The sequence below is a fragment of the Gadus macrocephalus genome, chromosome 6 (genome assembly GCF_031168955.1).
Source record: "Gadus macrocephalus chromosome 6, ASM3116895v1".
Taxonomy (NCBI): Eukaryota; Metazoa; Chordata; class Actinopteri; order Gadiformes; family Gadidae; genus Gadus; species Gadus macrocephalus.
In genome coordinates, this window is record NC_082387.1 from 12554812 (window position 1) to 12657311 (window position 102500).

The 102500-nt window shown below is 48.4% G+C and overlaps 5 protein-coding genes across 7 annotated transcripts in view; all 5 read left to right on the forward strand.

The window, feature by feature from the left end:
- Nucleotides 1–22868, forward strand: part of sema4c (sema domain, immunoglobulin domain (Ig), transmembrane domain (TM) and short cytoplasmic domain, (semaphorin) 4C) — a gene marked incomplete at its 5' end in the record, with an annotated part of 23892 nt that extends 1024 nt beyond the window's left edge. Inside the window, 13 exon segments of the mRNA XM_060053471.1 lie at nt 1565–1579; nt 1581–1628; nt 3403–3501; nt 4076–4172; nt 4285–4404; nt 6147–6301; nt 7566–7741; nt 10074–10218; nt 11320–11533; nt 14474–14589; nt 16260–16417; nt 17260–17351; nt 17801–22868. Of these exon segments, the coding sequence (XP_059909454.1) occupies nt 1565–1579; nt 1581–1628; nt 3403–3501; nt 4076–4172; nt 4285–4404; nt 6147–6301; nt 7566–7741; nt 10074–10218; nt 11320–11533; nt 14474–14589; nt 16260–16417; nt 17260–17351; nt 17801–18777 (2412 nt within the window).
- Nucleotides 22869–24063: 1195 nt separating this feature from the next.
- On the forward strand, nt 24064–38723 carry cdca2 (cell division cycle associated 2). Its single transcript, XM_060054187.1, has 14 exons — nt 24064–24320; nt 24557–24707; nt 24920–25056; nt 25152–25296; nt 29221–29372; nt 33272–33416; nt 33902–34227; nt 34490–34541; nt 34727–34795; nt 35250–35395; nt 35713–35780; nt 36003–36078; nt 36704–36863; nt 37786–38723. Exons 2-14 carry the CDS (start codon nt 24560–24562, stop codon nt 38598–38600), a joined length of 2439 nt encoding a protein of 812 aa, XP_059910170.1. The 5' UTR covers nt 24064–24320; nt 24557–24559; the 3' UTR covers nt 38601–38723.
- Nucleotides 38724–49544: 10821 nt separating this feature from the next.
- kat6a (K(lysine) acetyltransferase 6A) lies at nt 49545–81124 on the forward strand. Of its 2 annotated transcripts, none has more exons than XM_060054179.1 (17): nt 49545–49780; nt 51302–52786; nt 64449–64557; nt 65406–65521; nt 66018–66099; nt 66663–66780; nt 67293–67609; nt 67963–68063; nt 68610–68725; nt 69265–69406; nt 70415–70576; nt 71211–71304; nt 72137–72368; nt 73181–73373; nt 73725–74504; nt 74802–75063; nt 75485–81124. In XM_060054179.1, exons 2-17 carry the CDS (start codon nt 52067–52069, stop codon nt 78859–78861), a joined length of 6921 nt encoding a protein of 2306 aa, XP_059910162.1. In that variant the 5' UTR covers nt 49545–49780; nt 51302–52066; the 3' UTR covers nt 78862–81124. The 2 variants fall into 2 exon arrangements, with proteins under 2 accessions (XP_059910162.1, XP_059910164.1); XM_060054181.1 differs by lacking the exon at nt 49545–49780 and adding an exon at nt 50073–50257.
- A 375-nt stretch (nt 81125–81499) lies between these two features.
- On the forward strand, nt 81500–89143 carry ap3m2 (adaptor related protein complex 3 subunit mu 2). The gene is made up of 10 exons (XM_060054188.1): nt 81500–81517; nt 81988–82098; nt 83001–83286; nt 83777–83948; nt 84413–84550; nt 85000–85085; nt 85472–85605; nt 86468–86675; nt 87240–87384; nt 87744–89143. Exons 3-10 carry the CDS (start codon nt 83014–83016, stop codon nt 87842–87844), a joined length of 1257 nt encoding a protein of 418 aa, XP_059910171.1. The 5' UTR covers nt 81500–81517; nt 81988–82098; nt 83001–83013; the 3' UTR covers nt 87845–89143.
- Nucleotides 89144–92083: 2940 nt separating this feature from the next.
- tet3 (tet methylcytosine dioxygenase 3) overlaps nt 92084–102500 on the forward strand; it is a 47159-nt gene continuing 36742 nt past the window's right edge. Inside the window, exons 1-2 of one of the 2 annotated variants that reach the window (XM_060054185.1) lie at nt 98607–99171; nt 100075–100134. Coding sequence is in view for 1 of the 2 variants with exons in the window: in XM_060054182.1 (XP_059910165.1) it covers nt 92099–92461 (363 nt within the window). In the remaining variant the exon portion in view is untranslated. Of the gene's footprint in view, nt 92462–98606; nt 99172–100074; nt 100135–102500 lie in introns of those variants that run through there. The other variant, XM_060054182.1, reaches the window with a different exon arrangement.

Sequence of the window (102500 nt, forward strand, 5' to 3'; positions counted from 1 at the left end):
GTGTGTGTGAGTGTGTGTGTGTGTGTGTGTGTGTGTGTGTGTGTGTGTGTGTGTGTGTGTGTGTGTGTGTGTGTGAGTGTGAGTGTGAGTGTGAGTGCGTGTGTCTGTGTGTGAGTGTGAGTGTGAGTGCGTGTGTCTGTGTGTGAGTGTGAGACACGCAGAAGACAAATGAAATCACATAGTATTCCTGAGGTTGAATCATGGTTGTATTATTGACGACATCTTTTTGATCATTTTCTTAGGTGTTCCTTGTTCATTCTCTGCTGCATGCCACTAGCACTTAGAATAAGTATTCTGCTGAACACAAATATAAAGAGAGAGAGAGAGAAAGAGGGAGAGGGAGACAGAGACAGATAGAGGGGGCGAGAGAGATATGCAGTCATACTCCTCTGGGACTTGGTCTGGTCTTGTTCCCCCAATAATTGTTGCGTGTTGTGCTCGATACAATTACAGCAGTCAGATAGTCAATTGACTGGCACAGGGAGTCAGAGATTGAGAACAATTGAGAGACTGAGCAACGCTGGTGGATGGATGGAGAGAGAGAGAGAGAGGGAGAGAGAGAAAGAGAGAGAGAGAGAGACAGACAGAGATAGAGACAAAGAGAGAGAGACAGACAGAGAGAGAGAGGGAGAGAGAGAAAGAGACAGACAGAGATATAGAGACAAAGAGAGAGAGACAGACAGAGAGAGAGAGGGAGAGAGAGAAAGAGACAGACAGAGAGATAGAGACAAAGAGAGAGAGACAGACACAGAGAGAGAGAGGGAGTGTCTGGTCTCTTTTGGGGATTGTTATCTGATTTAGCTCAGTAAAGACACACATATACATGCACGCACACACAGACAGACACACAACACACACTCACATTACATCCGTTGCACACGAATGCACATGTCAATGTGCATACGCAGTCACAGCAACTGATGTCAGCACACACATTGCACACTCTCAAATGGCCTCTCACACACTCTCCCCAATGCATCCAGGGCCCAGCTGGCGGGCAAGAGGGGTGTAAGGGTGTAGACGGGACCACCTGAGGTCTGTGGGGTCAGAGGGTTTCGGTTCAGCCCACCAGGATTTCACAATGCCTCAATCTTCTACCTTTCCTCTTTATATCACTCTCTCGATTCTCTTATCATCCTTTTGTTTCCTTCCTGCTTTCTTTCTTTCTTTCTTTCTTTCTTTCTTTCTTTCTTTCTCTTTCTTTTCTTTCTTCTTTCTTTCTTTCTTTCTTTCTTTCTTTCCTTTCTTTCTTTCTTTCTTTTCTTTCTTTCTTTCTTTCTTTCTTTCTTTCTTTTCTATCTTCGTTTCATTCTTCCCGGATTTGTTTGTATTTCTCCTTATCAGTGGTTGACAAAGACATTCCTTGACAACAAAAAAAACATCAAATGTCAACATCAAGAAAGCATCGAAAGGGAATGAAATGCTCTTTCATATCATCTATTTGCGTGTTGCCAATCCACCGCTGTCTCCACAGTTACCAGGGTAACAGTATCACAGTGTTGTTATTTTTGTTGTTTACCCTCTTTCTGAGTGAATGCAACAATACTCTCTGTCCCTCCACCAGATCGAATGGCCGGCCCCCCCAGGACAAGAAGAAGGAATGTGCCTCCAAGGGGAAGAACAACCAGGTAAGAGTGTACAGTGGCCCGTACCAAACAGCATGACCTCACGACTCAAGTGATTAGCCAACCTGGTTAGAAGTGCTGCAGAGTTTTCTATTTTGGGGGGGTTGCAATTCGTGCAATTAGTTGACGTGTGCAGAAGATTCGCTTTTTCTCTGTCAACGTATTTGAAACGACCTGTCAGGCTTTAAGAACACCTAAAGTGGGAAGAGACTTCACTGCCCCTTTTAGAGCAGTAAAGCTTGTCTATGAAACTGCCTCTCCTAGGCATTGATGATTTCTTGTGTTTTATGGCTTAATACACATATGGATTAAGCAGAGGTATATAACAGTGTTTTGCAAGCCTTTTGTGGCCAAGGCACACCACCAAGCCGGCTTAAAGCCGGATTGATTATCAAGAATGACACCCTTGCCAATAACTGGACAATATTGCTAATAGGTTATATATAATAGGATATTAGTAGCAATGTTTGGTATATTTCACACATAGCAGACATGGATAAAGGAATTTCAATTTCCTTGCCTGACAATCATGCAATGCCATCATTTGTCAAACACATATACAGGTATATATAAAAAGAGCGAGTAACTTGCATTGACAGGAAAATATATCAATGATAAACCCCATCATAAATAGCACCAACTATATATTTTACGGTGCCTATGTTAGGATTATGTATTGAATCCCAGCAAATTCTTTGGGCTGATCTTGCATCAAGGCGCAGTACTTAGGAACCATTGCCGTCCCCCCGGGCTCCCCTGAAAATGTTCAGACGCGTCGCCATCACAGCCACGTCAACCCACTGTTATAAGTGCTCCACAGGGATCCTCACAAAGCCCTCATTCTCCCACTGCAGACAATAGATGTACCAAAAAGTGTTTCAGCATTGATGAGTGAAAGTGATTTGACACTAGCGCACACGGCATCACCGAAGTGAACCTCTACGATTTTTCCGGGTATGGCATCGATTGATAATTATAGAAGTATAGTTCCAGCCGAAGGGATGAAGTGGACGTATCGCTCGTTAGACGTTTCGCAGACGGCTCCGGTGACGCTGAACAGTCACACCAGGCGTTTAAAAAACAACACGTAATGAGATTCTATATAGAGAACAGTTAGATGGATTCTAAATGACTGCATGTACCCACCGCTTGTCCCAGTGCCCACCAGCGCACGCACTCACCGGAGATTCTGCTTACAGCGCAATTGGTTGAGATTACGCTGCGTTAAAGGAGATAACAAATGAAAGTGAGGTTTAGTTTATTCCTAACCACTCCACACGCCACACTTTGTGCTTTCAAATATGTAATTTGCAGGTACTGCAAATAGAGAGATGATTGTATTCAAATGTAGGTGAAAATTACTTGGAAAGAGCACATTCACGGATTGTCTAATGAGCTTAAAATAATAAATAGCTGCTTTTAAACAAAGATGGAACACAGCGACCCATAAATTCACAACTAAATAACTGAATAATCTGTCATCTCCTCTCCTCTCCTCTTCTCTCCTCTTTTCTCCTCTCCTCTCCTCTCCTCTCCTCTCCTCTCCTCTCCTCTCCTCTCCTCTCCTCTCCTCTCCTCTCCTCTCCTCTTCTCTCCTCTCCTCACTGGTTTCATCGCCTCTTCTCTTCTCCCCTCTCTTCTCCTCTCCTCTCCTCTCCTCTCCTCTCCGTTATTTTCCTCTCCTCTCCTCGCATCTTCTTTCCTCTTCCCTTGACTCTTTTCCTGTCCTCTCCTCTTCTCTCCTCTTCTCTCTTCTCCTTTCCTCTCCTCTTTGTAGACCGAGTGTTTCAACTACATCCGCTTCCTTCAAAGCTACAACAGTACACACCTCTATACCTGTGGCACATATGCCTACCAACCAAAATGCACCTATGTGGTAAGTATGTGTGTTTGTGTATTGCTGAATCCCAGTCCTTTGTCCATTATGAATGTGGTTCCTGTTGGACCGTAGGACTGCTGGGGCTTCTGTTATTACTTTTATTTCATCATTTATTATTTTATCATGTTCATATTCCTGTGGAGGATGTGCTTGCCTTAAGGTCCCTGTGTGTGCGTCATACACACAGTGTGTCGTACCTCTTGCTGAAAGGTGTCAGTTTGAGGTGTTGCACATCATTCCTAGAGCTGCAACTGCAGTGTCACAGATGAAAAATGAGTGTGTGATTTGTTTCCCTGGGTGTGTGTGGGTGTGTGGGTGTGAGTGTGTATGTGTGTGTGCGTGTGTGTGTGTGTGTGTGTGTGTGTGTGTGCGTGTGTCTGTGTGTGTGTGGGGGGGGTGGGGGTCTGAGTGAGTGAGTGAATGAGAGGGTGTTTTTTTAGACAGAGCCTGCAGCTGCGTTTTCCCACATTCTAACCACTGACAACAATTCTGCCCTTACTCACCGTATATTTGTTAACGTGTTTGTTTATGTTCGTGCATTTTTACCTATATTTATTATGTGTCTATGCAGATTGCGGCCAATTTTACACTCAGCATTGCCCCCCTGGAGGATGGGAGGGGTAAATGCCCCTATGATCCTGCAAAGGGCCACACTGGACTCATAGTGGGTGAGTATCTGTGTGTGTTTGTGTGTACATTACTATTGTTGTTGAAGATACTACAGGTGGACGAAGTCCACAGAGAACTGTTGTTGTAACGTCTGGTGTCGTCTGCCTGTAGACGAGGAGCTGTACTCTGCCACACTCTTCAACTTCCTGGGTACGGACGCGGTCATCCTGAGGAACCTGGGCCATCAGCACTACAGCATGAAGAGCGACGACCTTCCTGCCTGGCTCAAGGGTAAGAGACAGACAGACAGACAGACAGACAGACAGACAGACAGACAGACAGACAGACAGACATACAGACAGGCACGCACGCACGCACGCACGCACGCACGCACGCACGCACGCACGCACGCACGCACGCACGCACGCACACACGCACACACACACACACACACACACACACACACACACACACACACACACACACACACACACACACACACACACACACACACATAAGCTCACCGGTTTGAGTCTCTTAAGTTTGACTTTGAAACACTGAACCAAGCCGTAAAAACAGTAACAACCTATTTATGTCAGTGTTGTTGTGTGTCTCACATCACTGCGCGGGGAAGGTGCACATGATGCAGGAGTGCTTCTCCAGCGTTTGATGCGGAGACTGTGAACTAGGGGGGCACATGCACCGTGTGAGCGAAGCGAAGAGTGAGGGAAGGAGGCGGTGAGAGAACGGAATGTTCCGCAGCGTGACGTGTTTAACATGGTGACACATCTCGTCATGCTCGGAGACACCTGGTCCTCGTGACTTTGAACACAACAACAACAACAACAACAACAACCTCCCAATCCTTACATGGCCGCTGTAAGAAGAGATTCTTCATAGGACTGGTCCAATCAGCGTAATCAAAGCAGGGAAGTCAATCCTTTTGAATCAGACACATCAGACACATACAAGCCTCATGTACCGCCAATCTGAATTATTTAAGAAAAACGCATGCATATGGATATCCATAAGTATAGGTATAGATTTGTATGGCATGTACCCAATGGAGCGAAATATATGGAGAGGGCAAGGAAGGGATAGAGGGTGTGGGGGGGAGCATGAGAGATAGAGGGGGAGAGGGGGTGTGAGACAGAGGGGGAGAGGGGGGTCTGAGAGAGAGGGAGAGCGATAGATATTTGGAGCGATGAAGAGGGAGAAAGAGAGCCAGAGAGAGAGATGGGGAATAAAGGAAGTAGCAAGACGGATAGAAGAAGCGATAGAGGAAGAAGAGGCAAGGGAGGTGTGCACCTCACAGGGAAGATGAAATGGAGAGCTGCAAAGAGAGCGCGACGTCAAGAGAGAGAGTTAGAGACCATGAGCCCCGGCTACCATGCAAAAAATGGGAAAGCTAAATGAGCCCTGCTAATAGAAAGTTCCAGAAACAGATAGGTGGAGAGAGTCAGAGAGAGACAGAGAAAAGCAGAGCGTGGAGGGAGACAATAAAGGGGTTCAAGTTAGAAAATATGACGATAGAAAACAACAGAGAAGGAGAGAGGGATGGAAAGAGGGAATCCTTTTATAATGAAAACAAGATGGAAGCAGGGACCACGGGTTGCGAATAAGAACATATCATAAGAGAGTGAGAGCATGAGGGGAGGAAATATGCAGGGGAGAAGAGAAAGAGAGAGAGAGAATGATGGGGAAAGGGATAGAAAGAGGAGAGGCGGAGGGAAATAGAACAGAGTGAGTCTCAGGTAGAGGTAATGAGATTCAGATGGAAACAACTTTCCTTTCTGCGCGTGTGTGTGTGTGTGTGTGTGTGTGTGTGTGTGTGTGTGTGTGTGTGTGTGTGTGTGTGTGTGTGTGTGTGTGTGTGTGTGTGTGCGTGGGTGTGTGTGTGTGCGTGTGCATGTGAATGTACTCTATTTGTCAAGACCTTTTCCTTGTATAATCATCCTCATAATTGCCTGTCTGTTTGTGCGTGTGTGTGTGTGTGTGTGGTTGTGTGTGCGTTCGTCTGTGTGTGTGTCCAGAGCCTGACTTTGTGGGCTCCTCGCTGGTGAGGGAGAGCCTCGGCAGCAAGGAGGGGGACGACGACAAGATCTACTTCTTCTTCAGCGAGCGACCGACGGAGGACCGCAACTGCTATGCTGAGCGCACCATGGCCCGGGTGGCCCGCGTCTGCAAGGTAGGATCCTCCGCCCTATCGCTGGTACTGGAGGACCAGCTCCCTGGTACTGGTACTGTAGGACCAACCCCTGGTACTGGTACTGAAGGACCAACCCCTGGTACTGGTACTGGTACTGGAGGACCAATACCCTGGTACTGGTACTGTAGGGCCAACCCCTTGTACTGGTACTGGTACTGTAGGAACAACCCCTGGTACTGGTACTGTAGGACCAACGCCCTGGTACTGATACTGTAGGACCAACAACCGGTACTGGTACTGGTACTGGTACTATAGTACCACCCCCCTGGTTCTGGCCCTGGTACCGTAGGACCAAGCCCATTGTCCTTAACACAGGAATCTGATTTTCCACACTGCCAACTTTAACAATGGTCAACCCTGATGTTTTTTTATTCCCACCTACTCTCATGCATTCATCATGTCGTGGTGGTGGGGGCAGTTTGAATCCTAGCCGGAAAGCTTATCGGCCTGAGCCTGGAGCCTTAATGAGATGCTCCTTAATGACATCCTTAATGATGTTGGATAAAAGCCTAAATAACTAAACGGTACTAAATAGCATTTATTTTGTGTGTGTACACACATTAAGTGCATTCAAATGAGTCCTGGCTGGTGGGGTTGCATAGTGCATTCTCAGCGTCGTTGTTGCTGTTATTTAGGACTTTCTGTATTATAGTCATTCAGATTGAAATTCAATTTAAACATTTGATATTCCCTGGAGACTGCTGGAAGACCCATTGGTCTGAAAGTGAAATAAACAATGCAAATTTATTCCTTAAGTGTCTTGAGCATGGTGGGATTTTGTCATCAGGTAACGCAGGTGGGAGACTCACACAGACACAAACACACACACACACACACACGCATTTAGAATAAATATTTAATGTCTTTCCACTGTGACCCCAATTACTCAAGCTGTTTAGCAGATGGACAGATTGATTTGACTTTTGGTTTTGGTAGCTGTTTACGTAAGTGTTTTTCTCTCACACACACACACACACACACACACACACACACACACACACACACACACATACACACACACACACACACACACACACACACACACACACACACACACACATATACACACACACACACACACACACACACACACACACACACACACACACACACACACACACACACACACACACACACACACACACACACACACACTTCCTCTGACATAACCGTCCGCTCTATGCTTTTTCTCTCTTTTCTCTCTTTTCTCTCCTTTCTCTCTTTTCTCCTCTGTCCTGATTAGGGGGACTTGGGGGGCACGCGGACCCTGCAGAAGAAGTGGACCACTTTCCAGAAGGCCCGGCTGGTTTGCTCCCTGCCCGAGAGAAACGTGGCGTTCAACAACCTCCGGGCCACCTTCACCCTGCCCGGCCAGGACTGGGGCTCCACCATCTTCTTCGGCATCTTCCACGCCCAGTGGTGAGTGGTGTCCCGCCGTCTCGCACGCGCTCAGAGCGGTTTCCTGCTGGATGTCAATCTATGCATAAAAGGGGGGCCCAATTTTGCCACCAAGTGTGAGGTGGATAATTGAGTTGAGTCATTGCAAGCCATTTGCTAAATCTAACCACTTGTGACGTCACCAGTGGGAGTGTCCGGCCAGATGGAGGAGCAGGGATGGTTCAGCGAGCGGATGGGTTATGAAATGGCTCCTAATGACTAATCAACCTCATACCCGCTGTTAAAATGGGGGCCTTTAACAGGATGTATCTGAAACCCTTCGTTCATTGCAGTCATATTTCTCTCGGAAGTTTTATTCGATACGGTATGACAGCGCCGTCGAAAGCATCCTCAGAAATTGGATGACGTTTCTATCGAAGCAAACCTTGACGACAAGCTTGTAGTTTGATCTAGTACTGTGTTTTTCCCGGCTATTGCAAGGGTCTCCGCCTCCGTGCCCGTAATGATCGAGGACGCCTCGATCAATCTCAATAAACTGCGACAACGTAGATTTATGATCACATCGGGACGTATGTGATCTCAAATACCGGTCACCAAACCGGATACACAGAGAATGTGTTGGTTATGGACCCCGTTTTATTGGGCAGGCTCAACAAACAATAATAATAGTGAAGAGGGTACTCACTCAGCTCTGCAGAGAATATCCTTAATACCTTCTCCGGGTCACGGGGGAGGTGGAGAGGGATTAGTCTTACTCGGAGGGAGAGTTTGGAAACTCGAGGCAGCTCCACGTCAGCGCGCTCGCTCTCTCTCTCTTTCGCTCTCTCTCTCCCTCTCCCTCCCTCTCTCTCTCTCTCTCTCTCTCTCTCTCTCTCTGTCCCTCTCTTGCTCTCTCTCTCTCTCTCTCTCTCTCTCTCTCTCTCTCTCATGTGGTCCTTGTCTGTTCTGCGATTAGACACGCTATCTCACAAAGAAAACCTTTTATAAAAGGTATGAGCGCTTACAAAAATCCCTTTTGGCTTTGACGAAGATAAGGTTGTAATTATTGGCCATTATGGAAATGTGGACTCAAAAGTTCAAGCCATTGTCAGAATGAATAGACCCTTTTTGTGTTACCATCACAAGGTTGTCCTCGGCTCTGACTTTGGGCTGATACATTTGTCCGCACAACCCAACCGTGTGACTTCAGCTCACGGCTTTCCTGGAAAGACACAAACCATCTTATTACCCAATTTTTACCACAGAGGAAATTAAATATGATTATCTGCTCTCAGAGAGTCCCCTTTAAATGTTAAGTATAACACCTGCCTGGCAGTGAACCAGGAGCTGTCTGTTTGCTGAAATGTGCTCCGCCCGCACAGATATCATCGTCATGCTTCACAGATACCAGCGGTTCATGATACATGGGGTGACATGTGAGGTTGAACAAAAAACATGCGTCAGAAGATGCTATAGATCTAACGGTGTGCTTGCCTTCACTCTCACACCACCCCCACCACCCCCTCCTCTGCCATCAGCACCGCCCTGTCTCCCACCATCTAGCACCTGTCAAAAGCAGCGTATGGAGAGGAGATCAATTCTTTTTTTAAATGTTGGCACCTTGGGATAGATGTTGTCAACACACACAGGGCTTGTTGCTAATTTACAATCCAGCCTTGTTCCGTGCGTGGTTTCCTGAGCGAGTCCCTGGCAATCTTCAAAAATCTCCCAAGCCTTGCAGGAATACTAATGCTGGTACTAAACTCGCCTATGATGTTTGCTGAGGTGCTGCCGGTGCTTTTATAATGCACCATAGCCTGCCTTGATGTTTGATGTCTCCGCAATCACGGATAATTACAAAACACCTAGCCGTTGCTGTTTATCTTCTACAGCGGGTTTGCACCCGTGTCTGGATGAAAGTTGGACACTTGAATTAGCACTTGCACAGATTATCGATTCCGATCTTTGATTGCTCTCAGCCCCCGTCGGGGAGCGGCACAGGATGAAAGGGCACGCCAAAGCAAACTGCGAAACGTTTTCATGCCGTGACCCACCTGTGGCAGAACTTTTGAACCCGCACCCAGCAACTATATTATATAACAGTTAAATGCACAACTCACCCCAATGAATGAACGTATAATGAATCTATGAAGATTTCTCTATGTTTTTCTCTATGTATGAAAAATGCCCCTTTCTGGTCGAGGACACCTCATTTATATATTTTGTTGGTTTTATTTATCTATTTATTATTTTATTTCAATATTTCCAGCGGCCGTGAGCCCTGAGTCCCACTGTGTCTCCCAGAGGCCTCCATGTGGAGTGTACAGCACCGAGTGACAGGCTAACCCAACCCGCTGTGCTCTCCGTGTGACAGGGGTGATGTGGACGTGTCGGCCGTGTGCCAGTACCACATCAGCGACGTGAAGAAGGTGTTCAACGGAGACTACAACGAGTACCAGGACGACTCCCAGAGGTGGACCCGCTATACGGGCCCCGTTCCAAGCCCGAGGCCCGGAGCGGTAAGACACCCGGGAGGGGGTGCAGGGGGGGGGGGGGGGGGTTTCTCTGACTGTCTGTTTTTCTGTCTGTGTGTTTCTGTTAGTGTGTTTGTGTGTCTGTCTGTATTTCTGTCTGGCTGGCTGGCTGTGTCTGTGTCTGTGTGTCTGTCTGTGTGTCTGTCTGTGTGTCTGTCTGTCGGTCTGTGTGTGTGTGTGTGTGTGTGTGTGTGTGTGTGTGTGTGTGTGTGTGTGTGTGTGTGTGTGTGTGTGTGTGTGTGTGTGGGTGTGTGTGTGTGTGTGTGTGTGTGTGTGGGTGTGTGTGTGTGTGGGTGTGTTCGGATGTGTATGACGACAATAACAGGTGATGGTAATTGTGGTTGAAGCTCATGCCTCGATCAACCTTCCTCAGACAGAGCCTATCGACCGTACCTTTCTAAATCAATCTATTTAGCTTTTCCCTCCAAACGAGTTCTGTTGATAATTCGAATACAGCTATTTTCATTTTAATCTCCTCATCATTTCAGAGCTTACACGGGAAGTGTTATTTGGGTTAAGTAGTATTCATCGCTTATGCAGCTTGGATAGGAACAGGAGCATTTCCAGTCATCAACACCAATTCGCACCTCTCTTTGTCCTTTTTAGTTTTTTGTTATGGATCATGTTTTATCGTTGCCATACTCTGGCTGCCTTGGACCCATCGCGTGCCAGCTTTTTAATCGAGTTCTTGCTCATAGATGGAGCACCGAACTCACACTGGCAGTCAAGGAATGGAGGGAATATGGATAAAACAAAGAGGAGGAGTGGAGATTGTGGAGGGATAATAAGGATGTGTGCATGGGGGCTGTATCCCAGAGGTGGGTATCATCTCTCAACCAGACAATAGCAAGACAATGGCTCCAGACCGCCATTCCACTAAGCATTTCTCCGACACCAGTCCGCAGGAGAGTGGATGAGAGGACAACACAAGGACTAGGACTCGGAGAAAAAAAAAAAAAGGCAGTACGGGGAGGTTGTACACAAGGATCTGTGCCAACCCCGCGCCGACATCCAGCTCCCAGCGCAGCCTAACCATCTCCCCTGTGTCTCCTCCCCTCCTCTCCTCTCTCCTCCTTCGCGGTTCAGTGCATCACAAACTGGCACCGGGAGAACGGCTACAACCGCTCCCTGCAGCTGCCAGACGCCACGCTCAACTTTGCCAAGAAGCACCCGCTGATGGCCGAGGAGGCCCAGGCACGCCCCCTGCTGCTCACCAAGGGGGTCAACTTCACCCGGCTGGCTGTGGACCGGGTCAGCACCCTGGACCAGCGCTCCTGCAACATGCTCTTCATCGGCACAGGTACGCCCACTGGTACCATACGGGACACTCTATGGTACGGGGACACACCCATGTTCTTGTTTACAGTGGCACCAACGACCCAGCTGGGAGCCTGTGAAGGTAACTTCACCTGGTAGGGTGAAAATATTGCGTGCGTTTTATTTGTCTAGCCTTCAAGAGGCACCCTTGCACTGGCACTCATTATAAGACAACCCCTAACCCTGGGACCTCAAAAGGCCAAGGTTAAAGAATACCAGAATCCAAACCAATGAGTAGTGAGGGATCTCTCTAGCCAGCGATGGTTAGGAGTGTAACCGGTACCGATACACCCCTAACCCTATAACCTCAACAGGCCAAGGAAAATAATACCAAAATCCAAACCCACGAGTAGGAAGGGGTCTCACTATCCAGGGATAGTTAGGAGTGGGACAGGTACAGATAATTCGTTGACTCTACCTGGGCCGCCACCCCAAATTTTATTTTTAAATCAAAAGATCTATATAATCTATTCCTACAGTAAAGTTGCCTATTTTCATAAGGGAGACAAAGCTGATAAATAATGTATCATCTAATTTTATTTTCAGTTCTTTTTTTTCCGTTTCCAGCAATTATTTAATAATCATTTTAATAAAAGCAAATAGTTTGCCGTAATGAGCAGGAAGCCGGTCACACTGCCCGGGAGTTCATCGATGTTAAAATATGCAGAAAACTGCTAAATCGAGAAAGAAAAGAAAAATCATTAACTCACTTAAAAAATATTCAACAAACGAAGAGCTAGCCCTCCAGAAGGCTTCATTTGAGCTCAACTTAAGTAGCTTATTTTACATGCCAGGGATACATGTTCACGCATCAAAGGAAATGCGTACGAACGCACCTTTTTAATTAAGCCTGGTAGTCTGTGACCCTCTGCATCCATATGCACACCCCGTTTCCCTGTGCTGGTGGAACAGAAAAATCGGCCAACTTTGTCCTAGAACCGATACCTCCATCGGCATCTCAGGGACTGAATATTAAGTAGTCATGTGAGTCTGGCAGGGTGGTAGATTCCACGACACGTGCTGTGAATGCTGGACATGCAGCCCTGCCTAGGGCCATTAGGCCCCTGCATATAGAACTGCCTCTCTACATATAGGCATGCAGCCCCTATACATTGCTATGCAGCCCTTCATGTAGCCATGTGCGGTCATGCTTACAGCATTGTGAAGACCTGCATATAGCCATGTGCAGTCCTGAATACAGACATGCGGTGCTGCGCATGGAACATGCCCCCCTGCATAAAGACATGCAGTCCGGTGTACAGACATGCAGAGCACTGCACTGCGGTGCTTTACCATTCAGCTCACCGCCGTGGCAGCGTCACCGTGGGCCAGGCTCAGTGTGACAGCAGCCAAGTCAGAGCACGCTGTCTGGCAGCCGTGCACAGCCAGGGAGATGAGACATACATGCACATAGACAGAGACGCACACGCACGCACACACTGTTACCCACGCATTCGCAAGACCAGTCAGCTTCACTTGTGTAGTGTTCCACGGTACCGACTCAACAGGGCCCTTGGCAGACGCTGGCAGTGCCAATTGGGCCGTGGGCTTGATTGGCTATTAGCTGCGGCGCTGTGACAGCTGATGCGATGAGCGCAAGAGCAGGAGAGAGAGAGAGAGAGAGAGAGAGAGAGAGAGAGAGAGAGAGAGAGAGAGAGAGTTCAGTGAGCATTTGTCACTTGTCAAGAGGAGTTCTTGTAAGTAGTCAGGCAGGGCTGCAGGATTGTGCAGGATTATCTTCCAGCGGTCCGCTGGCGCAGAGAGAGGCGAACGTGATGATATGCCTGCTTCTTAAAGGCAACAGGGCCTTTGTGTGTTTGTGTGTGTGCATGTGTTTGTGTGAGTGGAGGTGTTTCGGTCTGTGTGTGTGTGTGTGTGTGTGTGTGTGTGTGTGTGTGTGTGTGTGTGTGTGTGTGTGCGTGTGTGCGTGTGCGTGTGCGTGCGTGCGTGTATCTGTATGTGTGCGTGCATGTATCTGTATGTGTGCGTGCATGTATCTGTATGTGTATGTGTGTGTTTATGTGTGTGAGTGGAGGTGTCTCTGTGTGTGGTAGCTTTATGTTTTATCTGTGACAAAATCAATGCGGTGCAGACAATAGAACAGACCAGGCTCGGTGCGTAACAGCGTGTAACATGCAAGTGCACACATGTACACATACACACAAACACACGCGTACACACCCACACCCACATACACACACACACACATACCCACACCCACACACACAAACGCAAATCAAGGTCATTCAACCTGCTGTGTCTCAAACCTCTCTCATCACAGGGATGCAACCCTGTTCCTGATGCCCTACATCAAAAACAGCTCCATCTCTCTCTATCTATGTCTTCTCTCTCATTCTCTTCCCATGTCTCCCTCACTCCTCCAACACACATTCTATTATTACTCTGGTATATTGGGCCATGAGGTTAGATTGTGTCATCATGGCAATACTGTTCTTATTTTTCTCCTGAACAAGGGTGTACTGAAAGAAAACTAAAGAAGCTAACAGCTCTTTCCTCTCTATCCTGGCATCCCCATCCTCTCTACTCTTCTATAATCCCCTCTCCTCTCCCCTATATTCCCCTTACCTACCCTTGCCCCATCTCCACCTATATCCCTTCTCCTCTACCTCCTCCTCTATTCTCTCCCTTCTCTCCTCTCCGCTACATCCCCCTATCTCCTCTCCCTTCTCTCTTCCCCCCCTTGTTCTCTCCTCTCCTCTCCCCACCCCATCTCCTCTCCCTTCTCTCCTCCCCCCTCTATTCTCTCCTCTCCTCTCTCCACCCCTATCTCCTCTCCCTTCTCTCCCCTTTATTCTCTCCTCTCCTCCACATCCCCCTATCTCCTCTCCCTTCTTTCCTCTCCCCTTCCTTCTCTCCTCTCCTCTCCCTATACACTCTCCTCCCTCTCTCTCTCCTCCCTCAGCGGACGGATGGCTCCAGCGGGTGGTGGTCCTGGGCTTGGAGGCCCATGTCATCGAGGAGATCCAGCTGTTTGAGACGCCCCAGCCTGTCGACAGTCTCACCATCTCCCACTCCAAGGTGCGTCCAAAGAGGGGAGAGGAGGAGGGGAGGTTTTCATCATGGCCATATAGCTAGTAAAAGTCTGATGGCAGATGTGCTCAAGTATGGGTGACGGGATGTTGGTTTTTGGGCTTCAGATTCGATCATATATCGATCAATGGTGTAGCTGAAAGCAGGGGTCTGTCAACACCTAATTATTAATAACAGCGAACAGCTAAACAGTTCATTCAGCAAACCAACACGTCTAGCAGTAGTTAACAGTAAAAAGGTGTTTCCAATCAACTCCATGTAGGCTTGTCGCTGTTGAATTACACTTATTACAATCTTCTTCTGAAAGCTTCACCTACTTGTGCATTTCTCTTCGATAGAATATCTCCGAAGAAGGAAACAAGGTGTAACTCCTTCACCTTCAGTTTTCAATTTTCGGCTCAGGCTCTATGCAATTCCCGCCTTGTCTCCAAGAAACTGGTTTAATATAGAAGGACCGCTTGATCCGAGATAGCTAACTACCTGACAGGTGTAGTAAAGGGGAGTAGCTCAGTTATTGAAATTACTATCATGAACACCTGTCACATGATGACATATAGATCCTTAATTTGAGGACCAAACAGAGATTCAAATCTCAGATTTAGAGAATTCATGGTTTTTCAGAGCTTTTTTGGAACTCTTATTATAATAGCTTAGTACTAATTATTAAAAAAGTTCCCTCAACCCTCCTTTGGTGGCAGTGACCATTAACATGTCACTTTAGCTCCTAATACCCTGTTATTTCCATTCACACGTTGACAATAACCAGGCAGACTACGCTAGTGTGTGTGCGCCGCCGGTTTGGCCAGAGATTGCCTTTTCATTTTGTCGTTGGCCTCGCCCAGCGTCAGCTGCGGGCCTCATCAAATCCAAAGCACCCTGAACAATAACAGTAATTACAATCCCATCCGTCACAGTGGGCTACCAAGCCATGAGCCTGTACCCATATCTCAATAGAAGGGCCATCCTCAGTCGATCCAGCGGTGAGGGACTCTTCTGCTATGGCCACCCCCTTTCCCCCCCTCTCACCACTTTGGTCCATTGTCCAAGCTTGGCACTGGGTGTCTCTCCCCTGCCTCCCCCCTCCCGAAGCACAATCTCTGCTTATCTCATTAACAACGGCCCACTAGTCACAGCTGCACCAGACAGCTTATCCACAGATTGGATTCAACTTGGAAGGGTGCTGGGTTGGGTAGAGGGCTGAGGATGCAGGGCGGTTGAAGGGTGGGGTATCAGAGCAGACTGTTATTGTAATTGAGAATGATTGTCCCATTATCTGACCTTGCTCTCTTTAACCGAGTCTTCCCTCGGTGTGTCACTGTGTCTTTCTTTCAGCTTCGTTGCGTTCCTTCTTCTGTCTTGGTCGGGGCACACCACTGAACTCTGTTTTTTTAATCATCTTCATTATCTGTCTCTGTCTCTGTCCGTCTATGTCTCTCCTCTGTCTCTGTCCCCCTCTCCCTCTGTCTCTGTCCCCCTCTCTCTCTCTCTCTCTCTCTCTCTCTCTGTCTCTCTCTCTCTCTCTGTCTCTCTCTCTCTCTCTCTCTCTCTCTCTCTCTCTCTCTCTGTCTCTCTCTCTCTCTCTCTCTCTCTCTCTCTCTCTCTCTCTCTCTCTCTCTCTCCTCTCTCTCTCTCTCTCTCCTCTCTCCCTCGCTCTGTAGAAGTATTTGTACATCGGCTCTCGTTCGGAGGTTCTCCAGCTGCCCTTGGCTAACTGCAGCCGCTATCAGTCTCAGCCAGACTGTCTGCTGGCCCGGGACCCCTACTGTGCCTGGGACAGTGAGGGTCGCGCCTGCGTTCGCATTGACCTTCACCGCGGGTGAGGGCTCGCAACATGCAACACACATCACGCATTGCACGGCGCGTCACGGCTGCCTATCTGCTCTCTGGTACCAGGCAAAGGTGAAATGGTAATAGGGAGGGAGATATGTGTGGGCAGATGTTTCTCATTCCCCTCCTCTAATCTTCTGCTGTTTCCGCCCTTCTTTTTAAATTTTCTCTCTTTCTCTCAAGATTCAAGATTCAAAGTGCTTAGTTGGCATGGAAAAAGTACCTTGACATTGCTGAAGCACAAAAAGTAGATCAGTAGATTCGACAGGAAATGAAATTATTATGGTAAATTATTAACAACTATATCAAACTGCTGAATAATACCAGTCTTACTGTGTGTATGTATAACGAAAGTAGGAATATATTATTGTCTCTTTCTCTCGCCTGCTGCCATCTTCTTTCTAGTTGTCTCTTCCTCCTCCACACAGGGTTATAAACTAATGAGGGGTCAGGCAAAAGATCTCAGTAGAGAAATGTTTTTCTTATATCTGGTTAAACGTTTTGTATACAAAATGACCTTTCTGATGTGATATAATGAAGCCATAGTCCAAATGTAAATTCTGAAATTACTCGTAAAAAATATGTTTCTTGGTCACGACCTATTTTCCTTTTTTAACTATTTGCATTAGTTGTATAAGTAAGAAGCCTGAGGATAAAATGATAAACTCATTGCATGCACAATATGCTTGGGCTATTGCATTCTACTTCTATCCTTTTCCACGGAAACACCATCTGTGATGACCCCAAACCCACCACATGTCCACCCGCTTTCAGGACGATTTGGTTCCACTTTCTGATACATTTCCTCCCCTCCCCCCCTCCACACACCAGGTCCACATCCTCCCTGTCCCAGGACCTCATGTTGGAGCGCTTCAGCCGGGGCAAGGCCAAGTTTGACAAGCCCGTCTCCATCCCTAGCCCAGGTGAGCACAGCCCCTGGGTCCTCACAGGCACCCCCTGCTGGTGGCAGACCGGTAGTCGCGGGAGGGCTTATGGAGGTGGATGAGCCAGGGGTTGGTGGGTGGTGATGGTGGGGGTAATGGTGTAGGGAAGCCGGGGAGGCTCAGCGTTGAAGGGAATGGATTCATACATTCGGTTTGAGTGGAATAAAATTGATTTAAGCAGGGAAGAGCCCGAGAGCGATGTGGTGAATATGAAGTCAGAACCAGTCACCCGAGACACTAACTCCTTCCTTCCATTTATGTGTTCTACTACCACCTCCCACCCTCTCCCTATCTCTCTCTCTCTCTCTCTCTCTCTCTCTCTCTCTCTCTCTCTCTCTCTTCTCTCTCTCTCTCTCTCTCTCTCTCTCTCTCTCTCTCTCTCTCTCTCTCTCTCCCTCCCTCTCTCTCCATCCCTCTCTTCTCTGCAGACCACTCGCGGCTCCGTAACGTGACGGTGGTGGTGGGCTCGGACATGGTGCTGCCGTGCCACCTGGTGTCCAACCTGGCCCAGCCCTTCTGGGTCCTCAACGACCGCGAGCTCCAACTGGGGGACCCCGAGTCCGGCGGGCCCCGATTCGACCGGGCCCTCAGAGCCCTCGTGGTCCCCGACGCGGGCCAGACGCAGGCGGGCCGCTACGTGTGCTACTCGGAGGAGCAGGGGGTCAAGTTCCAGACGGAGCGCTACCAGGTGGCGGTGGTGGCCAGCGCGCCCGTCTTCATGGAGGCCCGGGCCCCCGACGGCAGCATGGGTCTGTTCTGGGTCCTGGTCATCACGCTGGGCGCCGCCTGCCTGCTGCTCCTGGTGGTGGCCCTCTACCTCCGCCGGAGACTGAAGCTGGCCCTGGGCAAGGGGGCGGACATGAAGCCCCTGGAGAGCACGCTGGTGTACCCCATCACCCTGCCCAAGGAGCCGCCCACCTTCGTGCCCAGCAAGATGCCCACCGACGAGGACCGCTTCTGGGAGACGGGCGCCAACTACTACTACTCGGACGGCTCCCTGAAGATCGTGCCGGGCCACGCGCTGGGCCCCAGCAGCCTGAGCAGCGTGCCGTCGCCCAGCGCCATCCCCGGCCAGCCCATCCACTCCCCCAGCCGCCTCAGCCTCACCAACATCCGGGGCTCCGGGAGCAACGGCTACATGCGGCTCAACCTGAGCGCGGCGGCGGGAGACGAGCGGGTTGGCGCGGCTGGCGCTGGCGGCGGCGGGCTGGGAGGCGGGCTGAGCGGCGGCCTGGCCGGTCTGACGGGGCTAGGCAGTGGGAGTGGTGGCGGGGGAGGGGGGGGTGGTAGCAGTGTGGGAGGAGGGGGCAGCGACTATTCCAGCCCCTTTAAGGAGGAGCTGCGCCGCACGCTGCAGCAGAGGAGCGTGCTGCCGGACGCCAACCCGGAGGAGTCCTCCGTTTAGGGGCGGACCCCCCAGACCCACCCTCCGTACGGCCCAGAGGGATAGAGGAGACCAGGCAACAAACCTACCTCCTCCTCCCCCGGAATTTGTTTAGGAGAACACCGCGGCGTCTCTCGCTCCCGCTCCCGCTCTCGCTCTCTCTCTCTCTCTCTCTCTCTCTCTCTCTCTCTCTCTCTCTCTCTCTCTCTCTCTCTCGCGCGCGCTCTCGATCGACCACGCTTTCTGGTAATGGCGTAACCCCCCCCCACCCACCCACTTGATGGCTCTCCCCCTACCAACGCCTCTTTGGCTCCATGACTTGGCTCACTCTGTTATTAATAAAACCCATAGCATGTTAATAGACACACAAACACACACACACTCTGAGTTCTCCTGTAGTCATCGTGTTTTGGGAACCAACGCCGTTTCCACGTTTTCAATTTTTTTACCTTTAACTGCTTACACTGTGCAGCCTCCAGTTGTGTAAATTGTGTTTACTATGAAGAAGAAAAGAAAAAAAAATATTGAATACAGATGAGGACACTTTGAGCATGGAAATCAAGCTAGATTATGTTATTTATTTTCTGGAGGCCACCTGGTGTCCTTCGGGTTGAGGGGACCAATGCAGGGGATCGTGGACCCTGTGCAGGGACATGGGACGAGAGACAAATGCGATGGATAGAGAAAAAAAGAAACAAAAATGCCATTTTGGCTTGCGCTTCTGCCCTGGTCTCCCCTGAGACTTTGAAACTTTCTGCACTTAAAAAATGGGAGGGGCTTCCTCCCTTTGGTTTTTTTGTATTTGTGAGAACTAAGAGATGACTGAGAGAGAGAGGTTAAAAAAACAAGAAACAAGAGAAGATGAATCTCAGAGCGAGACGACAATCACGTCCACGTCTAAGGAGTATTTCCTGGGCTGCACGGAGGCAACAGGAGGAAGCGACATAAGGAGAGAGAGAGAGATGTGGAGGAGCGACAACAAAGAAGAACGAGGAAGGAGTCGAAAAAAGAAGAGTCCCACGGGAGAAAAGACTCGAATGAAGGATAAACTCTCTAGAATCTTTACTTTTCTTCTGGATTTGTATGTTTTTCACTTTGTTATTCCCTCCCCCTCTGTGATGAAGGCCACCCCGCATCCTACCTTTCAGCTTTCATTTGTTGTGAGGAGGTCAGTTTGATAGTTGGGGGTCTTTTATCTCTTTCGACGGATGGCAAAAGTGTTCTACTAGCGGTCAGTGGCGGCACCCGCTCTGGCTCTCCACCTCTGTCTCTCCTCCACCCTGCTCCTCCAGCCCTACCCTTTAACCCCACCCCTGGTGTGTGTGTGTGTGTGTGTGTGGGTGTGTGTGTGTGTGTGTGTGTGTGTGTGTGTGTGTGTGTGTGTGTGTGTGTGTGTGTGTGTGTGTGTGTGTGTGTGTGTGTGTGTGTGTGCTTGGGTGTGTGTGTGCTTGGGTGTGTGAGTGCTTGGGTGTGTGAGTGCTTGGGTGTGTGAGTGCTTGGGTGTGTGAGTGCTTTGGTCTGTGAGCATTTCGCAGGGCCAGATTGTGAGGGCAGACACTAACAATTCCCCGCACACTAGCCTTCAAACACACATTTAGGGGCACAATAAATTACAAGGGCACTGCAGAAGACATTTATTAGAGACTATGTGAAATAGGGAGCTGTCTGCAGCTTGTTTTTGTTTAGTTTCTTTTCCTCTTGTTCGTTCCTTACGAGACACGTACCCTCCTCATAGAAAAAAAAAAAAAAGAACAGAGAAAGAGCCAGAAGGTTATTCGAAGGCGGCTCTCTGAAGGAGGCCACTAACTGCACACCTTTTAATTTGAAGCCGGGCTGACGTTAAGGTGCCGGCCTACGTCAGGAGAATGTAGGTGAGCGCTCAGCACTGCGACGGCTGTGGATGTCTTAATAAGTGCTTTATACTTTGTTTGTCTGGAGCCGGTGCTTTCACTGCCAAAGAAAGGAGCCCTCCTCCACCCCCTCTCCCGCCCCCACACCGCCAACCCCACCCACCTTCTCCTCTTATTGCATTCTCATGTTGGCCCGAGGAGGGACCGTTCAAGGACCAGAGTGGGTGTCTCCCTGACGGGAATTAGAGCTGGATCACGACGTGACCCCCATGTACAACCCCCCCCCCCCCCCCCCCCCCCCCTTCTTGACCCCTTTTTGTTCCTTTACCGAGTCCCAGAGACTGCCCTGGGGCCACTGTGGAAAGGCAGAGGAATGGATGAGCACTGTTAACACACACACATACACACACACAAACATACACACATATACACATGCATACACATATACACACACACACACACACACACACACTCACACTTGCACACACACACACACACACACACACTCACACTTGCACACACACACACACACACAAATTACAGTTTCATCAATGGATGTTGCAGTAGGTTCATGTTGACAGTCTGATCCATACAGGACCCGAGTACTCCATGGCTTCAGGCCGGATCAGAGGGGATCTAAACCCCAGATGGGCTCTGATATAGGCTGTGCCGTGATTCACATGGAAAGATGTGAAGCTAAAACCTGTTCTACAAAAACTTACTTTTGTCAGCTTTTTTTTATTCCTTACTGAATGTAATGTAAAGAACTCAAGTAAGCAAGAAAGAAAGATACTTTGCTCTTCAAACAGCGGTGGAAATGTCAAAGACTTTGACGACTTTGTTCTGATAACAATAGACCATACGCTATGATATGTCTGCCGAGATGACCTTCTCCGAAAGGACTGAACACTACAGTGTTATAAAGTCATTCTGTGCCTGATCTGAGTTTTTGCTCCCAAAGTGTGATGACACGTTTTTTCAGTTTTGAATCTTCTTCCAGAGACTCTTCCGTCAAGGATGACGGGTGGAGCCCCCCCAAAATGCATGGAAAAGATGGATGCTCCTTTTTTTTTTATTTGCCCAACCATGTAGACTGTAGAGACAGCGAAAGAAGATGTAGAATATTTAGATATGATCCCAAAGGTCAGAGGTACCCTCGCGATCTGAGCATCCTATTCTCTTTGCATGATCCTCGTTAAACATAGAACTTTGCATCTGTCATGAAACCGCCTTTGGTGACCCATTTTATTTTCCCGGACTTGGATGGACATTGATGTTTGTGAACATTAATGTTCTAACTTTGAAGAAACAAAATATTTTATTGTTCTAAGGTTGTACATTAAGTTAACGGTTCCCTCGATATTTTCCTTTCATCGTGCCTCTTCACCTTTTGGATAAGCCAAAGTAGACTGCAGTTGCTTCTAGGCGTTTAGGTTTCTGTTTAATATGAGTTGATTCTAACTGATTATGTACGTCAGCCTCAGTCGTCCGTCCACTTTGTAAAGCTGAGCTGACGTTTGCAACCTCTCTTTGAATTTCAGCTGGGTTTCTTGTCAAAGAACATAAACGGTTTCCTGTTTGCTTCCTGTTTACATTTCCTTACACTAATATTGCTTGACTCCAATTCCTTATCTTTATACCAAATTTCTGAAGTCTAATCAAAACAAGCAGCATTTCTCAAACCAAATAAGGACTGTCCTTTAAATTGAAAGGATGTAGGACAAGCCCCTTTATTAGAGAGATCACAGAGTGCCCTCACTGCTCACCTTTTCAAAGAAGAAACCTCAAAGCAGCAGCCTTCACTGCATTTGCTGTTAACTGCAACAGTGGTCCTACCTGGTTTATATGAGGTTGCATCTAAGGATAATTGAAAGAAATATGATTAGGCTTTTTTTCATATTTTGTTTTATGAAAATCAACATAGTAATTGTTTTCAAAGGGTAACAAGCTCGAAAAAAATTGCATGTGTGATGTTCTTTATCTGCTCGGTTGTCTTTGGTTAATTTAATCTTTGCTCGCAACGATTTCTCTGTCACACAGCTTTAAGTGTCTGTTGTTTTTTTCTTTTCTTTTTGCTGTTTTAGTATGTATTTGTCTATTATTCGCTCCATTTTTGCTTGTCGGATATTTGTTTTTTTATTTTTAAGTATGTTAAGTAACTTATTTCGCTTGTACAAACATGTTGATATTTATTATCATTGTACATATGTCCTTATTTTTTATATGTGTATATATGCACAAATAAAATTAGAGATATACTCACTTTGTGTTGGGTGGTTTGATTGGGCTCATATATGAATCAATTGCGCGCGTATTAATGAAACAAAGATGTTCGATACTGACTGAAATCTATTCATTGTGCTGGTCTAATTAATAACAAACTTGAAATGAATGGATTCTCTTTTGATTCCTCAATAAACGATTCCCCTTTTAAGGCGAGTAAGCCCTAGCCTACAAATGTTTTGATCCAACGACCCCCTTGGTACCATAGTGCAACCCACAGTTTGAAAACCACTGGTCTAAAAGATAGACATTAGGCCTAAATGTACGAGTAATTCAACATTATTTGTCAGTTTGTAATAATGATATGGGTTGATTTTATTTTGCTGTTTGCTTCTGGCGTCAGGCTAGCAGAGGGCTGAATAATAGCCCTTTTTTTAAGACCCCACAAAATGATGGTTTGATAACTGAATATCTTCGACATTATTTAAAAATATATATATAAATGTATTTACTGGCAAGGATTGGTACCTTTAATTACGCTAGCAAGTTGGATAAAAAACAACTCCCCTTCTCTATCTCTCTGGTTAAATCGGAAGTGTCACAGGGACATCTAAAACGTAGGAAGACCCAGCTGTGAAGAACGGAGGCACATTTTATTTGACCTCCATGTGCCCAGCTGAGCCTCCCATACCGCTTTCACTAGGGGGTTTCTATGAGGTTTAGAGGGATATAGAGAGTGTGTGTTTGTTTGTGATGTAGATACGAGTGTAGATAGAGTGAGGTACGATGGTGATTTGTGCATTAGTTCAGATAAATATGACCCATGTTTTGCACAGCAGCTGGGGTGGCAGCAGTAAATTAATGGACAGATGGGAGACCAGAGTCTCGATGTTGCTATTTAGTACAAGTAACTCGTCACCAAATTTAAATTATACCAGATAAGCCATGTGGTGTTAACAACTCGTCTGGATGACTGATTTGGACAGATGATCAACTGGAGGAACACAGCAATGTGTTCCTGTTTCTATATCTTTGTTTACTAGAGGCGGAGAGAGCAGATGGAACTGAAAAAGTCACAGAATGCATTTAAATATTTCTGTATTTATGTCTGCCCTTCCATCCATGCATTGATTACTGTTCCAGCCCGTTCAAAACTGGCATCCCATACTGAAGTCAACAGTAAGACGATTGGACGCCGAAAGACACGTGACGCGTTTCTTGCTATTCTATTGGTCAGTTCGTATTAGACGAGGGCAGACCATGCATGAACAAAGTAGGAGGCTAGTTGAAACTAGTTTTGTTTTTTCCATTTATCTAAAATCGTAACGTTATCACTTCTGAGAACGTTCAAACTTTCATCAAATCAGACCAAATGGGACCTAGTGTGGTTGATAACACTTAATAGCGTTTTACCCTCCTACCCTTTCGACGTATTCATATTTTTTGGGAATTTTTACGGTTCGCTGTTGAACGCGTTGACCTGGCTTGGAGGTTTGTTTCGCAAAGTTCATTCCTACAACGTGTAACAGTTACATGTTCTCTCACTCATTTGTTCTCATGATCACTTATTTAACATTGCATAAGTCAGATAACTTACGACGGAATGTATCCACCTGCACCGTAAACTGTAGTCGACTGCGTGTAACTACTTTTGTGGTTAGGCGTTAACAGTTACGTTCAAGTTGTTTTGACACGGTTGGATATGGATTCTTGTGTGTTTCATGCAGAGCATGGCCAGTCCAGAACCGAAGCAAGCTGAGGCTGAGGGACCTTCAGTGCTGTGCGAGACCCCTTGTCCTGTGGACTTCTCTCAGTTCTCCCCTTCGAAATTTGGCATCTCCACCCAGAGTTTCACCCCGTCATCTACGAAAAGCAAAGGTAACGTTGATGTACTTGTGAACTGTGCCTGTGCACTTTCGCTCGAATGATGAACTGGTTATTGATGGAAGACGAATCCAAAGTGTCAAAACTAGAATTTAGCCCAAGCACATACAATCTAGATATAACGCTTGCCCTGACGGTATAGTCGGTGAGTTTCTATGTTCCTCTGTGACTCCAGTTATGACAGGCCAACATGGTTGTCGCCCTAGATAAATCCAAACTATCCAAGACAAAGTCTCTGCGAAGGTCCTCCATCGGTGCCCGGGGCTCTCCAGGGACCAATAGCCTCATCCACTTCATGGCTCAGCACAGGGCGAAGACCCCTCCGGTTTTCAAAACCCCAGAGGTAAGACATCACAGACGCACAGGGTAAGCTTGGTGCGTAACCTCCCTAATCGTGTCAGCCATGGATCTCAGAATGTCTCTTTCCTCTCCACACAGGCTTTCAAGAGGAGTCCCTTCCCAATCAGAGTGTCGTCCACGCTTAAGCTGAAGATGGCGTCTTTCCAGAGCCTAATGGATGTGGAGGATGTGGAGGAGGGGGAACACTGTGATCCAGGGGCCGGGCCAAAGCAGGATCTGTCTGGTGAGGCTGACTCACAGGCCCTGAATGAATGGGTTATTTTGCATTTGGATACAGTAACTATTTGTAGAAATGTTACATCTATATAGTTTCCAGATGTGGTTATTTTTCCGAAACACTCGCACACACACAAAATAACTTTCTTCATGCTGGCATTTCTTCATTCTGACAAGCACCAGGTGAAAATCTCATACTGTAGCTAGTGATGCACTGATTGATCAGCCAATTTACACTTTAAACATGTGATCAACTTTAAATCTGTCAAATGCTGGATCCAATGACGTTACTGTGAATACCAATACTGATATAAAAAAAAAATAGTGTTCTAGAAAAGGGGTGATACCCCTCCTAACTTTGTGATACCTTTTTTAGTACCGTTGTCGTGTATGAGCGTTACAATGAGCGATGTTGTATATGAAATGCGGCGCCTCACGTTAGCTATATACTATAGTTGAATCCTAACCCTCGGACGCGGGTATTAAATAAATCGTTGCTCAGACGGAGCTCAACCACACACATAGCCTAGCGTTACACTATATGTGGCCGGGAAGCCTAACCCTCGGATGCGGATATTAAATAAATCGATGCTCCACCGTATAGACGGAGCTTCACCTTCTATACGTTTCCACACACGTATAGAATACGGTTCAGAAAAGCTACATTTCTCTCGGACCCCGCAGTCAAACGCTGCCCAGACAGGAGACAGCTCCTCCATCCGCACAAACCACGCTGCCGGTGCCCCTTTTTTATCTAAATTGGAAACTGATTTAAAAGTCACATCTCTTCTGTTTGTTTTTTTGCAAAGCACCGCAGAGTCGCTCACTAACTAACACAATAGAATCAAGACTCACTTGTTCAGAGTTCACCTGCACTCTGCATAGCCTCCCTTCTTACATATATCGCTGCCGGTACAGGAAGGATGTTCATAGAACCAAGTGCAAGTACAACAATCGCTAGGCTAACTAATTCCCCGTGTTACAGCAATTATAGCAGTTACTGCAGTTGCTTGCTACACAGTTGAGTACTATAATACATTACAACACAGTACAATGTTGCTACACAACATTGCTACACAGTTAAGTACTATAATACAATACAATACAATGTACAACGGTGGCCAGAAGGGGGAGGGTGGCTATGCAGAGTTGAGGTGGCCTCTGAAAAGTTGAGTCTTGAGCCTTTTTCGGAAGATAGTGAGCGACTCTGCGGTCCTGAGAACGGTAGGGAGCTCGTTCCACCACTGAGGTCCCAAAACCGAGGAAAGTTGTGACTTTGCTGATCGACCTTTGCTAGCTCTTAGCGATGGCGGTACCAGACGTCCAGCTGAGGTAGTTGAGCGGAGGGATCGAGCTGGGATGCGTGGTTTTACCAATGCTTGGAGGTAGGCAGGGGCAGTTCCATCGACTGCCTTGTATGCCAGTACCATCGTTTTAAATTTGATGCGAGCTACTACAGGGAGCCAGTGGAGGTCCCGGTAGAGGGAGTCACATGGGAGAACTTCGGTAGGTTGACCACGAGGCGTGCTGCCGCATTCTGGATGCGCTGCAAGGGTTTAATCGCAGAGGCAGGAAGTCCAGTCAGGAGTGAGTTGCAGTAGTCGGGGCGGGAGATGACCAGTAGTTGGACTAGAAGCTGAGCTGCTTCCCTTGTGAGGAAGGGCCGGATTCTGCGGATGTTGTAAAGTGCAAATCTGCAGGATCGGGCCAGCGCAATGATGTTTGCGGTGCAGCATAACTGATTGTCCAATACCACACCGAGGTTTCTGGCAGTAGAAGGAGATATAGTGATCTTTTCAACGGTGACCAGTAAGTCCTTGTGTAGGCTATCTTTCCCTGGGATTAGGAGGAGCTTGGTTTTGTTGAGGTTAAGCCTCAGGTGATGGGCAGTTGTCCAGGTGCTGACGTCCGCTAGACATTCCGATATGCGTGTTGCAATCAGGGCATTATCAGATGAGTGTCGTCAGCATAGCAGTGATAGGATAAGCCGTGTGATGTAATTACAGAGCCCAGAGATCTGGTATAGAGGGAGAACAGAAGAGGCCCCATTACAGAGCCTTGAGGGACACTATTTTCAAGCGTGCAAGGTTTGGGCAAGGAGCCATTCCATGTTACGTGATAGGTGCGGTTCGTCAGGTAGGATGTGAACCAGGAAAGAGCAGATTCAGCAATGCTCAGTTCAGCAAGAGTGGCAAGGAGGATCTGGTGGTTCACCGTGTCAAATGGTGCGGACAGGTCGAGTAGAATGAAAGCCGAAGAGAGGGACGAGGCTCTGGCAACACGGAGGGACTCAGTCACCGCGAGGAGAGCCGTCTCAGCGGAGTGTGCCTTCTTGAAGCATGACTGGTGAGGGTCAAGCAGGTTGTTGGATGAGATATAGGAGGACAGTTGGTTAGCAAAGTTCCAGTGTTTTAGAGAGGAATGAAAGAAGAGATACCGGTCTGTAGTTCTGGATGTCGGTGGTATTAAGAGTTGGTTTTTTGAGGAGAGGCTTTATTCTGGCAGTCTTGAAAGACGCTGGAACAATGCCTGAGGTGAGGGAGGAGTTGATAAGTGAGGTGAGAAATGGCAGGATGTCGCTTGAGTCATCCTGGAGAAGAGAGGAGGGTATAGGGTCAAGGGCGCAGGTGGTGGCATGGTTAGATGTTATTATTCTGTTGACCTCGTCAGAGGTGAGAGGGATAAATTGGGTAAAGACAGAGGATGGGAGGAGGGAGGATGGAGGCAGGGATAAAAGAGGAGCTAATGTCCTTTACTTTCTGGGTAAAGTAGGTAACAAAGTCATCAGCAGTGAGGCAGGAAGGAGGTGGGGGTGAGGGAGGATTGAGGAGGGACGAGAACAGGGAAAACAGTTTCCTGGGGTTTGAGGAGTTGATTTTGGTACGGTAGAAGGCAGATTTGGTTGTTGACACAGTGGAGGTGAAATCGGAGAGAAGGAAAAGCTAGTGAGATAGATCATTAGGACAGTCTGATCTCTTCCATTTCCTCTCAGTTGCTCGCAACTTTGTTCTACAAGTCCGCAGAGGTTCAGACAGCCAAGGAGGGGGGGGGGGGGGTGAGGATCGCGCTGATCTGGAGTGGAAGGATACAGAGGGAATCCGTGGAGGAGAGGGAGGATAGCAGAGTGTCTGAAGATTCCTCTGTAGATAGTTTAGAGAATCGTTCGATAGCAGGTAGTGAAGACAGAATATTAGGTCGAGCTGGTTCACGGCCCTGTGTGTGGGAGGGGAAGGGGATAGTGTTAAGTCAAAGGTGGCGAAAAAGTTGGTTAGTTCAGGTGAGTGCAACTTCTCTGGCAGGATGTTGGAGTCGCCGAGGATAACGAGTGGTGTGCCATCCTCAGGAAAGCAGCTGAGGAGGGCATCCATCTCATCGTAGAAGTCCCGGAGGGGACCTGGAGGACGGTAGATCACCACAATGGAGAGCTTGATAGAAAGGATGACAGTGACAGCGTGCAGTTCAAACAAAGATCTGGCCAAGTGTTCTAGTGGAAGGACCTGGTAGGACCACATGGGAGAGATGAGGAGTCCGGTCCCTCCTCCTTGCCCAGATGGTCTAGGGGTGTGCGAGAATGAGTAGACGGTGGAGAGGGCAGCAGGAGTACCAGAGTTCTCTGGAGTGATCCAAGTCTCTGTCAGGGCCAGGAAGTGAAGGGTCATGAGGGACGCGTAGGCTGAAATCGAGTCCGCCTCCTTGACCGCCGATTGGCAGTTCCGGAGTCCTCCCATTGGTGCATCCTTACTTAAAACAATAATCACCATTGGTAACTTTCAATAAAGGACTTTAGTTGATGGTAAAGTTAAACCATAGCCATGTCATTTACTGCCTCTTGATAACATCACACTACACTGTGTTTTCCCATTTCGCTTTTCAGCTGTTGTAGTAAAAAAACGACCGGAGTTGTTAATGAACAGATTTATGTTGCTTTCAGATGGAGGTTTGGACAGCGATAAGGAGAACTGCTCACCGAGGTCCGTACCGAGCAAGAGGAGGCGAGTGGTGGCCCCGGGGCTCTGTGTATCTGAGATTAGCGGGGCCAGCTCTCCTATCTTACCACACTTCAGCGGCCAGGCACACCCAGAGGTAACCCCTGCTCTAGTCACGTTCTTCACACGCTGCCGCTCTGAATCATTCTGCCCACGGTTGTATTTCTGGCTGGTTTTCAAACTCTTATTTTATTTATCTACGGGTGAGAGCCCTTCATTTGAATGGTGGTGCTTTCCAAGTAAGTGGAACTGGGTGGCATCCGTAGAAAAGTAGGAACGAATTGATTGACTGATGGGGACGCTCTGCTTTTCTTTATCCAAGTTCCGCTGCTAAGTTGAACTTTCTGACTTTCTGGCAGTTTTTTGTTGTCGATTCTCGCTATGGATTTTGAATAGGAGCAAGTTATTGATGTGCTGTTTTTATATGGTTGGGTTGTTTTGGTATTTTTCCTTCTGTATTATTGGTAGATGATGTCTTTCTGCATTGCTGCATAATTTCAGATTTCATGTTGAGCAGTGCTGGTATATTTTGAATGTTTATAAATAAACATGGGTTGGGGTAAGAGAGGCTTGTAGTTTTGGTACTGCTTTGGCATTTCATATTTATTTTTAAATCGGCTCTTGCAAATCATGGACTGGTTGCTGGTGGATTGCCCGGAAGCGTGACCTCGTATGTCCACAGCCATCCTTCTCCTATCAAGAGATCATTAGAGGTTGTTTTTTCGGAAACAATGGCAGTTGTGAATGGTAGCTTCGAGTCACACATGAACATCGTTAAAGTGATCCATTACTCATTGAAAGTCTGATTTTTACTGTGGTTTCAGTCAACCAATTATAAATACATGTTTTATTTTTGTTTGTCTGACGCAATTGTTGTTGATTGGATGAACAATCTTACTGAAGGATAAATGTAGTCATTTATCATTTTAAAACGACCCAACATTTGCTCTGGTAACTCGTCACATAGTTCACTTATATTTAGAACTAACCAGTCCATTAATTGTGACTGTGAATATGAATTATAAAAAGTAAATGGACTACACAAATTGAACCATAAACGGGTAAATAATCACTCTGTACCCTTGTGTGATTTGCATGTGACTGCCCACACAATAATCAATGGATATGTGTCAATGGGCAAGTTTCCTCCAACAGAAAAATCACACTGTTCAGTGTGATTGTTCTGTTTCATGTGTTAGTTTCCTAGGTGTTGGTGATATTATTTTCAGTGGTTAATTACAAATGCTTTTTTCTTTCACAAACTTTAAAATATTAGATATGCTCAAAAAATATGTGGGTAATTAATATTTTTCAATATTGAGCATTTCGAGGTTTCTGATGTTTGATCCAAATCCTCAGATGCTTGCGATGTTGTCGGATGCATATTTAGGGTTCCCGTTAAATATTCTGTTTGACTTAAAGCTAGCAATGTAGTGTGACCTTGTTTGAAATTAATGTCTTTGCAATTACTCTGTAAAACAGTTTTGACCTTCTCCAATACAAGCACTAAGTGTGCTCAAATTGCTCAATTCCGATAAAATGGGCTGCACTCTTCAAAAGATCTACTTCAGTGAACCCATTTCCCCCTTATACATTCAACCTTAGCTGAGGTTTATAATTGGTGGAAATCCTTGGATTAAAGGTTGGGTACGCGATTTGCGAAACGCCAGCAGATTTTGAAAATACACAACTCAAATGGTCCTACCCCCTCTCCTTCAACGCTGACTCTGACTCCACCCATTCCAAGTACCTGGACGCGCAATCATGCACGAGCGCGAACAGAGATGCGCGAGAGCGAGCCAGGCTAGCGTAGGTTTTCGTTTAACAACATGGCACTACATTCAGCTGTAAATTGCACCCAGTACCGCGGGAAGTAGGGGTTTTGGGGGTGCTGCAACACCCCCTGTCCGAGGCCCTGTCTTATCACAGAAAACGATCATTTCTAAAAACCAAAGTGGAGATTTCTGAAAACGCCGGTTATGTGTTGTCGTATCAACGGGGAGAAACGGGATTTTAGGTTCTGAAGCGTCACATTATGCACCAGGAAATTAACGTCATGTGAGCGTCCGCTGTACCGTATTGGTCCGAATATAAACACAAACCCCATTGTAATACGACCTATATTTGGAAAAAAGATTTGAAGACCAGATCTTGATTTCATGAATAAATAAATTGTATTAATTGAAATAATATACGAAAATAAAAAGGCATAGAATAAAACACTGCATTGCCACTAAACAGTAGTGCAAATAGGCCGTACTGATGTGTACACCAAAGACTTCCTGACACTCCTCTGCCCCGCTGTGTTCGCTCCGGCTGTGGTCGCTCCGAACTGTTTCGGCCCGTGGCAAAGCGAGTCATCCTCGCTGCTGTCCAAGGCATGTTGAGACGCAGCATTTATTTAATGCTCATATGTCCTAGTGCTGAAAAAAGGTTATATGAAAAAGTGTGAGGGTAGCGGTGGTGCGCTAAACTTGTTCTGTGAGCAGCTGGATGTGAACCATGGTGTGAAGGAAGTGAACACAACGATCGATTTTCAACTGTGCGCGCATGCACTGGTGTAATTGAGCTGCGCTGCTATATATCTTTTTTATCAATGTGACGAGTTGCGAGTCTAGTGCAGGCCGGGTTTTTTTTTTCCAGCACCCCCTGCTGAGAATACGTTCTCGCGGCTATGGTTGCACCAGATGTTATAAACATTAAACGGTCACATAAATCATCACTATTTTTAGAAAATGTTTGTTTCATATAATTATATTGGAAGTCCTGGTTTTCACTAGGGTTGCCGCGGTGTGGACATTTTCACACCGAGTAATACACTCGTCTCAACACCGGTATTACCGAGTATAAACGGTATAAACGGTATAAACTTTGAAACTAGGTCAACCGCCACACAAGCATCGGTTTTTAGACCCTTCTCGTCCTTCAGTTGCCGCCAACGTTCAAAAGCAGCGCCTAGGATTATTCTTGATTTCAGTTTTTCTCTTTCAGCGTTTTTATTATCAATTACTCTCTGAAAAAGAGTTTTCCTTCTCTTTGCTGGTGGTGGTGGTGGGGATGGTGGCGTCTTGTCTGCCATGGAAATTGTCTTCTACTGCTAGGTCCAAATGTGGATTAACTAGTTCCAGTAGATACCGCAGGATAACAACAAACAGGAGCTTGCTCTGGGTCACGAGTACTGCACGAAGGGGTCGCGCGCGGGGGCGGGGGGGCGGGGGGGCGGGGGGGAGGGGGGGAGGGGGAGTGCAGTACGACCGTTTGATTGACGTACTTACTGTCCAATGAAACTCGGTGGCAATGGAAATGATTGGCTGGAGTTTTTCGAGCCCTGCCCGTTCCACAGATGATTGACAAGTTTAATTTTCATGTCAGTACTTCTAACTCAGTGGCTGTAAGCGGGTTATGATAAGGATTTCAAGTAATTTTGCAAAAATGGCCAAAAAAGCGAATCACCTACGCAACCTTTAATGTTCATGTCCTCTGAAAGAGCCGTATAAAAAAGAAAAACGGATGTTCAGTGTACAAGTGTGTATGTTGATGCGTAATTATGGGCGAGTGTGCGTCTGTAAACAAACCAAGTGTAGCCCACCCTCCCCACAGCCTGCAGAGATCAGGTCTCTGTAGCAGCAGGGACTGACACAGCTGCTGTCGTCGGTTCCTCTTCTTGCTAATTAATTGTCAGAGAGAGCTGAGACCTTCCGTTGCACAGTAAAGCTGTGAATTAACATCAGCTCGGTGGCTCTACACCCGTCATGTATGTTGGGGACAAGGGAGGACCGTCACGCTGCCTCCCGGCCTTTTGTCTGGAACGTCATGAATACAAATACGACATGCGCTCGCAATGCAGAACGCCGGCAGACAGCCAGAACTGAGGAGAACACGAGGTGCAGCCAGCGACGTCATCGGACCTTTTACTGTCCTGATGATGATCATATACGAGGCGTAGGAACAGAGATGACTCACACTTCATCTTTTCCCTTTTTTCCCTCCCGAAAGGAAACGTCCTTTGAAGTCCAAAGCACCAGGACGCCTCCGCCGTCGGAGCTCGCGGAGCTGGTGGCGGTGGATCTGCCGGCCCAGCGGGCGCCCTCCTTCCCCTCATCGCCTTCCAGCCCGCCCCTGCTGGAGATGAAGCCCTTCGGTAAGCACACAGGACTCCCTCTGCCTTTCATCTGGGCTCTGGTCCCTGCCTTTGAGGCTTGGCGAACAGAGCGGTGTACACTACAAATTTGTGGACGGCCGCACACAGGAAGAGTGACATTTTAAGGATCCTATCGCTGTGTATAGGTTACTGATAGATGTCGAGGTGGTGTATAGGTAAATAAGGGCGCTATCGGCTTGAGCACATTCAAGTGTTTTTAAAGGGCACTATTTGGCTTAAAGGATCTATTCGTATTTCTTTTACCATAATCCTGTTAATATATAGCTCCGCGTTGGGTGGCCTTCAGCAAAGCCTTTATCATTGTAGCTTATCAAAAGAATCTTTAAAAACGGATGAAAAAAGCGTTTAAACCCTTTTCCCAAACCCAGCCTTTGTGAAAGAGTGTCTCTTCAAGGTCCTTCCAAGGCGTTCCTCGATGCCGCTCGGCGTGTGTGAAGAGCACTGACGCGCATCTCTCTCTGCAGTGGTGCCGTCGGAGGCAAACTCCACCCTGAAGAAGAACAAGAAGCAGGTGCGCTTCGGCGGGCCCCTGACCCCGGAGTTCTTCGACAAGAACCTGCCCCCCAGCACCCCTCTGCAGAAGGGCACCACGCCAGCGCGCGCCGAGCCCCCGACCCCCGGCCCGGGCCCGGGCTCTGGGCTGCGCTCGCTGCTCAAGACGCCCCAGCGGCCCGCGGGCTGGACGCCGCTGCCCCAGCCGGCCTTCTGCAGCCCCACCTTCGGGGCTTCGCCCACGCTCTCGTTCTCGCTGCAACGGGACGCACAGACACCGGAGAACGATTGCGAGAAGGTGCATGGTTGTTTTATTTAATTACCTTTTGTGCAGAGCGGTTAAACTGGTGAGCGGATGACAATATGCCATGATGTACTGATACTTCTTTATTCGTCGCTTTCATGGTCTTGTTCTAACACACATTAGTGATATTATTATTTATGGCAAACCGTTGCTGCATGTTGGGTTTAATCCAATCACAGTTGTCCATGAGAAATGACATGAAGTCACCGAAAACTGAGTATTTATTTTTCTACCCTTGTGTGTTTTTGATGGCTAGATTGTGTTCCCTTCCCTGGAGGAGACGGACTTGCCATTTTTAACTGACGAAGGTTAGTTCGCACCTGTGGTGCGCCAAAGAACACCACGGGGTTTCTTTATCTATTTGCTCAGGGTCAAAACACCATGGTTACTGCTTGGTGCATTCTATTCATGTTTTCTCTCTCCGTCTTCCTTTGTCTCTTGCGCGCTCTCTCTGTCTCTGTCTCTCTGTCTCTCTGTCTCTCTCACTCTGAAGATGTGTTGGTGGTTCAGCCTTTGGACCTAAACCTGGCCTTCCAAGAGTCCCTCACAGATGCCCCGTCAGGTGACTATTAATTAACATCCATGATCCCCCTCTGCCCCACAACATATGTATGTGGACCTCCCAAAATATTAACTAATTCATGAAGTGGTTCATGTCTATTCAATAACAACATAACTTGTGGGTTGCAAAACCTGCTAGTGTGCCAAGCGCACGGGCAAATCCGCCTTCCAGCTTCCTAGGTTTGATTCCTACCGTCCTGCGGTCCGATGCACTACGTGTCTTTCCCTCGCTCCTTCAACCAACCCAACTGTCCATTTGAACTTCCTTCCAGTCCAAGTAAAAAGCCATACTTTGTGTCAACCAATCGACCCTGACGCTGACATGCCAACACGCCCATAGTGTCAGACTCACAGCTTGTTATGTGTTGGAATTCTTGAGGTTGGCGTGCCGACCCGAGCCCTCTGAGCTCCTGGTCACTCCCCCTTGCTGATGCCAAAGCGTATGCCTGCCACAGGTGGTGCTGCTGCAGCAGAGCCCGGGGCCCCACCCGTGGAAGACCCTCAGGCCCCCCCAGAGGAGCCCCCACAAGCCCATTTAGAAGGACCTGAACCAGAGACCGCTGTCGACGCCCCGGCCAGCTCCGACACACCAATAAAAAAGGTACCACATTGTCCCGCAAGTACAACTGTAGTCTCCTCTCTGCCGCCATTTCTATCCTGCCCGTTGAAAGCTTTTTATTTATCTCAACAAGACTTACTTTCAACCATTTGATATTGGTCGTGTTATTTTTTCTCATATTTTATTAACTTTATATATTTAATAGGAAGTGACTCGGTGTCTTAACAAGCGCTATATAAATATAATATACATTACCGGCTGGGGCCTAATCATAACACTGTGGCAGCCCCCTCTAATTGCACCAAGCCTAAGAAGTCTTTGTTAATGGCTTTTCTTTCTTTCTTCCCCCCCCCCTCTAGGCAAGGTCAGAAGCATTACCGCCTTCTGCGAGCCCTGCGCTGGTCAGCTGTGTGAGGCAGAAGAGAAAGGTCCACTATTTATAATGCCTCAAATGAAACGGAATCCCCGAAATCTCATTTCGGTGAAAATTTACCGAGAAGTGAATTATCTCGCCATGATTGGCCCCCTTTTGATATTCGCACAGTACGTAGATGGATTACAAGGAAGGAAGTGCGGGGGAAAAAAGTATTGTAGTGTGTGTGTGTGTGCACTATGTATCGGATCCTGACGGCAGCTCTCTGTTCCCTCTGCTACCGACGGAGAAGACTGAACCTGTGAGGCGGTCGTCGCGCTCCGCTGCCAAGTCGGGCTGCGGCAAGATGCAGGTGAGTGACACGTTTCGTTTTCCCCTTCTCTTCCCGCACTTGGTTTCTCTTAGTGGCGTGGCGTGGTGTCGTGACGCGTGGCGCCATTGTGCGGCGCAGCCCAGATTACGGTGGACACGCAATTTTTGTTTGACGGTACCTCGCCTGCCGTAATTGGCTCCACACTTCCTGCCTCCGTGCCTTTTTAGTTTTGCGTATGTGATCCTGCACGGGGGGGGGGGAGAAGAATGGTTTATTGTCCTCCCGCGACGCACTTATTATCCCACCATTTTTGAGTCGATCATTTGTCAGCCAATGGAAGTGTAAAGGTGCCTTCACACCAAGAGCCGAGCGAATATTCGTCTGGCATAACTCTGTCGCCGCGTGCCATATACTTTTGTGCTTCGGCATCAAGCCAAAAATCTCGGAAAAGTTCAAATATTTCAATCCGAGCTAATGACGAATTGGCACCGTTTGCGTGAGAAGAATTTGTTTGTCGGTGCCGTCGACGCCGCCTGCTCGGACAGCTGAGGAATTCCCACCTATTCCCACAGTGAAAAGATAACCATTTAAAGAAGTGAATGAACAAACTGAGGTAGCGGTGTCTGTTAGAGGTACTGACCTGGCTGTCTCTCCTCCTCCACAGAAGGACCGTGGGTGGGGGTCCAAGGTGGTGGACCGCTCCCTGTACGGCCATAGGGAGTACGCTTCCAAGAACCCGGCCCTCAGTCCCATCAGAGAGGGCCTGAGGGGCCCCAGCCCCTCGCCCTCCCCGCAGTCGCCTGGCAGCCGGAGGCGGAGCATAGGTAACCCAGGCAACCAGACAGCAGGGCCGAAGGTCCCCAGCTCTCATAGCGCCCCGCGTTGACGGGACCGTTCCAATTTGAGTTAGAAGGTCCCTCTTAAGCACCTGCTTGGTACCTAATTAGCGCAGAATTAATTGCTTCCTCAGGGCCAGAGGGCAGATGCTTCTGTCTCCTTCAGAAAGCATCTGCCCTCCGAGACCAAACACCAGTTCTCCCACATACAAATGCCGCTGGATACAGATGTGTGTTTCAATGCACAGCAGCTTTGATTACGCAGTGTGCTGTTGAATAAATAAAAATACAATGCTAGGGATTTACTCAGAAATATCAAGTGCTCCCGGTAAACCAACAAATCAATAGCCGTTGGCTCACCATCCTTTTCAATTTGAATTGCGATAGTGGGTCTGTAAAAAATAAATATGGAATAACATCCTGCTGTTTTCTGCGGCAGATGGCAGAAGACTTTTTCTAATGGAGAAAAATGGTGTGAAATGTAGCCTGATTTGTGTCCACTGATATCACCTTAAGTCCAAATTGGTGGTGACGGTGCACCACCACTGATGAATATGAAATACATTGTGCTTGAAATTTGTTTTGGTGCCTCGACTCAAGCCAAAACTATTTTAGCAAAGATAGGCTTCTTGATATAATATCAATAAAAACGAATATACAATTATTTTACCCTCCCATTTGACAAGAATCCACTTGTTGCTGTTTACCAATGAATGCTTCTGTGTTGAATTTTCTATTACCATTTAAATTGAAACAAAGAATATATTTCCAGCAAAACGTCCATTAAAAGGCTTTTTGAAGAGGCTGTAGTTCAACAGACATGCCTCACTGGTTCGCTCACAAGTTCCCTACCTTCAGTGGCAGTCCGTCTTTACCCATCTACATACTCTTCCTTCCCTCACCCAAACAGTCACAGGCGAGGACCCGGCCTGTCCGTCCTCGCCCACCTCCGAGCCAGCGATCACCAGCCTCCCTGCCCCTGGCGGGGCCTCTCCGGCTCATCTCACCCAGAAAGAGGACACCACCAGCAGCAACACCACAACACCACCCTCAGACGCCCCAGCCGACGCCGCCATCCCCGACCAAGAGGTCTCCAGCTCGGGGAGGAAGACGAAGAGGTCCAGCGGGCCGGCCAAGGAGCCGGCGCAGCGGCGGCGTAGGAAGGTCAGCGTCCCCGTGGATGCCTGGCGCACGGAGGAGCCGCAGGAACAGCCGGAGGGCAAGGTGGACGGGCCTGGGAGCAGCGTAGCCGAGACCATCGGTGGGGACGACGATGCGCAGAGCGGCCAGCCTCTCGTCGAGGACGGAGAGAAGGCAGAAGAGGAACAAGAGCCAGGGAGCCACACTGTTGACCCCGCTCCCACTGCACCCTGTCCGCCTTCAGAGGGGGAAGCGGTGGGAGGAGCGGGGAGTCGCGAGGAGGAGGCGTCGGCCCTTGAGCCAACACGAGAAGAGGCCCCAGTTGAGCTGGCACCCTGGCAGATGGCCTTTACACTTGAAGATGTGTTCAAACGGGCGCCCGCAAAGGAGCAGCGCTCGGTCCGTCGGAGTCTGAGGAACCAGCGGAACAAGGAGGAACACTGTGGCAGCGGGGTCTCGGGGCTGGCCTGGCTACCCAAAATCTCCCCGGAGTCACTCGGGGTGACCCGGCGCAATGCCCGTCGGAAAAACCAGGGCCGGAGGGCCAGCGCTTCCCTGGTCCACAAGACCCCACTCAAACACTGAGGCCTATTCCCCCACTGCCGGAGCTCCATTAGTCCATGAGGAACATTTTTATGGGTATCCATCCTTTCAATGGAAAACTCCCCCTGTTTTTGCTGAAATAAAGGCCATTGCTACCCAAACCTACTACTTGGTTTCTTTTGTTACTGTGAGCCGAACTCGGGGGGGGGGGGGGGGTTCTGTTTAGCTGGGATTCGCTAGATGCCGTCCGTAATTCTCCCCTCTTACCGAACCAATCAATAGACGGGAGAGTCCAATCATCTCAACCGACCACCGCCGCCTTCCAATCAATAAGTCTCCACTCGTGGTAATCACTGTGCATCTTTAGCCCTCCAGAGCTATGGGATCACCTCCCTCCCTGCCTCTTTCTCTGGGTCAATACCCTGCTTGTACAGAGATGGGTGCTTAGTGCCTGCAGAAGTATCTATGCGGTTGTAATAACGCTCTGATTTACCTCATACTTAAGGGATGCTGTGAAATTGGTTCTTGAGTTATCTGTGCTTCCACCGCCTTGTTTATGTGTTGTTTCTGTAACCAGCCCGGCATCACTTTGACATTTCTACTTTTTTTTTTTTTTACATTTATAGCTATTCTCCTATTGTGATTGCATTCTTTGATTGTTGGAGCTCCTCAGCCCACTTCTTTTCGCTTTGGATGAAATTGTATATATACCTCACTATCCTTTTTTTTCTTGTGTTTTTTGTGTATTCTTATTGCCGAAAGTGTTACATTATTTTTAGACTATGCAAGTTACAATATTTTATAACGGCAACCAGTAAGCCTGTCAATGATGGGTTAAAGTAATTGGGAATGACATGTTGGCTATCATCCAGCAGAGGGCCCCCTCTGTATAGAGTTACTTTCGTTCCCCGATGTGTAAACCCTCAAACGTGGGTTTAAAATGTCTGCTGTCATTCCCGTACCAGACTTTTCACTTTGAATTGACTGAAATGAGTGGCCTTGAACTCGGGGGACTGTTCACAATTGGCCCGTGTTTCAGCCACCTTCCATCTGCCAGAATGCCGTGAGACGACTAGAGACTTTTGCTATTCAAATTCAGAAATAAGAAGAAAAGCCAGCAGGTATGATGCATGAGTCTAAAACCTCCCTTTGCGATCAACTTGGAGTGAGTTTTCTCAAGGTCACCCCAGCGGTGCACACACCCGAAGTACCTCTACTCAAATCCTACAAAATGAGTGATGGATGGCCCAATAGGCCTACCTGTGAACGATACAGGGGTTACCCAGATGTGGATCTTGGACTGGTGGGGCTTTATCGCCATCTAGTGGTATAATTGTAACACGGCAAAGTACATTTTCTTCTCCATCTCGAGCTTCAAATTGGACATAGACATTTGTACAGAAAATAAACAAATGTTAAATGCCCATGCTGTTTAAACGTGTTGTGCTTATTCACGAAGTATTGAACAAGGCTTTGCTTATTTTCCTGTGAACAACCTGTTTGATTTCCCCATGATGTGCTTTTGGGATTTTTTTTTTTGTGTTTCCCGGTGTAGAGCTATACTGCAGCACATCGTGTGTGTGTGTGTGTGTGTGTGTGTGTGTGTGTGTGTGTGTGTGTGTGTGTGTGTGTGTGTGTGTGTGTGTGTGTGTGTGTGTGTGTGTGTGTGTGTGTGTGTCAGAGCAAGCGGGGGTGTGAAGCCCTCACTCTGGTCCCCGGTAGACGGGCATAGTGAAGACGGCTTAGCACAAGAACAATGGGGCCCTTTGACCAAAACGACGCCCCTAAGACATGTGGCCTCCTGTCACCGTGGCAACCCCCCATGGGACAGGGAGTGGGCTGACAGCTGGAGAGGGGGACTTCACAAAAATGGAGTCCATTTCTTTCCACTGCTGCGCCCCAGCTCTACTCCATCATTGCGCTCCTTCCTCCTCTCTCTCAAACCATGTGTGTGTCTATGCTGTGGGTGTTTTCTCTTTGCAGCCCGGCGCAATGAAAATTCATTTGATTGACCTCATGGGTTTGCATTAAAGCCTCTAATAAATCTGCGGCTACAGAAGAGGCACAGAGCAGTGTAGGGCGAGGGGCAGTAAATCACACCCGTATAATCCATCTCTCTAGTAATAACTACGTTCATTGATCTGTCTGATAAATACAGGCTCTAAGCGCTTAGATTTCACACTCACTGCGCAGTCAATTTTACGCCTCATTCAAAACCGGATGAGGATTTTCTTTTCTCCGGTGCGGAAACAAAGGGGCCGTATATGTGTAAATGTGCTGCTTTGCACTCAGGGTCTCTGTCTTTCAATTAGTTAATTAGCGCTGAATGGTATTATGCGATCTGGTTTGGCTATCATAGGCGAACCAGATTTCTCTCTCTCTCTCCCTCTCTCAGCTGTAGACAACACCAGACACTCCAGCTCGTAAACCCCGATGCTTATCTCTAAATCCCTTTATTCTCAACATGAGTTTAGGAGAATGATTGGCCGATTGTAGAGCTATAATACTGTCTTTACAGCTTCTAAAGGTTCAACAGGTACTGTGCGAAACAGGAGTGTGGTGTAGCACTGGTGTTGCCTTGATAGTTCTCATCTTCCTTATGGGCATTTGTTGTTTATTAAAAGTACTTTGGTTTAACTTAATAAAGAACAGCTGAGCCGATTATGTGAAATCCAGGAAGTTTTCACTGTACTTTTAATAATGGGTCTATGGTACAAAGCTAAATGATGGCAAGTTAATTCGTTCAGAGGGCTTCATAGTGAACCAGCAGGAACCATGAGAAGGTAAGCAGGATATCTGAATGCCACAATACCACAATAGCTGCATGGTGGCACAAATCCTATCATTCTGGGAAGGTATTGGTGGGATGTGATATGATGACATGATAGTGGGGAGGCTAAGGAGCTATAAATTCCTGCCAAAAGGAACTGGGTTTGATCCCCAATGACTGATGCACAATTGCATATCTAACATCACAGTGTCTTTAGATGAAAGTGTCCACTGAATTACCAAACATTTGTAGTACCGGTAACGGGAGAAGGAGATCTGTCACATGACGCCGCGGTTGCTACGTTTGTTGATGGTCAAACAATAAGGTGTTTTTGTGTTCGTGTCTCTGGCCTTGATGATGTGAGCTGGCCATAACTTGCCTGCGCAGTGCTGCAGGGTGTCCTGGCTTGTCCAGACTTGATGTGCCCTGGGTGTACTCCCCGCCTGAGACAGAGCCCTGAGCATGACAGTTTAACCTGTAGCATCAACAAGTTCAATGCGTTTAACTGTTAGGAACATTTTAATGATTTTATCCTCGTCCTACAGACTCTCACAGCAATCCCGACTTGCATGGAGCCAAAACGCCAAAGCTATGTGCGATGGGTTCACAAACCCAAATTATCGTTTAAATTATCATTGCCATAAATACAGACAGCTCAGAGACGGAGAGAATAAATACCCTGACTTACTTCAGAAAGACAATCATATTTTCACTGTCTTCAAACACTTTGTCCTCCTTTTTCCTTGCTTTGACACCCGAGGTTGGCTGACAATAAATAGCAGGTTGTTTATAAAAGGACATTTAAAAAGTGAATAAATACGAAAGTCAAGCCACAGTCACAGCACGACGTGCAAGTTATTGACCACCAGGTGATGCCTCCCACACAACACACACTCATTTAATCAATAAGAGCTGGGACAGCCTGTGCTTCACCGGGGATGGGGATGTTCCCGCTGTTAGTTTGTAGCCGTTACTTAATGCTGGCATGAAGGTGCGACATCTCCATCCATTCTGTGCCGTAGGGTAAACCCGCAGAACCCTGAATGACCAGCTGGCTGACTTCCTGACAGGCCCGCGATCGCCCTCGTCTGTCTAACGTAGGTCCCACTGTGAATAATGAGCTAGACAGATGTGGCAGAGCTGTGATAAATAAACTGTTGTTCCGGTTGTTGAGTATCCAAAGTAATTATCAATGACCTGCATGTACCCTGCGTGCTGCCAGTGAGATTAGATGGCTTTCAGGTCCCTCATTGCACTTAGCATGGGATGTTGATGAGTCTCTTCTTGGGGTCAGGAATTAATTCACAGCCCCTAGGGGCTCGACTATTTGCGGTCTTCAGGGGGGGTAAAAGTAAACTGGTGTGTGGCATCTGACCTTGTGGAGGCAAGGTCGTAGGAAGTTTGACTCCATTGATCACTCTGCAAGGACTAGAGTACCACGGTACGGCCATGTAGCTCACCGCGAACGCCAAATAACACAGTCGTGAGGTTGTATGTTGCTGTAGGATTGTGCTATTTTCTAAAGTGCCTATTTTTTGTGAGTGTGTCTATGTGTGTGAGCCCATCTGCCTGTGTGATGGATGGGGGGGGGGGGGGTTGGGTGAGAAAGTGAAACTCTTCTCCCCGTCTCTCACATTCCAGCAAACTGATTGTTGAAATTGTACCTCCGCCGCAATAGGGGGCAGTATGTCAGTCTATCTAGCCTTGGCCAGGGAATGTTCCCCCATGAAAGTGGTATGGCCTTACTGGCCTTGATTGGTCCACCTGGGACTCATTCCTTGGCTTATTTAAGGGGTTTCACTTCAGCAGGTGCCGGTTCAGGTGCTGGTCGTACAGGTGAAGGCCTCCGGTCCGCCTCCCAACCTCCCTGAGCTGGTTCAGCTGCATCTGCATCGGGCGGCGTCCAGTGCTACTCCTGCTTGGACGCCGCCCGCTCCAAGAGCTTACGCACAGCGGTTAGGTCGGACCCCTCTGGCGGGTCTCCGCCCGATGCTTGGTCCCCACCATTGCCGTCTTAAAGCTCTTCCTTATCCATCTCCAGTAGAGACTCTGGACAGCGTCTGTTCCATTCTGTGCCAGATTCGGCCTAGCCTTCGCTGTCCACCTCTTCCTCGTCTTCCCCCTCGTCTCTCCAGTTTCTCAGTTGGCGTCACTGATCCGACCAGTGCCACCAAATGTGAGGAACCAGGCCGGTCACCCCGATTATTTGGGATACGGACTCACTGTTTTATTTCCTTCAAAAACAAGTCCAAAAATAAATAAACCAAAATTAATCCAGTCTCTCTCTGTCTCTGTCTCTATCTCTCCCTGTTGTTGTGAGCAGATGTTCCCTGACAGGACTGAGCCAGTTTGATTCAGTGTCATGTGATGAGCGTGATGGAGCCCATATTGTTACACCTCTTTAAGTATAGCCTGTGATTTTTAATTGACACCGGGTTGATTATGGGATTATGTGACATGACAACATCTGTTGTCTCCTGCTAGCACTTGCGCGGGCGCAAAACATGCATGACTGTACACTCAGTGTGTGTGTGTGTGTGTGTGTGTGTATTTGTGTGTCATTTTTTAATTAGGGTACATTGAATGAATTACGGATTCATTAGGTTTACATAATAGCAACAAGCTCCCGACTGGCTCCGTAACACGGTTAGGGACGATCAATGCTGCATTTTTCCTTTCTGGTAGATTTATTGTTTATTGGCCCTTGATTAGCCCAGGACAATTTAGAAGCGTTATCATTAATATAAATGACTGTGAACTGCCTGACTTTTAACATAAGACACGTTGATTAAATAAGGCGTTGATTAACCAAACCTGTCCCATTTGTCATGATTGTGTGTTTCCTTACCCTAAAGTAGAATGGATTGTTTTGGGCTTAGGAGATCGGCATACCCAGGCAAGTGGCGGGTGCCACTGAGGATGGAGGGTTTGAGGGGGAGGGGGGTCATGGCCTTGGCTGGTTTGGCAGTTGTATAGGGCACAGGGGGAGTGTGTGTGTGTTTGTGGGCTGGGGAAAAGACAAAGCATTTTGAGTGTTGGAGTTGCATCCCCCCCACAACCGAATCTACAGGAATGTGTGTGTGTGTGTGTGTGTGTGTGTGTGTGTGTGTGTGTGTGTGTGTGTGTGTGTGTGTGTGTGTGTGTGTGTGTGAGAGTGAGAGTGAGTGAGTGAGTGAGTGAGTGAGTGAGTGAGTGAGTGAGTGAGTGAGTGAGTGAGAGAGAGAGATGTTGTCTGAAGGTGCCTGGCAACCCAAGCATCTTATTTGAACCATGTAAGAGTCTTTTTTTCAATGTAACCCTTATTAATTTTTTTACTGCAGACATACTCCAATGTCTGCAGACCACTATTGATTCAGATGCCTAACCCCCACCTGCTCCTTAGCTACTTGTCTATTTCTATGTTCAAGCACTCGACGACCAATAATACATGAATTAATTAATTAGCCTTTAATTAAGCAACCTTTCTTTTCTGACTCCTATAGCTACCGTAAACACTGTCCAGTTTTCCTTTATAAACCGGATTGTGCAGCACACACATTTTACACTCCAGAATGGACTTCATTCTTTGATTGCTTTCAGCCTCACTTGTAAATTACTTGGAATAAAAGCACCACAAGGAATGTAAATGTGACCGACAGTAGCAACCACAAACACCTTATTGAGTGTGCTGTTCCCGGCCAGCACATATTAGAAGAGCCAAAAAACCCTCAGCCCTCAACCTTTCCGTCTGTCTTGAACAAACCTATGGCATCAAGCGATTTCATTCTGCATTATTTATTGATGTCCATGTTTTCTCTCTTTCATGTCGACACCTTGCAGTCACATCAAGCAATTTTTCTTTTTACTCGCCTCTGGCTTTTGCTGCATGCCTCAGGCCATTGTCTGTGGTGTATTACCAAGGAGAGTTTGGCTGCTCTGTTCCTGCAGTTCTCTCTGTGTGGGGGTGTGTTATGACAAATCTTGTTAGCTCACCTGATGGCGGCGAGACAAAGAGAGAATACATAATGGTGGGCCCCGCCACTAGGTGTGAAAGTGATGAAGATTACCTCTTCATCGACACAGAGACAACGGGTCTAGCTGTAAATGAAGGTGTCTTTTGTGGTTTTCTGCCCAGGAATGGTCTTTTACGTTTCCCTGGCACAGGGATTCATTCTTCAGATATTATGGACGAGTATTGCCTTGTCAAAGACTCTACACACAATAATGATTATGTTTTTGCTGAGAGTGTACTACAAGAGCTCTTTGAAGCACTCTGTCAATGGCTGTCAATGGAGAACGCAGTGGGGTTCGCCGCTACGTTCAGACAAAGAAACACCCGACACTCTGAGGGAAAGGTGTCTGGCTTCACTTTCAGCTTGTCACTCCGCGTGTGTGTGTGTGTTGAGGGTAGAGGTGTGTGTGTGTGTGTGCATGCGTTTGTGTCTGCTCCTCTGAGCTACACTGCAAGAACCTCACGGTCCAGCTGCCGTCTGTCCCTTTGGATTTAGACCAAGGGGTGTGTGGGGGGGAGGGTGGGCTGTCTATACAGCCTTGGCCTTTGGTAGGAGGGCAGTGTGAGGTGGGGTAGAGCTGGTGTAGCTGGCAGCGAGCCAGCCCCAGCAGGAAGCTTGCGAGTTCACGTGGAAGAACAGCCTCGGTCCGCGGCTGTTTGTCTCCGCTCTAAGGGCTCCAGCTGCACCCCCACCCTTCAGACCACCGCCTGTCCTCCTCCTCGACAAACAAGAACTCCCACAGGCCTAAAGATATGGGTCACAGCAACGCTGGGGCACAGATTGACCGCAGACGCTCACATCTGTGTGTGCCGGTGGCGAGCAGGTTGCGTGTTTCCGTTCATCCGGTCGACCGAGGGGAATGTACCGAAACGGTCAACACTTTTTTTTTTCCTCCCCTCCACTTCCTGGAGGAGTTATTTCATTTGTTCCATTTCGTTATCTCTCATTTGTACTTAATTGCAGGGATCTCAACAGGTCCTGTTTCATCACTACTGGGGAGTGTGGGGGAATGGTACTACAGTCATGGTTTCAAAAGCTTGCCTCTGGACCCCTCAGCTGGGCTTCAGTCGTAAACATCCTCATTATTGAAACTAAACAGCCTATCAATCTGGTTCTATTTCGAGAGCACTTCACAATAATTGACTGCCAACTGATTTAGTTGAGAAATCCAAAGTGCAAGGAAGTGTTCATATCTCGTGGGGGACAGTACAGTCGGGTCAGAAAGTCACAAATTACAATAAATAATCAGGGTTAGTGAGGTAAACGAATGAATAAAAGGGCTAAAGATAAGATGCCTTAAGAGGTCAATGGACAGCAACAACATAAACGCAAGTAAAGCAAGATGCTGAACAAAATGTTTAGTTTGGCGGAGGTCCAATTCTGTTCTGAGACTTGACAGAAAGAGATGTGTCAGTGTGACCTAAGCAGGTTACGCAGGACGTTGATCTGATTCCTAAGTGTGTGTTTGTGTTTCTCTAATTTGAGAAACACAAACACACACTTAGGAACCAGATCAAGGACCTGCGTAACCTGCTCGACATTAAGGTCATACAGGTCTGCACCAGGTCATCAGGTCTCAGGACTACCAAAGAGGACATCAAAGTCATGTCCATGGCAAGGCACTAGGAGGTAGGATAGTGTAGATGTTTCTACTACCAGCCTAATGGCTATGTGTTAGAAAGTTAAGAGTGTGGTAGATAGTTATTCATCCTCATCTAATACACTAAATAAATCATCTTCAACATGCTGGTCAAGGCTTTATTTTTTTTTGTAAGACTTTATATTGATATATTCTTTTTTTATCAGGCAATTACTTACTCATAAAACGTCTCTATTTTTTTTGTTTGCTTTAGATTTTCACTTTCTCTTGTAATCCTTCCAAACTATACTAATGAGCTTTTGTTTGACTGCAAAGATGTCTCACCAACACCTTGCGTTTAGGTGGCCTCTCTCAGTAAATGATATAACGTTTTGGGCTATGTTGTTTTAAACCAAAAACGGCATAACATTACAAAGCCAGTCAAGTGTTATGTCCCCAGAACCAAGTTGTATCCTTCACATGCCCTTTGTATTTCATAGCTCCTGGCTAGGTTGATTTCTTCAAGCGTCATAGTGCTTTGTGTGCAAAAACTACAAGCCTCTCCATTGGCTCAAAACACAGATTAGTTTAAAAAAACGTTGACTTCCGAAACTAAAAATAGCACTAATGTCAGTCCCTGTAGCCAACCAATCGTAAAATAGTGTCTTAGACTTTTTAGCTGATATTAACCACACTCTATTCAACCTTTTTTTTTTACTAAGTACCGTAACATTTTGAAGTGCAAGAATGGTGACACACCACGGACACATTTTGGAACACATTATACAGCTGTGTTTTTGGGCCATTCAAGGCGAAACCACAAGTTCTGTGTGTCTGCACATAAATAATGAATGTGTAACCCTTCATGTTCTGCTTCAGTCTTCAGACGCAGAGCCACGTGATTATGTATTCCCCTTCGCTCTGCTGTGTTGTTCCAGTGTGGATCGTTGAACGTGACCCGTGTTGCGGATCGCGGCGCACGCCTCTTAATAATTCATCGCTGGGAGCCGTAGATCTGATGGTATAGCCCACGTTCTCACGAGTGTTGTCCATCTGTTAGTCGGTGTATACTGTACGCTGTGATGCAATATGTCAACCCTCGAGAGAAACACTAATGGGCATTTGAATATCAACACTTAACACTATTTAACTAGGTAATAACACTACGGCTAATTATAATTAGTGTCGCGTGCTTAACCAGAGATTTATGGCTCCCTGCGCAAGCCCTCAGAAATAACAGCAAATAAAGTTTGACCTTATTCGTTTTTTATTTGATCACCACCACAGTGCTCTGGGCGGATTCCCCCTGTGCAGAAAAGACGCGTCTACCGTGGGTAAACCGTATGTCTAATTGCTTCCTGGTCTAAACACTACCCCTCTCAAAGGACTGCTGCACATCAATTTAAACAAATGTTCAGGTAATTTAATTTGCTCTCAGGGAGCTTTCGCCTTCAAACTGTAATAGAAAGTCACAGTTCCAGCTCTGAATAAAACGGGATAAACGTGTTTAATGTACCTACCACAAAATATAGTATTGTTGTCCATTAATAGCTCTGTTGGAAACAATAGGTACAAATAATGTGTATCCTTATAATAATGGGCAATTTTTTAAAATCTTAATTATTAGTGCGTTATAATGAATTAATCTTATTCATAATAATAAATAATGTAAATATTCTATCGATAAATTAAGCCTACAATGGTTTCACAATTCAAAGAAATTATAACTTCATGCAATCAATTGAATAATTGACATCAACAATGTAGTAATTATAGGTTGTAGTTTTCCTGTCCAAGTCGATACTTGCCTAATTGAACAAATTTGAGATCAGTTGGCTATTACCGTGGGAATGTCTACATTACATGTTCGACTCCTGGATAGGCTAATCACTTTATTGTTATAATTGAGAGACTAGTCCGATATCAATTTAGATAAGAGGCGTTCAGAGTATCTGATTATGTCTAATACATCTACATTATGGGAAACAGTAGACCGATTTCAAACCGTTTCCATCTTAAAATGTTGAGGAAAGTGCTTAATTTTATGTTTTGTAACAGGCACATGTGCTGTACCAATTGTAGATTTGTATTGCCGAGATTTCGTGACGACATCATCCACGAATAGTGTTGAATGTTTGTTTTCATGTTTAAATGTAGCGACGTTAGGCTACTTACTAAAAATTATTATATCGCAATCTTCGTTGGGCTAATAATACATTTAGTGACCATTACGCTACAAACATATTCCAATGCTTCATAATAGGCTGTGTAACTCAAGATAGCCCCATTGTAAAATTTTAATCTGTGTCTGTGTGCTTTGTATTCCGGTGCAAACACAGCTGCTACAATAGACTGCAGATCTCTCTCGGCAGTGAGGAGGGTGTCTCACTTTGATCTTTAAATACCCTCCATCGTTAAACCACACTCACTTGCTTTGATTTTTCCCTGTATACGCTTGCTGTAGGAAGTAAATTGAGACGTTCCCTTGAATCTCCCTATGTATGCGCGCGCGCGCACAGCGGTGAAGCGTAAACACCTAACCCTTTTTCCTACTTCACCATCTGTCCCTTTCTTCCATTTCATGTGGTGCAACCGATATCCACCATCATAGCAACAACTCCGCTGCCCGCCCATCTTCCCTCGTAGAAAAAAGATTCTCCGCCCGCGTTTGCAGGCGGAACAGAGGCAGAACTATGCAGACGGTCCCTTGCCCTGACGGCTCAGTTTTTCCCCCCTCCCCCACTAGCCGAGCTCCTGTTTCACTCAAAGATGGCGTCAGCTTTGGAGCCTCTGCTCTCTGGCTGCATTTTTAGTCTTGTTGTTGTCTCCGATTCGAAGGATTTCTGGCACGTTCTCCTCGGCAACTCGACACGAAATTCCGGTGAGTCGAATATGGGAGGAAGGGGATATCACGCGGCGCTGGAGCTTTCCTCTCGAAACCCGAACTGGACCAGTTCGTCGGGGTTTCTGGGAACCGCGAGAGGTAGAGGGAAAGGGGTACGGAGAGATGGTCGTGAGGGGGGGCAATGGGGGGTAGCTGGGTGGAGGGGGAGCCGAGGCCTACTTCGCTCCAGCGGCCTTGTCTCCACCGCACCGCAGGCTGTACGTGGGAGGGCGGCGGATGGAGGAAGGAAGTCGCGAGGTGGGGACTGTGTGTAGGGACGCGTCTCGCGGGCGATGGGCGACTCGCCCGCACGCGAGGCAGAACGAGGAGGCCCGACAGACACACAGAGCGGGATACACTGGAACATTAATGCATCAAAGCTATTTTCTTTTTGCACTTGCCAGTTAGCCGTTATGGCCGTCTGTAACTTGCATTGTGCCTATTTTTGGAAGGCCGCGATCTTGGTCAATATTGGTATATAATTTAAAAAACGATATTAACCGTTGCGATTGTTCCGACGCGGAGGCTGTTATTGTTTGAAACGGGGGCCGCCGTGAAATATTTTGGCGCTGTGAAGGCGAACCTCTGGCGTGCGTTTCTTTCATGATGTTTATGTTTTGAGCTAGCATGTTGTAGTAACATACCCATTCCAGGGGAACCAGGGTTAGCTTGTGAGCTAGCTGGTGACACCAGCTTGCTAAACAACAGCAGTTCGCGGGAAGATCTGGTGTCAGATCTTGTGTCAGATAGTTCTTTACAAGCGGAGTGTAAACAGGGTTGGTGACCAATCAATGATACGATTCGCTGCTGGTGCTATCTTTTTAATTTCAGTAGCATTTAAGCTAATGTTTGCTAACAACCTGTGTTTTGACTGGATGACGTTTATTTTGGCAAATGTTAGCTTGGGCTTTAATTTCAATGTCTATTGTAAATGAGGCTCTATAGTCATGAAATATGATCTATAAACGGCTATTATCAGGTACTAGATCTATCGTTATAGTTTGAAGAGTGATAAGCACCAGAAGAAGAGAGAGCAACATATCAGGGATATGATTGTGTCAAATCACAGAAGTTTGAGACTAGATTATGTTATGGTCCCACGACTCCCACCTGTCACTTATCCTAGGTCTAGATTAATTGGATAACAAAACGGATATTATCGACTTACATTGGACAAGCATGTTCTTTTGCTGCTTCTGTTGACCGAACAATGCCAGTATCTCAGCAATTCAATGCACTGTTGGGATTATTGTATCTATTGGTCTAAATATAAGGTCATACTTAAGTGTCCATAAAATCCTGTTGGATTGTGTCCTGTGTTTATGCCTTGAGCGTGGTGCACACTTCAGCATCAAATAATGCATATCCGAAAGTGATCACACCTTTTGTTGTTCTTTGTTAAATTAGAGCCTCACCCTATGTGGAAAGCAAGTTAATAATATGATTGTTTAAAAGTACACATACTTGATTATTGAGTGGCGGTTTGCTAACCTGTCTGTGTGTTCTCTGTTTTTGCAGGGTGTGTCGGCTACTAAAGTGCGATGGGCATGAAGGTGATCAGTGCGGGCTGCTTCCTGGGGTGAGATCTATGGTTGGTCCCCGACCCGAGAAGCCCTGCCCGCTGAATAAGAAAAGACAAGGGTTCCCCAACGACCATCGTCTCCCTATCAATTCCACAGAAACTAATATTGCTTTTTCTTCCATTTTCTGGACCTCTTTCATCTGAGAAAAATAACCTGAAACAAAACGGTGATTTTCCTGAGAGAGACTCTGGTCATTGTACCCCTCCCTTGGGAGGAAAAGCCATTTGATCCCCAGGAGTGATCCAACGCTTTAGTTGGACGTGTTTTGTCACCGGTGGACGTAGAAACGCTTCATTGTTGAGCATAGCTGAAGCTCCGTCCCTGAAACCCCGTTCTCAGCCAGGCTGCGCCGCCTCACCGGGAGAGGCCGGTGGCTGGACCGGCTCGTAACCATTTAGGCGGGGGTTGTATCTCGGAAGCTTATGCTATGGTGAGCTGCTCCCTACCGTGCTACTCACACTTGGACTCCGAGGCATTCTCTGCGCGGCCTCAGGACAAGGGCTAGTCGGAAGGTAGTGGCTTCGGGGAGGAGAGAGGAGCAGCCGTAGCGCTAAAGGGTGCAGGCCAGGTCCTCCCTGGGCCTTCAGCCCCCCTACCCCTTCCCTTCCCCACATAAGTTTTTGAATACATATTTTTCTTGTTTGTGGACATCGCAGTCAGGCCTCAAAGGGGGCCTCTGCGCCCATCCCCGACTGCAGCCATGGTGAAGTTAGCTAACCCCACGTACACCACATGGATCCTGGAGGCCATCAAGAAGGTGAAGAAGCAAAAGCAGCGGCCGTCGGAGGAGCGCATCTGCAATGCCGTGTCCATGCTGCACGGGCTGGACCGCAAGACGGTTCTGGAGCAGTTGGAGCTCAGTGTCAAGGATGGCACTATCCTCAAAATCTCCAACAAGGGACTCAACTCCTATAAGGACCCCGAGAACCCAGGGCGCCTGGCCCTGCCCAAGCCCCGCAGTGGGCTTGGAGGTGGTGGTGGCGGGGGCGGGGGCGGGGGCGGGAACAGTAGCGGAGGTGGAGGTAGCTCCTCCCACTCCCATTCACACTCTCATTCACACTCCCACAAGAAGCCGGGGCTGGACTGGAACAAGCTGATCAAGCGGGCCCTGGACGGGCTTCACGAGGCCGGCGGCTCCACCCACAGGAGCGTGGAGCGCTTCCTGAAATGCCAGGCGGACGTGGCGGCCTACCTGTCGGGCAGCGGCTCCATCGGGCCGGGCCTCTTCCACCAGCAGCTGAGGGTGGCCCTGAAGCGAGCGGTGGCCCACGGCCGCGTCAAGAAGGAGGGCCCGCTGTTTCGCCTGGTCAGCCGCAGCGGGACCACCTGCGGCCCGAGCGGCCTGCACGAGGACGGGACCGGCACGGTGTCCATCGACTCACTGCCCCCCGTGCGCCTGCTGCCCCACGAGAAGGACAAGGTAACGTCCCTCCGTACTCGCACTGATGCATCATGTTATTACATCCCGAACACCCTCTTGCCAAGTGGCCTGGTTTTCTAATTGCAATCAACCCATCTGTCTCGGCAACAATAACCGTTACCTATTGTCAACATATTTATTTACACAATTGACATGCCTCGGCTTGGCAGTGTTAACCATGGCCGTGTTAAGGCCATTCTCTCAGTCAAGCAAGATGGAACAATATTTACTACATTTCTATTTGCCCCTTAGTTGGTTGTAGTGTTGGCCCACACAGGTATCCCATGCACTTTATATCTGGATAGATTTGGCTTTAGAAAGAGAATTTTGGTTTGAGATGTCCCTCCTGGCTTAATATCTTTTCAGAAAGTTTCTGGTTATATTCTGGAATTTGTGGATTTAGATAAGTGTAGCTAAAGTCTAGTGCTATCGGTATACATTTTCGGAAAAAAAAAGGATACGCTTGAAGATCCTATGTCCTTCATCTGCCCTTACACCTCCATTTAAATGTAGAGACATGTCCTGCAGTGCATACAGCATGATTCAAGCCTTTGGGCTACTCGTTGGCAATCCATAACTTTGGCAGTTTCAGACGTTTATCACCAAGACTTACTCATGATGTTCTGCTCCACCGCTAGCCGGACTTCTGGGACGTGCAGCGCTGAGTGAGATGTGATAATGTATCTCCAGCCGACACTTTGAACCCTGCTTATTAAACCATCTTTCAGTTGTGCATCACTTGTCTATTGCCCTGCTCCGGGATATGGCTAGGCTGTCCGCAACACTTTGTGTGAAGGGCATGTTAAGTTTAGCTCAGGACCTGGAACTCTGTTCGTGTTGGATTTCTCTCAGATGTTTGGGTATGAAAGAGACTTCCAGGGGTGCGCATGTGAGTGCGTGTTTGTGTGTGTGGGTGTGTTGTGTTTCCTTTGTGCAGCGAGTGAGACGAGTCTCTCCGTCTGGGTAGAAGGCGGCTCCTCAGCTCTGTACAAAAGTAGCCTAGTGTCTGTGAAGGAAGGGGTCGAAGAGACTGTGAAAAGGGGGGGGCGGGGGAGAAAGAGAGGGTAAAAGATGGAGCGGGAGAGTCTCATGGTTTCCGAGGACCCCTGCTGGGATTGCGAACCAGCTGCTGGGCGGCTCCTCGTCAGAGGGTGTCGGTAGGTATGAGACGGAAAGAGGTGGGAGGTGAGCGAGAGGGATACAGGAGAAACCAGAGACGTGGACTGGAGGAAGGAAGAGACCGAGTGAGTGAAGTGTGGTGTTTTGTGGTACCATCGGAAGAGGTCCGGATGACGCATGTTCTGTGCCTCCCTGCTCTCCAAGCAGACAGTGAACGAAAAGAGAGGGGGAGCTACTGGCGTGTGTATGTGTTAGTGTGTGTGTGTGTGTGTGGCGGCGGCGGTGGTGGTGGTGGTGGTGGTGCGGGATGTGGTGGTGCGGGATGATGCAGAGCAAAGGAGTGGAAGAAGGAGATTCAGACATGCAGGCGACAGAGGAGCGGTGGAACACACCCACTTGTGTAACCTGATCATAGAGGAGCCAGCCGCCAACCTCCTGCTCAAAGGGGCAGGGACACGCGCATACACATCCGCACACACATGCATCCGCACACAGTAACGGTTTACTGAGGAATATGCAAATTGACTTGTCGTTTCTTGTGTGCAGGGATGCATTAGCGGGTGTAAACACACTGGACCCTGTGCTAACATGTGTAACAAGTCGCACTCACACAAAGATCTATGCAAACACATGTATTCTAGTGATGTTTTCGAGTAAAAAAAGGAATATGTTTTCTTGGGTCAATTCATACGACCTGTAACCCCAAATCCAGGCCCACACACAGTCTAAAATTCTCAACAAAAGTGACCAGTGGTCAACCACTGCTCGTGTGCGCCATTGTTGATACTTAGTTGACGTCAGTTCCTACAAAAAAACATAGTTACTTAGCCCCAATCCCATTTCTACCCCTTACCCCTTCCCCTTCCCCCTTCAAAACAAGGGGGAGGGGGAAGGGGAAGGGGTAAGGGGTAGCAATGGGATTGGGCCTTAGTACTTAGTTTGCAGGGATGAGAGGTGAACCACAAACACAGTGTGGATGTACTGCAGTGCAGTGCGAAACGCCACGCCACGCACGCACGCAGCATCCTGCTAGCCTTTGTCATTGGAACAAAGAGATCCGTGTTGGGTGTCTGGCCAGGCAGACCGGGGTGAGTCCAGAGGTGAAACATTGAGCGGTGATGTTCCCGCTTATATTCCAACTTGTTTTTGTGAATCAATGTATCGCTCCCTCTCTGGGTGTAACACGCACATGCACATGCAAACACACACCTTGAGGATACGGTGGTGGTTGAACACAAACACACTCGATACAGCATATCATACGTCACTGAACTTTGTCATAATCTTTGATTTATAGAGATGGTATAATAGTTTTGTCTTACAGTATATAGGATGTACGTTACCCATAACTTGATGGGATAGCTTGATGGCCTCTTGCCATGCCTAGTGACAAAGCCTCAGGAATCATGCCCTACCCCACTTCTGTGACAGCCTGCTGTGCGTTTTCATTGGGACTGGTGATTACATTTTTGATTCATTTGATTGGTTGTAAACCTTTTTTGTTCCACGGATTTGTTCCCAGTGCCGCAGGGGCTGCTCCTCTTTAAGGTCTCGCCAAAAGTCTTGGCTCAGAGTTCCCCCCCAGGGTTCAGTCAGTGGTCTGAGTCTCCAGACCACTGTCTCCACTGTCTGGATCTATTGAGGGACAGGCGAGTGGCTGTAACGAACGTAAAACATCACTCTTTTTAAACTATGACCAATGTATTTGGACAGCCTGATATTTTTTGTGTCTTGATGGACAGGGCAGTGAGGGAAGCGTGTTGAAAGAGGGAGGCAATGACATGTGGAACAGGACCGCTCATGGGAAACCTTCCCCTGGTTATTACAAAGCGTAACGCCTACATTGTCGGTGCACTATTGGATTGAGCCACTTGTAGCTGTAGACTTTGACTGGTGAGATGGGATTGCTCTCACATAAATAAAGTCGCATAATCAACCTCCGTGCCCACATAGGGCTGTGCGATATGGACAAAATCTTCTATCACCATATGGGTAATTTCATATCTCGATAACGATTTATATTGCGATATAGTACATTTTCTTTAAATACTATGAAATACGTCTACCCGGAATAACCACATCCCTCATGACTACTTTTTAATAACCCTATCAACTAAATACAAATCAATAAATAAGGCACTTTCTGTTTTTGTCTTATTTGGAACTGACATAGAGCAAGACTGTCACAAATTAAAAACAAAAATATATATATATATTGACGTATAAAAAGCTAAATAAATATTTAAGTAAGAGACACAGTTTCAAGTCTCAAATCTCCAATGGTGCTTTTCTTTCAATATAATAAAGTTTTGCCTCAGACTGTTGCAGGACTTTCGTGAGGTTTCGTGCAAAAAAGATGTGCAGGTTGTTTCTGTATTTGTCGCGCACGTGTATTGAGAGAAGAGCAGGATCAGAATGATTTAAAATAATGGCGTATGGTTAAATATCGATATGAAGGATAGAGGGAAATATCTATTGATGGACATTTTTCTCTCGTCCCCCATATAGATATATTGCACTCCTCTTTGGCCACACATGCTGTGGTGTGGTTTGCATTTGACTGCCTTTAGCCAGACAGGTGTTTGTGTGTGGCCATGGCGACTGCTTGGTAAGGATATACACACACACTCCATGGGATTAACCCAGAGAGCATAGGGGTCACATGGTCCTGTCTGGCCCGGTTGGTCAAACCTCACCAGTGACGACTAGCTCTACTCTGGTAGTGCAAGGGTGACAAGGAACCACACCCTGTCGGTGCTAGTTGTTTATTTGCTTCTTTTTTTTATGGGGTGTTAATGGTTTATAGTTTTTCATTTGTTGATGGCGCTGCATGAAGGAAGTGGTTTATTTGCATTGTTCTCGCCCTCTAGCTCTACTTCCTGTATGTGTTGTTGTCACCCTAGAGATATCTTATCAGCAGAAGGCATCAACCATTAAAGATTATGATATCTACTTGATATGTTGTGTTTAAGGTTGTATCTGGCAGTTATATTATACTATTCTGGAGTTGTGCGGAGCAGACACAGTTATTGGCAAAATATTGAGCTTGCATGCTTCAGTTACTGTCTGCACTGCAGTCTCTATTTTGTGGAGGATGTCTGAGTCAGAGGTGACTGGCATTACATCTGTAACGGATTAAATATTGATGACACCGACGTTGGAGTCTTCAATGCACACCAATAGCCGATCAAAACATAAGGAATATCCTGGTTGCGTGGGAATGTGTAATGTGTGTGTGTATTAGGGATGTGTCGGTCGCGACCGATTCGTTACAACGAACGAATCCTGAACGTGAACGACAGGAACTGGTTCCCCAAAACAAGAAGAACTGGTTCTTTGATTCTTTTTTTTAAACATAAACCAAAAATATGGTCACGTAAATAAAATATACAAACGAACAGAGCTTCGTCTCCTCGCGACTTATATTGATTGAGTCTACAACGTTCTCAAAGATTCAGCCAATGAGAGGTAGCAATGGTGTTGCAATGGCACCTGGGTAAACCAATGAAAAGGCGGTACCGTCGAATATGCGCGCTTTCTGTCTGACGTATCTTGGGTCATACCATTCGACGTGGGGCCACTCATATCCCCCTAAATTTTTTCGAAAAATAGACTTGACCTCCATCTGTTTATTGGATAAACGCATTTCCCAATCCCAGGAGTCTTTGCTCCATTCTACGTCAATTTAAGAACAAACAAAGAAATTAAACTGCAGTTCGTATTTTTTATTTATGACCATGAAAGTTCTGTAATGCCTGAACAATGAAGAATTAAATGTAAAGTAAAATAAAATTATAAATGTAAAACCATGAATGAAATATAGAGAGTAAGCAAGTGGTATAAATATTGGTGGGACGTTTGGTTATACTATATAGTGTATCTTCTCGATTTCCACGGGGTTTAGAGCCTAGAAGTGGTTTAAATTATGCTCACGGCCGTCTCGCGGGGGGGGGGGGGCGGCAGACACCAAATGACGTAATCTGACGTAACGAACGAACGAATCAAAACGAACGAATCAAATAAACAAATCGTTATAGTGAACTGAACTGAAAGAACTAGTTCCCGGAAAATAATCATTTTGCCCATCCCTAGTGTGTGTGTGCACTATCTCCACTGACTGTGAGTATGGTATTGTCCTTTGCTTGCCATCGTCAGCTGTTATGATCTTCAGAGGGGGAAGAAATGCCACAGTAAGGGATGCAAATAATAACAAATTTCTAAGCACAGCGTTGACCCCATGGTGGTGTTGGGGGATATTTGTATACTCCCCATTGCCTTGGTTTAGCTGGAGCACTATGGACCCCCCCTCACAGGGGGTCATTGCCAGGCCATGGAGGGGGGGGGGGGAAGCGGAGTCACCAAGGGGTCACAGACTCATGGATATCAAACCTTGTTGCCTCCCAGAGCACCCGTTAGCAATATGAGGCTATGGCCGTGTGTGTGTGTGTGTGTGTGTGTGTGTGTGTGTGTGTGTGTGTGTGTGTGTGTGTGTGTGTGTGTGTGTGTGTGTGTGTGTGTGTGTGTGTGTGTGTGTGTGTGTGTGTGTGTGTGTGTGTGTGTGTGTGTGTGTGTGTGTGTGTGTGTGTGTGTGAGATATAGACGTCCCACAGCCGTCATATTGGTGGAGAGCGATCTCTGCCCCGCGGTTGCCCTCCCCAGCAGCTGGAGCGGGGTGAACCAGAGTTCCCCACGGCCCTCCGCCGGGTGTCATCCAGGGGACGTGTGAAAATATCACACGCGCACACGCATCCAGTGTGTGGGGGGGGGGTGTTGTCGCCATTTCCCTCCAAATGTGCTGTTGATCTCCCCTAACTAGTCAGGCTGATGCCGGCAGTCTGGCTAATGGCTGCTGTTCTCTGAAGAGGTAATCGCGGTGTCACATTAGACGCAGGTCGTCATGAACTGTAATGGGCGTATTTATCCACCATGTAATGCCCCTCCTGTCCCCCGATCCATCCGTCCACTCCACACAAAGGCTCCGTCACACACAAACACGTCCTCGTAGTTGCAGTCGTTAGCGTTTGTTCAAGGTGAACACACTAGGTGTAGTCGCTGAGGGCACGGTGACGGCAAAATGCCTCCAGACATCGATTACATGCCTGAGATGCATCCCTCTCCTTTCTCTCCCTTCCTCTCTGCTGATGGGTGCTTCTCTTCAATCGGGAACATGCCGCACACACTGAGGGCTGGAGATTACCACACTACCCAATGTTAGGAGTAAAGGCTTAGTTATGGTTGGATGTCGAAGCAGCGCAAGGGGGTTTACGGACACATTACGTCTTTGCGGACCCTCCTTGCGTCCACCGCAAGAGCCTGACGTGCACCACCCAAAAATGTTAACCTTGCATCGAGGCGACGCAGCAAGGGCTGTGATTGGGCCGCTTACCAAAACCCGACGTAGAACCAAAAGAGGTTTAGTACTGCGTTGAAGCGACCGGGTCGGTCATTGCGTTGCGTCGACGTCCAACCATAACTAATCTTTAAGGGTTTGAGCGATGGCTTTCTGTAGCAGAAGATGTATATTATCTTTCTATTCCCCGGCCAGTTGTTTTGGGTGGATCCTCATTTCTACAGCCTTTGATGTGATGCATTGTACATCTAATTGTCCATTTTTTGTATAAACACGCTGAACTGTAAAGCTTTGCCTTTTGGCAGTCGCTCTCCAGCGTTTCCTGTTGGCATCCACTTTGCAGGTTACAAACTCTGGAACTGCGATTAGTGTTTAGTTTGTCTTCAATGGACGAATTGGCCTTCTGAACAGCCCTGCCAAGAGAGTGATGTGCTGTAACGTTACATTAGCATGCTGGGAGAATGCTGCGAGGGTCTTGGCGTGAGCCAGAGGTATTTAAAGAGCTGCTGGACCAGGATGTGGACCACCAGCTGTTGGACGACACCACCAGGGACGTTGAGCAGTGTTCGCTTGCCATCAGCAGCCTGTCGCCAACAGAAATCCATACTTCCTCCTCCTCCTTGTGTTGGTGCATGTGTTCCGACGTGCGTATGAGGCCTAGGTTGAAATATAGCATTTTCTTGTTGTTGATTTGTGTGTGTGTGTGTGTGTGTGTGTGTGTGTGTGTGTGTGTGTGTGTGTGTGTGTGTGTGTGTGTGTGTGTGTGTGTGTGTGTGTGTGTGTGTGTGTGTGTGTGTGTGTGTGTGTGTGTGTGTGTGTGTGGAAGGGTCATGGAGATCAGTCTCATGCTAATGAAAACCTTGACTAGAGTCAGGACAAGGGGAGTGCTTTCCTCCCATCCCTCTTTCTCTCTCCGCCCTTTACACTTTGCCGATATCCTGCTCTGGTCTCCTTTTCTCTGCCCTCTCTCTCGTCTCCATTGGCCGGGGGCTGCTTGTACCAAGATGATCTTGAAACAAATAAATAAACAAGGCCACAGTGTTGTTCTGTTTGATTCCTTGTCGTAGACAACCACAAATGGCATGGGGCCTGGGCAGCACAAACAAAGAAGACGTAGCGACATCGAGGCATTATTCATCTAGAACAAATATCTGCAAACATTTGGAGCTTATGGCTCAGAAAAGAAAATATTTGTGTCTTCTGTTTATGACTGACTATTATTATATTAAATACTTCAGCTGGTAAGTCAGACGGCAAACAACTTATGAACAAGTGCCATTATTAATGTGCTGTCACAGACACCATTATTAATGGATATAAACAAATATCTATGTCAATGAATATGCAGCAAAACTACGAGAACTATTTTTTGCCTTTGCCTGAATGATGAAGCAAAGCCCAAGATTTGAATAAAGGACTGAACTGGGAAGATGCCTTTTTAAGACGTGCATAGAAATGCTTGAAGGCAGAGCTTCACAACAATAACCAAAATTCCAACAGGTCCAGTGCCCATTGTGCCTGTCTATCCGCGACTCGAGCAGGAAGTAGACCGTTGGCTGTCGTGCTCTAGGGCTAAATTGTTTGGTGTTTGGGCATTGCTATTCGTGAAACAAAACTGCTACAAGCCAGTGTCCTGGAGCCTTGCTGTCTGTCACTCGGCCCCAGGCAGACCTCTAACCTGCTGAACCTGTTCTGTGGTGGTTGTTTTCTGGCACTGGATTAGTACAGGGTGACAGGTCAAGTCCGCCAAGCCTTGCTGTTGACATGGGCGTGTCTTGTGTCTCTGGCTCCTTTCCCTGGCCCTCTGCAAACTTTCCTGCCGAGTCGTCAGGAAAGCGACCCTGCCGGCCATAGCGGCGCGCGGACCCTTGGCCTGAAAAAGAAACATGAGCAATTACTTGCTTCACACATAAAAAAAAAACGCCGGCTCCCAGAGGATTACTGGCTGTTGGAAGTTCCTTCACAGCCAATATTGGCTTAGGGAGATTTGGGTGTAGCAGTGAGGGGGGGGAGAGGAAAGAAGGGAGACTAGGGGGGACTGACGGGAGGAATGGAGAGATTGAGGGATGGCAGGGGGGGAGAGGGATGAGGCGAGTGTGAGCCACATAGAGATAGAGGCGTGGGCTCTTGGAAGGAATTTGAGGTTTGTCTTTTTCTGTATTCCTGTCACTGGCGGGAATGATTTTAGTTTTCTTTCTGTATTTTCGGTTTCCGTCTGGGTCTCATTTACAGTGGCAGTCCACAAACTAGTTTCCCTAGCATTCTGTGTGTGTGAGGGATCGGCTCTCTATCTCTTGGCCCCTCACTCGATCACGAGTAGGCGGGCGTGCGAGGTTGACCTCTGGTGCACAAGGAGTTAAGTGTCAGGGTGATTGAGTTGTTGGTCTCACGCAGGCGGCTTCTAAGCTGCGTTTTTCTCTCCCCTCTCCCTTCCTATCCTCCTCGCCCTCTTTCGGTTTCCCTCTCTCCCTGTTTTTCATTTCCTCTGTCCGCCCATTTTCCTTTCCCGCCTCGCCCCGTATTGCTGTAGTTGAGTGTTGTCTCTGATTGGGTCTCATTCTCTCTTTGAATCTAGCCCCCCGTTTTTTTTTGCGCAAACGGTGATTCACTTAAGGTGCTTTCACACTGGCGCTGTTTATTCCGTTTTTAATTTGAGCCTGGAGTGTTTCTCCCCATAGTGCGGTGAGTGTTGGGTGTTTTGTATAAGCATGGGAACTCTGACCATACAAACAAAATCTGGTCTGATTTAAAACAGAGGTCTTGGTCTGCTTACTCTGGTTCGGTTTGTGTAAGGTGGGAATGGGATCGTCCAAACTTATGGGTTGAATCTTCACTTTTTCCATGAACTGGAAATAATAACGTATTCAGCTGGGTATACTTGAACTTCCTGAGATTCAAATGTGTTGCGGTCAGTTGTGGTGCCATCGAAATATATTCGGATGATTACGTTAAGTAGATGCGGTCAAAACAGCCGTTATTAAATTATTCAGTGACCATATAGTGGAAATGGGAGTTATTTTTAATTTGTAGATGCAGCAAACGAAATAACCCAAGACCGCACAAAGTTGTTGTTGCTTCATTACAATTGTCTGCAACAAGAAACCATTGTAAGTTTCCCTCCGATTTTCGGTGCAATGGATGAGCGACCAACATTCTGTCATGTGTTTACATTGTTTTGTTTGCTCACCTTACCACATTAAAATACAATAAAGTCCCAGCTAATAAGTGTGGAAGGGTCAATCCAATGAAGAGGCAGCTTTCCCTGAAGTGAAGGTGTCTATGCTTAACCTTTGACTACCTTTTGTGATTGTATTATGCATAATGTAATGTACAAAGGAGATATATTATAGCCATGAGGCTCATGAACTATTACTTGTATAATGCAGTCCCAGGTTTTACATTAAGACATAATTAAGCTGGAGGAAATAAAATAAGGCTCTGCCGCTAATACTTATCGCGGTACCCATACCCTTCTTTTCCACTGCTTCATCTTCCAGTTTGTCTCTCACACACACACACACACACACACACACACACACACACACACACACACACACACACACACACACACACACACACACACACACACACACACACACACACACACACACACACACACACACACACCACCCCCCCCCCCCCACCTTGCTAGTGTCCTCTGTGTGTGTGTGTGTCTGGATGTGAGGTGACTCAGAGGGGGAAATGAACCCTATAAATCAAGCGGTTGTCCCTGTCTCCTCCCTGCCTGGACCTGCCTGTGTGAAGCGCTGTGCACAGACCCCCCCTGCCCCCCACAACCGCTCTTTGACCACTGCCACATTACCATACCCTCTCAGCCAGGGGAAACGTTTTTCTAACCTTAGCCGAAGAATTATGCTGTCTTATGAGGTTTTGAAATTGTTGTTTATTGTATTTTAGGTAGAGGTTGTTGTTCTTTACCCCAGACAAGCAGCGAGCCCACGGCTTCCCAAGGATATATACAGACATAAGCACACCTTCACGTGCACGCAACTTTCCGTGTACGCACAAGCACCACGAAACCATGGTGATCTTAAAGATGTTTACCTTGCAGGTCATGGGGGCAGCGCAACACAGCGCAGGGTTACACAATGCCAGTATTGACGCGGTGTGTGAGTGGGCATGTGTGTCAGTATACAGAGGAACATCAAGATAAACGATTACATCACCCTAGGCTCTTGAGCATCCAAGTGGCATGCTTCAAGGCAAACGTAAGCACCTGCAGCCCCACGTGTGCACGCGTCCTGCACTCTGGTCCCCTGAGTTCTGTTCATTATGGTCTGTCGCTCCATAACGCTGCACACATGCAGTCTGGAGTAGGGATCGACCGATATGGATTTTTTTAGGGCCGATACAGATTTTTTTTTCCTTCAGCCTTAGCCGATAACCGATACGCCGAAACCCATTTTCTTGAGCCGATAACGTGGAAATCCAGAGTTCTCGCGAGAGCACAATTTGAATTTGCTCAGTCAGTCACTCTGGGAACGAGCAATATACTCGTGTATACTCTGGGCCTCCCCTGGCCCAGAACATTAATCAATCACATCGATGTATCAATATAGGCGGGCCGAAAGCGTTGCTGTTTTACCGACGGATACGGCAAGTGTCTTATCTATTGGTTAGTGCCACTGGTCTGGATACGTCACCCCTTGTATTCTTCTGATTGGTTGTAGTGTTATCCAATGTGTGTTATCCATTGATATTTTCAAATGCATGCTTGGTGCCGCCCCTCGAGTTGGGCCATTTTCATTACTCGTTGACGGACCCTACAGCTTTCTAGATGTGGGTTTGGATTTCCAGGCTAAGCCTCCCTCAATTTACATCAGAAAAATGACACAATGATAACAAATGTTACAATGTCTCAATTAAAAAAAAAAAAAGAACATTTATTGAACTGTCTGTAAATCATGCCGAAGGAAAAAAATATATATATATCGGTCGATCACTAGTCTGGAGTGACCTTTGTTGCCACCATGCACAAACCATCATGCCCCGAACAATCGACACCTTTTCCGTCCGTACTCTTGCAGCCTCGTTCTAATGTTCTTTCTTTCTTTCTTTCTTTCTTTCTTTCTTTCTTTCTTTCTTTCTTTCTTTCTTTCTTTCTTTCTTTCTTTCTTTCTTTCTCCCCTTCTCCCCCCCCTCTTGTCTCCACACGTCTATTGTCCCTCTCAGCCCGTCGCTGAGCCCATCCCCATCTGCAGCTTCTGCCTGGGCACCAAGGAGCAGAACCGCGACAAGAATCCAGAGGAGCTCATCTCCTGCGCCGACTGCGGAAACAGCGGTGAGTCAACGGGCCGACCGAACGTATAAACCCAGACCAGGAGCCAGCACCCTTGTTTTGAACCAGGGCTAGGGCTGGGCAATAATTCGATATACAATTATTAATCGCGATATAACTCACGCCGATTACGACGATAAGCATTAGACATAAATGCTCGATATAGAAAAACAAACAAAAAAGAATAGTAAAAAAAAAAAAACTGTTCTGATATGGATTTACCTTATCACACAACAGAAATAAACCTCTACAAACATTTGAGATTGTTGCCTCCCTGCCAAAGGAGTTTAATGTGATAGTCACTCACAGATCTTTTTAGTTTTAAACACATTATTTTATGTAGCATATCACCTGGTTTTACAATGTTTACATTTTGCACTTACTAAAGCACTATGTAGTTCATATTTTATAGATTAAAGTTCAGTCCATGTGCCAGGGCCTTTGTTCATCCACTTTTGTGGATTTCCCTTATCACAAATATGGCAATAAACAAAACTGTATGGTTTAACTAATGAACACTCTCTTCAGGCTTCAGCAGTATGAAATTATATATCGTGATCAATATCGAAAAAATAATCGTGATAATAATTTTTGCAATATCGACCAGCCCTACCCAGGGGCCCTGATCTAGATCCAAATCAGGACCCCAAGCTAGTCCCAAGAGGCCTCACTCCCTCCGGGTGTTGCAGGTTGAGGCATGTGCTTTTTGTTTATGTCCTTATCTGGACATGCCCTGTGTTCGCACTGACTTTGAATTGTTGTTGTTGTCCAGAGCAAATCCTCAGCTTCCTTTCAAGGTTGCGTTGGATGTTATCAGATTGAGACGTCTTGTGTGTGCTGTTGTTCTGCAGGCCACCCGTCCTGTCTGAAGTTCTCCCCGGAGCTCACGGTCAGGGTCAAAGCCCTCTGGTGGCAGTGCATCGAGTGCAAGACCTGCAGCAGCTGCCAGGACCAGGGCAAGAACGCGGTGAGTAGAGGCCCGGTCGTGTGTTGGGGGGCCATGTGCAGCTGTGCCCATAGTGTTTATGTGATCATCCAGCCCAAATTGAAATGTAACATATTTTCTGCAAGAAATGCACCGTCAAGTTCCCTGCGGTTTTGTCTTTATTGATTCTTACCGTGGGTCCTATTAATCACCCCCGGTTCCAGTGATCAGCACTGAAATGATAACGTATACCTACGCTTTTGAGTAAAGCACGCTCGTAAACCCCGTCATTGACTCTGGAAATAAAACAAAATGAGGAGATATCGACTGTGTGTCGTTAAATCTTTACAGCGTAATTTTCTTTACCCCGTTGGGTAAAGAAAATGACCACTTTGCTTCCTACACAAACACGGCAATGACCTTAAACAGATTACAGGGATAATGGCAAAGTGGATTAGTAGTTTTAGTGGCTAATGGACTCATTTACTTAATTTGTGTCCCCTTCACCCCTATCCCGACCGCACCCCTCCCACCCTAGGAGAACATGTTGTTTTGCGACTCGTGCGACCGCGGCTTCCACATGGAGTGCTGTGACCCCCCACTCACGAGGATGCCCAAAGGTACACCGTCTGACCCTCCGGTCACATTCTGTCTGTTTGGTTCAAAACTCTCCATGTGCATCTTCACAACCAATCTCCCGGAGTCCTGTGAGGTTCGGGTTTAGATAGGTGCAGCAACGAATCCATACATTCAATTAGAGTCGTTTTTTCACACACTAACCGAATCACGTTTTAGACTGTAACTGTGACCCACCGTTGACACCGGCTCCACCTTAACGGCAGCCTGGGATGACGGTCAAATCCTCCTCTGTTTCTTGGTCCCATCTCATGCTTTTTCTTACTCTTTTTCTATCCCGTTTCATTCACTCTTTTCCCCTCAATCTTTCTGTCTTTACTGTCTCTTTCTACCTCAATCTCCATCTGCCATGCCCTCTTTCTCTCTGCCTCCGACGCCCTCTCTTTCTCTCCATCTCCCGTGCCCTCTCTTTCTTTTTGTCTCCCACGTCCTCTCTTTCTCTCCGTCTCCCACGCCCTCTCTTTCTCTCCATCTCCCATGCCCTCTCTTTCTCTCTGTCTCCGACGCCCTCTCTTTCTCTACATCTTTCTCTCTCTCTTCCCACCAGGCATGTGGATCTGTCAGATCTGCCAGCCCAGGAACAAGGGGGGAAGGAAGCTCTTACACGAAAAGGCGGCACAAATCAAACGGCGCTACAATGCACCGTTGGGACGACCTAAAAACAGGTAGGAGACGAGAAACATGGCCCCCTGCTTGTTCAGTGTTTTGGGGCCCCATGCTGAGAAGCACAGCAAGGGGGCCCCTGCCTGCCAACTGTGTGAATACACACGAGGCAAGCCAGCAACCTGGAGTACACAGCCAAAGCTAAAAACAGAGGTGGAATAAACCAAATGGAAATGGGTTATTGTTTAATTAACCTATGTTATGTTGGTCTTTTTCCGAACGCTACCATTTTCCAAAAATATGATTTAATTAGTCATATTCCTGCCTTCTATCAGTGAGGGTGCCAGCATCCCGCAGTGCCTTTAGCAATGCCATGAAGCTTGGGTGTGGGTGTGTGTGAGTGGCCATGCGTGAAAGTGCGCATGGCCCTTGGCTCACCTCAGCCCTTCTCGGACTGAACAGTAAACAGACGGTCGCTTTCCCCGGCGCGTCAGCCCGCATCCACATCCCGCTCTCTCCAGGTCTCCTCACTCACCCCCCCCCCCCCCCCCCTTCCTGTCTCTCTCTCGCTCAGGCCCGGGAGGCCCTTCAAGAAGCTGGTGGGACGGGGGCGGCGGCGGCGCTCGGCCTCGCCCGACTCGTCGTCCAGCTCGTCGTGCGAGGGTTACCCCGGCGACGACCGGCTGCTGTTCTCCCTGCGCGAGGACAACGAGGACGGCGACAGCGGCAGCCTGCGCTTCAACAAGAAGACCAAAGGGCTGATCGACGCGCTCACCAAGTTCTTCACGCCGTCGCCGGAGGGCCGCAAGGCGCGGCAGGAGGCGGTGGACTACTCGCAGCAGTGCCGCATCCGCAAGAAGGCCAACCGCAAGGACGGAGACGACCGGATGGGTAAGGACAACCCCCTGGCAGCCCCCTGCTCTAGGCCGCTACCCTACAGTAGGGGGCTACCTGGCACCCCCCTACTGTAGGCCTCTACCCTACAATATGGGGCTACCTGGCAGGCCTCTACCCTAAATAACCTTCTCTAGACCCCCTCCCCTGCACTATTCTGGAGCCCCCATCCTAGACCCCTTCGGTAGACCACCTACCCTAGACCACCTACCCTAGAACACCTACCCTAGAACACCTACCCTAGACCCCTACTTTTAGCACGTTACCCTAGACCCCTCTCTAGCCCCCCTAGCCTAGATAATCCAGGTTCTGTTTGGTGTTTACACACGGTGTTGTCTGCTGTCCTCCAGACAATCAAGACTGCAGCGACGACGAGAAGCTGCCCGGCCACGAGAACCTGACGGAGAAGGACATCGAGCTGTTCAGACATATCCAGGAGCTGGCTCTGCAGGTATACACACTGACGCACACAGACGCACGCACACAGACACACAGGTGACTCATAGCCATCAGCATGCCTTATGCATGCTAATTGTTAAGAGTCAAAGCTATTTGGCTGCTAGCGCGAGTGCATGGGAGCCCAGCCCCTGACAGAATTCCACTGGTAATCGTACATTAGTGTGCGCAAGTGTGTCGTAGTTCACACACCTCACTGAGCATGAAGTGCACTTTGAACCCAATTGGATGTTGAGCGTTGGTGTTTTTCTTCTGATGCTCCACAGCTCATTAGCCTCAATAATCAGGGGGGGTGTAATCTAATCCCTAGTGTTTAATCTGTCTGGCCACCCCATGCTAATCCCTATCTCTTTGTTCTTTTATACATCATAAACGATTACATCGACATAAACTCTACTTAATCAACTACATTTAGTTTGGATCTACTTTAGATTCTCTGATTTTGTTATTTTAAACTTGTTTTCCCTTAGCCTATTTATGTTGCACTCTTGTTGCATGAAAGCGTGAAGAAAATAAAGCTTGATTGGTTGACCTCCTGCAGAAAGTGGGTGTGAAGGGCCCACCGGACCCTCAGATGCGATGCCCGTCGGTCATCGAGTTCGGAAAGTACGAGATCCAGACGTGGTACTCGTCCCCCTACCCCCAAGAGTACAGCAGGTGAGGCTCCACGCACCAAGCCCTAACCCTAACTCTAATAAAAAATGTGTTAAGTAGCGGAAAATTCAAAATAAATATGAAATGTCATGAGCTTGCGTTGTATTGGAACACACGGCAGGAGCAAGAGCCGGCTAATAGACAGTGTGTGAGCTAATTTAGTGAAAAATGACTGGAGTGGGACCCTTAACAGCTCAGTTCCTCATTTCTAACCGGGGACCCTGCTTTGCATACCTGCTTTGAATATATTAACCTAGCGTTTTCTTGCTGCGGCTGATTTAGCACATTTCTAAGTGTCCAGTTGGGGAAAGTCTCTGCTTTTCATGCAGCCCTCTCTCTACTGGCTAATATTTACCTCGAGATTAATCTTATAACACTTTATCTCCTCCTCCTCCTCCTCCTCCTCCTCCTCCACCTCCTCTTCCTCTTCCCCCTCCTCCTCCTCCTCCCCCTCCTCCTGCTCCTCCTCCTCCACCTCCTCTTCTTCTTCCTCTTCCTCCTCCACCTCCTCCTCTTCCTCTTCCTCCTCCTCCTCCTCCTAGGCTCCCTAAGCTCTACCTGTGTGAGTTCTGCCTGCGCTACATGAAGAGCCGCAGCATTCTCTACCAGCACATGAGGAAGTGCAGCTGGTTCCACCCGCCCGCCAACGAGATCTACAGGAAGGACGACGTCTCCGTCTTTGAGGTGAGGTCTGGCGCCCTGTGGTTTAGGCTCCGGCGAGGTACACCTGCCAACCTGTGGAGTGGTCGCGGCTGAGAGAGGGGGGGGGGGAAAGGGTAGCTCCAGATTGGAGGGAGAAAGGAGGTAAAATGACCGATCCCGCAAATGACACGGTTACAATCAGTGCGGCAGCCACGCAGGCGATTGCAGGCGAGCGTGGATGGAATGCAGACGTCCCTGGATACAGGAATCACCAAGATCGTCCAGATTTTGTAGGATTCTTTTTATGTATCAATGACACCTTTTTTCAAGGGAAGTTCTCAACTCTGTTAGTTTTGTTGAACTATTGCTCTGGATTGTGTCGGATCATTTTGATGCATCAATTTGCGTTTGTCTTTCACGGCAAGTGTCCAAATCTGTTAGTTTAGGCATTGGTTATTTTCCGTCTTCCCTGTATTCATTGTTAGTTGCTTGGACGACTCGTCCCTCGACCAGAGAGACCGGGCTCGGATGTCTTTCGTCTGTTTCTCGAACTTGTGGCCGGGAGCCAACTTGGCACATCAAGCTCTCTCCGCCCGCACGCCTCTCTGCTCTCTACCGGCACTGCCTCCTGTCATGTGCAGGTCGTAGAGTCGAGCTGGTGTCCAGTGCACTGTTTGGTCCTTGAACCGGAATGGCAGTGCTCTCTTAAGGGCTTTCTGCAGCCCTAGACGGCTTGGTGTGTGTGCCACGATCGTACCCTGTCCACTCAGCTAAGGTGCTCAGAGGCTTGGCAGCGAGCCAACAGGCTTCTCACTGTTTCTTGCTATTGCTATCTCTCTATTGTCATTCACTCGAGGCTAGCTCTCTGTTGGCTTCTCGGTCTCGGACCCAAGAGGGGAGGCTAGATGGCAGTGTGTGTGCGGGTGGTAGTGTCTCTGCTTGCTCTGTTTCGCTTGGCTTCAAGGAGCGTTTATCACAGTTTATCAGACCGCCTCGTAGTCCGCCTATCTCCCTCCCACCTCATCCCCCTGTCTCCTTCCACCCCCACAGGTGGACGGCAACGTGAGTACAATCTACTGTCAGAACCTGTGTCTGCTGGCCAAGCTGTTTCTGGACCACAAGACCCTGTACTACGACGTGGAGCCCTTCCTCTTCTACGTGCTCACCCAGAACGACAGCAAGGGCTGCCACCTGGTCGGGTACTTCTCCAAGGTATGCCCTTCTCCGCCCCGCCCACTCTGACGCCAAACGACCCGAGCCCAACGCCCCATACCATCTCTTGCCTCGAAGCGCTTGCAAAATATTTCCATGCCATTGACTTGACTGTATTTTGGGAACGTGGTAGTGTTTTACCAGATCTTTACACGTGAATAGGTTCCGGAAAGCCAGACAGCTGCTGATGTCTGCAAACGCCCAAGCCCCAATTAAAGCAGAAATAAGTGGCGATGCCTTCCAGTTAAATGAGAACAAAAACATTAAGCCACACAGGAGATCTTTCCACCACACATGCTTTCTCTCTCTGCGCTGAACGACCTCGCTTCAGTGTGCAGGTGCCCACATTAAGATGCGACCTTGCTGCTAAAAGCAATGCAATTAGCTGGGGGGTGATGGGTGGTCATCTTACCACTATCTACATCAAGCCATCAAGCACACGACCCTAAAGTGTCTACCCTTAGACACACACACACACACACACACACACACACACACACACACACACACACACACACACACACACACACACACACACACACACACACACACTGTCTCTGTCTCTGTCTCTGTCTCTCTGTCTGGCTGGCTCAATGTTCCTGCTCTGAGGTGTGTCTGTGTGTCCTGTCTGCAGGAGAAGCACTGTCAACAGAAGTACAATGTGTCCTGCATCATGATCCTCCCCCAGTACCAGCGCCGCGGCTACGGACGCTTCCTCATCGATTTCAGTGAGTTGCACTACGACGCACAAACTAGAACACAATCGCGCAAACACACACACACAAACTAGAACACACACACGCACGCACGCACGCACGCACGCCCCAGGCCCGCCAGACCTGTTGCATTTTTGATGGTTTTTGTTTTGCGTGGTGGGAGGTACCAGTACGTTTCCTGGCAACAGAGTTTTCAGTTTGAGGGTTTATTGCGCTGGGGGGCATATCCATGTGTAGTATCCATTAGCTTTGGCATCTGCATAGTTGCCTGGCAACCAGCTTGGTGTATACACACCTGGGTCATTGTAATTGCCTTCCTTCCCAGACGGTAAGAAGAGATGTGTTTAGGAGCTGGACTCGACAATCCATGCGAGTGTAGAGATTACTTGCAAATGATCTTGAGGGAAAAAACACAATGGCCTTTAAAGGTAAATTCACAGGGGAATTAAATGATTGCATAATAATGAAGATAACGAAATGACAGTCACATAATAACCGTTGAATAATATATAATGTCAGCTGCTGTCCAGACAGGCTGACCATTTTTCTTGTGCTTTGGAGTGACATTGTCATGGAAGAAAAATATCCACTTACCGTGATATCAGGTTTTGTAGTCAAATTGAAAATTAAAATACAAGAGCAAAATAAGAGGCTTGAACTTTCTCGGAGAAGGAAATAAACCATAATATGCCTCCTACCGTAGTAACGATGGCCATGTAGCCAATGTCACGACCCTCAGTTGCAACGTATGAATTGTGCGTGTTGTGATAATACCAAGGACAGAGTACTGGTTAGGGTGGCTGCTACATCTCTCTAACCCCCTTCCCCCCCTCCTCCTCCACAGGCTACCTGCTGTCCAAGCGCGAGGGCCAGCCGGGCTCTCCAGAGAAGCCCCTGTCCGACCTGGGCCGGCTGTCCTACATGGCCTACTGGCACAGCGTGGTGCTGGAGTGTCTCCACGAGGTGCGCGACCGGCAACTCAGCATCCGGCAGTTGAGCAAGCTGACGGGCATCTGCCCGCAGGACATCACGGCCACCCTGCAGAACCTCACCATGCTGGAGCAGCGCGGAGACCGGTAAGAGAGAGAGAGAGAGAGAGGGAGAGAGAGAGAGCGGAGCCTTGAGCAGTCCATTCATGATGAGCTGCTCCCAGCGTCTGCCAACGTCACCCTATGGACTCGTGCGGTTGAATCCCCCGGTCTGCAGTCTGCCTGTAGGCGTCCTTGGGGCTTGTGAATATATTTGAATGGCTAAGTCGCGTGGGATGAAGGTGCCCGCTGAATGACAAAGTAGCAGTAGTATAATGAATTGTACGGTTCAAACGTTACGTTTAAAAAAAAAATGAATGATGTTTACAAGGCTGTGACGATGCCAATGTCCTCGTTGGCACGCTGGATGAATGGCAAAGTGTGTTCATCATCCTCAGGGTTCCTATGGGCTATAAAAACGGTGCTCAAACAAGCACTAACAAGCAGCCCAAATGAATCTCCTCTCCTAGACGCTGATGGGTTCCCCCGCCGTACGGTAACTGTACTCCTCCCAGGGTTGCTTCTTTATGGGCCATCAGACTGCTGGGGCAGCCAACAGCCTTCAGCCCCTGCGGTTGCTATGGCTCAAGGCTTAGCGTGAATCTGTTTTGGTTCTGTGTCGGGTTACCTCAGCTGAACAATCACAGCACTTGCTGCTGCGTCGCCTCGACGCAAGGTTACAATGTTTGAGGCGGCGCACGTCTGGTCCTCGCGGTGGACGCAAGGAGGCTCCGCAAGGACACAATGTGTCCGTCCACCCCCTTGCTTTGCGTCTCATCACGGTGGAACCATAACTGAGCCTTATTAAGGTGTGGTGCTGAAAAAGGGTGTTTAAACTGGTCTCTGTGTGCGTCCCCCAGGCTGGTGCTGGTGAGGCGGGAGAAGCTGGTGTCCAGCCACATCAGCCGGCTGAAGGCCCGCCCGCGGCCGCTGGACGTGGACCCCGAGTGCCTGCGCTGGACGCCCGTGGTGGTCACCAACACGGTGGTGTCGGACGGCGAGGGGGAGGACCGCGACGACGACGACGAGGTGGAGGAGGAGGCCCGCGAGGAGGTAACCCCACTCGTCTTCACGGGAGACGGATTAGAGATTCGCCGATGGTTTTCATTAACGTTTTTCACTTGAACTTGGATGACGTGAATCCTGAATCCGCATTTTGACATTGTTTGTGTTGCAGAACTTTTCTGAAAATCGTTATGGGTATTAAAATCATACTGGGGTCATGAATACCATTTAGAAACCCTTAGATGTACATCAAAATAAGAACATACCGGAAGTGTCAGGGTGGAGCCAAGCAGTTTGTATTGTGACTCGCAGTGGAATATCAGCCAATCGCAAGAGAGCCTTTGACATAAGCAGAATCTGACCCAAAGTGTCGTGTGTGTGTGTGTGTGTGTTCCTCAGGTGAAGCCCAGCCACAAGATCTCTCCTCTCTCCTGGCACATCCACCAGGAGCGAGGTGGGGACGAGGAGGACGAAGAGGAGGAGGAGGAGGAGAGGAAGTGTTTCCCGGGGTTTCCCATGAACCACAGCTCCCCTGCCCGCTCCCCGATCCGCTCCCCGGTCCGCTGCCCACCGCCCCCCGCCGGGCCCGAGTCCCGCCCGCCGCCCCCGGCCAACGGGGAGCGTCGCCCGCGGGGACGGCCCCCCAAGAACTGGCCCTGGGGGAAGGCGAAGGACCGGCCCCGGGTCGGTCGCCCCCCAAAGAACCGGCCGCCGCCGCCGCCGCTGATGGATGAGGACGACGAGGAGGAGGAGGAAGAGGAGGAGCTGCGGGAGGCGCGGAGGACGGGGCCGGGCTTCTCCTCCGGCCCGCCCTCCCTCTTCTCCCTGGAGAACTTGTCGTCCTCATCCCACCCCCTGGCCGCCGGGCGCCACCCCTCGGCCACGCCGCCGCGCCGAGGGCGCCCGCCCAGGAAAAAGAGGGGCCCCAAGCCGCGGCTCAGAGTGGAGCTCCCCGACGACGATGACGACGACGACGACGAGGAAGACGAGGGCCTGCCCCAGCTGCCCCTGGGGCCCCGGCTCTCGGAGCTGCCCGGCAGGAAGACCTGCTTCAGCGAGAGCAGCGAGGAGGACGACGACGAAGAGGAAGACGATGAGGAGGATGAGGAGGACGACGAGGACCGGAGGACCAGCTCCCCGCCCGTCCTCTCTAAGCCCGCCCTGGGGCTGAAGTGCAAGGTGAGGGGAGGAGAGGGAGGAATAGTACCCATAGGCTGGCCCCGCTCTGGTGCTTAGCCTGAACCACTTTGATCGGAGCCTGCATGTTCACGCATGTCATATGAAGCCATTACCGACGACGAGCGCGAGCGTGTACGCTTGATTTTCCCCTGCAATTGTCAGTAATGTCTATGAACGCGCCGCCCCCAATCGATTTTAAAATTAGGAAATAACGAACCGCTAAACCCGCAGGCGCTGCAATAACGGCACGTGTGTAAAGAAACCCCCCGCCTCTCCTTCTCCCCCCGTCTCGCCCAGAAGCCGCTGAGAAAGCGGCGGATACGCCGGCAGAGCCACCCCCACAGCAGCGTCGTCACGGAGACCATCTCGGAGACCACCGAGGTGCTGGACGAGCCCTTCGTGGACTCGGACTCGGAGCGGCCCATGCCCCGGCTGGAGGAGGAGACCTCGCTGGGACACCCGCTCCGCCGCTACCCCCCCGCCCGCTCCGCCATGCGGCTCTCGGAGCCCGCCCTGAAGCGCAGCCGGCGCGCCAACCTCTCCGAGTCTGAGGACGACGGTACGCGTCTGGGTGGGGGTTTGTTTGGGTGTGGGTGTTGGTGTGTCTGTCTGTTGGGGGTGTGGGTCTCTGTGTGTGTGTGTGTTGGGGGGGGGGGGGGTGCAGGTGTGTGGGTGTCAAAAGTGATTATTTCATAGTTGTCCGTGTTTTTTTTTAATAGCTAGTGTCCTCTGAAAATACTTGAATGGATGTTTACATCTTGGGTTATTGATGTAAATCTGTCGAGCCGTCCGGCCAGGGGGGAATATACGATGTGTTGAGAATAAGAATAGGCCGTGATTGATGGCCACCAGCCATTGGCAGCCACGCTCGGTGAAGATTTAACAATAATACAACATCGATACATCTCGGGATTTGACCGGCGACTGCATGACCTTTTTATTAATGGGTTTCTAACAGAGCGTCTGGTTTCTCGTTCCAGAGTTGAGGCCCTCGCTGAAACCCATGGGCGCCCCCGCGTCGGGCCACCCGGAGACCCTGCCCCACGACCCGGAGGTCCCCATCAAGAAGAAGAAGGGCTGGCCCAAAGGCAAGAGCCGCAAGCCCCTGCACTGGAAGAAGCGGGGGCCCGGCCGCCCCCCGGGCAGCGGGCCCAACCAGCGGCTGGCCGCAGAGGCCCGAGCCGGGGCCCCTCAGCCGCCCAAGATCAAGATGAAGCCCGGCCGCAAGCCCCGCAGCTGGTACCTGCAGCGGGCCCAGGAGGAGGCAGAGCGGCAGCTGGGCCGCCTGCAGCCGGTGCCCTACCGGCCCGGCCCGGGCGCCGCCGCCCCCGCCGGCCGGCTGCGGCAGAGGGACTCGGACGAGGACGACGACTTCCTGCCCCAGCCCGTGGAGCAGAAGATCCCCAAGAGGAGGGGCCGGCCGCCCAAGAACCCCGCCCTGCGGCAACAGCCCCCGCCGCCGCCGCCGCCGCCCCCCAAGCCCGCCCCTGTCTCCGAGCCGGAGGAGGACGATGACGACGAGGACGAGGACGACGAGGAAGAGGAGGAGTCGCTGAGGCGCTGGGAGGAGGAGAAGCCCAGCCGCCCGCCGTCCCGCCCCATGCTGTCCCCGGCCTCCGCCCCCGTCCCCTGCGCCCCGGGGCCCAGGGCGCCGCCGCCACGGCCCCAGAACAGGGAGGAGGAGGAGGAGGAGGAGGCGGACGAAGAGGAGGAGGAGAGGGAGGATGAGGACGAGTGCGCCAACAGGCGCCCCACCGCCATGCCGGGCTCCGGGAGCCGGCGGAGCGAGGACCACGACGCGGACGACGAAGGCGACGGCCACCTGGAGGACAAGAGCAGCAGCAGCATCAACAACAACAACAACAACGTCATCAGCAGCAGCATCAAGAAGAGGAAGAGCCAGGAGTCCGAGGAGGACGAGGAAGAGGACGAGGAGGACGAGGAGCCGGCGTCCCGAGCCAGCTCTCCGCCCGTCAAGGAGGAGCCCCAGGGCGGGGAGGCTTTTTTAGACACGGAGCACCGCGCCCCACGGGAGTTTGTCAGCAAGCAGGAGGAAGAGGAGGAGGACGATGAGGAGGAAGAGGCCGAGGAGGAGCCCCAGGAGGCCAAGGGCCGGCCGCCGGCCCCGGCCCCGGCGCCGGACCCCCAGCAGGAGGAGCGGCGGCAGCGGGAGCAGGAGGAGGCGGCCGCCGTGGAGACGGTCACCGGCATCCCGGTGGCGGCCGAGGCCCCGGAGCTCCCGCCGCTGCACCCAGAGGACAAGGCGGTCACCCTGCTGATGGAGCCCCCCCACGCCCCCCACCACCAGCACCCTGAGTTCAAGGAGGAGCTGGGGCCCCCGCACCACCAGCCGCACCACCACCACCACCACCACTCGCACCAGCACCACCACCAGCAGCAGCACGCCCACCACGCCCACCACGGCCACCACTCCAACGAGCTGGACCTGGAGACGGTGCAGGCGGTGCAGTCCCTGACGCAGGGCGAGGCCCAGGACGAGGAGACGGAGCCCCCGCCGCACCACGGCGCCTACCAGGACTGCGAGGAGACGCTGGCCGCCTGCCGCACCCTGCAGAGCTACAGCCACGCCGGGGAGCCCGAGGACGAGGCGGCGCTCGCCCTGGTGGAGGAGTGCGGCGCCTCGCAGCACAGCAGCCCCCTGCCCAACCCCCCGCCGCTGGCCCCGCCCGGCCAGTCGGCGCGCTCCGTCAACAGCCCCGGCCTGACACCGGGACTGATGGACGCGGGGTCCGCGGGCCCCAGGGGCGGCACGCCCGGCCCCACCGGGGGCAGTGGCGGCGGAGGAAGCTACGCCCAGATCACCCCCGAGCACCCCGGCTCGCTGTCGGCGCCCTCGCAGCAGAGCATGGAGACGTCGCCCATGATGGACGTGCCGTCTGTCTCGGACCACTCCCAGCAGGTGGTGGACAGCGGCTTCAGCGACCTGGGCAGCATCGAGAGCACCACGGAGAACTACGACAACCCCAGCAGCTACGACTCCACCATGGGGGGCGCTGGGAACGGGGCGGGCATGTCCGCCGCCGCCGCGGCCGCGGCCGCCGCCTCTTCGTCGGCGGCCTCGTCTTCCTCAGGCTCGGCCACGCCCTCCTCTGCCTCCCAGGGCGGCAGCTGCTCCTTCGTCCCCACGCCGGGCCTCACCCCCTCCGGCTGTGGGCTCGTCCAGCAGGCCGGCTCCAACGCCGGGCCCCAGCCGCCGCGCTCCGTCACCCCCGGCTGCGGCATCAAGTCGCCGCAGAACTGCGTGGTGATCGAACGGCCGCCCAGCACCAACCAGCAGCAGAAGAAGGTCTCCCAGCAACAGGCCAACTCCCAGCCCTCAGCTCCCACGCCTTCCCAGCAGCAGCAACAACAACAACAACAGCAACAGCAACAACAACAGCAGCAACAACAGCAACAACAGCAGCAACAACAGCAGCAGCAACAGCAACAGCAGCAGCAGCAGCAGCAGGCGCTGTCCCAGTGCAGCATGGGAAACGGCTTCGCCTCCACGCCCATGATCATGGAGATCCCCGAGGGCGGCGGCGGCGGCCGCAGCCTCTACGAGCGCATGGGGCCGGACTTCAGCGCCGGGGGCTACGCCCAGCCCTCGGCCACCTATAGCCTGGCCAAGCTGCAGCAGCTCACCAACGGCATCGTGGACCCCCACCTACCCATGCCCTACTCGCACGCGGCCTCCGTCACCTCCTACGCCACCAGCGTGTCCCTCTCCAACCCGGGGCTGGCGCCCTCGCCGCACTCCCAGGGCGGGCAGCCCTCCATGGGCACGGCGGCCAACCTGTCGTCGGGCTCCATGAACCTGGGCTCGCTGCAGCTCCAGTGCAACATGGCGCCGGGCAACCTGGGCCTGGCGCCGCCCAGCCACAGCCAGCGGCTGCAGGGGCAGATGGCAGCGGTGAAGGGCCACATCGCCATCCGCTCCAAGGCCACGCAGCAGCTGGCGCCGGCGCCGCACCAGCAGCAGCTGTACGGCCGCAGCTCGGGCGCGGTGAGCATGCAGGGCACGCCGCGCACCCTGGCCGTGCAGCGCGGCATGATGTCCAACCTCATGCCCACGCCGGGCGCCTACAACTCCATGAACATGACGCCGCTCAACGCCATGTCGGCCGCCGGCTACCGCATGCCGCAGCCCATGATGAACAGCGGCTACCACGGCAACCCGCCCTACATGAACCAGCCGGCGCAGTACCCCATGCAGATGCAGATGGGCATGATGGGCGGCCAGGGGTACCCCCAGCAGCCCATGCAGCCCAATCACCACGGCAACATGATGTACACCGGCCCCTCGCACCACAGCTACGCCGGGGTCCCGAAGCAGTCGCCGTACATGAGCAGATGAGCAAGGGGGGGTGGTGGTGGTGGGGGGTTGACCTGACACCCCCGCTGTGCTGTCCATTTACGCCCAGTCATCCTCTTCATAGGCCGCACCCAAAGGCCGAGAGAGAGAGCGAGAGAGAGAGAGAGAGAGAGAGAGAGAGGCAGGAAGAGATTCCTGTTTTTTTTTCTTCTACGTGGTCATTGGTTCCACTTCAGTAGGACTCCTAGAGCCCTGCCCCCTCCCATCCGACTGACTGTGTATGGGTTGACCACCTGCAGTGTTGGGAGTGAGGGTGAGGGGGGGTTGCGTGTTTGTGTGTGAGTGAGATATGCGTGTGTGTGTGTATGTTTGTTGGTGTGTATGTATCTGTACGTACATGGACCCTTTGTCTGGGCATGGCCCACCCCCCTCTGGACATGGCGACCACTTCCTCTCCGGACACGGGTCCATCATGCGGTCGAACCCCAGGGTGCTGACGACCACTTCCTCTCACTGGGGGGAACGCGCGGGGCGAGACCCCGACACGCTCCTCAAGAGGACCTGGCTTCTGAAGAAAAAATACGAAAAGTGATACATTCGATAAATGGTTCAACTGAGCGATGGTTCAGCCATGCACACAATCTTTTAATTGACATAGGAAGCCTTACCTTCAAAAAGGGACAATGAGACATCGTAGTTGGAACTTAGTTTTATTTTTTTACATCATGTTGCTTTTTGTTTCTTTTCTTTTGTCGTTGACCTTTAATGTAAATTACTTGTAAGTCTGACCTCTCATACGCTTTGGTCTTTATACATGTGGCATTCTGGAATGGTCACCCACCTTCGTGACGAGGAAGAGGAACCCGACACAGGAACCGGTCTGCTCAGACCAATGGCGTCAATTAGTTTCTGGTGGAGGGTAGAAAAGGCGGATCCCGTTTTTGGTCAGGTGGAAGGTGTAGCATCTCTTTTTTTTTTTTTTTTAAAAACATTTGCACTGCTGCTCTCTGTCTCTAGATGTAAATATCCTTATACTTCCCAGTACAACAGCACAACTGCGCCGGACGGGGCACGCAGGCGCCCTCTGGTGGCCAGTGCTTGTGGGTGTAAAATTCAACTGGGCCTCTTATCACACTTTCCACTGACAGATATGTATACACAGCCCCCCCTTGCTCTCCCAAGCAGCTTAGAGACTGCAGATCAAACGGCGGATATTCCATTTCAACTGTTTAACCTTTGTAGGAAATACTTTTTTGTAAAAGTCTGCACTCCTTATTTGCGACACAATGGCCTTCAACAGCAAGATCGCCGACTGCCGAGCCATTCCACTTGCGCTCACACACGGAGATGGAGGGTTGAGACTGCGATGAGGTCCTGTTTGTTATGGCATTCAAAACGAGTCGGTGGAGAACATCACCCCTTCGGCTCCGCGGTTCCGGTATTCAAAGTCAAAAGAGGATTATTTTGGATGGTTTTGTTTTCAGACCTGATGTTTCATATTTTTGTGTGTTGGTTCTGTTCTGTACTTTTATTTTGTTATTATTATCATTTTGGTTTGTTTGGTTCGTTTCTCTCTGAATTTTATCAGACTGGGCAGCTTTCTTTTATGACACAAGCTGACTCTTTTTGACTTTAGAAAACCTGTTGTAGAGAAATTGTTTTTTCTATAATATAAAAAGGAAATTCTGACATTGATATTGGTACTGTCATTTTTTTTTCCACTTCTGTTTCAGGAAAAAAAACATATTTTTTAGCTCGACTCTTGGGTAACAATTACTAAGAAATTCAAAACAAAAAAAATTACCACTCACTTTTAGTAACTTTAAGATGCCTTTAACCTCTTCATTCCATCGCATCTCTAGATTTTCTATCTTTGTGTAGTATATTAATGCTATTTTGAACGAGGAAAAAACAAATATCTAAAGGTTTAGTGTTTTTTTGTTTATTTGTTCCTTTATTTTTTTTACTTTGTGTATAAGATGAATTCCTTACATTTAAGAGGCATGTAAAAATGAGCTCAGTATATTTCTGTTTGTTTATATTGATTCCCCTTTTTGTATCCTTTGTATTGTTCATGGTGCATTGTAAGCTAAGCGAGAGGAGCGTTCAAATGACGAGAGGAGCGATGGCGGAGCCAGCGGGGAAGTCGGCGCTATGCGCTCTGATACGCCGCCTATCGATGATTTCTGTCCCTGTATGTACTTCCATTTAATCGTTTTTTTTTCTTTCTTTCTTTCTTAGCAAGTACTTTCAAAGAACTCTGTACATTTTAACATAAAATGAAAATAAATTATGTTGAGCCATTCATGTTTCAGGGAACTTTCTAATTTTCTTGGTTGTGAGTGTTGCCCGCCCGCGAGACTAAAGGTTCAGGGTCCATAAAACCTGGGTCGCTAGCCTACATAATAAAGTTTCTTATTACCGGTATAAAGGAATCAAAATCTCAGGCGCGAATCATTTACCAAAAATTGTGTTTAAATCAAATTACCGTAAGTACATTTTGAATCTGGATTTGTCGTAGGCCTCATTATTGCAGGATATCATATCTTGGATCTCACGTTGGCAGGCATGCAGGTGCATGAATGAAGTCAGGCTCGTAGTCTACAAGAAACCCTGGAGCTGAAGATAAGCCTCATGCCTAATGATGCGGCTCATCCCAAGCAGTCATTCAAAGGAGTATTGCAGTGAGGCACTACAGGTAATTCATTAATGCATTTACCATTTTGTTTGTATTTAGACTTATTTAGATAAGCCCTACTACAGCTGAAACACATTCTCCTATCAGCATTAGGTATACAATGTTTAGTTCTAGATCATTTTGGCAAATGTCTTGTTCTGAGCGCGGTGGTGAAAAGGGGGACTAGGTCAATAAAATGGTCATTAATTTGGCTGAACCAAAACTTGAAATGCTTATTTCAAGTCCAGCCAACAACGTAATCTTGTGTCATAATTTATGCATAACCCAGCACGGCACAATATGAAATCGGATACACGATACAAAATGTCAGACAAACATACCCAGGAGCTGCCTTTATTGGTGTATATCCTAGGTAACCAATCAGAGATTAATCCTAAACTCAACGACTCATCTGCTTCCGTATTAATGTCCAATCACATTTAAAAGGCGGGCTGTTCCCCGGTTCTCATCATGTGATTGGCTCCCTTTAGGGTCCGCCTCAAAACACGATTTGCTCCACCCAGAAGCAATCGGAACGACGGCTTCTAGTTTTTCGTTGAATTAAGGGAAAGGGCGAGACGAACGTTCTGCATTTGTCTACGGTGAGTGACTCGTCATTTGTATAACATAAGAATACCATTTGTCTCATTTGTAGGCATTTTGTAATGTTGTCTACCGTTCCCTCCCATCATGTACGGCCGGGCTTTGGGCTGTCACAAGACCACCGTGAGGATAGAGGGGGAGGGATCTCATAATGCACTGGGTTTGATGTTGGATGTATGTTGTCCTTGCCTGGCTTGGGCTTATGAAACGGATAGCCAACGAAAATATTTCATTAAGGGATGCTTGTTGGAATGGCAGCTCTCGGGTGTTCAGGTCGCCTTCATCAGGACCGAACCTGATAGCCCAGTCGCATATTTAATGAAGAAGCCGGTGTCTCCTTTCCCATCCTCAAAAGTCACGAATAGTTCCTTGGAAACTTAATGTAGGTCAATATTTGTCTATGTTATACAAAACATTAGTATCTTGTGGACAATATGCACATATCCGTACGCCAAAGCCAACTTGGCTACTGGTAACCTGCGGGAATGGATGATTCAGGCCTGGAAGAGAAGCCCCTCGCCCCAGGTCAGAATCATGTGAGCAAGGTGATGGCCATGAAGCATGGTAGTGACAGTATGGAGCCTACCCAACACTCAGAGTTCTGTTGTATGTGTATTTCATCCTTATAGCAGAGGTAGTCGAGAAATTTACTAGCAATACATTCTATTACATTGACATTACCAATTTGTTCTCAGTGCTGTTCTTGAGTCAGTACTGTAGTTGCTAGCGCGTTCTACTCCCAGTTAAAAGGCACTTGGGTTAGACTGAAGCCTACGCCCAGACATCCTTAAGCAAGATTACCCTTAATGACAAGTATCCGGCTTAACAGTACGTCTCTTTGGGTTGAGTGTCTAACCTATTTACCAAACTGTAATATTCTGTTGTGGTTCTTGTTATCCAGCCATCCAGTCACAATGATCCACAGCCTGTTCCTGGTGAACTCCTCCGGGGACATCTTCCTGGAGAAACACTGGAAGAGTGTGGTCAGTCGCTCCGTGTGCGACTACTTCTTCGAGGCCCAGGAGCGGGCCACCGAGCCGGAGAATGTCCCACCAGTCATTCCCACGCCACACCACTACCTCATCAGCGTTCTCCGCCACAGGATCTACTTTGTGGCCGTCATCCAGAGCGAGGTTCCGCCGCTGTTCGTCATCGAGTTCCTGCACAGGGTGGTAGACACGTTCCAGGTACGGGCACTGTTTCTCAATTTGATGTTCGTCCTCCCTTTGCTTTTCTGCTTCTTTCGATTTGATGGATTTCAGTATCGTATCCCCTAGCCCTCCTTCCCCTCTGTTTGTTCGCTAGGTTCTCAAAGGTGGATGAAGCCGTAAGACCACTTAATCTAACTGTCGACCTATGTGTCTGACCATCGAATACTTAAACTCTTCTCCTGCAATATCCAAATATCCGCCACCGTTAGGTTTGAGGTGTATTTTAGGTTGCAAATCATCACAGGTTGTGGCCGCCCCACAACAGTTGTACGAGTGAGGATGTTTCGGTGCAGCATTGACGTTAATACCACATGATCCAGGCACCCATCCAGCCCCACCCATCTCTATTTGCTCTCCGCTACCCTGCTTTGACTGCCTGACATGCTTTTCTTTTGTACACATATGAAACAACCGCGGAGACCCGCCTGTCCCCTCTCATCCTGTCCCGCTGTGACCGTGTCCACAGGACTACTTTGGCGTGTGCACAGAGGCCGCCATCAAAGACAACGTGGTGGTGGTGTACGAGCTGTTGGAGGAGATGCTGGACAACGGCTTCCCCCTAGCCACCGAGTCTAACATCCTCAAGGAGCTCATCAAGCCCCCTACCATCCTCCGTACCATGGTCAACACCATCACAGGTACCCCCCCCCCCCCCCCCCCCCCCCCCCAAGCTTTGGTCAACCACATTACAGGGACCCCCCCACCCTTCCCCTTCACAGGTTATGCTTCAGATGGTAAACACTTTAGCTGTTTGTTGTTTCCGTTTAAAAGTGACATATTATACCACCAGGCTTGAGTGTGATTAGCCGTTACAAGCCGTTTTGAAAATCAGCCTCTTCTGATATCATAAGTGGGCGTGTCCACCTAGATGTGTGGTGGATAGATCAGTCTTCCTGCCTACCCAATGGACTGTAGCAAACGTTGCTCATCTATCCGTCACTTATCTAGGTGGACACGCCCACTTGTGGTGATAGTTCAAAACATCTTGTAATGATTAATCACACATCTTGTAATAACTAATCACACTCAAACCTGGTGGTATAATATGTCACCTTTAATATTTGTTCATTGGAACCCTGGTTTCGTGCCCACCTGTTGGCAGGCAGCACCAACGTCGGGGAACAGCTGCCGACGGGCCAGCTGTCGGTGGTGCCGTGGCGACGGACGGGTGTTAAATACACCAACAACGAGGCGTACTTTGACGTGGTGGAGGAGATCGACGTCATCATCGATAAATCAGGTACTGCTGTTTCTGTAAAGCGCCATAGCCAATGTAAAACCAGGTTCAATGATTGAGTAGGTTCAATGATTTGTATGTCGCACACACTGATTTCATTCTGGTTTAGTGTTTGGCTTGATGGAACAATCAACAGACCAGGTTCTCCTTATTGAGCGCTATTTTCTTACATCAGCATATGTCCCTAATACTGATGGCACAGGTGTGATGGCACCTGCTACTATCTGTTTTTTTACACGCCTGGTATTTCTAGTATCACGTTACTCTTGGGTCGATTGTTATTATTATTTTTTTTCTATTCAAGTAGTACCGTAGCACCACATGACCAGTATAAATGCCATTATCGTAATAGTACATTACCAGTTTTAAGTGTAAAACATCATGGTTGCAATTTGGATGCATCCGTCTTATGGTATCTTATTGTCTCCCCTCTTCTCGATGTCCCCTTTCAGGCTCGACCATAACGGCAGAGATCCAGGGAGTGATCGACGCGTGTGTCAAACTCACCGGCATGCCCGACCTCACCCTCTCCTTCATGGTGCGTCTCTAACCCATGAGCTGCGCTGAGCATGAGAACTTTGCGTAGAATTGCTTCGCGTAGAATAGCAACACGTAGCGTAATATCCTATAATAACTCATTTACATTTACCAGTATGGGCCTTTTAGACCTTTTTTTTTTGTCCCCTGTAAACCTAAAATAATAACAAACTTAACCTACCTACTAACATTACCTATCTATTCAAGTAATTTAACATGCAGGTGTGTCAAAAAAATATAAGACAAAAAGTTACTGTGATTCATGACTCTCGTGGGGACAGTTCAGGCCTTACTTTAATTATCAGGTGTTTTCCCTTCCAACTGCATCCCGTTCTACTGTCAAGCTGCTATCCGCCTCCCCTAAGTGGTTGTGTATACTTTGCCCAGAATCCCCGGCTGCTGGATGACGTGAGCTTCCACCCGTGCGTGCGGTTCAAGCGCTGGGAGGCGGAGAGGATTCTCTCCTTTATCCCTCCGGACGGAAACTTCCGGCTCCTCTCCTACCACGTCAGCTCCCAAAAGTCAGTCTCTCTCTCATCTCTTATGCGTTCTCCCTTTTTCTGTTATTCTACCTTTTTGTCTTATGATTTTGTCCTACTCATTGTGTTACTCACGTTCTCTTAATCTTTCTTTCGGTCTATTTCTCTCTGTATCCCCCACTTTCAGCCTTATTCTCTCTCCTTCCTTCTTAATCAATTCTCTCACTTCCAATTTTTTATCTCTTGCTCAGCCCTCTCTTTTTCAATTTCTCCCTCTCGTCCTCCCTCTCTCCTCCTTGTCTCTCTCTGTCCGTCTAACTTGCACCACTTGTCTCATCATTTAATCACACTTTCCTCCTCTCCTCCTTATTGTCTTCATATAGTGGCTATCCAGTAGGCTATCGAAGGTACTGGTTTCCATCTCTATTGTAGTTGGAGCTTTGTTTTAGCTTAGCTTGTACCCATATAGTTCACTAGGAGATTACTGAGATACAAATAGATGAGTTCAGCGGTTCTGTTGTGTTTTGAATTAGAGTTAAATAGGTTACTTTGTGTGTCATTGTATAGTTCGTGACCCAGTTTGTATTGATCTTGTATTTAGTCTTCTCAATGTGATTCCTTCAAAAGTAACAAAGTAACGTTGGCTATTAAATTGCAGTAGATTTCCTACTATACAGGCAGAATCAGGGCATATTCACCGCCCTCCCACAGTAAGAGGTGTAGTCAGGGAAGCCTCCGCGGCACTCTCCCAGCAGTCTTACTGTTAGTTCAAATGTCCAGCTCATCTGGTATGGCACCGAGCGTGGCATTAACGCCACGAGGGCCACTGGGGCCGCCCCATGCTAAGACCTTTATGTTTAACCAGTTTCTGTATTGTGTGTCTGTGTGTCGACGGGGGTTGCAGTCTGGTGGCCATCCCAGTGTACGTGAAGCACAACATCACGTTCCGGGAGGGCAGCTCGCAGGGCCGCTTCGACCTGACGCTGGGGCCCAAGCAGACCATGGGCAAGGGGGTGGAGGCCGTGCTGGTCAGCAGCCAGCTGCCCCGCGGAGTGCTCAACGCCAACCTCAGCGCCTCCCAGGGGACCTACACCTTCGACCCGGTCACCAAGGTAACGTACACCGTAAACCCCCCCTCCCCTCTCTCAGCCCGTAACCATGGTAACGTACACCTTGCCTCCCCTGCCTTTACCATGGGTTACTTTTGCCATAAGCACGCTAACGGGTTGGGTGATGTAATCATACCTTGGGGTGATCGTGCCTATGAGGTGAAAAGTGAATGAAACATCTAACCAAAAATGAGGTTATATAAATAGGGCTGTTTAAAATGTGCGCAAAAATAACGCGTCAATAAGATCTTACTCTAATTAGATTCATTAAAACTGACGCATTAACGCATGTTCTCTTTATTTATTTATTTTTAGTGTGATTTTGAAATGTCTTGCCAAGAGAATGTATTTCTATGGGCATATCAGGGTTATCATCGTTTGACAGCCCTAAATATGTAATACAATCTATACCAGAGTGTTTACAAGGGTGCTATATAGATATCATTTTGTCCGTCTCAGAATTCAACCATGGTCACCAATCTTGGAATTGTAACAATGTTTGTTATGTGCTGTGTGTACAGTGAGTTTGAGAAAGCCAACTCTCTCATGCGTGTCCCTGCCTTCCAGATGTTGACGTGGGACGTCGGGAAGATCAACCCCCAGAAGCTGCCCAGCCTCAAGGGCTCCATGAGCCTGCAGGCTGGGGCCTCCAAACCAGACGAGAACCCCAGCATCAACATCCAGTTCAAGATCCAGCAGATGGCCATCTCAGGTACACACACGCGCACGCTTGCACGTGCACACGTACACACTATTACTTTCTAGTAGGTACAGGAAAAGTAGTAATATAGTAATAATCTATAATAGTATTAGTACCTTTTCTCCTACACAGACGCCTGGCTGTCACGTAAGGGTGCTGTTATATGTAAATGCCACTAGGTGTCGCCAGGCTCATCAAATGATAAATTACAAGATCAAAATGGCACCTCTTTCAAACAAATAGCAATTGTTAATTAAGTATTTATACATGATATGCTAAGATAATTATGAATAATGATATCCATTTGATATTTCAGATAATAAAATATATAAACTTATTTCATTGTATTATTTTATTTATTTATTTTTCAGGACTGAAGGTGAATCGGTTGGACATGTACGGCGAGAAGTACAAACCTTTCAAAGGCATCAAGTACATGACCAAGGCCGGAAAGTTCCAGGTCCGGACATAGAGGCCTTGGTGCTCTGTCAACCACTAGACCGAACCACTAAAAAGACGGAGAAGGGGGTGTATCAAGATGGTCTTTCAACATTTCAGGGTTCACCCTCAATACTTAAGAGTGCAGGGGGATCACTTCTAGCAGTTAGCTGTTAGAAAACCTTTAAATTCCTTGGGGACACGGCAGGCCATGTAGCTTTTGGCCCAAACTCTATTACGTAAAATATTTCCATTCTTCTAGTAAGACAAAGTTAATGGAGCCGATTCTGTTTCAGATAAACATTACAAACACGTGTTCTTCCACAGAACAAGTAGGGACGCAACGTCTGTTGTGATGTTTAATTGTTCACCAATAGAGAGACCGAGAGACCAGTAGTATTGGTTAACATTACTTCTTCCTCATTCTATCTGTCTCTCGCCCGGTATAAAATCTCTAACCGCTTCAGTGGGGTTTACATTCCTTCCTGGTAAAATCAGACTTCCTCCTCCATCATTTTACTTTTTTTTGACCGCTCTGTCGGCAGTTCTGTAGTTCTGAATACAGTTCTCCACTGACCAGATGTGACGCTGGTGCCGTCCTATTGAGTGGTAGTACGCGATGGGGCCTACAGGGGGTGCTCACTGCTTTCATCCACTCAAGCGAATCAAACTAGAATAGAGTTTCATCTGTCGAATTGATTATTTATAAGATCTCCTTTAATGTCTCCTGCGTTTTTTCCCCCCAATTTTTTATTTTATTTTCAATATGTATGTGTCTATATGTAGCAATGTCAAAACATATGACGTTCTTTTTGAGGTGGACAATGCACTCCCTATGAAGCCATCATTACATTGGGCAGTGGGCAACTTTACCTCTTTGATCCTGCTGAATCAGAGGAATAAAGGAAACCTTCGACTACTGACTATCACTGGTTGCCCTCCCCCAATAGCTTGTTTTATCTCTAATTTGTGAAATATGGGCATCGCTATATTTCACAAGTTTTCTTGTGATATCGTGCATATGTGTTCTGTGAGTTTGTGTGAACCTCTGGATGTTTCTCAGAGATTGACCATGTGTTTATATGCAAAGGTGTATTGCTGACATTACTAATATGCTCTATAAGAACATCCAAAATACAATATATTGCTTGGAAACCCAGACTAATCAACAGACTCTGTTACATGCTGAAAACGTTATTTTAGAGTACAAATTCCTTGGTTCCTATAGATAATGTTTTACGGTTTGAATTTTATGTTCACAGTATTTTGTTTTTATGATTGTCAGAAAGCCTCCAAAGGACTTTTACAATAATAAAAGAAATGTTCCATGCGATTTATTAAATTGATTAATGCATATAGATTATACATGTATACTATTATACTTTAATAAATAATGGTATAATGCACACGCACATTCATAGACAGTTTCATAGACACACCCTAGTCCCACCCAATTTATTGCTCGAGTTGATACCGGAATTGATCAGGCTCTCGCTCCACCGAGGTGATCGAACTCCACTCCGTAATTTGCTGGCCACTCTTAACCTCTTAAACTCTGGTAGAGTTGGTCCTAACCTCCCCCCTCCCGTTTTCTTTTTTTAACTCCTGTTAACCACGCCACAGAGCATCGGCAAGAGTTGGAGAGGTGTGCCTGGATTTCCCCCAGTCTTCGGAGTTTTATGGCATCAGAAGTTAAAGCTTTGCCATTAGGGAAAAGTGTTTAATAAGTTTTTATCTTGACTATAAAGTAGGCTATAGCCTACAAAGTTTGTGTTAAATGTTAGGCCTACATCACCAATTTGCTCTTGCTTTGCTTTGCAAAAATTCTGTAAGGACAACAAGCTGAATCAAAAGGAGGATAATCGGGACATCCACTGTGGTATGTTGATCATGTGTCTTCCTGTTTTCAAAATATTGGTTATTATATGGTTATTAATCATAAGTCCACTGCCACCGTATCGCCAAAGGCACATATGCGCATTACACACTGGAGTGAAAGTGTCGATTTTCGCTCTGAAGTGAGCTAATTACCCAGCACAACCGTATAGATGTATTTTGCATAACAATTGTAAAGGATAACACTAACTGTCAAGAGATAACACTGAGTAAGGATGTCGATGGGCGCTTTATGACTTCGATAATTGTTTCTGAATCCGCGCATGTCCCGTCCTGTAATCAGCAGCCCCCCCGGTGGGATGTCAATAGAAAGCTTCCCTAGTTTGTCGTTTGTGTCCCCTACTGACAACATTTACAGTGGACGATGAAACGCGAGTCAGAAGACGCTGGGACTCGCGCCACTTTAAAGAGCCTGCGGTTCTCGTGGAGTAAAATCGCTGAGTAAAGCCACGCGCTTTTTTTTTTGGGAAGGTGGCACGTTGCCTGACGGGATAGTACGGCAACTTAATCGATACATAATGCTCACATAAGGAATCAATCATGTCTTGCATTTGTATGATGAAGGCTACCTCTGGATGTTGTCTACTCGACGTTGAGTTAAAATACAATGAAGTATTGTGCGTTAGAAACCACGCGCCACTTTCGCACGAGAGACCCATTTAAAGCCTCGTTCAGTTGCATGCACGTGCACGGATACGCTGATGTGGGTTACCCATAACAACGTCGGCCTACTTGAGATAGAAGGTGATTTTTCCTTACTTCATGAAATACTATGGTTACTTTATTGCAAAATGCATGTGGGTTGTCTTGCATTTGTGTGTCATTGTTTTACAATGTATGTAGGCCATGTGCTATTGAAGTATGAAGACTCAATGTTTAGTATGCAGGCAGTGGAGAAAACAGGGCATTGGGCATTCTGAACACAAGTAACTTTATGGACGGTTGACTGGAGTCTGTGACCCCGGGACAAAGAGCGATGTCGCGGACAGCAACGAACCCCCAACTCTCAGAGAGACGAAACAAAGACCCCTGATCGAGAGAGCGACTATTATCACTTTGTAAAATGCTCACGGAGTATAGGTATTCGTACAAATGACAACAGCTGTGGTGGAATTAGACCACATCCAGATCCAGTGTTATTATTTATTTTAAGTTTTTATGTTGATTTATTTAGTGTCAAGATTACTAACAGTTTATTAACTCAACTAAGCAAAGTGAGTCGAAGGCTACCATGTTCTTTGCTTTTTGTGTTTGTGACCCTTGGTTGCACAACTTGACAACACTGAATGATTGGAACAGCAGTCATTAAACATTCATATTAAGATTCAACATTCATTCATCTCTCTGGTTCTTTACGTTCCATTAGATAATTGGTGATTTTAAATTGTATCCACTTGGAGAATCTTTAGAACTAGTAAACACTTTACGATAATCCCACTATTCTCTATTCAAATCATGCATGCGTCATTAGTATTAAATACAGTTATTCCCATTTCCTTCTTCCTCCACTATCTGCTCTTTCAGAGGGCGCCATGCAGGAGCGGTCCTGTCCACTCTCCCCCTGGACCGAATGCGTCTTCAGGCGTAGCTTCGTGAAGATGTGCCGGATGGAGGGAGAAGTTTTTCTGTCTGTCTTCACCGTGACGACCAGATGACACCAAACATCACATGGACTTTGATCACAACAGGGTGTTGTTCACCCACAGAGATATTTTAAAGGACCTACGAATGGCCACCATACACATGGGCATTTAAGAGTCAGAGCAGCAAACTTTTACATTCATTTGCTGTTTTAAAACCTTGGGGGTAACGCCGGTCTTTACTCCTCCAAAGTTGGTTTGACATGAAGATGATGTCATTTTAAGCGAAAATCCTCCAGCCACCTTGGATAATGTCCGGTGTCTATTAGGACTTTGACTCCGAACTTCGTTATTCGAATATAATTAGAATATCAAAAAATAAATCAAAATTCAAAGGAATATTAGGCAGCCCTTAATATTCGAACCTGTTATGGGCAGGCCAAGAGGGAGAGACGTCGGAGAACCCGACGCAGTCTATTCATAATATTGTAATGACCACGGAAGAGGCAGTGAATGAAGTATTGATTAGACAGCGTTTTATTAGAAACCTAATAAACCGTTGGAACACGCAAGACCGGTAACCATAGCAACACGGTAAACAATCCTCGCGAAGCCCAATCCAGGTGTTACTGAAGGCATTTAATGGTCATAAATATTTGAATATTAATAAACGAACAAATATGATTTTTGGGCAAAAGTCAAAGCCCTAGTGTCTATTCCAACCTCTGAAACGGTGGGTTTTTAAACCAGTGTTATTCTTAACCTCCCATCAACAAGGGCAGAGAGGCCCAGGGCTGGACAGTGGGGCCAACATGCTCAGGCCCATGACTTTGCTGGGGCCCCTGGCCGAGGGGGCCAGCGGTGGTCCTCAGCTGTCCTTGGACTCGGAGGACGCCCACGTCCCTCGTGGGCATGAGAAGGAGTCGGGCACGGCTAGCTTGTCCCCGCTAAGCGGCTACATCCAGGCCGAGCATCAGCAGGCCGGGCTCTTCTCCCTGACGCCCGGGTTGGAGGACCCCCAGAAGAAGAGGAGGAAGAAGTGTGGCGCCTGCGTCCCCTGCCTGCAGAAGGAGAACTGCGGGACGTGCGGGAACTGTCTGAACCGCCAGACGGGGAAGCAGATCTGTAAGATGCGCAAGTGCGTCCAGCTGACGAAACGGAAGAATGACTCAGAGGTGAGGGTTGAGTGATGATGTTTAAATGTGTAAACGTCTTTTGGTTTTTGAATGTTTTTATTTATTTCTTTGGAATACATGTGTGTGAGTACCATTTACTATTTCATTCACTTTTTCCAAAGCCATTACATGTCATGAAGGAGCAGGTGTGAGGCTTCTTGCTCATGGACTTCTAGGTAGAGTGCACACATTGGGTTTATTCTGCCCGGTGTTCGGTTGTTATCGTGATATTACTGGCTCTATTGGTAATTGTTGTGTCCCACAGCACTGGAGTCATTCTTTCAGACTATTTTGCAAGGCTTCCCGGTGCTGTCTGGATCCACCCATGGATTCTTGGGCTGTCCAGACATGCTTTTCAAGGTTGCGTTAAACACAGATGCCACTCAAGCGTTGTGGACAGCTGGTTTGCGTTTATAGTCAGTCGGACCCCCTCATGTGCAAACGGTAAAAAATAGATGAATAAATGCATGCAGGGTTGAAAGGTCACAACTGCATGCACAAAATGCATCTGAAATCATATTTTTTAACATTCTTAAAAGAATAAGAAGCCGTCCTGTTTTGGAGTCACTATCAGTAACTCTTTTTCAGTTCACCGATTGACATACTGACATTGGTCTCAACAGTGCAAGATGACACCCAGCGTACTGTGATTTATCTTCAAGAGTAATATTTACATTTTTATTTTGCAAGGAGGAGCATAGGGATCAGACCACTCCACTTTCCAGACGAACGCCTCTCCCTCTTGAGCTTCTGCCGAACACGCAATGCAATATATCTCTTTAAACATCACCCCTCCCTGATGTTATGGCCACAGATTTCGAATGTATTCCTTTAGATGTAGTTATCAGCACACCAGCACCATTTCTGCATTCATCTTTAACATCGGCCAAACAAAATAGCATCCTCCTTGATAAAACAAGTCAGAACAGTGGTTCTGAAGAATCTCTTCTGTGTCTGTCTCTATTTTACCGTGGTCGGTGATAATCAGTTAAGGGAGGATCTTTTGTAAAGTGGCCCAGACGATGTACTCTGGGCCCAGACGCTGTAAAACTTATTTAAGACATAACAGCTACCTCTTAGTGTTTAACACAACACACCCAACTCATGGCCTTGTGTGAGCACGTGGGAGTTTGTGTGTGTGTGTGTGTGCGTGCTTGTGTTCGTAGTATGTGTGTGTAAGTGAAGCAGCGTCTGGGGCATGAAATGGCCTATCGTTTGATAGCAATTATTATTGAAGTAAAACATAATTGAAGGTTGTCATTTTAATTTGTAGTTGGGTACTTCATTCAACTAGACGGGGAAAATGTGGTTGTAATTCCATGTAGATTAATCAAAAATGATGGCATGTTTCACACATTATTCCTTTGAGTGTGCCTTGTGGCTACTTCACATGAATCTGAAGAATGGCAGCATTTATACAGCAGGTAGATTATTAATAACCTCTGTTATTTATAAAGTAAACCACTGCGGATTCTTCTTCGGTGGTGTTTGCTGCTGCTGCAGCAGTTGTGCAAACACGTGCCATGTCCCTGCTTGTTTGTGTCTCAAACATCAGCAACGGAGGGAATGTCTCCAGCTTCCTAGGCTCTCCCCTTTGACCTTTGACACCAGGGCAGGGGGTTGACCTTATAAGCAAGGAGCTATGTGTTTGTGTGGGTGTGGGTGGGAGGGTGTGTACGTGCGTGCGGGGGAAGGGCTGCCGGGTGTAGAAGGCAGTAAAATGGTGTGCAGTATTGAGAGGGAATCGTCTTAGCAGAGGCTTGTCTAACCTTCACGACTGCTAGGTCCTCCCAGAGCAGTGGCACCATTTTCTATTTTATGAGGATCGTCCTTTCTATTGTGGGAGAATAGGTTTTTGGTTTCACTAACCGTTTTAGTTTGTTTTTGAGCAGGTTGGTGAGATTCCCCCCACTGACTCTGAAAATGCTTTACCCTATCAAGGTATTTTTGGTAACCATATAGGATAGATGTACCCCAAAACAGATGTAACCCCCCCCCCCCCCCTGGCATCCAGTGGGCTCCTTCACTGTCTATCTGTTGTTTTCATATAATGTTTATTTTCTGGCACACTTGTTCTTTCCTCATAAATCTTGTATTCTCTATTCAAATTGACTAAGCCCTGTGCACAGCCGGTGTAGTTTAAATAGTATAATATTTGTATTATCGTTATGCAGACTATCTGATCTAAGGGAGACTCTCTTGTTGAGGTCTGTCCATAAAGGAAACAAAGAACTCTCTACTTTTAGTGGTCCCAAGGACAGACCAGGACAAACAGTTTTACAAACGGATAGATTAATAGCATCGGTTGACCTCAAACACAACAACTTGCTAAGGATGGTTTGTTAAGGCATATTTAAAATATAGCACATAACCAAAGTAATGGGCTATTTTTTCCTCTTTCTTTTATATTTAAATTAGTCTCTTTAGATTGCTTAGCTTGTTGTCTCATATTTAAACCGTGTACCTACTGAACATAGTAGCCTATTCAATAGTATAGTAATCCAGCAAGGTGTGTGTGTGTGTGTGTGTGTGTGTGTGTGTGTGTGTGTGTGTGTGTGTGTGTGTGTGTGTGTGTGTGTGTGTGTGTGTGTGTGTGTGTGTGTGTGTGTGTGTGTGTGTGTGTGTGTGTGTGTGTGTGTGTGGGTGGGTGCAGATTGTTCATCCATAAAGTCCTCCCCCTCCCACGCCCACTCCTCCATCTTACCCCCCCTCCCCCTGCACTCCCAACCCTGTTTGGAGGCAGCAGCTGAGGTCCTATCGCCTAGCAACCTTGTAGTCTCTCTTTGCATGCGTCCAACAGATCCATGTACTCATGCAAATATACATAAGCACACAGTGTGTGTGTGTGTGTGTGTTTGGGGGGGGGGGGGGCTGTACAGGAGGTTCAGGAGGGATAGGTCAAGCGTATAGGGATATGGTTAGAGTAGGCAGTACAGTATTAATACCATTAACTAAACCCTTAATTAGCACTACGATAACACAATCCCATCCCCCACCATGTCCACCATTTTGCTTTCGGGTGCAAATCATTGACAATGCCCCATGACTATAATGAGCCAGCCAACTGCCATTAACCATTAAGTGATACTGTTTTTAATGTGGTTGTGTTTGTTTGAGCCCGCATGCGTGTGTGTGTACATGTGTGAGTGTGCGTGCGTGCGCGCACGCGTGCGTGCGTGCGTGAGTGAGTGCGTGCGTGCGTGCGTGCGTGCGTGCGTGCGTGCGTGCGTGCGTGCGTGCGTGCGTGCGTGCGTGCGTGCGTGCGTGTGTGTGTTTGTGTGTGTGTGAAGTTTGGGGTTGGTAGCAGAGGTGGGTGCTGGAGAGGTTTTTAAGATGATAGGATTATCAATTCTCTCATAATGTGTGAGTGGGCCATTGCTCACTAATGAACCAGGCTTGGGTCAAAGTCTGAGGGTGCTAGTATTACAGACATCAAGGGGACATGTTTGCAGGCCCATGTAGGTACCAGTATACGTCTATGGAGGCTTAAGTGGTTAGGGTATTTGAAGCCATGTGAGCCCCTCGATCCACAAGAAAGAAATAAGTTAAACCATTTGAGGATCACATACAAGGTACTTAAGATAACAGGATAGAGGGGAAAACGACTATCGTATGTCATAACACAAACCAATTACCGTGTTTTTGGATGTAAGCCTCAGATGTGGGACCTTTTTATTGTATGGTTTAGCGTGTCCTTTCATCCAAAAGCAAATATCTGGATCTCATTTACTGTTACCTTTAATTCACTGTGCAGATGATTTTATTTGGAAACTCTTGGATTAAAGATCTGTGTGGATTCATGTCATGATGAGGCTGGTAAGGGTTCAGCATCCTGCTCAAGGACGCCTAAAGGGAGACGTTGGGGTTTGAACCCACCACCCTCTGGCTCCGAGGACGAACACAGCCGTCCAATGTAGCGTCCTGCCCTCCCGGCAGCCCCATGTGCAGTTGTGTAGGTTTTGCTGCATTGCCTCGTCATTACATCCTGCCTCCCCTTCTCTGCTCACTCTGCCACCGGCTGCTTTGTATGGGACAATAGGATCTGTGAATGCTCGGTGCCGGTGCCCATGGTTTAGGCTCTCTTCTCCAACGCCGGGTCCTCCCACTTCGGTTTCCGCTGTCGTCCTGAAGAAAAAGGGGGCAGCTAGTCGAACAAACTGCCAGGGTTTCTTCCAGGGATCTTTTCGTTTTATTTTCCCTGGGTTTCTCCGGGTGCTGCGTTCAACGGCATCCACGGAGCCATATTATGCATAACGGGAGGTGCTGGTGTTTTGAAAAAAAACAACACACACACATTAACCAGCGCTAACCTCCATAGCCGCATCTGTTGCCTCGCACTCCAATACCTCTAATACCAGGACTTCCGACCACTGCTAACGGCGTGTGCTAGTGCACGGCCAACTGTCCCGCTTCGTGCGGCTACTACTGCTGCTACTACTACGAAGCACACTTCCGTCGCTTTACACACACACACACACACACACACACTGACACACAAAAATTCTCACACAGGCGAGCACGTGGTAGCGCTGACGTCAGAGGTGGGGATTTCCCACGCTGGTAAAGAGGCAAACACGACCAGTGCTGTGTCACTGTCTGGCTGCCTGGTCCTTGCCACGCCCCCCCCTCACTCACTCCCTTACCCGCTCGCTCTCACTCGCTCTCTTTCTACACACGTTGAACTCTGTTGCTCGCTCGCGCTTACTCTCTCTCTTACTACACACACACTCAACTCAACGTTTCCACCCTTCCGTTTAAAATATAAAAAGTAAAACAAATTCAATCTCATTATGATGTTTTATCCATGATTGATGACCAGAGATGAAGATAAGATGATGAGCAGAGCGTTTGGATGGTCTGGGGACGCCAGGGGTGGCGGTTGCGTTTGGGGGGGGGGGGGAGTTTAAAGGGTGCGAGCTGGATTGCGCTCCGTCAGCAGTGTCAACAGGATGGGCTCACGTGCGCTGAGATATGTGTGGTATGTTGGACCGGCGCTCTTCTAAGAAAACATCGAAAAGGACTCCCACACACAGCCTCTGACCCACATCCACCCTCTGATAGTGACACCGTTCTCGTGTGCCACTTGCCGTGGTGCAAACATGAAAGTGACGAAATATACATTCTATTGGTGATCGAGGTCATGAGGTTCAGGGTGTTTTTTGGGGTTGCTTCCTCAAAGACCCAGACTTCTGAGTAGCTATCGTCAGCATGTTCACATTTAAAAAACCAACTGTGTGTGTTTCCGAGTGTATATGTGTGGGTGTGTAAGTGTGTGTGTATGTGAACGTGCACATTGTTTGCACATAGTTTGCGTGCATCCATCGACATTTAATTGCAACGCGTGCGTTCTCGCCCCTGTGTGCGTGTGTGCGTGCGTGCGCGTCTCTGTGTGCACGCACTGTGCACTCCGGTCCAGTTATTGCGGGCAGCCCTGTCACAGATGGTGCTGAGTGATACCACATACCAGAGGTATTGTTTAGGGAAGGCGAGCCCAAGGAGATAATTGACAGGCATAGAGATGGTCCCCCCCCCCCTCCTCATCCCTCTGTCCCTCTCTCCCATAGTGCACACACGCTCCCACACACACACACACACACACACACACACACACACACACCCCCCCACACACACGATATCCTTAGTTCAACCCCCATGTCACGCTCCTTCCCGTCCATCTCTCCGGGTCCCTCCTCTTCTTTCTTTCTCCATTCTATCTTCTATTTTCATCTCTCTCTCTCTCCCTCCGCTAACTTTTTTTCCGCTTCTCTCCTTCCTGCCCCCTCCCTCGTTTTCCCCTCCCACTCTATCTACCCTCTGTGTGATTTTTTCTCTCTCTCTTTCTTTCATTTGACGCTCCCCCCTCCCCCCCTTTTTTTTTTCCCTCCCTCTAGTTTTTCACCCTAGCAGCAGAGCCCAAGCTTGCTCCTGATTGGCTGATGGAGTGTCTTTGTGCGTTATCTCTAGCGTGACGTCTCGCCGGCAGGCAGCAATGCTGCTGCTGTGTGTGTGTGTGTCTGTGTGTGTGTGTGTAAGTCAGAGTGTGTGACCGTGCGCACGTGTGTGTTCTCCTTTGAGCAGGGGGCGGGAGCATTCACATCACGTATGCAGCCGGCTCGGAGGAGAGAGAGAGAGAGAGAGAGAGAGAGAGAGAGAGAGAGAGAGATAGAGAGTGAGGGAGAGAAGCGGATTGGATATTAATAAATAGAAAGAGGTAGATCGAGGTAGGAGGTGATGGGGCATCTATGTAGGTTAGTGAACACAAAAGCTGACTTAGTGGAACACAATATCATCTTGTGAGCGTGTGTTTTGTGTGTGCCGGTTTGTGTGTGTAATCCTGTGTGTATATGCGCGCGCACGGCAGAGCCGTACTAGCACAAGACACAGAGTGGGAGGGGAGAGAGAGTAAAGAGCTTCAGAGGCTCGGAGAGAGAGAGGGAGAGGGAGGTAGGGAGAGGGAGAGAGAGAGAGAGAGAGGGAAAATGTCTGTACTAGGACTCATGTAAAACAGGATTTAAAATACAAGATGGCTTCCTGAATGGGCTGAACTCAGAAAGAGGAAACAGACAGAGCGCGAGACGTATAAAGGGGGAGGACAGAGGTGAGACAGAGAGAGGGAGGGGGAGAGACAGAGAGAGAGAGAAGGAGTCTTCTGATGGGGATACGAGAGACGGATGGATTAACCGGAGAGGAAGCACGCTCAGACTCACAGGGTAATTATCAATCACACCACAACACACACCGCGCTGAGCTGTACCGGCAGCCGAGAGAGGGCATTGAGCCTGCCGGTGAGAGAGAGAGAGAGAGAGAGAGAGAGAGAGAGAGACTATTTTAGGACTTCATAGGAGAAGGGTAGGAGGGTGGTGGTGGTCTGGCGGGACCAAGCATCAGCAGGAGAAAAAAACACAGCCGGCACGTTCAGCAGCTAGACAAGACAACAGGGTGTGTGTGTGTGTGTGTGTGTGTGTGTGTGTGTGTGCTTGTGTGAGGGTCGGGATGTGGGGGGTTGTGGTGGGGGGGTTGAAGGTACCACTGAGAGCTGTGTGTGTGCTATATTGTTTCATTCCCCTATAATGATTTATAGTTAGCTTTGACGAATGTCTCTCGCTTCCTCGCTCGCTGCCTGGCATTTCACCCATAGGCTGAGGACATTTGCATGTTCTAGCTGTGGTTACCGTGAGCGGGTTTAGGGGCACGGGGAGATGCACCGGCCGCCTAACACTGCCCAGGAGGAACGAGATAGGGGGAGACATTACATAATTCCATAGCTCAAACTGGCGCCATCCTTTCGCAGGCGGATTCTCATTTCGCCCGGCAACACGGCGCGTGTGTGCGGGGTAGACACACGGCACAAACTGAAATAAACTAAGGACGTAAATATCCTTTCTGGCGTCTGGCGTGGGATAATGAAGGAGACCGTAAAGTCAATATAGGAATGTAGAGCGATGCACTGATGAATTCTGCAGGCTTTTCCTGCTGTCCAGATGGACTCGTCTAGGACAGTTGTTGTCGCAATGTTGTATTGATTGTTATTCTCTTCCTCTCCTCTGCCTCCCTCTCTCTCCTCCTTTCATCGCCTCCCTCTCTCTTTCATAATCTTTTGATGGAAATGAAAGGCGGAATATTTTGAGGAGACCAACAGAATTTGCTCTATAAGACCTGATCCGACAGTGAAGGTAAGACAAGTAAACCGTTTTATAATAAACTTCGTCAACGCCTGTGTCGTCTTTCCGTCTGTCTGACTGTCTCTGACTGTCTCTGTCTGTCTGTCTGTCTGTCTGTCTGTCTGTCTGTCTGTCTGTCTGTCTGTCTGTCTGTCTGTCTGTCTGTCTGTCTGTCTGTCTGTCATTATGTTGGTCTTTCTGTCTGTCATTTGTCTGTGTGTGTGTCTGTGTTGCCAGATCTTCAGCTAGTGATTCAAATCCACAGCTTCATATCAGGCTTGTCTTTTGAAACACATTTGCGAACTTCATACTAGAAGACACAATGTTATGCCACAATGTTACACTACACTTAACAACACAAGGCCACACTCTACTTCAGTAAACCACACTTCAACTGCAACGACAATACAGAATTTGGCGCCGATGGTTGGTGTATTCATATCCCAGTGTGTACCTGTGGCTGTGTTTGTTTGGCCGTTTAAACGCCTGTTGACTCACGTAATTGGGAGTTGTAGTTGTAGCTGTAAGATCCGCCCATCAGCTGCCTTCCTGCTAGAGCACATGCTTGGGTTTGTGTTTCTCATGGCACGCAGTCGGTTTGTCGAGAGTCGAGAGGCGCTCTCGGTTTAAAGCGCCGCACGCTGCTCACCGATTGGCTGAGCAGCGGCGGCATGTGAGTTGTGTGGCCAGGGGAGGAGGAGGCAGGAGGGGCGGTGCTATGGTGGTGGTGTGGAGGGGGAGGAGCTTAAAAAGGAGATAGTTCGAAGGAGTGGGAGGAGGCGACTACTCTATGCCAGTTGTGGGTCGGCCTTTTCGTTTCCGACTTCGCGAGTCAAATGAGGTGAAGGGAGTTTACTGTATGTCAGTGGGTCAAACGTGCATACGTGTAGGGGAACACGCCCGTGTACCGTAGTGAGTGGCCGTTGGCTAAGCAATGCAGCTGTGTGCGTTTGTGTGTGTGTGTGCGGAGAGGAATGACAGAGGCGTGACTTCCTAGGGACGGGTTTAGCGCTGATGCCACCACAAGCGCCGGTTGCGGTTGCATAATCAAGTTCCCAGCTAGGAGACACAGTTCCTCCACTGCTAGCTGACTGAGTTCCTACTAATAGCTGAAGAAGCGGTTTTTAGAACGTTATGTCGGATGCCGCTCCCAACTAAACCCACAAACCATTTCTAATAAAACACAGGAGTGATCGGATAAAATACCAAAACGTATACGCTCCGGTCGAAATAAATATGTTAGAGAAGTGTTTGTCAAGTTCTTTATCTAAATCGTGGGACTGAAACAAAGCCAGCTGAAAGCGGATGTAGTAGACGCCGGTTCTCAGATCTACTTGTACATGCTTCAAAGCTCCCTGAGCGCACTCTTTTCCGCCGGCCCTCCACGTGCAGAGGGGTAGCTGGTGTTGTTGTCTGGGCTGGACCCACCATCTGGTACCGGGCTGAAGGACCTCCGTCCATCCAGGAGGAGGACCTGGTTCTCCTTGTTCCCCGTGTGGCTCTTCTGTTCCTCGTTGGCAGATTGTCAGACGGCTCTGGCCTTGGCGGGTGTTTAGTACGCTTTGTGTTCTGCTTATCTGTTTCCCCCCCTGGTCAAACAGTTCCCATTTCCCCCCCCCCCCCGTCGACACTGTAAACACTGCCGCTATCACGCGACCAGCAGTCGGAGGACACTCACTTGAATGGGTTGACTATGAGCAGTCGTAACCCCACCGATGGAGTGTTTTCTATTGCAAACACAAGGCGACGACTGAGCCTAGCTTTAAAGTGCCAGCTGTATTCCATCCGTCATTAACGCTCTGCTATGGGCTACATCTGCTAGCGTACCCTTTCCTCTCCCTCTTTCATGTGTCTGTTCTTCCTTCAGAGGTTTTTTTTGCGAAAACAGTAAATAAATAAAGCGGCCGTATCACAGCAGGTAGAACCTTAAATGATCCGCTCCTGTGGGTGCTGGTGTGGAATCCCCTTTCTCTGAGCGTGAAGGGGTTAAGAGAAGCCTAGTTTCCGTGGCAACAGTGAATGACTGATGACATCACTCATGTAATTTTAGCTCAGGCCCTTCCTCCAAGGTTGCAAGCCAGTGGCCACATCTGTGTGTGTCTGTGTGTGTGTGTGTGTGTGTGTGTGTGTGCGCGTGCCCGTTTTTGTGCCTGCATGTGTGTGAACTGCTTAATGACCACTTACAGTACATGCAGGAAGTGGAGGTTTTGACATCATCAGTTCCATTCTGCGTTTGCTACTCTCGTTCCCACCTGCCTTCCATGACTACACTGTGAGGTTTGCTCTCAGTTTGCTCTCACACGCGCACACGCACACACAAACTGTGTGTTTGAGTCTCACTGCAGCTGTAATCGGACGTGTCACTCTGATATGATGTC

Coding starts and splice junctions, on each gene's coding strand:
- ap3m2 (XM_060054188.1), top strand. CDS start 83,014: ATGATCCACAGCCTGTTCCTGGTGAACTCCTCCGGGGACATCTTCCTG. Junction 83,287..83,776: donor GGGTGGTAGACACGTTCCAG/GTACGGGCACTG, acceptor CCGTGTCCACAG/GACTACTTTGGCGTGTGCAC. Junction 85,086..85,471: donor ACCTCACCCTCTCCTTCATG/GTGCGTCTCTAA, acceptor TACTTTGCCCAG/AATCCCCGGCTGCTGGATGA.
- cdca2 (XM_060054187.1), top strand. CDS start 24,560: ATGGCCAGTCCAGAACCGAAGCAAGCTGAGGCTGAGGGACCTTCAGTG. Junction 34,542..34,726: donor GCCATTTTTAACTGACGAAG/GTTAGTTCGCAC, acceptor CTCACTCTGAAG/ATGTGTTGGTGGTTCAGCCT. Junction 35,396..35,712: donor CCGACACACCAATAAAAAAG/GTACCACATTGT, acceptor CCCCCCCTCTAG/GCAAGGTCAGAAGCATTACC.
- kat6a (XM_060054179.1), top strand. CDS start 52,067: ATGGTGAAGTTAGCTAACCCCACGTACACCACATGGATCCTGGAGGCC. Junction 52,787..64,448: donor TGCCCCACGAGAAGGACAAG/GTAACGTCCCTC, acceptor TGTCCCTCTCAG/CCCGTCGCTGAGCCCATCCC. Junction 73,374..73,724: donor AGGAGGAGGCCCGCGAGGAG/GTAACCCCACTC, acceptor TGTGTTCCTCAG/GTGAAGCCCAGCCACAAGAT.